Consider the following 144,179-nt stretch of genomic DNA (forward strand, 5'->3'; position numbering starts at 1 on the left):
AGAAAACTAAACAGACACCTTATGTAAAAAGAAAAACTAATGATCTTTAAACATATGAAAAGATTCACACAACCTTACTAATAATGGTAGAAATGCACCATGTATTATCTTCTTAGATTGGCAAAGATGCAAAAAATATTGGATTATTTGGTGCAGGGAAACATACACAAAAGGTGGGGTTGTACATTGGTGACAACTTTTTAAGGATGAATCTAATGCCCATACCATTTGACCCTGCAATTCTATGACTCTTTGCCAGGATATTGATTAAAGTATTGTTCTCAATAACAAACTACTGGAATCATTCCTGAATGTCCAGTGGTAGGAGACTAGTCAAGCAAGTTATGGTACAATGGAATATTATGTACATGAATAAAAAGAAGAGGAGAAGGAGGAAAAGAAAAATAAGAGTTTTATTTGAATTTATATGCAGTGATCTGCGAGAAAAATTAAGTAAAAAAAAAATTCAGGAGCGTATTTTATGCTTCCATTGTGGGAGAAATAAAAGAAGAAATATGCATATCTTCTAGAAAGATATCCAAGAATTTTAGAATAGGATCTGCATCTTTGAAGTGGAACCAGGTAGCTGGGATACAGAAGAGGGAAGAAAACTTATTTTTTACTGACTCTATTATAACTTTTGACTTTTAACCATAAACAGATATTACTTATTCAAAAAAGGATGAAATAACTTAATAAAAATTAAAAAATAAAAATACCAGGAGGGATCACAGTGAAACCCAATATTGATCATTTACTGCTTCTATTTATTGAACATGGATTATGCTTCAAATTCTTCATATGCATCATTGTTTATAATCTTCTCCAAAACTATAGCGTAGTTTTTACCATTACCATTTTACAGTTGAAGAGATGAGGGCTCCAACAGATAAACTGACTTTTCTGTGGTCATTTATTAGTTAATAACAGAGCTATAATCCTTACTTGGGTGTGTCTGGCTCAAACCATGTGCACTTTGCACTGTGCTTACGCTTGCTATGACATGTTTAACTGAAATCCTCTTTAAAGCCAACTTGATGATGCCACATCCCAGTGGCCAACTTCTAATCCATCTGTCATTTCACTTGCACCTCTGCTTTCCCTCTCCACCCCCTCGAACTCACACAAACTCACGTACATACAGAAATGGCTTTTGGAAAGCAACCACCTACAGTGAAGTGACCCAGAACTTTGCACTGCTCCATGGATAATTGTAGGAAACCAACAAAAATAGTTTTCATGTTCAAGACATATGTGAGTAATTGGTCAAAGTTAAGTGGCATCCATCCTACTCCGCATAGCTGGATTGTTCTTGCAGCCCTCAATACTTTCATTCTTCTGCAGAGTGTTTTGTTTACACAGGCAAAATTCTAAACACATGGATATATCTTAGATTGTCTTCATGATCAGATTCCAAATACTCAAAAGACAAGGAGCAGACACAGTTGAAACAGAAAAATGGAATTGCTGCTTAATCAATGGAAAAATAAAACACCATCCCTTGTCATCAGGATGGAAGAGAGATTGAGTGCGCAGCCTCTGGAGTCAGAGACACCTGGGTGGGTCCCCGTGTTTTTATTAACCCACTGTGCAATCTCGGATTCATTTTCTAGCCTCTTTAGCTTCGGTTTCCCAGATGATAAGATGGGGATAATAATACTATCTCATAGGCAGAATTGTTGTGAGGATTGAAAGAAAGAAAAACATTATCCTCACTGCTGGTCTCAGGGTGAGGATCCAATAAATGATAACTATTATTTTAGGCAATACTTGAATACACCACGGACCAAACCATTGATCAGTCCTGTTGTCTCTCCCTCCAAAACATACCCCAAATGAGACACGTCTTGGCATATTCTACAACTGTTCCCTGGGTATGTGGTCTGCCTGATTCTACTCTTTCGCCACTTGCATCAGACGTCTGAGGATCTTTACACACTGTTCCCGCTATCTGCTGCACTCTTCACCCAGATCATTCATGGAGGACTCCTTTCCAACATTCAGCTCTCTACATGAATGCCACCAGCTCAGAGAGGCTTGTCCCAACCAAAATGACATCTTTGCTTCTTATATCCCCAGAGCCTAGAACAGTGCTAAATATTTTCCCTTCAAAATGTCATTGTGCTACATTGCACAATGTCATGTAACTTTAAAATATAACTCACCAAAAAGTTTTGTTGTTTGTTGAATAATTGACATCTTCATATATTTTTCTCTCATAATCATAGAGCTAGTTGTTTTCTACCATTTTCTTGATAAGGGAATTAAGGGTCAAAGAGTTTGCTAATTTTTCCCAGTGTATTTTAAGGAATGGCGATACATTTGAAGTACAATGAAAAACCTGTTGTCATTTTAATTATTATTAAACTTTTCGTCACACTTTTGTGTGTGGCCGGCCAGTACAGGGATCTGAACCCTTGACCCCAGTATTACAACACTGTGCTCTAACCAACTGAGCTAACCAGCCAGCCCTTAAATTTTTCATCACACTCAAGAAGAAAGTCTCAAATTAGAACTAATATTTCCTTAACATCTCTTTAACACTTTCTAATATTCCCCTTTTTTCAATAAAGAGCAGGTAGACCAAAAGCCTACAGTCTTAGGCTGGCACCAGCTGGCTTCCTGCTAACCTTGTAAACTTTGCTTCTTTGGGGGATCTTTTATTCTTGTTAACCTGATTTAGAGATGTTTCTGCCTATAAGAGATAATTGGAAGAAGCCTGCAGGGAAGTAATGAAGAGAAAGTATTGAAAGTCAGTTTTGCCCTCTGAGATTTCAAATTGGACCAGAGTTTTTGCACAATGCTTTTGACCACTACCTTTTTGGTTATATAAGCTTAATGTCATCCAGTTAGTTAAAGGAGCTCCATTTCTGATGAGCAGTTAAAAATCCCAAACTGAACTGAAATAAGTATGAGTCGACCTGTAGACAACGGATACTGTACTCTACCTTCATAATGCGGACAATATGTTTGTTGCCTTAAAGACATGTTTTCTTTTAGTTGGTTACACATAAAAACAAGTTCAAGTAGGGTGCAGAGCCTGTGTCATGGTCAATTTGGGCACATTTAGAGGAAATCTCACCCCCGAACTTGTTATAGAAGCCTTTGACCTCAGCTCTCTTGTTGGATACCAGGATTTTGCCGCATTCTGCTCATACCCTGCTCCTCACCATAGTGGCTCAGAAGGCAGAAACTGGAGTTTGGACTCTAAGTCACTTGTGTTGTCTTGGATCTTGGACAAAACCATCGTCCCTCTTTCTAGATCTCACTGTCACCAGCACAGTGAAAAGGTTGGGCTCTTCCAGTCCTCAGAGCTGATGATCAGGGGGTATCTATGTCCCTCTCTCAGGCAGACTTTTCTTTTGTTCTCTTTTCACCATTTACCTAATTTGAAAAAAACTTTTTGATTATTTTTATAATAGTATTTTTCTTATTTAAAAGGTAACACATTTATTTTTAGATAACAAAAGTAGGTAAGCAAGAATAAAGCAAACAAAATTCACTCATAATCCCACCAACCAGTAAAATGTTACAGTGTACAACTTTCAGGCATTTCTAACCCAATTCTTCAGTTAATAATATGTGAGATTATCTGTCCATGTACTTTAACATGGTCATGCAGACACAGCATAGTTTACTTCACTGAGTCTCTTTCGTTAACTTCTTTGTTGATGGTAATTTTTGATTATTATCAATGTTTTAATGAACTTCCATGTATGTGAATCTTATTGTATAATGCTAACTAGTTTCTTAGCATGAATTACTAACCTGACCATCCTTATCATAAAAAGAAATATGTCTTCTGGTCAAGATGGCAGAATAGATGGTACCCAGTGTCACTCTCTCCCACAAATCAACCAATTTACAACTATGAAGAAACAATGACAGCCAAGCTGGGGCTGCTAGAGCTTAGGGGAAGAGGAGGAGAGACCTTGGAGTGCATGAAGGAGGAGAAGCCACGATGAGAGAAACAAAGGACTGCTCTGACCATTTCGAATCCCAGACACTTCCAGGCTGGTGGAGCTGGTGAGCACACAGAGAAGGAGCTGGCAAAAGCCACAGCTGTGCCCTTTGGATAAAACTGCTTGGAGGTGGCAGGGGAGATGAAGGCCTTGATGGCCACCAGGCCAGCAAGACCACTAATAGGGTTCCTGTGGATCCACATAGGAGGTAGGAGCCACAACAACTGAGAAAAGGAGCCACTCAGAGGCCGGTGAGTCACCACAGAGCATGGCCCGTCCCATGGGAAGTGTTTGGAGTCTAGGCACTGGGGGCGACAGGCCCACTGTGGGAACACTGGGGCACAGCAAGGACAGCTCATCGGCCCCCTAATCAGCACAGGCCCACTCAGAGGAGACTGGTCAGGAATATAGAATTGCAGGGGGTGCAGTTTGCTGAAAAGACTCAGGCCCAGAACAGTGTTTCTACACAACCCAGGTGTGCCAGATTTCACAAGAACCGGAAGTACCTATAAAGTCAACCATTAAAACCTGAGCTGCACAAAAAGCCTTTCCCAGGGAATCAGCAGCAAAGCAGCAATTTAGCTCAAACACAGAGCTCAAGTACTGGTCCCCACAGGAAGTTCCCCCATTTTAGAAGTAAGCAAAGGACAACAAATTAGTTCCAGTGCAGAGTTTAAGTCGTGGGAACAGCAAATAATCCAACACAGAACTGAAAGAAAAAAAAGTACCACAACCAAAGACAAAATTTGATATTAACTCATAAAGGTCTCATTTCACTAAAGAATGCCTGTAACACCCAGAAGGGTCAGAAGTCTCCTGGGCTACCAAACCAGAAAGGGGGAAGGGCCAGAAGCCTCAGCCATGCCCCCCCAACATGTGCAACCAGCCCAGCAACGACCGCTGAGCCACAGCAAGAAAGGCCCTGGGTTCCCAAGCTGGGGTGGTGAGGGGCGAGGGCTTTTGCCACATACCCCTGACATCTGCACCCAGCCCAGCAATGACCAAGCCACTGCCAGAAGCCCCCCCAGTCTCCCCTGTGGGAATTAAGGGGGCCACAGGCCTCAATCCCACCCCTCCTCCTTCCTCCTTCCTACATCCCATTTCCTTCCCCTTTCCCCTCTCCCTCTCCCTCCCTCCCAATTGCTCCACAACATCATAGAATGTAAAAAAAATAATATTAATAAAAAAGAACTACATTTTCCAATTAAATAAACAAATACATTAGAAATATGTATATTTTTTAAAAGATAGTAGTAATTAATTTTTGTTGAAAACATTAAAATAATCAAAAATGTATAATATAAAAAATTACCCCCTCCATTCTCTAGAGGTAACCATGGATAATTATTTGCTGTACATCCTTCCAGGGAATTTATTTGTTTATTCATTAATTTAATAAAATTTGTAGAAGCCACAATGTGCTATATTCTGTACTAATCACTGGGGATACAGCACTGATCTAAGTAGACATAATATGCTAATGGAGCCTAAGTTCCTAAGAATAGAGATCCTAAATAATCCACTAACCTATACACACAATTACAAATTATAATAGGTGCATTGAAGTTGTGGCAAACAGTTCAATGACAGACTACAAAAGGACAACTTAATTTACAACAATAGGTGGGGGAGAATGAGAAGATCAGGGAAAGTTTCTCTGAAAGAATAACAAGTAAACAAAAATCTGAAGAATAGACCCATTTAGCCAACTAAGAATGTTGGGAATGGTTGGAAGGGAGTGGGGTTCCAGATGGGAGACAAGAGGGAGTGCTCCAAATTCATAGAGTACAGTGTGCAAAGTCCTTGAAAGTGGAACTGAACTTGGTGACTGAAAGTGGTCCAGTACATCTGAGACAGGCCAATATAAAGAGGTAGAAAGGTAGGTGAGAACTAGGTCAAGGGGTGCCATGGAGGCCATGTTGACATGTTGGTATCCATTGGAAGAACAAGGGGAGCTATTGGAGGCTTTCCCTACCAATCTAGTATGCACAGTCTGTCCAGCTTAGGCAGTCCTGTGTTAGGCATGGTCTGTTGGTACCCAGCACCACTCCCACTGTTCCTCTGTATCACAGAGGCCTGGATGCTCAAAAACCTCTTTCCCCACACTCCCTCTGCTAGCTGGTTTCCAGTAAGGTACAATGGAAGGCATTCATGGGAGTTGAAAAGGCAGGAGGAAGGGCAACTCCATTAGTAGTAGTGACAAGTGACTGAAGGTTATCAGGGGTTCCAGCAACAGCAGAAGGAGCAGCATCCGGGTGGCAGCGCAGCACCACGCTTCAGAAACGCCATGGTGAGTGGGGCCTTTAGCTACGTCCTGGTCTCTGGTTTACATCTTTTTCTTCCTTCTGCTGTTCCAACACTTCAGTGGGTTTGTATGCAACCTTCTGCATTAAATTCCTCTCTGCTTAAGATATGGAGTATTTTTTGATTTCCTTTCTAGACACTGACTTACAGAACACTTTGAATTCAAGCAAATCCTTTAGCTTCTTACTAACCATGTTTTTTGTAAGTGCCCCAAAGAAGTTTGAGAGTCATTTTTTGAATCCATTTGCTTTAATTTTGGTTAACACTGGCTAATTGGCTATAATTTTATTGCCAATCTTGGTAAAGTTCATCAGTAGGAATCATAATTGAAGCATTTGAAACAAACCAAAACAAAATAACAATCCCTACTTCAAGAATTCTCTCAAACAATTATTCCTGTGCGGATTGTAGGTCTTGCGCATTCTGGAACAGTTTTAATTCTGTATGTATATTATCCCTGTACCCGACATTACCAAAGTCTGTGTCCTGCCTTGAAAATACTGCCCCTTACATACTCACACTGTTGTTGATGTCTATAATTTATTCTCACTTATTTGGAAGGAACTTCTCAATTTTAGTCTGTGAAAACTGGCCTTTCCTGCCCCACACCTTCAGATGAGTTTAATAGTGCTCTTGATTGAACAGCGTCTCAAGTAGGGCCAATTTTATGCTCTACGCCTAGAATTTTAACCTAGGCTCAGGATGACAAAAAAGACTGAAAATTATGGGAGTTGATTCAGCTTGATGATAACAGCCTAAGAGAGTACCCATTTGTTCTTGCTATTGCCTACCTACTAGTTCTGGACTTTGTCCTAGGCCTGAATCCCCAGCTTTCCTTTTAATAGTATAAGCTCACCATATCTACCCATTAGCTTGCTTTTCTGCTTGAGTTGAATAGAATTAAATTCTTTCAGCCTAAAGAACCATATAAATAGAGAGGGAGTGTATTTTTTTCTTTTCTTTTCAGTTTTCTTTTTTTTTTCTTTTTAAAATATGCATAAAATTTATCATCTCAACCACATTAAGTGTACAGTTCAGTAGTGGTAAGTACATTCACATTGTTGTGCAGCCAATCTCCAGAATTCTTTCCATTTTGCAGAACTGCAATTCTATACCTATGAAACAACTCCCAATTCCCAGCCTCCCCCATCCCTTGAAACCACCATTCTACTTCCTACCTCTATGAATTGCCTACTTTAGGTACCTCATATGAGTGGGATCACAGCATTTTTCTTTTTGTGACTAGCTTATTTTACTTTTAGCATAATGTCCTCAAGATTCATCTATGTTGTACACATGTAAGAAGTCCCTTCCTTTTTAAGGGTGAATAATATTTCATTGTAGATAGATAGATCACATTTTTTTTTAAATCCATTCACCCATTGATGGACACTTAGGTTCCTTCTACATGTTGGCTGCAATGAATAATGCTGCTATGAACGTGGGTGTACAAATATCTCTTAGAAACCCTGCTTTTAATTCTTCTAGGTATCTTACATACCCAGAAGTGGAATCATAATTTTTAGAGGAACCACCACACTGTTTTCAACAGTGGCTCCACCGTTTCTCATTCACACCAACAGTACACAGGGTTCCAATTTCTCCATGCTCTTGCAAGCAATTATTTTCTGATAGTAGCCATCCTATATCCCAATGGGTGTAAGGTAGTTCTTTTCTTTTTTAAAATATATGTTGCACCAAGGGTCGTCGCTTGCATTCACAAATGGTTTTACAGAATATCATGAATAATTAAATGCTACCCAAGTCTCTCGGGGAAGAGCTAGCTAGCATTCTAAACTATCTTTGGGGCTCCTGGACCCAATCTGTCTGGTAAGTTTCTTCTTCCACTGTCCCCAGTTCTCCCTACATTCCTTCTATTAAACATGGAGAGAGTGAATGCTGCACTCGCTTTCCCATTTGCTTTCTCTCATGAAGAATCTGTGATTCATTTTAGACAGGATTTAAATCATGCCGTGTTAGTAAATTCAAAATGTAAGTTTGGGGTAAATCACTTTTTTACAAAATGGGCAAGGAGAAACCTCAAGCCACCTGCTAGGAATTTGCCAACAAGATGACGAAGGCCCTTATTAAGAAAGCATTTAGGATCTTTCAAAAGTGCTGGTATTGTTTGTTCTGACTTGAGATAACCTAAACAAAAAAAAGCCTGGGAACCGGTCTTTGGCGCTCACCTTTCAAACTCTTCACAGCCAAGACTCAGACGCCTGAATGTCTCCTGGGCACATTTGTGTCTCCGGCAGCCTCCCTCTGTGCGGCACGTTTCCTCTGTTTTGGAACATTGTTTTTTGGCTTCTCTTCAACTGTGCCTGAACCAGGAGAGCTGAGACTCTTGGCGAAGTGTGGGCTAAGCTACTCAGGCCCCTGGATTCTCAGTCAGTCAGTTCCCAGCTGGGTTCCTTTGAGCAAGGTTCTTAAACTCTCTGAGCTCCAGTTTCCTCATCTGTGAAACAGGATATAACACTGCCTGCTTGTAGGCCTATTGTGAAGATTAATTGAGGTAATGGATATACACATTTTCGGCATGATATTGGTGTAACAGACAGTGTAAAAATGAGTGCCATTTATTCTGTACAGAAATAAGATTGGAAGATAGTCATATCTGAAAATAAAATTATGAATGCACCTACTTTTTGAATGTGTTTTCTCAACTGTTCTTGAGTTTTTTTGAGAAATGTCAAAAATTATACTCTAAAAAAGTTCAAGAGATATATTATGCATCAGGGTTACTACAGTTAATAACAATATACTGTGTACTTAAACATTTCTGAGTAGATTTTAAGTGTTCTTGCCACACACACAAAAAAGTATGTGAAGTAATACATATGTTAATTAGCTTGATTTAGCCAGTCCACAATGTGCGTGTATATATATATATATACATCAAATAGCATGTTGAATACCATAAATATATAAAATTTTTGTCAATTACAAAACCAATTATACCAATATCTCATGTTCAAAGGGCTGAGCTTTATTTCTCAGACCTACATATTTTTTACAAGAAACATCTCCATTTCTTTTTAGAAAACTTCCAGATCCACTTTTGTATAGTCTAGAATAGATTTCTGTTATATTTTAAAAGTTTCCTCTTAGCATAGTGCTTGTATATGTGTGTATATACACATACATTAGATGTAAGGGAAGGGACACACATATCTTCCATTTCTTTAACACCTACCATGAAAATTATAAAATGCCTTGCATTTTTAGAACTCTTACCTAATATTTTCAAAAAATTATTTTGATTTTTGATATTCACAGAAACCCAATGCAGTAGCAGGAGAAGCAGTTAATATCACCCTGGTTTCACAGATGAGATTTGGGGAGGTGTGTGACTTTCCTGAGACCCTGAAGCCAATAACGCAGTGGAGCCAGAACTCAAACCCAGGCCCTGTTTTCCAAATCCACTATTGCCTTCACCATATCTCACTGCCTGACCCCCGTGTGGTGGAGGACTGCTGGCAAAAAGAATGGAAACAAAAAGCAGAAATGTAAGGCTTGAAAGCCTTTTTGGAATTTGGAGAGACTGAGAATTAGCAAACAACTGAAATGTCATGCTAACAGTTCAACAAGAAATCAGTAGCATTGGAGGTATTTTAATTGCTTCAGAATTTGTAGGTATATTCTTTAAAACAAAGAAACACAGCACATTCCAGATCTCCACTTTCCCATATAGGTTATTTTTATGTCCTGAATACTAGATTCTTATTCTCCTTAGTAATGGATTTATAGCTTAAGTATATTTCCTGAATACTTCTTCCTGTGCACACTTTGTTAAAAGGATCAATATATATACCCCATATCTTTAATTCCTATACTACCTACATTTAGAAATGATATGAGATATTTTTTATATCTGACATTGTAGCTAAGAATGAATAAAGAAATGAAGGAAGGAATTAGCCTGGATCTATTTCCACATGTCATACTTATTTATCCTTCAGGCCTTGTTAAATCCTCTATAGTTAGCCATAATTGGAATAATCCTATTTTAAGACAATTTGGCATTACATTTAAGGAGCAAAAAATGTATATATTCTTAATGGCACCTCCACGAGAGAATTTATCATGTGGAAGTACCACTCCTCACATTCCAACTCTGCAGATACATATATGAACACACAGAGATAATTATATGCATGAAAATTAAAATACCATTGCTTACTCTAGTGAAAAGCAGAAAACAACTTAAAATTTCCAATAACATTGAAATGGTAGATGAAATTATAGTCGATCAAAACTGATGGACTATTGGGCAACTACTAAATGATTATTTTGAAGAATTTGTAGCACTTTACAAGGATATTTTTTGCCACAAGTAAAGAAAGAGAACACAAAATCATGTTTACAGTCTGATTATAGCTATGAAAGAAGAATATTTTGCATGTGGTCAAAAACTTAAAAGGAACACAGAAAAGTTAAAGTTTTTTCCCCCTCTTGTGAATCAGTTAAGAGTCCTTGTGTCATTAAAAACAAAAATAAGAATCTGAGCTCCTTTTGGCATGTACTATGTAAAATCCAGCGGAAAAACTGTAGGTTGCTCTCCGTCCAAATTTTAGAATGGGTGTTGTGAACATGGAGTGATACCAGGACTGGGTCTGGTGCTCATGAGCCCTGACTTTGCATGGCATGGAGAAAGGTCAGAACGATGAGCAGGACTCAGTGCCAGCCACGGACTGTCACTTGTATCATCTCAAAACAATACAAACATGCTCTAGGTTCCACGTATCTGTTAGGGCATCAAGGTCCCAGACATCATATCTTTAAATCACTGGATCCCAAAGGGATACTAAAATTGTGGAACAAGGAAAAGTACCATGGGGAAAATTATCATTTTTTAAGTCTTTATTTTTTAGTTGCTCCTCCCATAGTAATGCACTGAAAGGCATAACAGTTTATATTGTACAAAGCATTTGAAGAAAGTACCTCAACTTGCCGATTATTTCAAAATGAGATTACAAACAAAAAGAAAACAAATCTGGTTTCTCAATAAAGGGCAAAATAACTGAATACAGTCTGTTATTTACTTCTCTCTTTTAACATAAGGTCGGGAACACTTCATTTTACAAATAGGATTAACATGAACATAACATCGCACAAGCTTGCAAACAACCAGCATAAAATATGGGGTACAGTTTTTAATCAGAAGAATCATGCTTTCATGAAAGAAATTATAATTGTTTATACAATCGAATTGATTTCAGTATTACAAAAACTAAGTTGCATCTATTCATATTTAGTTCATTAAGAAGGAAAACAAAACAACAAAAAAAGGAATGTTAAGAAAAGCCAAACACCATTTGGCACTCCCATACACAGGTCGAGTCACCTTGGTCCTTAAATTTCAGAAAGGGGTGTGCCTCGGACGTCATAAAGTAGTGGCTGACCGGAACAGTGCTATTTTAATCAACAAACAAGAGTTTGCCAACAAATAAATACATGATACACGCAACACACAAAAAATTAAACATTAAAAAACAGCGACATGATTGTCTAAAATTAAGATGTTATTACAAGGATTTGGCAAACATTTTATTAGTGGTACAGCGGTACTGGTGATGAACAGGTTACTCCACTGACTTAACCTCTTTGAGCAATGAACATCCATAGTTTACAATATACACATACCCTTATTCCCTAATTTTAAACAATGTACTTAAGAAGGCAAAAGTTAGGGGGGACAAGTACTCCCTGTTATCAGTTTCTATAATAATCGACTGTGCGTTTCATCCAACTACTTCCATCTTCAAAGGGTTAAATTACATAAAACTTTAACAAAGAAAAAAATTAAATCTGTAATTAAAAGCAACTGTTCCCAATCATGTCAGGTGATCTTGTACAAAAAAGAATGCAGTTTCTATGGAGTGTTCATTTGTATCAACGCTGTCACCTCCACTGCCCTCTCACCCACCCTCAGCCTAGGGCAGGTGAACTTTGCCCAGCAAATTTTTCATTTTCATTGAATCACTTTAAGTCGCATTGATCCTCCAGAAGTCAGCAGCTGCCTTTGCTGTGCAAAACAAAATATCGAGAATAAATAGTTTCTTTTTTTCTTTTTCTTTCTTTCTTTTTTTTTTTTTTTTTAATCATTCAGTTTAAGGTCACCGGACTTTAAATGAGTGACCCTTCAGGTTTATAAGGCATTCTGCTCAGCAGTCTTGTAAATAGTCCTATATGAAAGAGCCATGCTACTGTTGGACTTGGTCCCACTCTGGTCAACCAGGGTAATGTCATACGTGGCTTATAGACTGGATGGCACCAGATTCCGCTGCAGCCCTTGCCATACTGTGCCACACGTTGGAAGAACTGTGGGATGTTGAATGGAGGGACTCCTTGTCAGACAGTGACAACATCATAGCATATGCCTGTGGTGAAAAGGAGAGACTCAGTAAATGGAACTTGAAAAACATCATTTTGATTTGAAGAATATTGTTGGTGACTGTGGGGAAGGGATGGGACCCTGAGTAGGAGCGCCCTTCGTGGGTATGTTAGGTAAAGGGGACATATTTTTTTGTTAAAATGACACAGGATTATTGCTGGCCTTCACTGCCTTGGGGACACAAAAGTGACACATCCCACAGAACAAAAAATGAATTATTCTACTTAAAATGTCAGTCGTGCTTCCATTGAGAAACATGAGTCATCCCTCTGCCCAACCATAAATACAGTCATCTGTCCACCACACGTGTTCAATTCGAAAACTATTATATGGTGCTGGTGGCCAAAACTACAAATATTAATAAGATATAGACCTGACTTAAAAGATCTGTCATCTAGTAGAGGAAACAGTCTGACTCCTGCACTTTATAGAGTACTGAAGGTGAAATTACTTGCCCAATGTCACTCAACTAGATAGTGGGGAAGGAAGAACTAAAACTTATTTCTGCCAACTTTTCATCCAGTGTTCTTTCTCCAATTCCCCACCATGCTTGAAATATTCAATGCCGACACCCAAAAACCTTGAAAGTTCAGATGGATCAAATCAGATCTACCAGAAAATGAAACAAAACACAAGACCCAACAACGTTCTAACCAACGTGGGAGCGTGTCTGCTGAGCAGAAGGTGCGCAGAGGTGCTCTGTAAGGAAGTGCTTTTTCTTCCCTATTATCATGTCAAGTTCTAAATAACTGTTCAGAGAATCCCTCATTTACTGCCAAGGAAAATATTCAAATTAAATGTTTGGTCTTGACTTGTGAGTGAACTTTTCACTGTGGATTTGCTATTGTTGGTCTCACCCATCGCTAAACTTGCTTGTCAAAATGCTGCTGAAGTGGAATCATTAAAGTCCTGCCAAAGACATTCCACTGTCTGTAAACAAAGACAAAATGCCTTGTTGTTAGGCAGAATTTCATCTCTGGGAGTCATGCTGAGACATGTGGCCAGTCTGTGGTTTCTTCCGTAATCATGGCATTCTGTTAGAAAATCTGCCCTTGCAGGCTGATTTTGATTTGCTGGGTCATTGCGCTAAACGTACACTTTGACTTTTATGCATGCTATTTGCCTTCTGGACCTCTACAAAATCTTAGGATCCATTTAACAAGTATTTTTTAAGCATCTACTGTGCTAAGTCCTAGAGAATAAGTAATATAGAGAATTTTGTAGATTAAAGTATGGGTTAAGGGAGCATTGAACTTAAACGATCTATTCTGATTGCGTATCTACTTTTAGAGATCAAGATAAAGAATATTCTTGAGGATAGAGAAAATTTTGGAATCCTAAATTTTAATCCTGTCTCTACTCACCTAGCTGTGTGACTTTGGGCAAGTTGCTTAAACTTTTAAGATTCACTTTCCTCGTATAAAATGGGGATAGTAATAACAGTACTTGCCTACAAGGGTTGTGGAGGAGTCACAGGCGATAAATTACATAAGTGCTTAGCTCAGTGTGCCTGACATAAATAGTACCTATTATCATGAAATTAATTCTTGTGGAATAGGGTTTTTTCAGAGAAGATTCCATGTAGAATGAAGCCACCGTTGTAGTGGTCTATTATTTTGGATTCAATCACTATAAAAATTGCAGACAGAATAAATATATGAATGTTTTGAGTAAAGCATCTAAAACTTTAGATTCTAGAAAATGGTAAATATAGAATATCTGCCTTTTGGTAATCAAAGGAAATAAACATTTTATATGCTAGTAGCCGTGTACAGGATATAACTGACAGTTATCAAACCATTGATTTAATTAATGAAGGAAGAATGAATGAAAGAAGAATATCATGAAATAAAGTCAATTTGCAAAAAGGCCTGACCGTTTTCAAACTGATATGACATGATCAAGGAACAAGAAAAACATGAGCTAGGATTGCAAAATGATCGTATTTCTTGTAATGAATGGTAATTGTTAGCCTAGCTGGGCAGACATCACGTCAAAATGGTGGTACTGAAATATATCATATCCATGTTGATGTCCTCAAGTTCATGGAGTTAGGCTCCAAGAGCCTGTAGTGTAGAGGCTGGCTGCTTTTACTTCAATTCAGAAAGAACTTTTATCTTGCATATTACTGTATATAATATCTTAGACATCTTACTGAATTGAATATTTAATTTAAAGAACTGTATTATTCCATTGACATAATGTTTTCCCCATCTTCGCTGAGATGTCACTACATTTGCTATTAAGGCCAGCCCCAACCATCTCAGCAAAATAGGAAATCACCTCCAAAGGTACAAGCCAATATGGTCACATTGTTCTACATGTCAGGCCATCTTCAAAATGGACTAACGGATCAAACAGTTAGACCAACGTGACCAATAAATATGGTAATAGAAAGTTTCTTTTTTAAAAATTTGACTTAAGTGAACAATCTGGTTGAGTGTGGATGTCAAATAAAATGTACTGACTTCCTTTATTTTGTAATAAAAGAACCGAGGCTCTTTTAACTGGTATTTACAGATCCTTAGGTGAGTTTAGTTTTAGTTACCACAGTTCTGATAGAATGCCGAAGAGTGCAGTGAATTTGGGTATCATTTATTTGCTCATTCATTCATTTCAATAAAAATTGATGTTGTATTTCCAGATCTACCACTAACTTGGTGCAGACCTTTGGCAACTCATCTCATTTCTATTACTCATTTTACTCCTAAATTCTGTAATTAGATGACTTATACATTAACCATACATAACAATTTACTAGACATAGTAAGAGACAAAAAGAATTAAATTCACTTTCCAAAAATCTTAAAATATAATTATGTTGACAAAAGTGACAGACACAAAGCAATTAGAAAATAATTCTGAGGTAATACATAAATATTTGCAAACAAACATTATGGACTATCTATACAGAAGTAAGGGAATTTCAAGTAAAGGAGACATTATTGTTGAATAGGATTTGTCACAGAAGTTTCTATGCAGAATGCAACCACATCAATTGCTATATTGGTTAACTCTTTTGGATTCAGTCATAGACAGAGTAAAGATACGAACATTTTGAGTAAAGCGTCTGAAATGGTTTAGATTTTAGAATATTTCAGAGATAGAATATTTGCTTTTTGGTAATCAAAGGAAATGTACATTTTCATGCACAATGTCACCATGATGCTATACTGCAGGAAATATGTACCTGTGACTTGGACTTTCTGTGTAACGGCTGCTTAAGTTCCTCTGGCACATGGGAAGTACTAAATGAAGACAGCTCGGCTTCAGTATATTGATTATCTTCCATTTTCCTCATTTTGAGGCTATCTGTGAAGTGCCTTATATGATCTAGAGCAGAAAGTCCAGTTTTATATTCTTCCTCTTTATACCTAAAATGAACCAATGGGAAAGCACAGAAGATTTTTTGCTGGGTTTTTTTTTTTTTCAGTTTATCATCTAACAAATCACTTTCATTTGAATCTCTCTGTACAGCTGACAAGCTTTAGACTGTTTTTGCAGTGTGAAGTAGCATGCATCAATCATTAGGTTCCTTTAAATATTTTCAAATATATCTTAAAAATATATTTCCCTTAAGATTTTTAGTAAATGAAGTTAAGCATATATTTGAGATAAAGAGTTAAACTCAATGGCATGTTAGTCAGCAATGTGTGGAGACAAAATTTATGTATTTATAACTTCCATTTAAAGCAAAGCTAGTTATGATAATATTCAGTTAGCACCCACTAACCTCGTTAAAATATAATATACTCATCACTTCAAATATTTGGTTATTTTTTTTCATTTAAAAATCTATTATCTATAGAGATTACACATATATAGTAAAGTGAAATTAATCTCAATAACATTTAACTGATGATCACAACATATGATCAGATAAATCATATGAAATCTTTATTTTTCTCTGAGTTTTATAGGTAAAGAGTAAAAATAAATGATTGTGTACTTGTGTAATCTCCACTTATCTTTCCTACCTCAGGTTAATCAGAGTTACATAAATACTGATGTATTTATATTCTTGAGGATTATGTTTGATGGCCACCTTATTTTCACCTATTTAAAACTGATCCTCTGAGTATGCCTTGCTAATTCAAATTTAATTTTTATGATTTATTACTCACAAATTGCTTATCACCTGAAGTCTTGCTCTAATGGCAAAACAGAATGGGAGGAATTGCAATTGTATGTGGGTCTACTCTTGCCTGGTTTCTAAACTCACCCCAAGTACTCACCTTACTGGGGACGTCTTGCAACTCATCTCCAGGGCACTGGTTTCTTCATACTCATCTTCAGGGTTTCCTTCATGTAAACTACTTGTCACTGGTTCCTTTCCTATTTTTCCAGTAAGATCATTGTCTTCATCCTCCTCATCTAGCAACACCTCATCTTCTACTTCTTCATCATCCAGTAGATCTGAATTTTGACTGGTCACCAAAGTCTTTTCATCCTTAAAGTGACTGCCATTCATTCTTTCAAATCATAAAAAGAAAAAGGTCCAATTATTGGTTTTATTTTTAAACTTGCAGTTGTTTGTTTTCCTATCATGTCTTCCTAACAGCAGTTTAGATTTTCAGCACTTACACAGGAGATTTTGTGGTTTATGCTCTACGGCAACCATGGGAAAATAATGTAATTTCACAAAAGAGAAAATGAAGAAGAAAATAATTGTATGATTATTCAGATTATAAATGGAACTCTGGCAAAACTGGGAAAACAATCTCAGTTTCTTATTTCTTATCAGGACTTTGCCTGATAAATGATATTGTTATATATAACACAAAAAACACATAAATGTTTTATCTGCAGAGTGTACCTAATTACCATATAAGTACTCACCATTTAAAATAATAGATTTCTGGAAAACTCATATCCTTGAGCAACACTAAAAACAGCTTCAATACACATGCCTAAAGTGAATCAAAGAGTTCAAAAACAGTGTCAAAGTAGCTGCCAAGTACCAACTGGTATTTACTGCTTTTAGGTGACATTTATCCATTCAGACACTGTACCCAAACTTGGAAGTGACTGAGAGCTCACTTATTTGTACTAGTTTCAAATTATCCTTTTTAGTCTGAACGTCAAAAATTTGCCTGTTTTCCAGGAGAACACTGGGATGGAAAATGATATAGAAATATAATTGTATAAATATATTTTTAAGTTTACTTAGCAAGTACGTCTAATATCATGATGCAAAAGAAGAAAATTATATTTTAAAAAGTCATTTGTAATGTATTTGTTTATGGTCACAACAATTGTAATATGTGATTCCAGAGTTTAATTATAAAAAAAGAGATGGATTACATAGGAATTTAAATTTAAAACATTTGAGGGCATTTATAAAAATAAGATAAGCTCTTCAGGCTTTGAAATGAACATTAAAATATGTATGAATTTAATTTTTGTTCCCTTGTAAGATTTAAAAGTTGAAATTAAGTTAAAAATACTTATACATGTTTTGAACTAGAGAATATCTTCTCCTAACCTCCTCCTTTTAAAGACACACTTGCCAAGTTCAGAAAGATTGTTAGGAATTAAAGCATCACGGCATCCAGGTTTCCTGATTCCCAGGCCATTCATAATCTCTCCATTTTACCTTCCTCCTCTACCTGTTTACAAATTCAGAAAACTTGTAGAGACTGTTAAGACAGTCGTGTACGAATTTCACATATAACTGTTTTTGAGATTATGAAAGTCTGGGTATCAGTAAAACACCCCCACAACCCAAAAATGCACTTTCCCACATAACAAAATGAGTATAATTTAATATTTAGATTTCCCAGGGTAAAAAAACTAAAGACATAAAATAATCTTGGATGTGATAGATGCACATAGTAAACATCCATTTGACCAGAAAAAGTCATATCATTATATTATAAAGCTTTTTATATAACCAATCTCTTAACCTCTTTTATCAAAGAATGATGAAAACATGTTTTTGCACAGACATAAATTATTAGTTTCCAGATACACTGCCAACTTGCTAGCTTGAATGGATTGAAATTGTTATTTAAAAAAAAAAGAAAAGAAAAAGCAAAAGAACAAAAGAGTGCATGGCTGAAAACCAAAAGTAACAAAAGCCAACATAATTAAGAAAACCTATCTGTTAATTATGTTTTCAAATGTGGCAATTTATAGGGGATAAATTATTCATCAAAAGTAGCCTGATAGGAGTTTTGGGGGAAAAGTTAGATGACTCAACCTTCTTACTTCTGTGCTGTTTAGACATGTTGAAGCCAGATGTTGGAGCTATGAGGGCTCACAAATCTCCAAGTACGGGCTAGAAAATCTGAATAGGCATCTCAGAACCCAAATCATGGTTTTTGTTCAACATTTCTTATTTGCGTCGTGTAAATATCATTACTGAAATGTAAGATTGTGATTGTGTTTTTCATTTGTTTTTACTACTTTGTACATCCCATCATCTTCATTTCTCTTTCTTTTTCTCTCTTTCCCCTTCTCTCTCTCTGCCAGACACACACACACACGCTCACAAATGGGCAAGAAGGAAAGACAGAGCCAACTGCACAATGCTGTAGTCCTTATCAGAATTCTTAGAGGCCAGGAAGGTCTTTCTCTTTTTTTCCCTTAGATATACTTTTGTGCAAGTTGAAGAACAGAAGCGGTCACATGTTTTTGCATTATTTTGATAAAAATGTTTATTCGAAGCTTGCCTTAATGGAAAAACTACCTAAAATGATGAACTCTGACTTTTAATTCCATCAAAAAACAGAGGATACAAACCCAATAATTCTTGTGTGATGAACAGTAATGAAACTTCCATTAACTAATTTCATGTCATAATAAAATTTACAATGCAGCATCCTAATTTAACATATCACTGGATAGTTATGTGCAGGAAAGTCTAGTTCTCTAATTATAACTTACAAATAGGAAAAATTAAATTCAGTAGTTTTGGCAAAATAATGTTTCATTAACTTCACATACAATGTGAAATACTAGTGAAGTGTTAATTATTATTTTCAAGAGCATGAAAAGCTTTTCTTTATGAATTAAGCCATATATGTTTAATGTTAATGATGATAAAGGAGCCAGTGCACCAGGTCACTAGAAACAAGGATGGTCATACCCACTGAAACAAACATGCCAGAATTAAATGAACCCCTACGTGAGAGGACATAAAGTAGTGATAGAATCTTCATTAAGAAATCTCAGTTTCTGTGTAAAAGATATTTGGGTGACACTCAACGGTTGTTTCATATATAAATACAAACAGATATATAAAGAGAGACAAAGAGTCATGCACCATCTGTAATATACGTATAATATATAATAATAACCACGACTGACCACTTATTCAATTTAATCCCTGTGGTGGCTTTCCCTTCTACTTGTAAAATTTTGATAAAATATTCTATTTAGCTATCAAGAGATGCAGAACAGCATGGGCGTGAAATCATGGGCTCCGCCCCCAGACAGCCCAGGTTGAATCCATTTATTACTTGTGTGACCTCTGGCAAGGGTTTACCCTTTGGTGTCTCCATTTCTTCACTGATAAAAGTACAGTGGCTATCTCAGAGGGTTATAACAAGAATTTAATTAATTAATGCATGTAAAGTGCTTGGATGAGCGTATCGTATTTAATCTGCACTAAAATGACCAGTCACTGGGGGTAGGAGTAACAGTAGTGCCAGGAAGGTGAGCACAGCAAATGCATTTGAAAACATATTCATTCCGGACATCAGAATTTAGAAAGTAAAGAGCGGCTTTACCTCTGCTCTGTGTTCCTGGGAGATTGGCTGCTGTGGTTGCTATTCCCAATGAAATTCCGAATTTCTGTGAAATACGCATCTTCTTTGTCTTCCAGAGTCGCACCTGTACTTTCCAGCTCAGAATGAGGCGACGACGTTGCTGTACCTGAGTGGAGCAGAAAGCCTTTGGTGACAAAGATTATTATTTATCTGGCAACTTAGTCTGAACCTATTCCTTATCAATTTGATCAGTGTTGTTTCTTAAAACATGCCCTTTTGAATATGAATAATGGTAACTCTCGGAGGTCGAAGTCTCCCCAATTTTACTATAATACACATGCTTGTGAAAGCCCCTCGGGAATATTTTGAATTGGAATCATGAGGAAAAGACTTCCAAGAATGTCGTTTCTCTCACTCTCCTTCCTCTACTCCCACAGTGATGGTGACATGGGAACATAACGAGGAGATAAGGTGAGGCAAACTATAGACAGGTCTTAAATAGATTCTGCCACAAGAAATGCAACCTCAGTCCTGATTGCATTCAATGTGTATTTATTGCTGCTGTGCTAAAGGATGTTACAAAATAAGGACTGAGACACTCTGAACATACTGCACCCTGATTTGGTAGGCTAAGCCACGGGTAGACTCAGGACACAGCAGCCCAGAGCCTGTGTGGTACAGTATAAAGAGGATAATATTGGACATGCTGATTATAGAATGATCTTCTGCTTCCTCATAAAATTAGAATAATAATGCCTGTCTCACAGGATTGTTGTAAGGTTTACATAAATTTACACAATTGTAAACACTTTACATGTGGTAGACCTTTTCACCAATATTAGCTTCATGTTTATCTTGTCCACAAAGTACCTACAATTTAACAGTTCATCCCAATAGTCTATATGACAAAAGCAAGAGGTTAGACCTTCCCCTCAGCTTAAAGAAACTATAATGTGGGTTAACAAATAAGTATCCAACTTTGACATGTTACATTTTTAACTTTCTCTTTTTCCTGAAACAACTTTGACTAGAAAATTATAGTAGAATGCTATAAGGATGCACACAGGAAGTGTGGCCAGTTTCATACATTGGATTAGACTTTTGTGCCTAAAATCTATTATTTTAAAACCATAATCATTAGATTCTTGGCTTTGTGGGAAATAAACAGTATACGTTGAGTCACCATGTAAGATCATAAATAATGTTCTTTTACAGTGAAGGAAGGGTTAATAATAAAATAATTTCCTTAAGTAAAGATTACTAGTCTGTATAAATTTAATTTTTTTTCAGCTCTCAAAATTTCTTTTCTTGAACTCCCTATTCACCAACCCCCAACTCATTTCCTTAGTTTTCTAGCAACAAATTGTGGCTGCACAGGTTGGCTCCACACATATATGCCAGCTGGCAAATATTCATGAATGGCTTATTACTGACTTTTAGAAGCCAAAGACAAGAAACCTACAATTGTTTCTGCTAAATATGTGCTGGCAAGTCCTAGTTAAGAGAAAGTTAGTTTTTTGCAGTTACTTTTAACTTAATTTTACATCAGAATTTGTCAACAATAAATTGCTGTATAACTACCAGTAGCTAGTAGAGAGGACCCTGAATATTCCCAACACAAAGACATGACAAATGTTTGAGGTGATGAAATGCTAATTACTCTGGTATGATCACTGCACATTGTATAAGTGTACCCAAATATCACATTGTACTTCATAAATATATGCAATTATCATGGGTCAATAAAGAAAAAGTAAACTTAAAAGAAAAATAAAAGAATACAAATAGTAGAAGAAAAAAAAAAAAAACACTATCATTTGCTGTGGGTTGCTCTGATCATGTCAACAGCCTTATATCCCTAGTCTTAAAAGACATTACCCTGGAAAGTTATCTGAACTGCAGACCTTCTGCAAAAGAAGCCATGGTTTCTAGATTAATATTCAGAGTATAGCATTCTGGGGCTGCCACTCTGGAAATTCTGCCATGCTTAGGAACCATATTCTGTGGCTATAGATGGAAAGATTGTTCCCTGCAATATAGAAAATCTTGATTCATGTATCTCCTGTGAGTTTGAGTCGTGGTTCTCTTTCCTTGGGATTGCCCATTGAGATTAATTCAGGAAGGTAAAAAAGTAATCCAAATAAGACCACTGAGTGGTGCATGATCTCAAGAAAAACTTGCTGTGAATTTTCCCAATTGGATCTGACTTTGTGTTGAAATGTTAAGAAAGAAGAAAGGTCACAATTGTCTTTTAAAGTATGAAAATAAGTCATCTTTTCCTCATAACATAATTGATTACCTACCAGACATGTTCCCATTCTCATGTTTCTTTAGGTGTCTGTCTAAATTGGTTTGTTGACCAAAACACCTATCACATAAGTGACACTTAAATGGCTTCTCCTTATTGTGGATGTTGCGAACATGCCGCTGTAAGTTAGAAGATATGCTAAATGATCTGTCACAGTATTTGCATCTGAAAAATAAACACAGAAAAAATATTTGAAAGCAAATCAAAACATACTTCTCAAGACCAGTAAACCAGATATCAAAAATCATCACTTATAAAACATTTTAGAGGAAAGGCACAGTGAAAAATATTATTCACCCAGTCAAAATATCAATTTGAATAGTCTTTGATTGCTTTAAAGATTTTCATGACTTTACGAAAAACAATAAAATATTGGTGATTTGATTGCTCCCAAATTTATTAGGGTAATCAGTTCCAATATTTTAAATAAGCCTCACAAAATTGAGGACATAAATAGTAGCATTGTTTTATCTTCTGCTTATGACAATACAATTAAGCCCTTTGTAAGCAAACATGAAACAAATTCATGTGTTTTTCAAAAAAGCAAAAATATCACTTTTTAATTCAAAGTTGCAGTCTGATTAACGAATTCCTTAGTAAGTTCACTTTCTCGATTGCTAATCCTAAGGAAAAGTCCATTATGTTCTCCAAAATAGCAATAAATATTCCGAACTTTTAAAAATGAGACAATGTGAATAGTATAGTCTGATATCCAAAACACTGATTTTCATAACACATTATTAGGACTCTCCAAAACCTTTACTCTATTAATCTTTAAACTTCCAAAGGCAAGTAATAGTGCCATTAAATTCTCCTTTTGGAATAAAAACAAATGTCTTCATTTACCTTCCCTACTGTGTATTTTTCTCAATTTCCATTTCTACTTTTCATACAGAGTCTGTAGCAGTTCTGAACCAGGTCAGTTTTTCAACAAAGCACTCACTATTGGTTGGCTCATTGTTTCTGCTTTCCATGTGATAAAAAATCATAAATGATTTTAAAGTTTTCCTTTATTCATAAAATAAAAATATAAAAATATAAAAATGTAAGACCCCCATCTCCCCAGTTTTTATCAGTGAGGAAGAAAAGTAGCTTTTGTAACTGATGGGGTTATTCTCCTCTCGCATTTTAAAGTAGATTCCAACATTTGTTTATGTAATTTTCTGTGTGTTGCTTGAAAGATTAACTGACTTTCTCCAAATGACTTTTAAGTGAAAATTTTTAACTTACTGGTCAGAAAATTCTTAACTCATTGTTCCATGTGTGAAGGGCCTTTCTCCCACTTCTGAATGCAGACTCAGGAGTTCAAGTGCTCTGAGTCAGAAATCACTCTACTCCACTTGAACTACTTGGGATTCTATGGCTGTCCTTAGTGATGCCAAAAGTCTAGTCAGTTCAGTGGGAAAAATAATCTGTTGAACTGGTTACTTTGGCATGGTATCAATAAACCAACTCAAGTACTAATTTAATTTCCCCCCTTGAAAACTATTCTGGCATCATGAGGTTCCACAATTTTACTCATAATTTTAATAAAAAAAAGGTGTGAAACTACACATTGATAGTAGTTGTAAAATTTTAACCTCTGCTTTTGAAAAAACAAACAAAACTTATGTTGTCATGCCCTTCTCTTCAGTAACTCTGTTCACCTCCAAGGCCCACCGCAATGAGAACTAGGCTACGTTTAGCACACTGCATTGTGCTAACTGCAACAACTTAGGAAACACTGATAGAGAAAACTTATACACTGGTCAAACACTTGAGAAAAATTTTCACTCAAAACATTTTCTGCACAAATCACAAGGACGAGAGGTTTTGTCTATGACATAGTTCCAACTTTCTGCATGTACGCAAAGGGGCCTTTTCAAATCTAGAAAACAACATAGTCTCGAATCTGAATAAAAATGGCCAGTAAGAATGTTCTGACTAATGATCAGCTATTACTTTGTATCTTTCCTCTGCTAAGATCTTAGCCAGACGAGCTCTAAATAAAAAATTATTTTATTTTACTCCAATAAATTAGTAGGTGATTAAAGGACAGCTCAAATCAGAGCCTACATTTCAGAAAATTTTAAATGAAGACATAACACAATCACGAGCAGTATACTCTTAAGCCTTCATAGTTACGGACATACACATAGGGATCAAAGGAGCTTTTGATATTATGCTATAAGATAAACCCTGAAGTGAGAGCTTCAGGCCTGGGTTTTAATTCTGGCTCTATAGTTGCCCGGCTAGCTCAGTCGGTAGAGCATGAGACACTTAATTCTGGCTCTATTAGTACCAGATTTTACTGAAGTCAACTAGCATCTATAGATCTGAATTTTTTCACTTGTAAAACAGAGCGGCTGAACAAATTAAGATCTCCAGATATGCCAAAATTCGTGTTTGTATTTTTTTAAATAAATGTACAATAATAGCACTGTTCACGAGGTAGAATAAAACCACTGAATTTAGTTAGGTACAAAGAAAGAGTGAAATGAACATGGCATCATAGTTGCAAACCAGTACCCTTGGCCATAACAAAATATGAGTAAGGAAATCTTTTCTTCCACTTAAGCAGGATTCCTGGAAGATGGGGTTTTCTCAAAAGGGGAACTCATCTAAAACTTCCCATTATTATATTTCTCTGAGATCTGTTATTTCAAGTGCATTTTATCATGTATAAAGCAGATATATCATTTATGATTAGTTTTTTGTAAAACATGTAGAAAAGCAAAGAATTTTTAAAAACACTGTGCTTTTCTGAGTTTAAGTCCCTTTAGTTTTCTCCTAAAATTTCAATTATCATCAAATGAGCATTGTCTGCCCATTCTCTTAGTATTACATGTAAAAAAAACCTGTGAAATTTAATAAATTATTTATTTATTTTAATTAAAAAAAAATATTTTCAAACGAAAATAATTTTACACATACGTAATGCATAAGAATTTCAAAGGAGAATGAAACTATATTACTCAAGATAAATAATATTCATTCTTTGAAGAAATATTTATGAGAATAATGTAAGTTATATTTTAAACCTAGAAAGAGAAATGTTGCTTATTTTTATTTTTTCATGAACAATAATATTAAAATTGGGTGTGTCCCGTGGGTCATATGGCTAATCTTAACACAACAGAATAAGCTAAGTGGAACTTTAGAAAATTGTTGATTTTCCTATAATATACTCTATTTTATCTGTTCTACCTCTAGCTCCACATTTTCCTCCTCCTCCCCAGCTTTAAGATTTTTTCCTCAAACCTCCTATGGGGACCTGTGGACACTGACTTAGCTGTGCTGGGAAAACAAAGTATATATGGATAGTTAACTCCTAGCAGAGATTTAAGGCATGGAAAAGGGAGGTTGCAATGTTATGATTTTAGTCAATTAAAATAGTACTAATTATTGCAAAGAGTGAGCACTAAAATAATAAAAATAATTTTTAAAATGGCTAACATCTCTTAAATGCTTATTCTGAAACAGACACTGTGCTAGAACTTTCAAACTGAGAGGTGGGAAGCCTTGATTAAACAAATTAAGACTCTTCTCATTTTGATCCTAGACATTAGTCAATTCTTCCTTGACCCAAAATTGAATAGACATACATTCAGACATGCGCAAAAGTAGCCTCCTTTTAAATTTTTGCCTATGAGTCCACTTTAATTATTACAATATCATATTTACCAAACTATTTAGCAAAAATCATTGTCAAACCTGTAAGGCTGCTCTCCCGTGTGGGTTCTCAAGTGCCGTGTTAGGTTCGCAGACCTTGGAAAAATCTTGCCACAGTATCTGTTATGAAAAGATGTTTATAAGAGAAAGTCAGCACAGTCGACTTTATTTCACTAGAGCCGCATAGCAGCCAGATGCTTATTCCTGATTTAATTAATCTTGCATGGAACTCACATGTCTTTGGTATTTAAATTTTGCAACAAAGCCATTCTACAGATATAAATAACTCTACGAATAAAGGTTGTGTTATAAGATCTGGTTGAATCTGCTCATGCATAAGCAAGCAGTTTATGAAAATAGACTTTAGTTTTGATGACCCCCATATGCCTCTTTTATTAACTCTGTATCTTTACATTCACAAAACTGAACCAGACAAGGAGATTTAAAAAAAATGACAAGAGTTTGTGATTCTGGGTTGATGTAAACAGATTTCAAATGTTTAACTCATTTTACATGTCAGCCACACTGACAACTCCCTATATGCTGAGTGGTATCAGATCAGACAAGATCCTGAGACTTCATCCATCAAGGTATGTTCCCATAAAAGCTTTTCTGGAAAGAAAGTGACAAATTTTCCAAAGAGCAGAGAAACTGATATGCCTTGAGTCAGGTACCACACATTGAAGACAATTCAGAAATTATAAGCACAATGTATTAAAAAAAAAAAAACCCACAAAATAAAAAACCCAGAAACATAAAACAAGCTTTACTCTACTACTGATGAGTAAGAAGAAATTTATGAACTTGTTTTTTTCACTGATGGACCTTATTCGTCCTTCATTAATGGCCTTATTCTTCAATGCCATGACAATTAATAAATGGATGCTGAGGACAGTAGTATTATACCTTTGAATGAAAATAATTAACTGTGAAAAAAAATTATAAATATCAAAGTGAGTCAAGTAGATAGGATTTGGACTGTTTCCAACCTCATTTATCACAACCAAATGGCCTGTGTTAAAATTCTCATTTAATAATAATTTTTTAAAACCACTATTTTTATCTCTCACTAAATAAAGAGTACTTTGAAGTGTGTGAGATCTATCATGGTTGCTATTAATCATCTAATCAGTAATAATTTCTAAAACAAACAGCAGGGCCTTTCGAAATTAGAGGGGAGAGTTTTGGAAAGTCAGCCATCATTAACTTTGCAGTTACCTGCAGGTGTAGCGCTCTTTCCCCTTCCTCAGGAGGTTCTCCGGCAGGGCAGTAGGAGGTGCTCTGAAGTTAAACATGGAGGGTAGAAGCTCACTGGCCTCAGGTTTCAGAGCACTAAAGCTCTCTAGCTTTTCTGCCATGTTTTCAATAGCTGACATCTGAAAGGAAGAAGCACAAGACCATGAAGGGTCTGACATCTTTCCTTCTATAATAATCTCTGGCAAACCAAGGACATCGTTAAAAGTAAAGCATCAAATCTGCTGAATGCAAGGGGTTGTACAGAGACATTGTAGTGTCCTAATACGAAACAAGTTAGAGAATTGATTGATTTGGGAAATAACAAAGGTAGAACCAAGCTTATAAAATGCTGGGTGAACTTTTTTCATAAGGCCTTGGTTAGCCCATTTTACAGTAATCTGATATACAACTGAGCAATGAAATATATGAGAGATAATAAAGCCAAATTACCTCTTTATTTAATTAAACAGCAGCATTAATATTATGTATGGACATCAATGTAATGGAAATTATAGGAAAAGGTGCTATATGCCTTGACCAGGTAATGAAAACCATAAGAATCATAGTCTCATGACAAGAACTCACAGAATCAAAGAACAACATGTGTTCCAGAGTTACAGCTTAAGCCAAATGTGTATAATCCAGAAAGAAAAAATTAAATGTGTAAGATGTGTTGGCTAAGACTGCATTAAATTACTATGTGGATATAGCAGATTTTTAAGTGGGATCATGTACAAAGAATTTTGATGAAATATTAATTTGTTCTGGATTAAGACAGTTCATGATATACTAGTGTAATTTCATATAACATAACTTGGCATGCTTGTTCTTAGGCAAGTGAAGCAGTTCATGTAACCACACTCAGAGAAATATTCTTGAAAAATAACTAACCTGCCTAATTCTTTTCCCCTAACAACCTAATTTATTTTGCTTATAACCTTCAAGTTTTTGTCCACTTGCACACATATTTGACAGAATCAAAATCAGAGGGGGGCATTTACTTTTAAAGTTAGCTTGATCCTTAATGTCCACAATTAGAGGGACTCTCTCCTTTCCTTCAACCCTCCCAAAATGTTGTTTTCTCAGTGTTCACATTTTATTTGCAAGCTGCTTACTACTCAATTTTTAAGTAGAAAAAACAAACTCTCAGGCCATCTTGTTAAATCAACTCACCCATTATTTATCTGTTTCTCAGGGTACTACATCACTAGAGAGCTCTAAAAGCTATTAAAAAGATATTTGTACTCTATGTGCATTCTATATGCTTCTCGAAGTGTTGGGGTAGTAGACCAGAAGACACACAATGATAAGATGGTAATAACTGTAAATTCAAGCAAGTGGTCAACCCAAAAAAGCCTTTTTTTTTTCTTATGAGACAGCAAGATGGAGATGGAGTCCTAATTTATGAGCGCAAATTAAAAATAAAAGGTAACATTTCCTACTCAAAAGGAAAATTCACAAAACATATATTCTGTGGACACACAGCTGGACAAAATACCATCAAGTTCTTAAGCAAGAGCAAAATCTTAACAGAACGGCCTGAACGTGATTTTCTTCTCACAAAGGGAATATCACATATTTGATTCTTCAAATGACTATTCATGTTCTAGTTAGCTCTCTTTCTTTTCTCTTTATCCTGGAGCCTGCCCTCTCATTTCATGCCCGGACTCCTAATGCTAGCTACAAATTGCAACGTACAGGGTACCACTGCCAATTTGCCAAATGTCTTTCATCAAACACAGTGCAAAAAAAATCTCAGAGGAAAGTCAAGATACATTTACTTGTCAGACGACAAATGTGAACACATTGGGAGGCAGTAAGAGCTATAAGCTCAGGGGTTTGATTCATAATCACTCAGCTGCTAAAACATTCTCCACAGATGCAAGTGGACAGCACATTTGTCACTATGAAGGATTTTGACACATACTGATCACAGGGCAGAGATATGGAATGATGATGCTGCTTAGAGGGGTTAGAGGAAATTCTGTCTCTGCAGGATATGGTCATTATCCCCTTCTAGCTAGAGCATTAGCATTTTCATATTACTTTGACTTTTGTTTATTAAAAATCAATCCAGAAACATTTTATGATACTATTTTATCTGCATTTATTTCTTCTAATTGATCATTTTGATATTCCATCTACTGTGTAATAATTGTCTGAGTGAAAAATGACCTCTGCCCTTCAAGCTGATTAGCAGTAACAAGCAAGGATAAGGGTCATGATTGCATGTATTTATTGGGAAGAATAGTAAGTACATGGTTGGTGATTATAAATGTTTTATTTATGTGCATTTAATATTAGAGTAAAGTTTCATTATCTAGCAGTTTTAAATCATTTGAGTGTCCGCCCTGCTGACATTCTCAGATTCCTGCAGCAATACATCTTATAGAAATACTTTTCCTCTTATATGGAAAATAGCTTACTCATGACTATTATTATTCTCAGCTTTCATCTCTAGCACACATAAACTACAAGTCCTTCAAGTTATTTGAGAGCAATTGGCTGTTGAGAAATGTGTCTTGCTTTAGTAGCTGCTAATAGCTAGCTCCTTTTGAAGAAAAATCACTGTGATTACTTTAACTCAAACTGTTTCAATTTGGGGAAATCATCAAGAAACAAGAAAATATATTATGGGCTTGATGGCTAAGTAATGACATTCTTAAAGATAATAGGAAAAAGAATAGGGGTCACCTAAGTAGCCTCTCTTATATGACACCCTCACCTTTGGCTTTGTGTCAAATGAAGAGAATTAAATGGGAATGCAGGAAGGGAAAGAAGATGGGAAGTAAGCTGAGGGTAACTATTAATGCCACACACATACACACACGGACACATATACACCAGTTTCTGCCCAGCTAGCAACCACTGAAGCAAGATAAAAGCCTTCATTGAATCCATACTTTCAATCCTAAGACTTGCTCTTATAGCACAGTTAGAAAGAATAAGTTTCCCCTTTAGGGTAGATTGAAGTAATTTAGCCATCTGCCACTTGGGATAGGTTAGCAGTTCTATTACCAACATCAGCCCTGTCTATACCTTAGGATAAGATGAGCTTTATCTAGCCAATGGATCAAAACTCCAATGTTCTCTTGCTATCTGGGCTGACTGATGTGATGTTCCTCCAGAAATAACATGTATTTTACAGGAGAAGTAGTAAGTTTTGAAACTCATTTTAAAGCCTGACTTGTTTTTCAAAAATCAGATAAATTGGGATAAATGGAATAGAATCTAGCTATATTTTTTCAATTATGAAAACTACAATGAAAAGGGCAATGTGTACTACTATGAATAAGAAATTTGCTGAGAATGGGAAAAATAAAGGGGGGAAAAGTTCAATCATATATTTTAGAAATGTATTGCCCTGTGACCTATTCATGTCATAGGCTAATCTCAGATCAGTAAGTGACAGTTTTTTCTATGGAAAGTAATTTTTATTTACATATATAATAGTTGTTGATGGTATCTGCAGCCAGATGTCTGCAAGAGGAAGTTGTTTCACCCCCTTCTAGTCCCCAAGAGGCTATTAACTTTATACTGACGCAAACTAATATTTAGACACAATTCCCTAGCTCCTACCAAAAAATGTAGCTATCTCTCTAGTCAAGTAGCCTTTCTAAAAACATTTCAGGAGGCAAGATATCATCAACTGAGTCCTAAGCACTCAGCTTAACATTTATTATCTGGCAGCCAGTAATTGATGACATAAAAGAGTTTCTCATTAAAACTATTAAAGTGACAACCTGATTATATGAAATGATATGTCCAATGGCTCCATGAATTATGTGACCTAATGTTTCACAAATTAGATTACACATGACTTTATCATAAAATAACTAACTTTTCATAAATAACTTATGATGGGAAAGTTTGTAGATTTGGTAGTTTTCTATATTTATTCACTTGATAATCTTGAGAAATCTTAAAACCATGGTCATTTGGGGGAGAAGTAAATACTCATATTTTATGGCTGTCTCACTCTATGTATCTCACTCAGCAGTCATGATTATAAAATCACTTAGTTTTTTTTTTTACCTCTAAGAATCATAAACATATATCTTTAATATTTCCCACTAATGTCTGCTTTATAATACAAATGTAAATCACAGCTCTGAAAAACCTGTGACTCAATAAAATGGGAGTGGGAGTGTTTCCAAAGCTTTCAATAGCAGTTGCTATGCTGTCATATTATAAGGAGAGTCTAACTTACAATATGAATTGGCTTTGTAAACTGGTAGAAGAATCATTGGCCATGTATGTAATAGGGGTGTAACACCTTAAGCTTCAAGCAGCTAACAATATACATAGGTACTTCAAAAAGTTTGAGGAAAAATGGAATTAAAAGATAATATAAATCTTCCCAGGAATTTTTTGAAGTACTTGCATAGCTACTATCAAAGTCATACTGTACCTTCGAAAGGGTGAAGACCATTAGATGCAATACTCAGGACAGATCTCTACCAGAAAAGGCAGAGGAGGAACACCAGAAAAGCAAGCCAGGATAATTACAGAACAGCCCGTTTACTGCACAACTTTGCCTCAGGTAGTGGGTCTCTCTCTCTCTGTCTCTCTCAATAAATACTTTCATACTTTTGAAATAAAAAATGTGAAAGTCTATCAGAATGAGAAAAATCAAAATTTGTCACATATTCCATGAAAGAGATATAACGGAGGAATTTCTGGTACAGAACAACTAACATCAGCTAGAGGAAATAGGTCAGGGCTAAAGTGCTCCAACTAAAATTAATTTATATGTAACTATACAGTGGCTTTAAAAGAACAGCTGAATTATATCCCAAGATTTTGCCTAGTCCTCAGAAAACAGCATAATGTTTGAGTGAAGAGGAGAAGAGTAAAAGAATGTATACTTAGAGGAAATTCTGTAATACATGTTATTTCCATTGACCAAGTTTTATTTGGGGGTGAAAACTAAATAGGCAGTATTCTTTGTATTCCAAATGTCTTCCCCAATAAAAATAAAGCTGTCCCCTAGTATCACTAACCGAAACTAACTATATCTGGAAATAGTAACTGAAAGGTGAGAAAGTGAGACCCATTGCTAAAAAATCTATTTACTAGTTAAATATGGATTTTTAAACATTTAGTTTTATTTCTCCAAATAGCCAGAATCAATTTCTGCCTTGGGATACATGGATCTGAATTTCAATGCTGCCTGTGTCTGCACATAAGTTCAGCTTTTATCCTTTAGAAGGCTTTATCAAATGTACTTTTAACATGCTGATACAGGCCTCCCCCAATAACAGTGTCTTAGTGACCCATTCTAAAGCCACTTTTAACAACAAGCTCCCAGGTGTCCAAAAAGAGTTCCACATCAAGGTATAATCATGTGGAGTGGGCCAGATTTATCAAAAAAAATAGTTCTGTAAACAATTTATACCTCACTAAATGTCCAGTTATAACTGAAAGAATTATGCAGCTTGACAGAGCAGGGAAACTGTCTGCTGATGCCATATTATTTAATGGAAAGGGGCTCAGAATTCTTCATGTCTGTACAGCAATTTAGAATGTAAGCTATTGTAAGCTATTTCCTTTTTAACACTACATTACTTTAGTTAAAAATATAAGTAGGAAACTTACCCAAGTTCTCTGATCAGGCAGTTGGAACTGGGAGCAAAATTGAAACAAAAACAAGAAATTACTTCTGTGTTGGTATCTTTATTACAAACTATCCTTTGAGAAATTAACATTTATATTAACTTAGTAATTTTTGCTTATCATGTAACTGTACCTTGAATAAAAGCTTTGGAAATAAAGATTAATTATTTTAATAATAATACATCTGAGTTTCCTCTATTTACCTAAATTAAATTTTAGAATCGAGGTTATAAACCAGAATGCTCTTTCCAAGAAAGCTAAACACTATCTACTACCGAATCTTATAGCTAAGTAGATGCTTCCTTTTTATCTGCTATTACTCATTGCAAACAATATCTCTAAATTTTACTTTAATAACTAAAAATGAAGCATATTCTGCAAAAATAAAACCTCCTGCATTTTTATAGTGTTAATCACAGAAAATATTTACTCTAATATGAATACTTGAGTAACAAAAAGATAATGTTCTTGAAATTCACCACTTGACTTTTAATAGTATGGGATTCAGACCAACAGCAGTCAGAATATTTAATAACATTAATTAAAGGAATTAAAAAGATCTAATCATTTATGACGACTTATGACAAGATTTACTGGGGAAAACTTCAGTGAATTAGAAGCTCTTCCAGGAAACACAAAGGTTATACCCTTAGAAATATCATTTTGCTTGGTTAAAGGGATATCTATCTTGTTTTCATAAGTTTGGGCATCTTTAATAAGGAAGAAACATAGTTTTTAAAGGATAAAAGCATTATCACAAAAGAAATTTATAACAATAGGTAGTACTTGTTGAAAGCAAATAAAAGAAGAAGGGCAAAAAGACTTAAGTGATTTTCACATCAATATATAAATGTTAACTTGGCAAAACACTAACTCATTCCTCGTTCCTTGGAACTTTAGTAACAGGATAATCAAACAATTTAAAAGAAAGGAAGTATAAAGGACTGAATAAAGGATAGAAATTTAAGTAAAAGAGAGTCTTTCTTGCGGATATACACAAAGCCAAACACTTGAAAATAAAATGTTTAAATGGGAGTGGGAGTGTTTCCAAAACATAACAAACATTATTTTACATAACCAAAAATAATACTAACAGTATAGGAAAATCAAACCTAGGAATAACAGCGAGTTTTACAATAGGGTAATTGCCAAATGATTTCTATGGCAGTTAAATGAGCTACCAATGTGAATGCAAGTATCCAAAATAGAAGTCAATGAAATGACATTCCAGAGATCACATGGTAATACTCATACTATTCCTTCCATCTTCTTACCTATTTGTGGCCATCATCTCCTTTTCAAAATTATAATCAAAACTATGACACCATCAATAATTTTCAACCGTGTATCCAGAAAGAGCCTCTACGATGCTTATTTCTCCCTTATGGTAAATTAACTTATTTATAAGAGAAAAATGGAAGGCTAATGGTGGTCTGATAAAGCAAACATTCATTTTCAAGAATTGAACTGAGAGAAATTTAGACCCTGAGCATTTATCTTTTAATTTTGATGCATGTGTTCATGTGTCTTTTAAGTTTTTTTGACAGAATTTTTAAAATATATATTATTATTCCAAAAGGCAGTAGATGGTCTAATAATATTTCAATAAAATTCAATATTTATTGAGGTGTCCCTTATCATTGATTAGAGACTGTGGACTGGGGAGGAATGTACTGGGTAGAATACATAGATACACAAAAACTTGTAAAATCAGACTTGCCCAGAGAATACACCACTACAAAGCACTTCTATATCTGTTTATATCTTTTCCCTGAAGCATTGAGAACATGATCTCCTCTTTATTATAATAATCCTGAGACATAGCTAGGGCAAATCTTATTTCCATTTAAAGATGAAGATCTAGAAGCCCAGAAGGACCATGTGATTTGCTCCAATATACTTTAAATGGAAAATGAAGCAATAAATGGCCTTACACAAACACTTTAGCTGTGAAATCATGGCAACACTGGGAGCAGAGGCAAGTCCTTCTGTTTTGTCCTTGCTCTGTGCCATCCTCACCGCTGCCCAGTAAGGTTGTGCCATGAACACAGCAAGCATCTTTCTAAGTACTCCAAGATACATGGCATAGCCCTGGCACAGAAAATTGGCTCAGGGAATGGGAGGCGGGCATTTCACCAACATTCTTTTATATTAACAATGGAATGCATCTGCATCCATTAATAAGAGCTCTCTTCATTTAGGTCTTTCCACATGCCAAACACAATGCTAAACATGTTATGTACATAAATGCTGATCGTTACAGCCACCCTGGAAAGGCTGAGAGGGATATTCTCATTACACTGATGGAGAAGGCTCTGAGAGATTAACTACATTTTTTAAAACCTAAGCACTTTTGCTAATAAGCAGTGAAACAAGTTGTGGAGAAGTTACTTCTAGCTCCAAATCCCAGGTAGATTTTTGTTTGTTTGTTTTAAGGTAGATCTTACTAAGATCTACCTTGATAAGATCTTTAAGGCTAAGATAGAATTGATATAGCACTTAACAAAAACCAAACAAAAAAAAATCTGCTGTAATTTTGGAACATTTGAGGCAGATTTTCTGAAAGAACAGATCATTTGGTCTGAAGATCTGGTAAAAATGGAGGAGAACCCAAGCTCCCCCCACCTGCATCCCAGCAATACATAGCATTACACATTAAATCAGCCACGATGGTTATGAAAACAATGAACTATTTCTGTAGTAGTTGTTAAATAGCCTGTGTTCTAAGCACCTTGAACGCTCCCATTTTTCTCTGGTCTCTTTCCCAAAGACCCCTCAGACAGTTCCACTCTGCAGCAAATAAACCATTAACAATTGGTACAATGGTCTCCAGAGTGGCAGGACGCCACCCTAATTGGTGGGTATTTGTGATACGCCAGGTCTTAAATATTTTGATTGTTACTCTCAGGTCCTGGTCTAATAGCAACATGCAGTAGTAATAGGCAGTCCCTTCCACCATGACATGACATTCTAGTGTGGGAAGGAAATATACTCTGCTGGCTGCTCTCACAGGCATGTTTGTGAAGATCTGAAGAAATGATTGCCGTGCTCCAAGTACTGGCCACATGCCTCATCTTTTGTGATCCTTCATTAACTTTGGAAATTTTAAAATATAACATATTGTCTCCTATTAGTTTATTTAAAAATATGTACATACTATATTTATAATAGCTGCATGCACCTATAATTTTTGGTAAACAAAATCACCCATCTTCTGAATCAGTAAATTTACCTTGGGTAGCCAGAAATCTTTGAATTTCAGAGTGGATAGGGACCTTACACCAAACTCATTTTACAGATAAGAAAACTGAGATCCAAGTAGACTGAGTTGCTCAAAGACACTGAATCCCAGTCTTAGTTTTTTTTCCATTACACCATGTACCTATGTCACTCAATTTTAAAATGGTTTATTATGAGATTTTTAAAGATTATCAGAATATAAAAATAATTTAATTGTTGTAATTAAATGTTTATAAATATTACATACCTTTTTTAAAAGATTAATTTTAAAAGATTAAAAGATCATTTTTAAAGATTATAATTAGAAAGGAAGTTATCAAGACAGATGTACTTTCTGTTCAGTATCTGAAACAAATGCATATTATGGTCAGGTTTATTAGCCCATGAAACCCTACATGTGCTATTTAGATCAGCCTGAATATAAAGTATAAGTCCCTGATAAACATTTACTGTCTTAGAACTTGCTTCTTTTCTATAAAGAAATTATGTCAGTTATATCGTTTCTTAGTTTTCCTATATAAAATTAATACTTAACTGGAATGTTTCTAAAGCTTTTAATATTCAATCATATATTTTCTCAGTTTGAAATAAAGTGAGAATTTTTGAGCAACAATAGATTTCTCCAACTAACCCAGGAGATTGTATTTCAACTCTCATAATCTCTGCTCAGGACTTTGGGAAGGTACTTGAAAAAGTGAAGAGGTAACAGCGAGGGAAAAAAAGAATCATATCCCAAGATGAATTAATTTCATTACCTCATAGCTTTCTATAAGACAGCTTGCATGAATTTTCACCAATTTTATTAGAGGACCATCATTTTTGGTTTGAACTTATTGCAACAAAACAAATTAGTTTACTCTGCTTTCAAGGCATTTTCATAAAAATTTTTGGCATCTATAAAGATCAGAGCTTGTATCATTTAAACAAAAACAAAATAAAATGTAAATTAAGAAACCAGATTCAAGATGTTTATATATTTGTTCTTTCAGTACAGTTCTCCAGAGGTTGATTAATATGTAAACCAGTTTTTTAAAAACATGACCAAATATGAAAGGACACAGAGATGAACCAATTAGATAACACTGCTTTATATTTTCCTTGCAATGTGAAACTGTATATATTTTGATAAATGGACACACTCCATTCAAAAAATAGCTCTGTGCATTGTGGTGAATTCTTGTGCAATTACAGAACTTTGCTGGAATGCCCAGTGGTCTCTAGATAAATTCCTTCACCCTGTATGGTAACAACTTGTCAGGTAGACTCATTTCCTGTTTTTATCTAAGCACTAAAAGAACAGGAATGACCTTCATAAGTTTGGGACGAGTCATACTATAATCCACTTTTTAGTATCAGCAACAATTAAAAGCAAAAGACAACTTCAATATTTTCTTAACTGAGTGCTTACTTCAAAATGCATTTTGGCTCAGTAAGTAGTTAATAGCAGACAATAATTTAACACCAAAACCATGTAATTTTTCAGGTATAATAATTTCTTTTTCTTTTAAGAGCTTGGGTTTTAATTCTGCTAGAATTTCCTGTGTTCTTCCACACCAGCGTCATAGGAAATCCTAATGTTCTCGAGATTTCTTTCATTTCTTTGCACCTGCTTTTCAGGATCAACATGTTACTTTACAAGCTTGAAATCTCAAATTTGATGTACTTACTTGTGGATGAAACAAGAATCCTGGAGAAGGTCTCAAGTATTTCTCTTTTAAAGCTTCAAGTGGGTCAGTTAGTTTCCTTTTCTCTACTCTGAAAGGTTAAAATTAGATTTTGGAGATGAATCAGTCTCACATATCAATCACTACATAATCGCTGACATTTAAAACACCTAACAATAAAGCAAATGGTAGGTTTCTGGAAAGCACACTAATAAAAATACAAAGACGTCTGTTCAGTTCTTGAATACTAGATGCTCAAAGGAAGAAGGTCTTATTAATAATGGAAAAATCCTACTGAATGGACTGGTAATAATAATGAGGAAATATGGAAAAATGAGGAGTCACTAAATTTGAGGCATTTGTCACAAATTCCTCTTCAAATGTAGATTAAGAACGGCTGGTATGACTACATTGTGTAATGATAAATATAATAATTATCCTGATTTGAGGAGCACATATTACACACAGGTATTGATATTCAACACTGTATCCCACAGATATGTGCAATCAATTATGTTTCAATTAAAAATAAATTTTTAAAAAAAGAATGATTGGTGATTTTGAAATCATGAAGACAGGGCTAGTGTCAAAAATTAAAGCCGTTTTCTACCAGGAAGGTATTCCCCCAAATATTGATTAAATTTCTTCCACATGTGCCAATGATAGCAAGGGAGTTTCCAAGAATACTATGTACTCTGCTAGCCACTCTTTGAGGTATAATCAAAGATATATATATATGCATGTATGTATATACATATGTGTGTTTATGTATGTATGTGTATATATATGAGTACATATATATGTAAGATCTTCAGAAAGTTCATGGAAAAATATAATTAAAATATGATACAAAGTGAAAGGAGTCAGGCACAGAAAGAGAAATATCACATGTTCTCACCTATTTGTGGGAGTTGAAAATAAATAAATAAATACACAAATAAACTGGTGGGGGGAAGGAAGAAGTCACAATTACAATTCCTTGAAGTTGATATGACAAGCGAACAGATATGAGGTAGTTGAGAGGGAGGGGGACAGGGAAGAGGGAGGGAGATTTCGGTAATGGGCCACAATAATCAACCACATTGTATATTGACAAAATAAAATTAAATTAAAAAATAATAATAAAAAAATATGATACAATTTTTCCATGAACTTTGTAAAGACCCCTTGTACATATATACACACAATCTGGATGCCACTGCTGATAAAGAGGGCAGGTGGGAGGGGTGGTGAGAAGGGGCTGAAGAAGAGAGAGACATACAAAACTTACCTACACATATCCCTTCTGCTTTAGAAATGTTTGTCACTCTATTTTCCATTAAGCACATAGGGAAATGATATCATGAGCTGAATTAATTTCTTTTACCAACTGTTAGCAATTTTCTTTTAAAAACTGTTATATACATATACATTTAAAACAGAGTTAAAACACATAAAAATAGCTACCACTTCTTGAAATTTTATAGATGCTGTGTTTTGCATATATGATTTCACTTATTGGAATAGGTGATGTCATAACCATTTTATGGGTGAAAGAAAAAAGTCTAGGACATGAGAAGGCTGAGATTTCAACGCAGGCTTGGCACTAAAACTTGGGTTTAGGTCTTTAATGAGTTTGATAAAATGACAAGCCTTAATGGAGACTGAAACACCGGAGAGTGATGGGGAGGAATGCTATGAATATGTGGATGAACTGGAAGCCCGTTGCCATTGGAGGAGGGTAAGAGAGAAAGAAAGAAAGTCTAACCAATGTGGAAATTATTAATTATTTTCACCAAAGACTGAGATATGTTGCTGAACTGGACATAAAACCTTTCTGGAAATGTGTAAATGTTTATCAGGGACTTATATTTTATATTTAGGCCAATCTACATAGCACGTGTAGGGTTTCATGGAATTGACATAGGAATTAAAATATAAAAATTGAAAAAAGTGCCCAAACATGGTACTGATAGCACTGAGATATTTCTGTATTATCATATTTTACTCCTCTTGTGATGTTCAAATGGGGGTTCCCTTCACATACTGGCAATGTTTCTTTATCAATGCTTTGTAGATAATATAGGTAGGAGAAGGGTTTTAAGTGAAAAGAATTTGCAGCCCTAGTACCTATTAAGCAACAGGAACTCAATAAATATTTCTGAATAAAAGAACAGTATAAAATCTTCTCTTTATAAAAGAGAAGTAGGCAAAATATAAAAAAACTCTCATCATAAATAAGTTCAATAAAAAATTATCCACATATTCCATGAACTCTTAACAATGTTCAAGATCTGAATAAGAAAGTGTGAAAATGCTTGGTATTATTTAAAATATGTAATCAGTGTAAAAATTGTTATTTATAGCATTTAAAGAAAACTAGTATTTAAAAACTAAATCAAGGGCCGGCCCATGGCTCACTCGGGAGAGTGCAGTGCTGATAAAAACTAAATCACCTTGAATGGTAAGGTTAGTGTTACAGAATACTGTGGAAGAAGCCTTTTTATTAAACATGTAAGTTTCGCCCAAAGAATTTTTGGATACATCAAAAGAAACCATATAATGAAGGCACTAAACAGAGACATGTTTTTAAAGCCAACAACCCACATTACATACAAAACATTTTTTTGTGATTAATATTTCATTTTCTTGGAACTCCTAAGTGATTTATTCAGAAACAGACAATGACCGGTACTTACTAAGGATGTATTGGTAGGTTAGCAAAGAGTAGAATCTTGCTGTTCTACACCCCGTCTTATTCCAAATAATCTGACCCGTTTAAGTACCCACACACATTTGCATCAATCCTTCAGGAGCTTCATTCTTCCCCTACTTGAAAATTTGCTTTAAATATGACTTTCCCATATTTTCCACTCCAAAAAAAAATGTGTTTAAAAATAAACTTATTGTCCAGGGAAAAAAATTCTGTGGGCCTAGTCCAACCTGCCGCAACTTCAGAGACATCTAGAAATAAGTCCAAACCTATTGAGCCAACTTTCTGAATAAAAATGAATTCACTACGTCAAATAACTTCACTCTCTGTTCTATTATAATAATTATTAAAAATAATTTGTTAAAAACTTGTAACTTTATAGTGTAAAAACTACCTTTTGTGCATCTGTTCATATTTATTCATCTCCCATCCACCCTTACCTGTAAATAGGGTCCATAAAGAAAGGAGTGGGTCTTGCATGCTGCAAGGAACCATCTGCAGCCGGTCTTGGTTCCACGCTGCTTCCTTTCTTTTCCCCAAACACGTGGTTTTTTCGAGGCTCAGTCAGCTTTGTCCCACTGGCTCTACTCCTACTGCCCATACTTAGATCCAGCGGCTGGTCTTGGCTTGCGGCAGGTGTCGCTGGAGGCTTGGAGGGGACTGGAGTCAAGGGCTTCTCATCCTTTCTCTTAGTGGTGAGGTCAAAGGGGGACTCAGAGCATCCTTTCTGCAGTTTCTTTACTTCACTTGGTGATTGGGGTTCCATTTTCAAAGGTAACGATCTCAAGTCTCTATCAGGAAATGGGTACATTGATTGAGAGAATGCTGGAAAAAATGGGAGGGGAAACATGGAAGGGTAAGGTAAAGCTCCAACTTTTTTGTCTTGCAGCCCCACCAGTCCTGTTGAACCAAAGTATTTTTCAGCAATAGAAGCAATAGCCTTTATAGAATCATTCACAGCTCCTGACACGGCAGTTTGCTCCTCTAAAGATGGTGAGAAAATGGAATGATTGCTGTATTCTTTCTTATTATTTATTGAAGCCAGATTCTGAAGAGGGCTTACTTTGTCTTTGAACATTTTACCATTTTCTTTAAATTTCTCTTTATCACTTTCAATGTCACTTTCCAGATCAGAGCCCGAGGTTGTTTCCAGGTCACTGCCACTTGGTGTACTGACATCATCAAGGTCACTACTCTCTGACTGGTCACTGATTTTCTCAAGGGGCCTCTCTTCAGAGGACCTCTCGGGCTGGAGCTCCACTGGCTTATTGTCCCCTACAGGTGGGTGTTTAGATAGTGCCTTCAAAATATCCTGTGTAGCTGGCAGTATCTGAGGATGTGTCATGAGGGGACTTTGACTTTTGTTTGTCTGTTCAGTACTTGATAGTCCTTTAACAGGAGAACTAGCAGGTATCAAAGGAGGCCTGTGGTACAAGCCGGAAGGAAACAGACCAGGGAAGCTAAAAGAAAATCCAGGAGCTGTTGGAAAGGTAAGACCAGCAGGATGCCTATTGGCGCCAAAATAGTCAGCAAGGCCCGGGTTGGCATGACTCATATTAACCATGGACGTTTTATCCATAGCTGGGGTTCCAGGAAGTGAAATGCCTTGGCCAAAAAATCCACCTGCCGCAAAATGGTTCTTGCCCTCACAAAACCTCCTGTGTTTATTTAAGGAAGACGTAGTGCTGAACATTTGTCCACAGTCTTTGCACTTGATTTGGGTTCTGCAATCAGCATGCATGCGCTTATGACGACAAAGGTTTGAAAACTGAGTATAGGATTTATGGCAGACCTCACCTGTGTGCAAACAACAAAAGAGAATCTCAGGCTTTATGGCAATTGCTTCTGAATTTAGCAAGTATCACAATTGGTTTACCCAAAATGTCAATTAGGAAGCCAGGAAAAGATGTTGGAGGCACCAATCTGGGTGCTCCAAACACAGAAAACCCCATTTCACTAGATTCCAAAGCAAGGCATCCAACCTGACAAATGTCTTGAGGCAGCACGAATATCTCATATATATATAAATATTTTGTCATCCCCACTGTACAATATTTTGCATCATATCTGTGTATTTCAAATATTTATGGAAAAGTCAAATTCCAGCATGCATTGATTCCCCACACCAAAACTATACAAGTAGAATCTTAAAAATGAAAGTCTTAATATGTTTTTAGTATGAAACATAACAGGAACCCCCTTAAGATTTTAGACCACTTAAAGAATTCTATTTTCTAGGCATCAAAACAAAACAAAACCACCTTCCCCTTGACCAGAAACTTCCCCTTTATTACCTTTCCCCTTGGGGAAAAAGCCTGTGACTGCTCTACCATTATTTAATTGGAATTATATCATACGCTCTCATCATTCACACATCAAAGCCACACAACAATGCACATTGTGTATTCTGAGACTTTTTTAACAATCATTTTCATGATTTGAGAAAGACTGACATAATTTACAATGGCTCTATTTTAAGCCTGCAAAGGAAACTAAATTGAATGTAGCCCATCCTGCATTGCTGGTTCCCATGAACTATGATCACGTCCTCTGACTTCCCCTCACACCAGTGGCTGTGCTAACCTTCCTGCATTTATGAAACCCGCGTCCTTGGGAAACATGTCCACGTGTTGTCATATCTTTGCCGGTTATCTCAGGGCTTGACTTCTATGTGTTGCAGCCGACTATGGTAAGCGGTGGAGAGTGCTGGGCAAGCTCTAATCCAGAGAGAAAGACACAGCAGTGGGCACGGCTGCAAACTAACCCTCTTCACCAACAAATTGTCAATAAAGTAGAATGTCTCCCTCCTTACATAGCTAAGTATATTTTAAGACCAAACTTTGTAACCCTCAAGAACTCCTTTGCGAGGTACGAATCCCGCTCACACTACAGTCCAGGAGGATTACAGTATCAGTTTCCTAAGCATCAGATCTTTTATTTTATCTTACTGGGGATGAGTCACTTTATGTGTGAGCTTACTTTAATGCTTCTGTGCATGTTTAATACATGCAGAAACATGATCTACCTTGTTGGTAAGTGTTGAAATACATTTATTTTAAGAAATTAAATTGAAGAGAAAATGCAACATTTATTGCTTTCACGCGATGCTGCCTTTAAGTGCAGAATGGTTGGGCTCCTAAATCAAAGCAATAACTTCAAACAAACAAACAAACAAAAACCTCATGCAGAGGAGGTTTTATAGACCTTCAGTCAGGCAAAACTCACCCAGAACTGGGATTATCCCACACACATCCAAACAGGAAGCACCAGGTGATTTCATATCTATTTCTTTTACTACTAAAGGCTAAACTGTATTGCACATATCAATGTGGTTGGTAATATTAAAAAAGCCTTCAATGGTGGGATGTTTCATAATATTGTAGAGGATGTAACATACATTTTAATGGGAAGAGAAGATGTCGGTGATTTCAAATTATCCTACCAGAGTCTGCTTTAAAAGTATATACTATTTAATCATACACAATAAATATACATATTACTTAAATTATTTTATACAACAATTAAAATCACATGATGGAGAGGGTAGAAACGGACTTTCACTAGATCTAGTATTCAGCTATGAGCAATAACAAGAAATAGTAAATAAAACATCGTTAGAATTACAAAAATATACTCATTAAGAAAGTAACACCTGTCCTCTGGGCATGAAAAGGCATTAAGAAAATGGCTTGGTGGGTATGCAACCAAGGCATAAGTTTTGGAAAGGCTTGAGACTTTCTGGCAAGGAGGTGTTTCTCTCTATACTTCTTTCATATAGCTGGATGTCTTTAAGAAAATCAAGAGCTTCTCTATATGGGAGTAACAGAAGACACATTTGACTTTACTGGTTGTACCTTTTGTTACAGGGATGAGTATCTGCTTCCGGTCTCAAGAACATAGAATCTGGGATGTTTCCTTAGGCAGAGTCTTTGCTTTCAGCACTAGAAGGCCTGGTCTGGCACAACACAAACTACCAGGCCTCCAGGTAAACTGGTTCGATTGATGTTGAAGTCTATACTCTGCTGTAATTTCCTTAGTAGTAAGGAATTAGCCAGCAGTTAACGTTGCATTTTTCTACTTATTAAACAAATTAAGGGGCATTTTGAATATATTCAGCCTATTAGAGCATGTGGTTTCTATTTGGGAAGGCTGGAGGTTTCTGTAAAGGCAGTGAGTAATTACCTTAGCGCTGGTGACTTTGGGCTCAAGCTTGGGGGCACACTGTAATAAGAGACAGTTGCCGTAAACACACCAGTGGGGGTAAAACGTGGTGTGTGGCCTTCTGGTGAGAAACAGATATCAGCACTAGATGAACCTCCTCCACTCCAGTCTCCACACCAACTCCTGATCCTTAAACTCTTTTGTTCTGAAATTATATGGCTATTATTCATAATTACTCCATGATTCTATGTCAGGTTTTATATTTGAAGAATGCCATCTGCTATTTAAATTTACCAATAATTACTGAAAATAGATTCATGGGAAATACTTTATGCAATCTGATTAGAAAGGGACCCCCTAAGGCGTTTTAAAGTGAAACACTTGACTTCCACACAATTAAAAATTCCAGATCCCAGAATCTTAGATAATAGGAGTCTATATTTTCTGACTTTTATTTCAAATAATAGAAAGAGCATTAAATTGGTGACCAGAATTCCTTGTGGTCTACTCCACTTTTTTTTTCACACCCAAACCTAATAATACTTACTAAAATTTATTTCTGAGAAATCAGAAATAAATGAACTATTTAATATAGTACGCTGATAGCACTTCCAAGTACATTTTCAGTGCATTATAACCTACAGTCAGGAGTGCGTTTTTGAGACAAGAAGTCTAAAATTTCTACTGTACACTTTATTTCCCATGATTTTTAACAGAACTTCCCCACGGGAGACTAAGCACCCTTTTGTTTATCTGCTAGTCCTCTTCATTCCACTCAGAGAAAAGAACATACGAGCAAAACAGGACTTTAATGTACACTGGAAAAGGAAAGAAAAGCTCTCTTGGTGTTTGGAAGCACAAGAGAAGGCTGTGTCAAGGCAAAGAAGAGGAGAGTTGGTCTCTGGCATTTCCATGTTGGCACTCAAAATTAGGTTTTTTTCCATCAGGTCCTACAGCAGTGTCACATATATCTACTGCAAACCATCTGGGTATTTGTCAGAAAAACTGTTTTCCAAGAGGTTCCCAAGTAAGAGGTTTTGCCAAGTGCTGAGTATGTGTCAACCAATTCTATTTGAGTCTGGATCCAAAATCAGTCTTGAAGTTTATAGTACAACTCAATGAGTCTCTGTATTTATATGCCCGGCTGAGCAATGGATCAAAAGAAGCCCAGAGTTGTTGCCCAGATGGCCTAAGAACAACTGACTTTGCTCATGAACTATTTCAGCACAATACAGAGAACAAAGGCGGGGGGGCAGTAGAAGCAAATGAGGGCTGAGTTTTACTTTGTTTGAAGTGTGTTACTGAAGTGCTCTGTACAGGGATGTTCTAAGTAGGTGGTCAGGTTGGATGTCCCCTGAAAGTCCACTGCCTGTAAATTTGCTTCAGTGCAGTGCATAAGAGAAGCAGCGCATCCAGCATCAAAGTGAAAATGTTCTGCTTTTCAAGTAACAGAGAACTACCAATTCAAAGCCTGTGATTGACAACAATGGGTAGATTAAAGAGTATTTTATTCCCCTCTGTCTCCATAAACACACACTCGCGCACATACACAGTCATAGCCTACTTGCCAGGCAGGGTTCTTCCAGTTCTTTCTGATCCAGAACAGGTTTTTAATCACTTGGTCTTGTTTAGTGCTATCTGTTATTTGCTGTTTTACAAAGCCATGAACATTTACAGTGTGAGACAAATCTGTGTCTTGATTAAATCCTACAACCTGGGGAGGCTTCTCTTTCATTATTCAATGACTTCTCTTTTCTCTACCTGTTATTGATTTCATGTAAAAGGAAATACCCCAGGGACTGTAGACAAAAATACCACGAATCTGGTTATAAAAGATAGTCTTGTAATAGAAAGTAGCCCTACTGGATTGGACCATAAATAGCTAATATAGCGACCCCTCAATGGCCATGTGTGACCACTCTCCTGATCACAGTGTGTTTTGTAGGAGAGACAGATGCGAAAAGGAGGGCTGGAGTTTTAAAAACTTACAGATAAAGGGCTTCACACTGCTGTGGATGTGCTTGTGTTGTTTGAGGCCCGACGAAGTGGCAAATGTTTTGCCGCACTCCGGGCACGCGTGGGCCCGGGCACCGACATGCTGAGAGCGAATGTGCCGCTGAAGGTTGCTAGGGTCCGTGAAAACCTGCTAGGAAATGAGTACTGATTAATCAAGAAACTTAATTCAAGGACACAATAAAGAAGACCAGGGATGTCTCAAGAAGGAATTTTGTTTATTTGTTTTCCCCAAAGTCCAAAAGAAAGTCATATTTCCAGAGTGTACTTTCCTCTAGGATAAGAATTGTAAATTACTCAGCTCTCTATCCTTTGCATGGAGTATCCACTGGTATCAGTTGAACAAAATAATGGCACTATTCAAAACCTTTTTGATCCCATGTAGAGTGACTGGAGTTGAATAATAAAATGTCGGCCGTGCCATTATTAAAACTGGTGGGCTATTTCCACCCTTTAAATAGAGACATGTTATGTACAAAAATTGGGGAATTTTGACTAAAGTACCCCAAATCTATTCAAAGAGTTTCCCTAGGGGTTTAATTCTAGCACTGCATTTCAGAAAGTTACTGTCAAACTAAATACATTCCTTTGGATGTTGTGTTAAAAACAAACAAAATGATGAAGTCACCCGATACAGCCAGGAGCAAATCATTCCTAAAGATAATTTCAAATGTCACAATTTCCACTGGCACGAGAAAAGGTATTCAAATGCTATGAAAAGTTTTTGGAAATAGAAATCAATTTTAGTGACACCAAGACATCTTTGAGTTAATTAAGAAACATGAAAATAAAAATATGTGAATTACTGTTACTGTAGATCACAGTTATAGTCTAAGTTGAGCACTTCCATTTCACTCTTATGTTGTTTAGCACTGACCACTAAGACAGAGGTTCTATACTTTTTCTTAGAACCAAGTCATGATTTACGGTGAGGACTTGGGTGGAAAAATCTGCAAACGCAGGAGTCTCCCATGCTTTCTGAACAGGCATTCAGAAACTTTATGTGACTTCCTCACAAATTGCTATTAAAAAAAATCAGCAATGTACACTGGATAAAATTTTCATTCTCCATAACACTATAAAATAACCCCACACTGGCAAGTCAGTAGCAGAACCAGGAATTTACCAAGGATGTCTGACACCTAGTTCTGGAACTCACCATTAAGCCTCACTTCCTCCCTTACAAAAATAAAAGGATACCCAAGAAGTGTTTTTATACACTCTACTAATGCCTTTTAGCATACAACACTCAGTGTACTTTTCTCAAGATATTTATAGTTTCCCTCTCAAGGCTTGTTTTTACATATCATAGCAAGTGATGAATTAAGAGAGAGCAGGATGACAGAGAAGCCAAGTAGCCTACAAATTCACTGTACCTTGGCACAGTTTTCACATTCATAGTGCTTTCCACTGTCATGTGACATCTGGTGGCGAATTAAATTGGACTTCCAGTTAAATGCCTTGGGACACTGATCACACTTGTATTCCCTCTCTTCAGTATGTGACAACATGTGTTTCTCCAGGCTGTTAAGAGAACAATTGATTTAATAAGACATGGTGACAAAGAATGCATTCATAAGCAGAACGTCGCTTTATTACTAATACAACTGGCAATTAGAGAAAAGGAGGAGGAAAGAGAAGAAAAAGACTTGGACAGACAAAAGTACATTTTAATATTTCCTAGACGGTGTCTCTCACCAATACAGAGATTTGCCCCTGTTCTTAGAAAATAAATATGATACAGCTAGCAGGAATTACCTGCCAATTTAGGAGCATGGTAAACAATGCACTACATCTAGTTCTGGATTCACTACACAATTCTAACAGCAATGTGTGTTGCTAACACTCGCTTAATTCAAACACAAAAGCCTAAACAGAACATGTTATGAACACGTTTAAGAACGTGTAGGCAGGTATTCTATCTGATGTATATAACCCCTAGATTCAAAAAAGTACCTTTGGCAGCTGTCTGGTACAGGGATCCAAACCATTGACCCTGGTCTTATAACACTGCGCTCTAACAACTGAGCTAAGTGGTGGCCTAACAGGTACAAAACTGTGCTATCTACCCTAAGCGAATCATTGTGCAGTATATGCATGTATTGAAACAACACACTGTACCCCACAAATACATACAAGTAAATGTTAAAATGCTTTGATTAAAAAAAAATTTTTTTAAAGTACTTTTGTTTCTAGCCATGTTATCATATGGGAAAGTAAACTGCAAGCTAACTATTCAACAAGCAACTTCCCAATATGACCCTGGGATGGATGGGTGGGTGGGTGGGTGGATGCATGGATGGATGGATGGATGGATGGATGGATGGATGGATGAACGGATGCACAGATATATGTGTATGTATATAGATAAACATATATACAGGAGAGGAAAGAAAGGTATATAATATTTTAAATGGATGCACTATTAAGCCCCCTAAAAGAAAAACATGGTTAGAAGTATCCAATAAGCATAGTTTTTCTATGTTTTAAAGTTTAGAATGTTTTCCCATCTCAAATGCTGCCCTCCCTTTTCTAAATTTGTATATGAAATCTACATACATATAATGAAAAGCAAATATTATAGATAATGGGTTACTGTGATAAAAGATGTCTGCAACATTTTTGCTGATTAAATACATACACACATAACACACCAGGATACTACCCCCAAGTAATATAACCAGAGCTCCTTAGGGGAATAGCCTATTTCAAATCTAAAACATGAAATTAACAAGATGAGCCTTGAACATCTTGTGATAGCAGAAAGCAAGAAAGCTATAGATGCTTTAGAAAGAATTAGAGTGGCCACATGAAGAGATGTCCACTGACCAAAGGTGGGGCAACGAGAATAGTAAGTCCTTTAATCATAATGATATTCAAAACACAAACAGAATCTCACCGGAGACCCTTGGAGGATGCTGAATTCTGAAAATTAGTAAATAAAGGGAAAAAAAACTCATGCACATGCCCTACTTTACCTATAAAAACTGTACTTCAGGGTGACCAAACAGAAAATGAGGGTAGTTTCTCTACATAGAATTAATCCAGATAACAAACAATAAAAGAATGATAGAATTAGAATACACTTATTTTGCATCTCTAAAAAATTAATGAATTTAGGCAATTCATTACATGCCTCCTGATTGAAATAAAAACATCATTAAAAAGTATTCTTGCTAAAACATTCTTGCTTAAATCCCAGCTAAGACTTGGGATATACCTACGAGTTTATAGGAAATAGAGGGGATGGAGAAAGATGTTAAATAATACCAGGGGGATATAAGCAGCAGAATCCAGACTGGAGGAAATGCTACAGGAAAAATAACTAGGCTTCTTCTATAGTTTTCTATAAATAAATTGTAATGAGAGAATGAGAAAGAGAGAACAAAAAATAGACTTGCCAACCAATTGTTATGTATGGACCTTATTTTGATCTTAATTCAAACAAAAAACTAAAAATTATAAGATAACTAGGGAAATTTGAACTCTGACTGGATATTTGATAATATTAAGGAATTATTATTCTTACAGTATGGGATTGAACTTATGTTTTATAAGAGACCTTACTTTCTATAGACACATACTGAACTATTTATGAACAGAATGATATAATGTCTAGGATTTGTTTCAAATAATCCAAAACAGATATAGCTGAGACAAGATAGACTTTTTGTGATAATAATTAAAACAGAACATATGAGGATTTTTAATACCATCTTCTCTGATTTTGTGCATATTTGAAACTTTGCATAGTAAAAAGTTATTTTAAACAAACAGACAAAAAAATTACCAATCATGCAAATGCTCTTTCTTTTCCATGTTTTATTTCTCTGTAAGATTAATACTCTATATGTGAGTATCAATTAAGACCTTTGTGTGCCTAGGATATATCACGTAGTGCTTGTGTGGACTGTATGAGTGGGAGTGTTTGTAAGAAAATGACATGCTCATTCTCATATCTTGGTAAATGAGAAATGCCTTTCCCATACTTTTTGTCTTCCTCAGCTTCCTCTCTACAACTCTATTCATACTGGCAGGTGAACTTATTTTTCCTGCCCCATGAGTCAGCCGAGTTGGAAATGCTATTCTATTTGAGCACAAGTGGCGATATCACCATGAACAAAAGGTACCAGGAGAGTACGGGTGTGTGGAGTCATAAGACAGGCCCTATCTTTATTTACAATATGTAATCCTCTGTAACAAAAGTTCAAATGTTAATAAAAGAGTTAAGAGAGAGATATCAACAACTGCAGTTAACATTGAACTGAATCAGGACATTCTCCAAAATCATTATACAGATTGAAATTCCCACTGTCCGTCCTTAGCAACCCGTGAAGGCAAGCTATTTTTTCATGTATATTCCAATATACTGCATGTCAGATCATAAACCCTAAAATCCAATGGCAAAAGATTGGCCTATATATGGAGTCTTATTCCCTCCCCTAATTCCAAGGGAATGGTTTACTTCTATGAGTAATAAAGTAAACTACACTTAGGGGATAAAACAGATTGCAAACCAAGGGAAATTTTCCTTTCTCTGCTTCTCCTAATCTAGCAGAAAATCCATATTGTTCCATGGCATTATTGGCTGTCAGCTAATCAGTGATAAAAGGAAAAAAACGGCAAGTCATTCTCACAAAAGCAAATGTGCACTGCTCTCATAAACATAGAATCAAACTAGGCAGTCATTAGCGAGACTTCTCCACTTCTCATAGTAGTCTATCCCAATTCATAGAACTTCACTCAGATTTCTGGGTTTTTTCGGTTCTTTTCATCTTTTGCACATTAACCTTTGATTCTTTCTCCCTCTTCTTTTTTTTTTTTTTTTTTTGCATTCTTTTCTCAAGATTTTACATAGAAGTTACAGAACAGAAGAACATATCATGCCAAGAAAGGAATTTTCATTTGTTTAAAATATAAAGAACCGATATACCATTCAATAAAATGGGAAATATTTAGAGAATGTAGGTTCTGTGTGTGGCTAAATTATATAATTTATAACCGAAAATATCACTTGGAGGATTGACACTCAGTTGCATAGTGACATGCTTTATCCATTTTCTACAGACACACACCAAAAAGTAAGTTTTGAGCGTTTACCCACTGCCAGATAACTATGTTTCCTTATTGTTTTTCGATGCATGACTAAGTTAACTAAAATGACAGCTAATTTCAATATAAAATAGAGTTGACTTAGTTTTAATCTTACAGCTAGGCAACTAAAGTAGCTTCTTCCATCTAAGAAGTATTGCTATACACCTCTATTAGGAAGTAAGAATTACATTTTAGTGCTTAGCCTGTCAATTTTTGCTTTATAATGATGTCCATTATTTTTATAACAAAATTAAAGGAAATATACTTAATTTCTGATACTAAAGATATTGCTTTACAGTGTACTTTTTTTACTCATTGATATTTATTAATTTCATTTGTTTCTTTTTAATTTAGGCATGATTATATTTAAAGAACATGCTGTGACTGTTTTTATTCCAAATCCACATTTTACCAAACATATATAACAGATTTATTCTCTATGTATATTTATATTAAGTAGCAGAGATGAATTTAAAGGGTTCTGTGAAAGCCCTCTTTTTCCCCAAAATGTTTTTTCTCTAATAGTTAAATTAGGTCTGAATTTTCAGAGCTAGAGATTCATTCTTTTGACTCAGTCTCCTAAAGGAAGGGGTTATACATAGTGTCTTTTAAGTCATTTATGCCTTAATGTGAATGACTACTATATGAAATCTTTTCCTAAAAGAGGCCCAACCAGGAGAAGAGGATGCAGGGCAATAAACGGAGATGAAAAGGAGCCACAAAGGAAAGAAAGGAAGCAAAATGGTAAACTGAAATAGGTGGAGTGTCCAAGACAAACTCTGAGTAATGCACATTCTTGAGCAAAGCAGTTGAAATACTACCATTGTCATGTAAGTACAACGATGTTCTGTTCAATTGAAATTCTGATTACAGGTTCCAAGGATCATTTTCAGATTTAAAAGCAAAGTAATGAATACGATTACTAAAATTGTTTGTGGACCAAAGCAAAAACTATTAGATAGAAACAAACAAACAAAAATCCTATTAGCTGGTTATATACTTTTCTGATCTTAAAGATCACTTTCTAGCATGATTATCAATGTAGTTCCCAAACACTAGGTTCCAGAGTTGTTGTTCTGTTTGATTGAAATAAATTTTTTTTTAAAGTTCGTGAATTAAATTCAAAAAGTTAATATATCACTGAAATACAATTTTCATTCTGTTACAAATAAGTATTAAATATTATCATCTAGCTTACCATATTCATGCTTTTCCTTTTAGGAAATTCAATACTTTAGGAAATTGAATACACTCCTTTTATTTTTCTCTAGATATGTGCAATTTAGACAAATAGTTGAAATTGAATCCAAAAGTTACATTGCTCTATGAAAAGATCATCTATCTTTCATTAAGTGAATACAAGATCCAGTCTCTTTTTAATCATCTACATAGTTCTAGAGGTAACTTTTCTGGTTTTTGGCATATCATTACTTTAATTAGCATCATTTTTGTTCCAACACTCTCAAGTTTTTCTCTAAGTCATGATTTACGGTAAAGGTAAGACTTCAGTTCCCAATAGCACTATTTAAATAATAATACAACATTATTTTCTACCTGACATCAAAATAATTAATTACAACCTCACTGTAAGTATTTTACAGATGAGAAAGTCCAGGGAAAAACCATTTCTGAACATGTCTTTAGCACATTTGTCCAGCTCAGTGCAGTTCCAAATTTCACATCTGCATAAATTCTCAAAATTCAGCATAACATTTTATTGCAGAGTAAATACACAAGTTTTGTGGTGCAACATGCCATTTCTAACCTTTGCAAATCAGGAAAAACTTGGTCACACTCCTTACACTCCTGGATTGCGTGTATCTCTCGGAGATCATTCTCGCTTTCGAGTTTTTGTTGAAAGTCCTCTTCCACCATTGAAAACGCTGAGTGACTAGTGCACGGAAACTTCTGGTGATCTGCTAGTTCAGCCTTAGATTCAAAGAGCTGGTCACAGTCCTCACAGCGATATTGCCGTTCTTCTGTGAAAACAATTCAGGTGTTACTAGGTTTGGGTGGCCAGGAAGTGCCACCACAAACCAGCCAGTCTGACTGAATTATATAAGACATAACAGAAATCATTTGATTGTCATTTCCACCACATCAACTTTAAGGTAGATTAGAAATGATACATGTAAAGAACCAGGACAGGGCCTGGAATGGTAACATAGCAATTACTGTGGCTACAGTATATCCTCCGGAACAGATAAAACTTTATGACTAAATCTTTCGAGGTTCAGAGGATACTAAATGTAATAATTACCATGTACTGAGCATCATCCATTTTCTCAACCCTGTGCATGGATTATTGATATTCCTTAAAACCTGACTATGAGGAATTATAGATCTGATTTTTATCCCAATTATCAGGTGAGGGTATTGGGACTTGGAGTAGTTAAGTAATCAGTCAGGGAATATAGATTTAAGTGGTTGTGTCAAAATTTGAATCCATCTCTGCTCTATACACTTCTCACTATGCCAATGCCATGTTACCTGGAGGCACATGGGACACGGAGCCCCTATGTGACGCATGCTTAAGCCTGTAAACTTAAGTAAACTTGGAAATGCTTTAACATTCATCATCACTTATAATGGGACCCAGGATGTTTTTAGTACCCTTCTAGGCTAATTTATGGTCCCCCAGAGTCGATGCTAATTGGCATAGCTTTGTTAAATACCAGACATATCATGAATTTGCACTTTAAATCAATAAGATAAGTAAATGGTAGTGGTGGGGACCAGAGATAACAAGATTATAAAGTATCAGGTAGGGATGGTATTGTTTCTATTCTTTCCATTTTCTTAGCTTTTAACTCCAGCCACGAGGCCACACTCTGCACAGATCACACAGACACAATTATTTCAGCTCACAATGCTGAGAAACACCCAAAGCAGACAACATGACACATAATCCCTGTTTTATAGACCTATAGCCAAGGAAGATGATATTCTTCAGTTGTTCATTGACTCAATGTTCTTGAGGGAATATTTTAGTGACCTACCTAATGCTGGGCATTTTGCTAGGGATGAGTATATCAGAAACTCAAGGGGATACACATGTGAACGAACAGACTGTGATACATTTTATGACAGGTGCACGCATAGGTCCTGAGGGAGCCCAAAGGAACATGCCTGATCCATTTAATCCGGGGGAAAGAGGTTCAGAAAGGCTTTGTAATGTATAAGAACCAGCCAGGTAAAGTGCGATAAATGGGGGAAGCAGAACAAGTTTACAGGGTGCATGTAGGGGAGAGATGGGAAATGAAGTGAGAGAGGTGACAAGGTCACTGGGGGCTTTTTAGGTCCATATTAAGAAGGGAATGGAAAGCCACTGAAAGTTGGAAAGCCGAGGCATATTCAGACTTGGTTTTTAGAAGAATTTCCCCCAGCTGCAGTGTGAGAAAGCAAGCAGAGGCCAAATGGGACACCACTGCTGTAATCCACACAAGACACTGGTTAGTTTAAACTAAACCAATAACAGTGGGGCCAGAAAGGTAAAGAAAAGAGTATGTCGATTCAACAGTTTGTCAACTTTGGATGCAGAGGGTTAAAGAGGAGGGAGGTATTCTAAAATAAACCACCACAGCTCTAAAGATAGGATTTTCAATGAAATTAACTAGTTAAGAGAAATGTTTCCTACAGTCTGTTACAAAATTCATATATTTCAGATCTGTATTTAGGATCTCAGCCAGGAGTCTGAACACAAACAGAACCTTCAGACCATATAATATATGGAAAAGGCCTAAGCATCAGGGACAATAAAGGCCTTGGTTTGAATGCTGACTCTACCACTTACTAGCCATGCAATCTTGGCCAGTTTATTTAGCCTTAGTTAGCCTCAGTTTCTCTATCTGTAAAATGGATGTAATTTCTTCCTCACATGTTCGATCTACATGTAGATTAAACAATATGTGAAGAACATATAATATCTAGTATACAGTAGGTGTGCAGTGCATGTGTTTTCTCTTCTCTTTCCTAAGAAAAGTTAAATCCTAGAAGTATAATATACAATTCACTGTTGAAACATTATGAGCATTATACATAACATATGGTACACGTGCAGATATGAATATGGTACATTGAAAAAAAGAAGCAACTGGTGGATTCAAGATCAAGGAAGATAATTTATGAATGGCAGCCTCAAAAAAAGAATAGTAACTACTATTTAGTTCTTTGGGGAGTAGTAAATTAATCAATTATATTTCAAAAACTAATGGTTTGAAAACTTTTTTTAGATCTAACATTCACAGATGAAAGAAGCATTTTACCAGAGAAGGCCCATTTCATTTTTAACCATCTAAGCACTTCCACTGCCAAAGAGACCTTTCCCATTGGGCCACACTACCCACTCAGGCTCAAACTCCACCAGGCTGATTGGGTTTCTAAATCCATTTGCATGTTAAAGTTTCCAGGAGGAAAATGAATACAAGTGCTGTAACCTACAAAGAGGCAGAACGCAGCTCAGCCTACCTCTCCGGTAGGTTGGGACAGGTAACCTTTCCCAGTAACCCTTCCAGCTATAGAATACTCTAAAGGCACCATTAGATTAGGTTGCACTAAATCACTTTATATTAGCGGAAACAAGAAGGAGAAAGAGAAAAATACAAAATTTAAAGCTATTTGTAGCTTATATATGTTTAATCCTGATTAAAGATAAAGCTTCATAATGCTGTTTTTATTCAACACATTAACCAGCTATAAAACACACACCTTTATCAATAGCAGGCAAAGAATTTCAGGATTCATATATATATAGACAATAAAGTCATGTAATTTGAAAAGCAGTGTTTTGTTATGAAAAAGCTCTCAAGCTGCTTGTAAAGCTAATCTAATTTTTAAAATATATAAATGTTCTGAAAAAAATACATTTTCATCTCAATGATATAAATCAATACAAGTAGAGTTTTCTCTTAATCTGAACCGAACAGACATCACTACTATTCATTATTGTTGTTGACCCCCTTCTCCACCCTCTTTTGAGTTAGAATAAAAATTCCTCTGGCTCTAAAATTTCCTCCTCTGTACTTTTCCCCAATGCCCCTCCCTTCACCCCCCTCCCATATGGTCAAGCTGGCTAGGATTTTACTCCAGTAGAAACACTTTTCCCAGTCATAGAATATTAGATGGAAGAAACATCTGCTGGATTTAAAACCAAGCTCCCTGGAATGACTCCTATACAGCAAAAGGATTCTCACCAGAGTCTAAGGCATTGACATATGGCTTAACTAAGTGATATTTCAGTTTAAATAATCAAAATTCCTTTGACCTCCACTTCAGGGAAGACCTCTGCTTACTTTAGCCTCACTGTAATATTAGCCAGCTGTCAGACCAAGAAAGTAGACTCTCCAAGGGAAGGAATTTGTTAAAACTGACACTGAATAGCCAGGGAAACTAATAAACAAATACCAAGTGTGAGGGACCCTTTCGGATGCTATCTCACGGTCCCAAGTGAGGGGATGAGTAAAGTGGCCTGCACGGTACTAACCGTGGATATCCGGCGCCATGGTTTCATGGGGGTAGTCTTCACTCTTCATGAACAGCAGGAGCTCCTCTCCCGGCGCAATGTCTGCGACTACTCTATAAAATATCTTCAAAGACAAAAAAAAAATGGGTGGGATGGGAAAGAGAAAGAGAAGTGAATATTAACACAGAGCAGGATATACACTAAGATATCTGTACATTTTCTCATACCTTAACAAACATTTTTTTTATCTTTATTTTTTACCAAAAGAAGTGTGACTTCCTATTTTCTATACTGAAAATGAGCCCTCTGGTGACAAATGGAAAGCTGTGACTCTCAAGCCAGTTCACCAATCCTTCCCAAATCCTACTTCACAAGTCAAATTTTCTTAGTGCAGGGCTAGCTGCATCGCAGAGACCCTGTGTAAACTTTAACACAGAACTTTCACTTCTCTGAACTTTTCAAAGCCCCCTCGAGAACCACACGCATACTCACAGAGTTGAATCCTGCCTTGTGCCACAGAGCACGTGCCTAGCTAACCTGGAGCTACCCCCTTGAGCAGATTTGCAAAAGTCACACCTTCTCAAGAAGGTGAAGTTTCGAAGGTGATAGGTTGGAAGGACATGACATAAAAAAGCGTGACAGCAGGGTCTGCAGAGAACACAGTCAGACTACTTTGTTTTTTAAAAATATACTCCCTCTCTCACCAATCAGATGAGTGCTCCAATACCCAGCTCCTGCCTTCGAGCCCCAGCTCCTGATCTTCACTCTTTGAAAGCAGGAATCACACCTTTTATTGATTCATTTATCTGGGGATGGTGGAGGGTGCTTATCCCCCTCACTTTCTAGCAAAGTGCTGAGGAGAGGAAGGATTTAATAAATCTGTTAATGACTGGCTGAAAAGCAGCGGAGCAAGTGTGGAAAGAACCCTGACCTAAACTTTCCAAGAGCTGCCTACCTTTCCCTGAGCAGCATGCTGACTGAAGCAAAGTCACTGCCCAACTTACATGTCTAGTCTCCAAGGTATTTTTCATTTATGAAAGCTCTTAAGCATGAAAATCTTTAGCATGTTTCTTCATTTTACCATAAAAATGTTCTTAGTTCTTCATTTTTTCTAAGATTATTTATTAAGCAATTCCATAACCAGATAGAAGATTTGTAAGAAAGAATGAAGCTGTAAGCTGTACAATTAACTGGCGAAAATGAGACCAATTACATTCTGCCACAGGAACTCTGCAAAACCCCATGGTACTCTGCGAAGATCATTCCTTTCTCTCATATCCACTTCTTTCTCTTTAACTTCACCAATGAAATTGTTTCCTCCCAACCCCGTACCAAGAATGTCCACAAACTGAATTTCAACCTCAGTGAGCCAAAAAATATTCCAAATATCTGGCAAGACACACACACCACCACCACCACCAAAAACAACAACAGCATAAAACAACAACAAAACTAGGTTCTGCTCAGTCTCCATCCAATAAAGAGAAAAATCACATAACACAAATTGGTACATCTACTAAGAAATGGGAAGAATCTATTTGTACAAGATATTGCTGTTAACTATGGCTTTCTGCAGGACCACTTGATATTTCAAACTGAGAAGAGCTGAATAAATTGTCGTATAAAATCAGCACAAATGCTCATATTTTAATTGCATTTATCTACATGTTTATCTTTTGAAAAGCTGAGGACGTGCCTCTTTATTCCAGTAGGTGGCTCTAAAGTCCAATTGTTTATTTTTCTATAAAAAGACCAGAGCACAAAATTGTGCTAAATTTGAGAAATAATTCAATGAGGAGTATTTTCTGCTTCGTTTCTTTCCTGTCAAAATAAAATAATATCTTTCATTCAAAAGGAGTTTAACCACCTGAAGCTGGTTTATAGTAAACAATGCCAAACCTAAAATGTTGCTATAATATGTTATACTATAACCCAAGATTCTTTGTATCTATCCATAGATAGAATCCAGACTATATTAGGAAAATCACTGCTTGTATTGTAAAGTGCTATTTCTATTAAGAACAGTAAATTTGCAGTTTGTGTCTTCTTAACCCTAACATTCACATTTTCCCTTTGGAAGTACACTGAGAGGAACAGTTCTGTTCAAAAAGTTACCAGATTTGTAAAAAATAATAATGTGTGAGTTTGCTTTTTTTCCCCTAAACCATCCAGTTAAATACTTAAAAGTACCCTGTTTCATCCCAGCATTCTATTCCCCTTAGAAAACAATGGACTTCTCTCAACATTTGAATCACCTCTTTTTTGGCATCTCTCAAAGGTTTAACTTATTAGCTTCCTTTCCAACAACATGTTGACATTTGAATTGTGACATATTAGAACTTTTCGGTGGCTTCTCGGAAATAGGTTAAAGAGACAATACCCTGCAAGACAGTAAGACAGTGCAATTGTCTCTGTTGGGGAATGCTACTTAGACACACATGCTGGGTCATATTTTAAAAAGTATGACATCATTATGTCTTGGTAGTCCACTATTAATCATGTCTCTTTTAATTTCATTTTAGATTTACTTAATTCAATGGGAACAGTCCAAGAAACAAAAGAAAATGATGGATACACTGTAACTATATATTATAAAGACAATTCTCTTTGCTGGAACATAGATCACTACTGTAATTTCCCTTGGAAGTGTCCAGATTGTCATGTGAAGAATATTGAGTGCATAAAAAATAAAAGACATGGAAGAGTGTTGATGTTGGCTTTATTTACTGGAGGTAAAAGGTGACATTCCAGGCCATGAAAGGCAAGGCAAAGCAGAGTGGATTTTAACTTCAGGGTGTTCTTTTCGATTTTAAGTGAATTTTTATGGTGCTCATGAAACTGAGGTTTGAAAAGAACTGGCAAGCACCAGACATAATGAGGGCAGATTCTGGGCATGCTTCCCCCCTATAGCAATAAGAATGTGCCTCGAAGTCTCATCTACCACACCCTCACAAATCTCGTCCTTTTCTCAAGGTGTTTCCACCTCTTGTGATTTCATTTTTTCTCATTCCCCAGGATCTTAGAGACACTTAAATAAAATTATGTTTTCCTTTTCAAATTATAATGACCAAAAAGTATAATTAAAATAGTTGAGTCCAGAGATGTCTGCATATAAATTTAATTTATATTTCTAACAAGAATAATAATAATACATGAGCAGGCATTTGAGAAGTGAGAGGAGTAATTTAAACCAAAACGAAATAACAATTTGTTGCTTTGAAACAATTCCGTGGGGAAATGATGGGATATAATGTCAGAGGAATCAAGCTCTTTAGAAAATATTATATGTGTTTTTTGTTATAAAATAGATCTTCCAGCAAATAAAAATACAACACAGAACAGAAGCGATTTATGTAGATTTTCTCACAGATGTGTAGAGTAAGTATGCTTGACCATGCTTATAAAAATATAATCATAATGTCTTTAAAATCAGTATATTCTTAAAATCTCAGCTATATCGCAGTCCTATGAATTATATGTCATCTGAGTTATGCACCAGAAGCAGAGACACTACTAATATGATCTCTCTGGTTTCTGTGTTGGAGAAAAATGGAAGAGAGTCAACTGTTCTGTTGAATTACACAAAAGAATTAATAGGTCTTCTCTCCCATCGGAGGATTTATGGAAAAAGTTATCTGGATTCCAAATAAAAATGTCCTGAGTCTGAAATTTTGTGATGAATTCAACTCGTAAATAAAGAGGGCTCAGAAATCTCAAACACTTAGAAAAAGTTTGAATTGATACAAAAGGGATGTTGATTTATTATATTACTGTCTGTCTCTCAGAATGCTCTTGTAGAAGGAAAACCTTCAATTCTTCTCAATAAAAGGTGACAATAAGAGGAATAGTATAAGAAAATAAGATTACCATATGGAAATTCTGTTTTTTAAGAAAGTCACAATAAATCCTTTTAAATTGGGTGAACTTCTCCAGAATTTTCTATTTCATAGCTAATATCAAAATCCAGAAACACAACATGTTATGAACATGACCTAACTCTCCATACACTTAAAACTTAAAAGTTGAGATGATCTTTTTTATTTTATCACATAAAAATTTTAATTTTCTCAGTATTTGCTAGAATCTTTTTATTTTTCCAGAAGGCTATGTTTTGATCTTTGTAAGTATGGATATTATATTTGGATCTCTGGATACCTCAATTTATAAAGATAAGTAATTATAGTAAATAAAAGATCTCTTTGTATTCTTTTATTTTTGAAATTTGTTAAAATAGCACACTAATGAAATTTCTGAACATTTTTTAAATTCTAAATCATTCAGGTAGTTAAAAATAAAACTAGTATTTGCCAAATTGTTTACTTTTTACTATCATTGAAATTCACAATTTAAGGCATATATATTATACATGTATATAAGAGCTAAATAGTCTAAACATAATTATTACATTTAATTTACTTTAATCAAACCCTGAAACCAGTTCCCAATGCAAAGAGAATATCCATTCAGTTAATACTCATAAGGCTAAGGGAGGAATAAAAAGGAGTGGTGATATGGATTTTATTTAGCAAATTTTAGACTTCCAAAAGTTACGTTTTCACACGATGTTATATATAATTATATATGTGCTTGGATATATTACATATTTTATATGCAACACATAAATGTGGTAGAGTATATGTTTGGGGAAATTTTTTAATTTGCATAAAATATTAGCAATCCCATATTTTATGTATATAAGCATATGTGAGGATATTTTGAAAAGTTCACGGAAAAATGAAATTAAAAAATAATATGAATCTTTCCATAAACTTTTTGAAGACCCCTCATATAATGAATGCTTGATGGCATATGATGAATTCTAATTATATATCATATAAGTTAAATGTAATCATACATTGTTCTATAAATTTTATCTTATATAGAGTTGGAATTAAAATTAATTTTAAATAATCATATGTCATTAAATATTCATTTTCTTTGGTTATTTAATTTCAAGAGGATAGCACTAAAGAGACTATGGACACTCATAGCATTCTCATAGGAAAGTTAACAGGTCATAAAAGACTTTTAGGCTAATTCTGTTTTATACTGTCAAGGCCTATACACAACCAAATCCTCCATCAAATTTATTATGTTACCATTTGTATTTATAAAGGGTAATAATGTGGGTTCTTGTTTATTATCCTAAAGAATAGAAAAATCCAGAATCTTTCAGAACAGCCTTGCTGTCTAGTTTGCTATGCTTAGATCATTTTAAAGTATTATGTCTGTGCTATTGAGACAAAAGAAAATTCAGTGCACAAGGGGGAAAACAAGAAAGAAAGAAAAAACATTTACTTTTAAAAAGATGAACAAGGCCTCATTGTTATGAATCTGCATTTATTTTTCCTGGTCAAGCACTGGAAGTTTTATTTATACTCAATAGACTGCATTTGGCATGTCTAAAAATGACAGAAGTGTGAATTATGAATGACCTTCAACCTATTCAGGAAGTTGTAATAATTGAAATAATAGAGAAATGTAGTCCCTGCAAAACCTGTGCTGAGAGACAACTTTTTGAGATTACTGCTCTTTTCACTTTGAAGTTGCTAGTTGATTTCTTCCTCTTTCAGCTCCCAGCATTTGGCCTGAATGCCTTGTTTTCTACAGCTTCACTCAATTTATCACTCAGAAGACTAGGAAAAGCTGAATGGAACATTAACATTTGGAGGGTAGGTAGGAGGGGAGGTAAGTGACAGTTTATATATCTGAACAAAGTCAACATTTGATATGAACACATCTGTCAGTCTCAGTGCTGCAAAGAGGTGGCATCAAGTCCACAGACACAATATGTGCAAATGTAATGGCTCTAGGAAACACAGTCTGGACCCCTCATTTATTCATAGCAATGTGGGGAACCCCAATTCAAGAGTGATGTCAAGGTTTTGGCCTCTGGAGGAAGGATCCAATTATACATTCTGAGCCTAATTAGTAAGAGGTAAAGAAAAGTGTCTTCAGCAGACAGAGATTGATAACAGAATATAAATTTGTCCAGCAGAATATAAGCTTTATCATTGCCAAGTTTTGCCAAATAAACCACCCTTAGTTTCTTCAAAGAGAAGGTGTCCATACTTGTCTTGAGTGTCACAGTCTAAAGACAAGAATATATTAATTGTGAAAGATCAGATACTGTCTTGCTACATCCACATCCAAAATAAAAAATATGTATCTACTAAACCCAAATATTATTGGAGGGGAAAGTTTTTCTTCTCCACATCTTTATCTCTTTGTTAATAACATGAAGATAAAACCAAGTAAAATTTATTGAATGAAACAAAACAGAGAAAATTGATTGTTGGTTCTAGTTTACACAAAAAGGGCAAGTGATAAAGATTCACTTATTATAATACCTGGAGTCTACAGTGTACCCAGCCTGGAAGCCTTGCAAGTTGTCTCTTTAAATAACCTCTAAAGATCTCTCCACAGAGCTCACAAGAAATACCCATTAACCACCTGTCTGTCAAATGGCCATTTCATCTGATTCTATGAAAACCCTCTGATGATCATGCTGAATGGTTTACGAATGTTTGAGAAGAGTTCCATCATTACATTATAGGGAAGCTAAAGATCATCTTCAGGTTTTTTACTAGGCTGGAGGCTTTTCTTGTGTTGTTGGCCAACACATTCTCCTTGATGGCTTGTAAAGCATTTTGGTGCCATCCCAGAAATAGCTGGAGTCTACTGTGGATGTGATGATTTGAGATCTTCCTTAATGAAAGGTAACATGTACATACAAACATTAATTACTTAAAATGCACACACAATACTTCAGATCACCCTCTTTTTCAACTTATGTATTTTGTAAATTTTAATAAAAATCCTAGTATGTGTTATGTCAGTGTTGTGTCCTGGGCGTTATTACATGGGGGAATCTACGGGGGGTGGGGGGAGTGCTGTCTGTTTTATGATATAAATATCAAATGGCAAACTATGTCTGAGACAGTTTCATCTTCGGGTGAAAAAAGTAACTTATCAGCCAGACAACATCCCCCCAAAGTCAGCTTAGGCACCGTTCACAAAGCCAGTCTCTGGCTATTGCCAGCTGGCATTCATCTTAAAACAGCAGAGCATAACTTTGGTATAAAAGTGGAACTTGACTTAAAAGCAAAGCAAAGAAAATGCCCAAAGCCAATAATAATTTTAACATCAAAAGAAGTCATACAAAATGTGGACAGAAATTCTTGTAAAGGAAGAGCAAATTAACAAATTACCTGATAGTAGATGCAAACATTTTTAAAAAGTGGAAAGTGGCTAACAAGTTATATTTTTGCTTAGTATCTAGCTGATCTACCCTGCTTATTAAATGATGCAGAAAAGTGGACTTCTTCCTCAAAAAAAGCCAAAGAAAAAAACTTAAGAATTGATCTCCTAATAAGCTTGCAATAATAATACTGCTCTAATTCACATGGACCTAAGAAGAACGAAAGCGGGTGCACCAAATCAGCCATGATCATCCTGGAAGCAGTTAAAACTTTATAAGGTAAGGCACAAACGAGAACAATGCCTGTTCCAACCGAAAACACTGTGGAGTCTTGCTGCTGTTCATTAACCACAAGGGAACTGGCAGAATCCCCTAAGTGAATTCTGACTCTATGTTCTCTGAGGGGCACTCATTCTATAACTCATTTCTTCAAAATATACTTTAGGCATTAGATAATCTTTTATAGACACATTTCTTTTTATTCAGAGTGAACAGCAGACTTCTCTTATTCTACTTACTAAATACCAGCTGTCAAGGGCCTGTTTAAAAATGAAAGGACTTATCACCTTGTGTAAATGACAAGATTAATAATGTCTTGGGTTTCTGAGAACTTTACTCCACTTGTAGACCATGTTAGGGCAGGCCAGAAGTTTGAATGAAATTGTGTTCCTTCCTAAAATGCAGAATACATACACATATACGTGTATAAAATGTTACCCCAAAGCACACATCCAGATCATTCTAATTATCATGAGTAGAAAAGTAGGTCTGGTTTAAGTCTAAAAAGTCAACTTTTATCAATTGTGCCTTGGTGAACCTCTCTGATTGTAACCAACCGGGTTTCACCATGAAGAAGTATAAGAGGAAAACTGTTGTGTCCAAAGAACTATACCATAAGTACACAAAACTTGTGAATATATTCAAAGATGACAACTGGCATTGTTTGAGGTGGATAGGGGGTCTATGGGTAGCCTTGCCTTTGCTCTAGGTGGAAGGAATAATAATGTGCAGGTCAGAGGGGACTTATCAAAGGATGGAGGGAGAGGCGAGGGCAGGGCAAGACCAAATCTAATGCAATGTGCTATATCCACCAATCAAAATAGTTTGTAAATGTGAGATATTTACAAGACTTCAAAGAAAAGGATATCAAAATATCCAGATTTAAAAAAAAAAATCTCAAATCTCAGTAAATCATCTAGATGTTTGGTCTACTTGACATAAACACATGGGTGCTTCCAAATATAAACAATGCCTCTGAATAATTAATAAACCATTTGTATGCTTCCTTGGTCTATCTGGTACTCTTGAGGACCTTGCTGGAAAGGGTTTTCCTCATCCAACTCTCTGCTTTTGCTCCTGCCCTGCTCTACCCATCAGGGCCTGTTCTTGCTTCTGAAAGCAACCAAAGACAATTTCAGATTGTTAAAATGTAAAAATATTTAACATTGTCTGTCTCAGTAAAAGTTTACAGTTACTCACTGAGCCACAGCAGTAGAGCTATGTAGCACTGTACAGAAGAAACTTTAAAGAGTAAGGGGAAAAAAAAATTAGGATATCAAGGATAAAGAGCCTTGGGTGTTTTTAATGGATCTACTATTTTATGACTTGAGTGGGATTGTGGTCTCAATTTACTAGTGTCTTTGGTGTGGACTTCTTTTATAAAGATAAATTACTGTAGTTAATACAATAGTTTAAGGGGAGGAATAAGAGTATCAGTCAGAAGCTGCAACTACTTAGAAATTATGGTTTAGCAGTGATGTTAGTGTTTTTGGAATTTCTATTTCCAAAAACATCATTGCAATAATTTTGAAAACATGAAATGGAGACATCTAAAGTCATGAAACTCCAGTCTTTCTAGGCACCATTGTCAAGAAAGAAACTGTCACAAAGCTCATTCTTGTCTTTAAAAAAAAAAAAAATCTGATATAAAATAACTCATAGAAATCTATTGTAAAATTTCAACTCAGAAAAATCCCCTCAAACACAATGTTGGTAAAAAGGTATCGGGAAAATGTTAATTGACTAGCCTTTGTTTTTATTTTTATAATACAAAACAGATTATTTCCTTTACCAACTTAGCTAAAAAACCAAAATCCATGCTGTTTCTAAGAACTTCTTTACCCCCAAACTAAACATGGGTTTTATCTAGCATACATATCTGACTGTCCTACTACTATCAAACTGCATTATCATCTTAGTAAGCACATTTATTTTTTCTATAGAGCTCCTCCACATCATTATAAAACCAATCCAAATTGATTAAACTTGATCTTTAACATTAGAATTTTTTTAAACATGTATCTTTGCCAAAGCAAACTATAATTTATTCGCTCTTTGTTAGATGACCTAATTGTCATAATAACTAGACTGTAGATAAAAGATCCATCTGAAAGTCTTCCTTTTTAGAGTTCAGGATTTATACCTGTCTTGCTATTAAAATTCATTTTATAAACTTAAGCTCTATCTAAGAACCAGAGCAAACAAATACTTTTTAGAATTTCTTGCAGAGTGCTACATTTGCTTTTGTGTTGTACAGGTGAGTTGATGTGGTTAATGTTTAATAACTACTCCTGATCCAGGGTCTCTCTCTCTACGTCTGGGTATTAAATAATATCTCACAGATTGGGAATGTACATTATGTGATGAGTTCTGCTTGTTCACCATTTGGCAGCTCCTGTTCCTCATGGAAAAGGGAGCAAAAAAATAGACCCAGAGAATCTCTTTAGTCAGCTCTTTTATAGTTGTACCTAGTCCAATATTCACATTTCAAAGCTGTCTAGAATCGCTAGTTTTTATTGGCTTTTAGAATATGCATATGAGCTTATAGATGAATATGCTTGTAACACATGTATACATTTTGTGGGTATCTGTTCTCCTTTGTCTTGTCAATTGGGCTAAATGTGATTGTATACATATATACCCATTACACGAATCTGAGTTTCATCTCTGACTTTCCTCTCTTGTTGTTTGTGGGTGAACTTACTTAACCATGTAATATCAATTTCACAATTATGTTATTTGATATGCATTTTGTTACCATCTTAGATTTCTGCCACTATAATACATAAGTTTAAAATGAGTACTTAAAGAAAAAATAAATATGTGTCCAATATTGACCTTATGTTTTTCCTGATTATTTTCCCTGGTTCTTCAGGAAAAATAAGTAAAGATGCTATTCATTAAGGTGTAAAACCAGCATATTTTCTTTTGAAACAATGCATTTTACAATGTGTACTTCAAAAGTAACTACATTAAAATTATAATGCCTACTCTAATGAACAACCTAATTCATAGTTAGAAACAGCAAAATAGTTTTCCTTTTTTAATGCAATCAATATTCCCAATGACAAGATTACATTTATTACAAAACATTAGACACACAAATATTAAATTAAAAAAATGGCTACAAATGGACTTGGATTGGCGACAAGTCCCATTCTTAAATCATCTTTTCACTGATTCCACAACAGTTTTATCTGTTTAAGGAAATAGTTCCCATTGTCAATAAATATGGATAGCAAATAATTATCATGATATAATTGTATTATTTCATCTGAAAGCTACCTTTTGAGTTCCTCCAGTTCCCTTTTTAGGAAACATAACATGAACAATTCATTCACTCACAACACCTATGTATTTCCCACATCTACAAATAGTGAGTATTCAAAAAATGTTTGTTGTTGATGGTGACAGTAACTCATATGACAGACTTGGGATATTTTCTGCTCATAATCAATAGCTAATTTAATAATGTTTTCCTTTGTCAATAACGCTTCTTGTTTTCTTACGGCAAAAGAAAAAAACCAATGGATTGGTTTATTATTTTTGATATATGTTGCAGATTTTTAAATGATTCCCATTTAAACCTAATTTTACAATTTACTACCTCTTATACAGTTTTGCCAGTAAAAATTATCTGGTAGCTGGTAAAATGCCAAAGAATAATCTCATAACGATGATTGAAATGGAGTCTTAGACCATATGACTCTAGCTTTATTTAACAGCTCTCAATTGGAAACATCTAATTTAAACTTTTCTTTTTCTTGGTGGTGACTTCATAGTAGATTTGCCAAGCAACTATTTCAATATGGTCTTTGAAACATATTCTATTTAGGTTACCATTGGGTTAAAAGAAATAAATGATTATAACAATTTAATTCTAACCCAATGATGTTTATAAAACAAAAATTATCAGGCTGAGCTTCCTGTTATTTTAGATATTGTCATACTAAGTTACAAGATTAATAACCTAATTTTATTAAGTGCAAAATATGTTCCGTGATATTTTCATGATCTTTATCTTACAGTTAGTGTTATTAAAGTCAACCTTACAGTATAGTCCTCCATAATATCACAAAGAAGCAGTTTCCAGCAGTGATATTTTTAAACTTTTTCACATATACAAAAGAAAAGAAGAATATTTTGATTAATCTAAAAGTAAGGGTTCTCATTTACCATTAGACAAATCAACAGAAAATGCATAAACAGATAAGTTCACATCAGTATCATACATACATATATCTACCTACTATTTCAAATGAAACATACAACATTTCACTTCCAATTTCTGCAGAAATTCACAAGGTATTCTTGATTAGCTCAACACTTTCTATAAATGTACCTACTATGACAGGAAAGAAAAAATGTAAAGAACAGCAAGCAATAAATAAGTACTTAGTTTTTAAATCATTCAATCACACTAAGAAGGCTAGAGCATTTATTTCTAACCAAAGAAAGTAGCACTAAAAGAAAGTAGTACTGAAAATGACCTCGTTCTGCATCTTACTTATATTTGTGCATTACCTTTCACCACATCAACAAACAGGCCACAAGGGTCTACTGCAGTTCACTGTTATTTTTATTCTTCAGGCTTCACTGATACTTTAGTGCTCTCAATGAAGGACAAGAAAATCTTTACAACATACCTGATCATTTATCTGGCATGCAACAAGGTTGTGCTGATCATAACAGCCAGCGAACCTGATGTACTTGAGCCAGCTTCCTACGTCTGGTTGACTGGCATCTATGCAGAACTTCACATTGCAAAACTCATCTAAGATCTGGAAGGAAGAAGATGAGAACAATCAACTGACATATCAGTCCATTCATTAAAATGGTTAGTTGCTTGAAAATACTTCATTGAAATGTATATTTCTCCTTTGAATCCTTAAAAGAAAAAAAGTCAGAGAGCAGGCATATTAATAAAGGAGGAATAAGTTATCTTGAAAATGCCAATGTACTGCTTTTTTTTAAAAAAAGGAATAAAGGAAATGTAACTTATCACAAAAACTGATTAATTGGTTTCAAAAAATGCTTGTTTTCTTATTATGATGAATGAATGCTATTGACTTAATCTTATCCAATGTGGTCTTTACAAAAAAATAATGTTGAACAGTATATATTAATATAATATTTCTAAACTAAACAGTCAATATTTAGGTCTGGATAGTCTTCTCATGTAAGTGTATATTTTCACATTTTTGCACTTCAAATTAATTCAGTTAAAAACTTTAAATATTATTAAATTCCTTTTCCTAGTTTACCTTTCATCACCATGAAACAATTAAATCACATCCTTAACTGAAGGAGACAGTAAGATTTTTCTCACAGACACTTTTAACCAAACTAAAGGAAAACAAATTTAAATAATCGATAGGTAAACACTTATGCAAAGTATGGCAACCTTTAGTTAACACATGCCAATGCATGTTTCAATATTACATACAGTAAGTCAAACAACAAAACTGGCTTCTTACAGACAAGTGGAAAGGGGATAAAGATATTGTAATATATTGCCATTATTACATACGGTTGTGTATTGTTATTTTTTTCATGAGATTTTACATTTGGCCTATCCTAACTATTAATCTTTACTTAACATGCTTATCAAACAAAAATTGAAGAGGGAAACTTCCATTTTTAAGGTTTTGCATACTCAAACCAAGCAATTCTGATTCACTAACAGCAATAATTTCTTTAACATCAATATTTAAAGCTGCAGAGTTGTTGACCTAATGCTGAATAACTAAAAAGGCTGGTAATGTAATGTCAATCAGTTAATGCAAACTTGAGGAAGTTTCCTATGAAAGACTAAACAATATAGCCTAAGACAAAAATTAATAAATTAAATAACCCCTGCAGAACTTTGCTGTATCTATACCTACCTAAAAGTTAAAACTAAACTCTTGGGTATTTAGACCAAAAGCAATTTTGCATAGAATTCAGGTAATCACCCAACTGCAGATTCAAGTCATTAACTCGCCATAAACTTCAGGAAGAACCCAGTGCTTTGAGGGCTCTGCTCAAGAAGCACTGTGAATAAGCCTTTGGCCATGAGGTAATTGAAGGACAGTAAGTAGTTCCACAATTTAAAAAAGAAAAATTGAAACAGAAGATAGGGATAGTAATTGCTAAACACATACAAACTAAAGTCTTTTTTTTTTTTTCAAGGACACCTATTCACACTAACAACAACAAAAAAGTCTACACTTAAATATCTTCTGTAATATAGGACAAATTTTAACAATTTGTTATTTATAAAATCACAAACTTTAGGATGTTTTGTAAACTCTCAATGCTGAATAACTCAAAGGGCAACCTGAGATTTTCCCTCCTTCCCTGATGTCCAGAAGGCACATAAATAACAATAGCAATGCACATTTTAAAATAGTAAAACTTGAGGTTGTTGGGTTTTGTTTGTTTTTTTGGTTGTTTGATTTCTGGTTGATCTTTTGTTGTTTATTTTCTTGACAAGCAAAGAAAAAAAAATTTTAAAGGCAGTTCTACTGACACACCAGAGAAATATTTAATGAAGGAAATAGGGTGAAGCCAGTGAAATGCAACACAAGTTCCATTTCGTACTTGCAGAAAGATGTGGGAAACTTGTTAATTTCAAAGTCAAGAGCATCTATCCCCTTAGCTTTCAAGCATTCCCTTTTGCGGGGGCAGGCAGTTAGTATTACATATTCTGCACATAAAAATTCTAGGTGTAATTTTATTCCGTGTTAACATTATTGCCATTGCCACTGTCAACAGCAAAGTTAATTTTTTAAAAGTTCATTTCCAAGGAATGTCTTTTAACATAACTTGTTACATGATTATTCAAAGATTTTCACCATCCTATTAACTTTCCTACTCTCAACATTCTTGCCCCTAGACAAAAGCCTAACTTTCTCCAGAAATCCCCCCCCCCCCCCGGGGTGAATTATTCACTTCTGATTTGCTAGCAGAACTGCATTTGTCTCCCAAATGTCTTAATCGTCTCGGAAATCTCAAATAAAATAAAGTAACACATCTTCCGTCATTTCATCTAACACACTCCTGTGTTTTTAAAAGCTGTCAAGCTCCAAAGATAGCCTTAAAAAAAAAAAAAAAAAAATCCCTTTAGGTGGACTTTAGAGAAAGACCCTTTCAAAAAAAAAAAAACAAACAAACAAACAAAAAAAACTAACAGCAAAAGGAAAAAAAAAAAAAAAAAATCCCCCTAATCTAGCCAAAGGGTCCGAATGTGACTTTCTCGCGAAGCAGCACACGACGTTGGACAGCAAGGCTGTGTTACTTGGCAAGGTGGAACCCGGCCCGAAAGCGGCTCCAAAGTCGCGTGGCGGGTGCCAGGAATTCCGATTTTGGCAACCCCCACTTCTGCGTCCCCGATAGCGATGGACAGACACACGGGGGAGGGGAAGGAGGAGGAGAGCGCGAGGAAAAGAGGCCGACAGCCGGCAGAGACCCACCGAGGACCGCACGACCCACCCCGGAGACGCGTCCGGAGCGCACCGTCCGCAGGAGGAACCAGGAAATCGCCGGCTGAGCCGCGCACAGACGCGCGGGGCTCCGCGAGACCGCGGCCGGGGGAGGCCGGGCTGGGGCGGGGGCGCGGCGGAGGGGTGCCACGGCGGGAAACGGTCCCGGTGACAGCCTGTGCACGTCGCCAGACTTTTCCAGCGAGTTCTCTTACCTTAAGATTTCTATGGCCTCAACTCAGCAATAAAAGGCAATCACAGAAGAATTCAAATAAACAGAACAAAATAACCAGCAGCCCCCAGCGCTCCTGCATGAAAATCCTTTCAAACGATCCCGAGCAACGTTTCGAGATGGGGGGGGGGAAAGAAAAAAAAAAAAAAAAGCCTGGCGTCTCGATTTCCGAATGGGTCTCTGACAACTTTGTCCGTCTCTGGGATCTGTTCTCCGGGACCACGCGTTTCGGGTTTATTGTCCTCCAACAGTGTATTTCTAAGACCAGAAATGAAGTCTTCTGTCGTCTGGGTGACCCGAGTTTGGTGTGTTTGGGCTTTTTTTCTCCCTTCCTACATGAGCTCAGAGCTATTCCTTCTGGTTCACATCACCTCCCTCTTTTCTCACTTTCTCTTGCTCTTATCAGCACGATGTGTAATGAAAGTTATCTGAAACCCACTAAAACTTCTTCCACTTCTCTTCCCCAGTTCCTGGGGGGTGGGCTGGGGTGGGGGGCACCGGCAGGAGGAGGAGAGTGTGAAAAGGTGGGGGGCCTGGGGGGGGCAAGGGCAGCTCTAGCCCCCTCTCAGATCCTCCGCAGCGCCTTCCCTGGTCCCGGACCCTCACGGGATCGTCCCCTTTCGCAACTCCAAGCTCAGCCGCCGGGTTTCTATTTCATGAACTGTCTCTTTCTGCTCGGCCATCCAGAAAGAACCCGGGGCGAGGGAGAAAAGGAGCTATCTCCCGCCGCCTAGAGTGATCCTCCTTCAGTAATTTTTAAAGTGACAGCAGCCTCCTCTGGCGGGAGAGGTCACAAAAAGGTCGCCGAGACCCGAGTCCTATAGGGACAGACTGATTATGGATGCACCATCCCCCTTAAACATGTAGATTTCTCCGGGTAAACAACCAATGGGGAGATCTCGCCAGGCAGGATTTCTTTCCCCTGGGAAATATCCTCTGTTTCGATGTCCTGAAAGCACAAGTGTAAGTGTGTGAGTGTGTGTGTGAGTGTGTGAGTGTGTGCGTGTGCGTGTGCGTGTGTGTGTGTGTGTGTGTGTGTGAGATGGGGGTGGGGAGGGTTGGGGTGGGGTGAAGTGCTTTCAGGGGTGTGAGGGTGTGTGCGCCGAGGCCGGATGGGGGGAGGGTGGGAGCGCTGGAGGGGGCGAGAATGGGGCTTAGGGTAAAGGGACCAGCGTCTACTAAACAGAATTCGTTTAGAAATTTTCAGAAAACTGTAGCCTCGAGAGTGAACAGTTGGCACATACATTTCCAGTTTTCTGCTAAGCATCTTTTAAAATTTTTAATTGAAATTTGTACTCTAATTGATTCCCTCTATTCTTAAAGTTAGGTCAGCAGAAGGGCGTGCTAAACTGTCAAATCATATTTTTCTTAGAAAAAGAAATTTAAAAATCTGAAGCACTGTTTGCACATAACCCGCCCAAATAACATATTGTGAATGTGGGCTTAAAGAGATTGACGACTGTCTGGTGAGTTTTTGCCATTTTCTTTGATACATTCATTAGAACACCATGAACGCCCCAAAGTGGAATTAAGCAATTTGACAACTCAGATTATTTTAAAACTTTTATCATCATAAAATGCTCCATTTAGTGATCGGTACTATACTAGGTTTAATAACTTTCTAATACATATTTGATCAATTTGTATTAACGCATTACAGAAATGACGTTGGAAGAAAGACTATAGGGAATGCATGGCAAAATAAAAGGATCTATAGATTTCCTTATAGTCAACCTGGGAAGATTTAGTAAAACCCACCGGTTAAACGGAAATAAATGCTTTTTAATCACAAAACTGTATCCATAAAAGCAAATGGACAAAATCCAACTTCCCAACTCAACAATGCAATGTTAGGCAAAGTCAGCGAGTCGAGGCACACTTGCAAAGGAGAGGTGGAGAGAGGGGGGCTGGACAGTGTGCTTACGTTATTTGCAAACGTTATTTGCAAACAGGGAAAACACAAGTGCCACCCACTTTTTGTTTTCTCCAAGTGCAAATAAACTTTTAATCTGGTAGATCTATCTGTCCCCAAAATGCTGATTTTAAAACAAAAATAGTAACAAAAGGGAGGGATGTGGGGGAGAGAAAATGACAAGAGGTGGTGACTAATTCGTTTCGGTGGCCTGTTATCTGTGACATTGAACTGTTATTTCAGATAATGGCCATTGTTTGAGGGAAAATCGCACAGCAGTGGTAGGTAGGACAGGAAAAATCCTTTGTAAATAACCTAAAACCCGGTCAGATATTCCCATAGAGTTCGGCGCTTGAGAACCTTTAAGAGCCCCGAGTTTGCTGCCATTGATTTCCTGCCCTTCCTCAACTTGCCTATTGTCGGAGCTTTTTCTTTCTTTCTTTCTTTCTTTTTTTTTTTTTTTTTTTTTAATTTAGCCATAAATTGGACCGGCTCGAGCTATGAGCTGTTCTATTTTCTTCCTGTCAGGATGAGGGATTTGTTTTATGATGCATTGTGTATTAAATACAAGTAATCTGGGGAACCGATTGCTTCAGACAGTGCGGCCTGATCAGGGGGTCTGAGAGCTCAACGCCTCAACCCCCCGCCCCGGCCCTGCAGCCCCCACCTTCTTGCCCTTTACAAAGCTGCTTTGAAAAGGAGGAAACGTCGGTGTATAAACAAAAGGTCGTGTGGAATCAGCGGCAGGTCCTGGCTAAATTAGGATTTCGTGGAAAGGTCCTCTGAGTTTTTTCCCTTCTACTGGGTTCGGGTGTGGGAGGCGGGGCGACTTGCAAGGTCTGAATACTTGCAGGTGCGGCAGCAGGCCGGTAGATGGCGATGCGCCCCGAAATAAAGCGCGGCGCCTGCGGCTACAGCCACCCAGGTGAGCCCGCCGCCGCCCAGCAGGCGCTGGCAACCCGGCTGTGCCCTCCGCCCTGGGAGGCAGCCCGCACCTTCCCAAACCTCACGTTGGAACCCGGGCACACGGCAACCCACATCCGCAGACACCGGCCTGAGTTGAGGCTATTTCTACGTATGAAATTAACCGAGTAACACTACCTCTCGGAGACCTTGGAATATGTATCTAGAGGGATGGAGGATTCATTTCATCATTATCATTATTATTTTACTAATATCATCATCATCATCATTATCATCAGCCTTGTTCTCCTCCGGATAAATTGTGAGAAAAACTAAGGGAAATCATCAGAAGGACCCTGGCAGAAGAGGCTCACAAACAAAACACTAAACCTCAATAGCTCTCTCTCATTCTCTCTCTCTTCCAAGCAACTCCCTCTCTCCTTTGGTTATAAGCGTATAACAATAACTTCATGTAAAGGCAGACTCACTCCACTTTTTCTTGACACAACTCGAAGTTTAAAGATAGGGTCCTGAAATCCCGGAGTAGGTAGACAGGTCTTGTTTCTCATGAAAGGGGCCTCTTGCTGTTTAAATAGTAACCTTTTAGAGAAGACCTGACCCACCTCCCCCCATCAGAAGTAAAACAGAACAGGAGAGCAGTCTAGAGAAAAAGATTTTTGCAGGGAGCTTGCTTTTCTCTCTAGTTAGCTTGCTTTCCATCAGGAGCTTTCTAAAACAATAAATAAATACAAGGAGCCAAATACCACCACCAATTCCCTTTATTCCTTGGGATTTCTAGTGAAATCTGTTTACAGTAGTTCCCAGTTACAAATTAATCTGCAAAAGCCGCTGTCCGCTCAGAAGTAATCAGTAACATTTGTGTTCTGCAGTGTTTAGCACTGCCCTTGAAATGGGCTATTAAAAATAATGGTTTTACTGTAATCTCAAACCAGCTTTAATTTGCAAACATGTATCAGGACAGATGATCTAAATATTAAGGGGATGGAAAGAGAGAACAAACTATAACAAATGTATAGCTTTGGGGAAAGCAGAAAATACTGTGATTCATCAGCAATGTTTACAAAGAAAATCATATTTTTAAAACATTTTTCCAGAAGGAATTATTATTTTTTTCTTTCTTGTTCGGTTAATTGTTGTTTACCAGGAAAGGGCACTGAAAATATGAGGTTTGAGTGTGAGCTAATTTTCTCGGAGTTGTAAAGATCCTCCTTTGGCTGATGGCAGGGCTGGGGTGGGAGAGGTTAATGTGTTTTCTTCCTGGTTTGAAAAGGGCATAAACCCTCTTCAGGCCCCTTCCTTCCTCCCCCAGCTGTGTGGATTGTAGAATCTTTAAAAAGCCCAAAGATTTCCAATAAGGCCACTGGCTCTGCCTTCATTGTGTAACTGTTTATTTAAAATAAGTCAATATATTAGTTAAAGCCGTAAGAAGTTAGTGCTCCAGTATTCAAGTGATTCCCACAAGACTGTAAACTGATGCCTCTTTTAAGCCTTATACTTCATGGTCGTCCCAGAAGTAAAAGTTCTGCTAATGGAGACCCTATGGGCATGGTACATTCCAGCACATCATTAAAGGAAAGAAAAGCAGTCCAGCCAAAGCCAGATGAAATGACTGCACTGTCCACTTTTAATAGGCTTCCTGTGGACAAACAGCACTGTAACACTCTGCAGAGGACAATATTTAAAAACAAGACAACTTGCTGGCAGTTTTCAATACCATAAAGTTAATAAAGTATGTTCCCATTCACCCTGACATTATGTTTTTAGTTTATAGAGGAAGGCACTTTATAACCTCAGCCTAAGTAGAGTTCCCTTAATTCTGCAGCTTTGGGTTTCTTGAGGTGGCTAAATATACACTGAACTCCAAGCCTGACATTTTTGTTTTAACACTGTTTTTTGTAGCTTTTCAGGAATGTACAAGTGCATTTTTACATTTCTCAAGTACAGTTTCATTCATAGAGATCCTGTTAAATCCTGTTTCATACAGTTCGTGTCAAGAAACGTGAAATAATCTTAGAAATTGACATTTGGCTGAACAATAACTGCTTGCTAATTAAATCAGCTTCATGTGTAGATATTGATGTGCATTTAAAAAGAAAATCAATGCTTCCTTTTCCGTGTAAGAATAGGATTTCGCAAAATCTTACCTAACCTGACTGAGACAAAGATAAAACAAAACTATTAAGTATGTCTTTAGGACTAAAGAGACTTCCCACTGATTCGTATGTAAATATTTCTCCCAATTTATCTGTCTTCCTTCTCCTCCAAATTGCCTACCACCCACAATTTCTTCTCCCAAATCTTTTTACTTGATAGAATAAGTCTTGTAGATGAAGCATCACATTTAGGCATGAGAAGCTAGATCAAAAAGCCATGAAATCACAGGTAATATTCTATTTAATTTTCATTATATTTTTAAATCAGGGAAGTATTTCACAAGCTTGGCTCCCTAAGAATTCTGTGATGCTACACAGGCAGACCCAGCAAAACAGTCCAGCGCAATATGAGTTTACAAATAAAAAATCTCTGAATGTGCATAGTTCCCAACATAGTGCCACTGCTCTGGAGAGAGATTTCTGGTCACTCATGATAGACTCTGCCTTTTTTTTTTTTTTTTCTTTTTTCTCTTCTTTTTAAAAAATCACTGGGGTGGGAGGGAAGAGCTATTAAAAAAGAAAAGAGGAAATTAAAGGTAAAAAAAATGTAAATAAAAAATTTCCCTTGGTCTGGAAATGGGCCCAACTGAAAGCATGTTAATCTCCACCTCAGTAATTTGGTTCTCCAGGAGAAGACAGAAGCCCTGCTGCTGTGCCCTGCACTTCATAAATCACATCTTTATGTGGACAAGGTCAGGGCACCTAACAGCTCAGACATGGGCCTTTGCAGTGGCTCGAGGATTCAGGCATGTTTACTCTCCCGCTCGGCTCTCTGAGGAGTAGTCCAGCACGCTTCTAATTACTTTTGATTATTTTCATTTGCTGGGGTCAGTCTGGCTTGCCAGGACTGCTGGAGGGTTGATTTCCTACAAATCTTGATGTCTTTGTAGGACGGCACTATGTGTGTTCAGAATTAGCACCCCGTTATTGTCCCTACAGCATGAGATTGATCCCTCAAAACAGACACAGTGATACAAAAGTTTCCCCAATGAACCATTACCTATTTCTCTTCTTATTAATTAACTATAAAAGTCTAACCAGCTATCTGATCTTTTTTAAAAAATGCAGAAGACTTTAACAGTTGAGTATTTTATAGTATAGTTGGCCAGACTGAAAGTGAAATTTTTTTTGCTTCGATTTTACATATATTTAGTAATGACTAGCAGCTCTTTGCAAACTAAGATGAAATACTTTGCCGAAACAACAGCTCTAGTGAATAAATTATTATACTCAAAGATTTATTTCCTAAACTCCAATTAAGGCTGCCATATTTAAAATATTTTTTGTTGGGCTATTTTGATGTATTTCAGTCCTAAGCTATTACAGTGAGTGGCTAAAGCACAACAGCAGCAAAATTTATACCAAGTTTCAATGAAAACATCGTGATAAAAACTCTAATAAAATATAGTAAAATTGTGGTAGAGACAAAGAGACAAAATACTATTACTTTTCTCTTCCTTATACCCCTAATGTAGAAACATTTAATGATCTGTTGTGTATGCATTAAAAGATACATTCAAGAAAAAAATAATGAGTGAATTAATATTAATGAAAACTTACAAATATTCACCAAAAACACATAACATACCAGTATGATTGTTCACACAGCAGGTATTTTCATATCACTGAGGAAAATCTACTACTTTTTTTTTATTTTGTAGACGATAACTTGGATTATGATTATCATTAGTCTCAAAGAGCCAAATCCTTTATTTTTCCTAACTTCAGACCAAAGAACTAAGGTAGTCAATGCTTTGGGAATCAATCTTGATTCTGTATGTAATTGATTTTTCATTATTTTATTAATTTTAGTTAATTCAATCTTTCAAGACAGCATTCAGCACATTATGCAATAACTGCAGGGTCATCTTCTTACTTTACGGCACTATTTAAGAGTGCTTTTAGACTCATAATCTTGTGGGGAAACTGAGTTGGAAGACCTGCTTTTCCTCCCGTCTCCATTCCTAGCTGGGTACCTTTGGGTAAGTCACTTAACCTTTGAGTTGGTTTCCATGAAAGTTTCATAAAACCAGCCTAAGATGAGTGTTGGAAAAATAAATTAGGTAATGGTAGTGTGAACTGCTCTGAGTTCATGGGAACAGGTCAAAATACTGTAAGTTTCACAGTATTCCTGTTTGTATAACGGGTTAGAGTAAATTTACATAGGTGTACAATGAGAAGATAGTCCGGCCTATGCTTTAGGGAATGGCAAAGTATTTTTGTATCCTCTTTCTTCCATTCCAATGTCAGTTGCCCTAATCCTTACCCTGACTTTGTCTTTTTTTTTTTTTAAAGATGACCGGTAAGGGGATCTCAACCCTTGGCTTGGTGTTGTCAGCACCACTCTCAGCCAGTGAGCAAACCGGCCATCCCTATATAGGATCCGAACCTGTGGCCTTGGTGTTATCAGCACTGCACTCTCCCGAGTGAGCCACGGGCCGGCCCATTCCTTACCCTGACTTTGGAAGAGAAACACACACACACACACACACACACACACACACACACACACACACACACACACACACACACACACACACACTAGTTTTCGGTCAATATTTGATACCAAGGCCAGGAAATGTATCCTCTACAATACCCTCTGGTGGATTTTAAGGGCAGGAATTGAGTCTATCTTACTTTTATTGCCCAGATTGTACCATAATGCCTGGCATAAACTAGTGCTCAACAGATGTCTGCTGAAAAAATGTATCAGGTCCTTCCTTGACTTTCATTTTCACCTAGTTTGAATGCCTAGCTTACTGCCTACAGGGTGCCTATGACCTCCAGTCTCAATTACTGCTTTGACCTCCTAACAGACCTTCTGACCACCACTCACCCACCCACTAGTTTATGCTCCATGCTTTTAATCTTCCCAACCATGAGTTGGTACTCACTCCCTTGCTCAAAATTTTTCAGTGGATTCTAGTTGCATAACAATTCAGTATAAACTCATTCCATTTTTTGAGAATTGAATGAGGCAATGTATGTAAATCACTCAGAAACATGCCTGGAACACAGCATATGGTCAATAGAAAATAGCCTTTTGTTATTGGCATTACTAATATAATTATTATTATTGTTGTTGTTCAGCCTCTAATTTCATTTGCCTTGGTTATCTTGGATAAAATTTTACCTATCCTTCAAAGCCACCCTTTTCTTATGCCCATAGATTCTTGCCCCCCAGATTTGACTTTCTCATCTTTCACCCCAAGTCATTTGTGCTTCTCTCCTGGTTTATAGCCAGTTCTGCTTTACCTTACAGATGCATCTGTAATGATCTTGTCCTTAAGGGCTATTGTAAGATTCTTAAGAATCAAATTTTATTCACACTGACATCTTCCGTAGCATCTTTTCATAATTTCCTTGCAAGAGTGAATTAATTATGGCTAAATGTATGGGAAATTGCTGTATTTAATATCCAGGAAACTTGGCTATTCAACACTGTTACCCTTGGGAATAAATTGTTGCATTGGTAATTCTTTCTGGGGGACTTAGAGATAGGAATTCCTGCCACTACGTCTTCTCTGGAGTAGTACTATGTCGCCATATCACTCCCCTCACTCCACCCACTTTCACACTTTGTTTCTGTACTAACTCTCTGCTCTTTATTGGACACAGATACTGGACAACATTTTGGATTCCTCTCTACCTCTTGTCTTCTATGAACAATCATCGGCTTGATCAGTCTGTTAAGTCACTTCCACAAGGTCCTCACCTTCCCACTGGCACTGGCCTAGTGGAAGTCCTTGTCATTTTAGGCCTGCCTAAATTTTTGTGGCATTTTTACACCAAAAATTAGTCTTCCTGAAATAACAAGGGTATAACAATGCTTTGCTTTACCTAAAAAGAAACATTAAAAAGCAAAAACAAAGAAAAACCACACTATCAAAAACTACAGTGGATCCCAATGTGCTAAAAACTAAAGCCCCTAATCCAAAATCCACTCTCCTCCATAATCTGATGTCAAATTTATCTTTCCAGGTCCATTTCCTGCTTGTTTCTTCTACACAAGTCTTTAGCTATGGTATGAGCAGAGATGTGAGTAGATGCTCTTTAACTGTGCTCATGCAGGTCCTTCACTTCTCTTACCTCTGAAATTCGCAGCATGCAGGAGATGAAACAATAGATCTAGTAGGTGAAGTAATAGTTCCATTTATCAAGCTCATACAAAGCTTTCCAGGCTCTCTTCCTTGAAATTCTTACAGTACTTATTATTAAAACCATTCAATAGTCAATCATCATATTCAGGGTCATTTGGGATATTTCTGTTATCAGCCAATCTACCTGTAAACTGATGGCAAGAAACATGAATTATTAACAGGTATTCCCTGGATATGTGTTCTAGGGTCAACTGAGGTAAAGATAGCTCCCTCCTGGACTTTCACAATGAGCATCATTGTGGCAAATGCTCTATACCTAAGACCCTAGAAATCTAAATCCTTTAGTAAAGAAACGCATTTGGCTTCTTTAGCCAGGCATCATCGAACATATTTAAACATATATGAAAGCTCCTTTCCCCTTCCATTGGAAGACCTAAGGAGAAAAACTTTGGAAATAAAGCTTTATACTACTTTGTATCAGTTTCAGCAAAGCATAAATATTCCCCATATATATTTTTCTATCAACTGACTGACTTTTCAACTCTCGATCAAAAAATGTCACTACAAAAAGTCATAAACAAATAAAGAGAAAATCAAGCTTAACTTTCACCCAACTTGAAAGCATTTAGAAGGTCTGTCAAGCTCACAAAGAAAGTAGGTCATCAGTAAACTCTAGCCAATTGATCCTTTGCCTGTGAACTGTTATAATTGTATTTGAGTATGTGGTATGAGAACCTTCCAAAGGAATGTGTGCAATCTCATTTCAAAATCAACCCACTCCTTCCATTCTCTTCCATTAAAAGTCCTTCTAAAACATAAATTTTACCATGGGCATATTTACATGCAATGTTTTATATTATTTAGGCTTTTCTTAATAAGATTTGGCATTATCTAGATATGTGTTTCCCCAAGGGAAAGAAAAGCAGCAAGGCGATCTCCATGCAAGGATGCCTGAATTAGACCTTTAGGAATTTGCCTTTTCTCCAGTTTTCAATATTGGATTCATGTGTTGTGCCTGCCTATAGCTGTCTAACTGCTAAACTAAGTGGACATTAAATCGGATGGCATACAAAATTACAGGCATTTGATCTTTTGATAAACCACAAACCTTGATGAACTAACGTTGTTCCAGATGAATTAACTCATCATCCTGAGGAACAGTACTTTTCACAGGAGCAACCCACACAATCTTCTCTATAAAGAGCACTAATGGCTGTGATTAATTTGTGATCTAATGAAAGATCACTTACTTTGAAATAAAGACATGTACAATAAAGGAAGGGGGAGGAGATGGTGCGTTAACTGTGGCCCCAGAATCATTGCTCCACTCCAAAGCTCTGATGACAGGTGCTGCATGTCACTCACACCTGGTTATGACTTCTTTGTTACAGAGTTAAAAAACGATCGCTATATTACATTCTCATCCATGACTTAATGCAACATTTATCTTTTCTCTATGCTGGAAATCCTAAAATTCCACTTTATCACATCAATAACCATAGCCAAACACGTAAAAAATAAAATAAAAATAAAAACTCTATAGAGCCAGAAAAGTGTGTTAGGCTTATAATCCATTTAATGGATGTCACATCTTATGATACATATCAAATGGTAAAATGTCAGAGTATTCCAATAGTGGTTAAGGTACCAATAAAATCTCTGTATCATTGTGAAAATACAGACATTGATTTCAGCTGTGGCTTTGAAAATATATTTCTGTAAGTTTTTTTCGAGTCAATTCTTCAATTTCAAATGAAATCCTCATATAGCCTGCCTATAAACTCCAGAATTAAGTACCGGTCAATTTCCAAGATGCAGATTCTTAAAGGTATTTGTGTTTTGTGTGTAGTTCTTGGCTGGAAAATGAATCCAAGTTTGCTAACACAGTGGTCTACAACTAGAAGGGAGAATGCCAAAAGGGACATGAATGGAAATACTTAAAGGGGAAAGAAAAATATGTAACCTGATTCACACACAATTTCTCTCTCCATGTGATCTGGACTACGGATTTATAAATAAACCATGGGACCCAGTCATGATGTGCAGAACATTGGAAGTATGAGCCAGAAAGATAAGACTGAAATGACTACAGATTTAAAATTTTTCACTCGTATTTTTGTGCAATATTACATTGTGTCTTACATGGTTTTATGTTCCTCCTCACCACTTCCACTCTACATGAACTAGTAAAGTTCATAAGTCCTCAAAAAAAAAAAGTTGATGAATCAAATTTAAATGATTCACTGAGCACTTTAGCTATATAACTTTTTTTTTTTTTTTTTGTGGTGGTGGTTGTCTCTGCAGAAATTACCATAAAAATGTTTGTGGTTTTCTGTACAATATCTCATTGGTAATCAGTGCTGAAATATTTCAAGAAAACCTTTGAAAGTCTTTATAAAATATATTTTGCTACATTTTTATGTTGGAAAGCACAGAGGAGTTTTAACATGTAGGAATTTAAATTACTAATATTCACCTGTTGCAAACAAAGGGAAAGGAAGGAAGAGGGAGAGAAAAAGAGAGAGAAGGAGAGAGATAGATACAATAAGCCTTTACCCAGAAAAGAGCATAAGATGGAGATGTGAATCATCTGTTCTCCCAGTAGGAATCAGTGTTCAAATGCCTTTTATATTATGAGTATCTTGTTGCATTGAGTGTGACTCTTGGGTTTAGAGATATGTATTTTTCACACCATGCAGCCTCTGAATGCAAATACACCACTTCCTTTGGTGCACAACCGAAGCCGTGCTGAACCATTCCAAACTGGATGGTTCAGAGGCTGAGCAAAGGAAATTCTGGTTACACTTAATTTTCACTTACTTGCTCATTGTAGAATCTGAGCTTTCAGTAAGATGTAAATTTATTGAATTAGGGTTAAGTTTTGAAAAATATTCCATAGCAGTGACAAGATAAACAATTAAGACAAATAATGTGTTCTTTACCCATAATATTTGTGGAGAGCACATCAGCAGTGTTTCTGTCATTCTTCCCTGTCCCCAATAATCTCTTGTGTGGTCCAAGTGATGCCAGTGGCTCATGGCTCACATGACTCAACTGTCACATCACCCGTACTTAGGATGTGGTGCCAATAGTCTGTTTTCATGAACTTTCTGCCTACTGCAGCCTTTCACAGGGAAGGTGATGGGCTGAATGTGGTTAGCTGCTACGATGAGGTAGGAAGATCTTCCTAAGGCCCAGTGGACTACAAGCGTCCTCCCTGCAAATAGGAACTCAACTGGGCTCATGGGCGATCAGTCTCAACGCCATTTTCCTGCCAGGCCCCTCTGATGCTGGAGCCCTCGATTGAGTCCACTTCTAGTTATGTGATATTGAAAGAGTTGTTTCAACTTCTTGAGCCTCTCTTTCAATATCTCTAAAACTGTGGTGATGGTACCTATATTATAGTATGTTATTAGGATTAAACAATTGAGGTAATATATATAAGGCACTTAGTATAATGCCTGGTACTTAGTAGAGACTCACAAAGAAGAAGTATGGTATAGTGACTAACAGCACAGACTCTGCAGTGGGACAGTCTGGATTTAAATCACAGCTTCAATGTGTACTCGGTGAGTGACACATGTAAAGTTACTTAACGCCTTGATTTCTTCATCTGTAAAATGAGGATAATGATAGTAAGTATCTCATAGGACTATTGGGAGGGTTAAATGAAATAATCTACACATAGAACTTAACTCAGTGTCTTACACATAATAAGCACCTAATAAACATTAGCTATTATTAAATAGAGCCCTACCTCTATGAAATAGTGTTACCTTCTATATAAATCTCCTTTATGGTCTTTTTGTTGTTTTTTTTATATAGACAACCTTATATCAGGAGAAACTTTTTTCCTCCTAATTCATGTGATAGTCACTCAGGCAGCAATTTTTTTCTGAGAAACAGAAATGGAAACATTGAGATCCAGAGAAGAATAACCAAAATAAGTAATAAGAATGCAGATTCATTATAGCATCTAATCCTAATTATGGTGCCTAGGAATCCCAATCCTAATGGAGAAAATAGTTCTTAAGAAAGGATTTGTTTGGGAGATAGGTAAAAGAAAGAACATGAAGAGAAATAAAAATCTTCATAATTTTACTAAAAGTGATACATATTTTTAAAAATTAACCTTAAAGAGAAATTAAGTTGGTAGTACATTTTCCTCAATATTTGAAGTAGGCTATAAAAAGATACAATTCTTTTTTTTTTTTTTTTTTTTTTGTCTTTTTCGTGACTGGTAAGGGGACCACAACCCTTGCTGTGGTGTCACCCGCACCGCGCTCAGCCAGTGCCAGTGAGCGCACCGGCCAGTCCTATATAGGATCCAAACCCGCGGCGGGAGCAGCGCAGCGCTCCCAGCACTGCACTCTCCCGAGTGCGCCATGGGGCCCGCCCTAAAAGATACAATTCTTGAGAAGAAAAAGGAGGGATGGTACACAGAATAAGACATTAGTGTGAATCTGGAGAGGTTTTCAATTTGGGGTACATAAATTTGTTCTGTTGGCTGGGGAGTCACAAGAGCAGGACCATGAATTCAACACATAAGCCAAGTTAGTTCAATTTATTCCACAAGCATTTATCAGGTATCTTTTCTGTCCTGGCATGTCATTTGGCAGTGAGTGAGTGTACACTTATAATTTGGGCATGGTCCCTTCCCTTAAGGAGAGCTCTAAAACCCAATGGGAAAACTCTGCTGAGTTGGTCATTAGCTACATACTGCACCCTACAGTCACCTGATAGTCATAAGGGAATGGAACCACAGACGGATCCCCACTGAGTCATTACCACTGCTGGGAAGACCATCCCTAGTGCAGGTGCTGGCAGTGGTGGCTGAGCCACAGCCCTCTTACATACAGCAAGGAAGGTACAGTCCTATTTTTATACCCTTACCTTGATACAGCCATCAAAAGGAATTTGACCCTCTTCTAATAAACAGAATGTGGAAAAAGTGATGCCCTGTGAGCTTTGAAGCTTGCTAATCAAAAGAACAGTGTCTGTCTGTCCGTCTCTCTCTTTCATTCATGTTTTGTGAACATCATGCAGCCTGCAGAGAGGCCTATGTAGACAACAATTAAAACCCACTGGCAATGTGAGTGAGAGGCCTTGGAAAACAGATCCTCCAGCCCCAGTCACATCTTCAGAGGGCTGTAGCTGCCGTCTTAACTGCAACCTGAGGAGACCCTGGACCACCACTGCCCAGCTAGCTAAGCCACTCTGGAATTCCTAAACTATAGAAGCTGCGAACAATAAGTGTGTGTTGTTTTCAGCCACTAAATTTTGGGGAAATTTGTTATGCTGCAATAGATACCAAACACACCACCAATGCTCTTTGGTGGATATGGAGAATTCAGTTGCCTGGCCTCCTCTAATCATCAGGGGATTCAGGCCTGTGAAAGAGAACCCCCCCAGCCGACCTTTATCCTCAGCCTGTCCATACCCTACTGCAGCTTGAAAGGGGAGGCCTCACTCTCCCATCTAACAAATACTTGCTTTTGGTTCTGCCCATAAACTTGTGCTCAATAGACTCATTAGGATATCCCAGGATCCATAAAGTTGAGAACCATTAGTGAATAAGACTTGATAAGGCCAAATTATGGAACACTTTCTAAAACCTGTTGGAATTTAGGCTAGATGGGATTGAAAACAGAAAAAGGCAATGATTATAAGCTTCAGAGTAGTAACATTATGACAGGCAGAGCCGTCACATAGTAAATCATGAGTGCTCCATTGGTTTGGAAGCATGCACCAAATTAGAGTTAGATTGGTATGCAGATTCAGACAGATTTTGGTCATTGCTGTTGTTTATAAAATGGCTAAGATGTTGATCTTTGAACATAGAAGTGTCCCACTAAACTGTTTACCAGGAGTTCCCCAAATCTAGCCCAAATCTAGGAGAAAGGCTGCACAACCATATCAGTGCCAAATGCATAAGTGAAAAGTAATAGAGATGCTCCTTAACTTACAGTGGTGTTATGTCTCAACAAACTCATTGAAAATTGAAAATGTTATAAGTCAAAAATGCATTTAATATACGTAACCTACCAAACATTCTCAGAACACTTACATTAGCCTATAGTTGGGCAAAATCATCTAACACAAAGCCTATTTTATAATAAAGTGTTGAATATTTCATGTAATTTATTGAATACTGTACTGAAAGTGAATGTACTAAAAGTGAAAAACAGAGTGTTTGTACGGGTACCTGAAGCATGGTTTTTAGTGAATGTGTATTGCTTTCACACCATCATAAAGTAAAAAAAAAAATCATAAGTGAAAGCATTGTTAAGTTGGGGACATATATATTAGTAAGCCCTGTTTCCCTCCCCTCCAGGGCCCCTCCATGGAGTAGGACCTTTCTTCTTGCCTCTTGATTGTGCTATCAGGACCTCTCCTTGGAGCTGCAACCACTTGCAATAAAGTGACGATTGGCCACCTTTCCACCCGCCCCCACCCCCGGGCTCCCAGAGAGTTTGCCAGGATTGCATAACCACCATCCAAAGCTATGTCAAGTGCTTATTATACATCATTTCATTAAAAACTTATTAAAAGGCTATAAAGTGATTATTATCCTTGGTTTACAGATGACAAAACTGAAGTCAATAAGATTGAGTAAATCAGTTGCCCCAAATCACTTTGTTTTTACCAAAATAGAGTTATCCTATACATATTATTTCTACAACCTCCTTTTTTTGAATATTACAATATTATCACAGGCATGTTACAAGATAGAAGGTCTGTATCTAATTTGAAGCTCTTTTTCTATTTTGTTTAAGTGTACATACACCCACATGTACACACACATGCACATGCACAGTTTGACATGGATTCCTGGGTTTTGGAATAACTCTGGGGTATTTCCCCAATCCCCACACCACTCTCTTATTTCCCCAATCCCCACACCATTCTTTCCAATTCCTCGGCTCTTGACTTACAGGTTGAAAGGAACCAAACAAACTATGCTTCGGGATAAGGTTTAAAAGCCAGAGAGAATAAAAATTAATACAAACCATTGTCCCTGTTGTTAAGGTCCATGAAATCTATTTAGAGAGACAAGACTAAGCTACTTGAAAGAACAGCAAATTGTAAAAGACTGTAAGTCATTAAGTACTAAATTATGTGGTTTGAATGATAAGTACTGCAGGGATTCAGACAGGAGGAAGTGCGTCAAGGCTGGTAGGAAAAGCTTCATGAAAGAGGTAAGACCTGCTCTCATACAAAAGCTGGGCAATAGTAGAAAAGAATATTCCTGGGAAGCTTAGACTAAGTGTATTGTCAACGTTTGTTTAATTGCTTTGATAAAACCCAGCATATTATTGTTCCTTAGGTGTATAAAATCATCCTCGCATGCTTTAGAAGTATAGGTTGTAGTAGCTTAGATATGTTTATATTCGTGTCTGTGTTCTAAACAAAGAGATTAATTTTCCTGATGGATTCTAATACACCGGACGGTTTTATACTCTATGCTGGGTGAATCTATCAGCATAAACTAAAGCAACATTGAAAAATAATTGTTCTGATAAAATATAAAAGCAGTAAGAGTAATTCTTTTTTAATCTAAGAATTACTGACATACTAAAGGCTCATATCCACACATAATGCTTTTTAGGCAAACTAGTAACATTTATTTCAGGTAACAGATATTCCTATTTTGTTTAACAAAGATATTATAGTCTATGTTATATTCAACTCATTTGCAATAAGGACAGTAACGATAATAACAAAAAGAACAAAATATGTTTAAATCATAAGCATAATTCCCCAAAACGTACTATCCAGTGCAGGTTTTTGTGCTTTAGTCACTTAAAAATATATCCACAGATTTAATATTTTTGTAAATTATGTGGTTAAAAAATATAGGCAAAAGATATCCGTTTATATTTCTTTCAAAGCAAGTAGATTTAAAAATTTTATTTCTAACACTAGTCAGCCTTGTTAACTTCACTAATTTATTTAGTCATTCCAGAAAGAAATCATCTTTTAAAAATCCCAGTGGCAACAATGTATCAAGTGTATTGAGATGGGGCAACTGGATACTGGGTGACCAATTAGCAAGCCATTGAAGTAGAAGAAGTAAGAGATGATGGTAAAATGGTAACAAATAATAATTATAATACAATAATTTATTAAATGCCTACTCTATGTCAAGTGCTTATTATGCACCATTTCACTTAATAATGCACCATTAAGCTATAAGGTAATTGTTTTACAGATGAGAAAACTGAACTGAACTCAGTAAGTTTGAGTAAATAAATTGCCCAAAGTCACACAGCTGTTAGGTACTAAAGACAGGATTCAAACTCTGATCAATCTGACTGTATATTCTGTCATGTTCTTTCCCCAAGGTTACACTATTTCAGACAGAATGACTTGAAACACTGGCCTGCTGAGACGCCAAAGACGTCATTTGCCTGATAATTGGGAGTTGGCATTTAGGGTAACTCTGAGCCAACCACTGACTAACAGGGACCCTTAGGACCCCTAATCTCAGTATAATAATATTAGATTAATAAAGGAAATACCACTAAGGGGGTATTTTCAAGATCAAAATAGACTCCTGGGACATCAGGGTATCTATGCTGTATATTAGTAATCAAACGGAGGCCAGTGAAGCAACATGATTTTGCCAAGGCTCCATCATAATTAAAGTGAGGACAAATTTATACTAATGCTTGGCCTGTGGCATCATACCACTTTTTCAATTACTCTCTCATTGATTAAATGTATTTTAATAGTAGTTTTTAAGGAAAAGACATGTGAAAAAAAGAAATTCAGTATTCAAGACAGGGAAGAGAGGCACTTCTTGGAAGTAAAATTCTAATCTGCTAAGGTTCTCGAACGTGACCCTAAGAAACATATCACTTAACCTCGTCTGACATTCTTCACTTAGGTTTTTGTAAAAACATAAAGATAAAAATTTTTTAAAAAGTAAAACAATTTATTTTTCTGCCCCCAACTATGAATCTATGTCATAATATAGATGCCAATAATGACAATGAAATTCGATTTTTAATATTATGCCATTAAACCATAATTATGTCTCATAGCCCAGGGAAGATTGTTTGGGGTTATTAGCAGTGGTTTCCTCCTAAATCTAGCATGTCTGTCCTTGCTATCTTCTTCCTTATCTGATGATTTATACTGTTTTAAACTTCCTTGTGTTTTTATCATCAAAAGCCACTTGTGGTCTGTGTCCTGGGTGCAAAGGCACCGACTTCATGTCATATTCCTTCTCTAAGCCACATTCCTAGCAAAGTTCCCTGACAAAAGTTTTGTCTACTTAATAGTCAACATAGGTTTTGACAGAAAATAAACTGGCTTATGAAAATAGGTCTAAAAGTGAGAATCGGTTTCTCTGCTTTAAGACACCTTTTGAAACTGCTTAATCAGAGTTCTTAAAGAGTTTGGTGAAGACACATACAGACGTGTGTCATTGGAAAGCATCTAAGATTTCACCACTGAAATCTGTTAAAAGAAGTAAACTGTATGTTGCACCATTCAACAAGCATTTTCCAAACTGTAACTATGCTTAAGTGAGCATTCATTCTAGTGAGAATTAACATGAAAATGCATTAACAAAAATGAAGTGAAGTTGTAAAACTGATTAATTTCAGTAACACAAGGAGGTACAATATAACCAAATGTTGGAATTGTACCGGATGGTCAAGCCATCTACAGTATATGAGAAGTTTGTAATTAGCTATGTTTTTCATCACTAGGAAAAAAATACGTGGTTTTAGATATCATGTTTAAAGCACCTAAAGCACCCAAAGTTGTCATGCTAAATACAGGAGATCTAAAGATTGGCTGTTACACATCCATTACATTTAGTGAGCTGTCCCTCTGGCTTTTTTGAAGTGCTGTATACATGATCTTGCAAGGCAAAACACTTTATGTACCATAGGAAATTTGAGGCATAATGTTTAATGTTCACAAGATAAGTTAGCAAAACTGTATGCTGGTGACTTTTTTATTTCCCTGTTTTATGTCCTTCAAGTACTTTAAGGAAAGATAAACAAGAAGGTAGGAAAATAAAATGTGCCTTTTCCTTCTACCTTTTTCACTCTCTTTCCTAAATTAAATTATAACTGCTGATTTGCACCCAAGGAAGGAATCATGTTAAAATATGTTGGGTTTTTTTTTTTTTTTAATGTTTAGATAACAGCTTTCAAAACACAGCTAAGTAAAATGTGTTTTGAGATGGAAAACATTTGGTCTTTTTTGTAGCTTTCAACAGCTTAAGTGAAGGGGTTTTTAATGTTCCCAAACAGCTGGGCCGTACTATGTGTATCATGAATTCCACTCTCATTGAAGTCTCCCATCTCCCTCGCTGCAGGGAGAAGTTCCCCTTTTAATTCCTGTTCTTGCTTCTTGTTTATTTTTCCAGCTTCTCATTATTATCACAGCGTTCCCTTAGTTAATGCTTACAGCAGCGATTGTTGAAACTGTTTACTACATCAATCAACAAGCAACCTATTTTTGAACAAAACATACATTTTTTCTTCAAAAAAATGCTACTAGTTTTCTATTTATTGTGTGGTGGCTGTAGAAAACAATGGGTTAATCTACACTGGAACAATAATAATAACAGTATGCAGGGAGTAGGAGATTGTATTGCTAATCTTCAGGACCTCTCATAGCCTTCTCAAAGGTGCTACTGAACATTCCAATGAACATTATCTGAATTGCTTAAATTTTTATCACTCTCTCAATATCATTCCAAACAAATACTCTAAAGAAGTTTTTCAAAACAAATTAATATTTCACAATTATTTCCAAATCCCTTCCCAGGGATGGACTTGTATAAATGCATCTATGCATGGGTAGTTATTCATGTGACTATAATAAGGTAGAAAAGAGGGTGTGGACAGCAATCACACAGAATGTCAAATAAATGTAAAAACAAAAGTAATCAATGTAAGGGAAAAAAGGGCAAAATATTGTAGAATAGATTTTGAATGCAAATGTACTGACTTACAGTGCAGCTTACGTTAAGCAGATATACTGTTTTGCACTCAAAAAAGTAAAAACAGTAGTCCAAAAGCTCGTATATGCTAAATAGACAAACCACATAAATAAGCTATGTTCATAAATGTACATAAATTATTTAAATAGCTTTGGAAGAAACATCAAAAAGATTATCATCTATTTTTATAATCTGTTATTTGTTGTTTGTTTCAAATTTCACTTTTTTCATCTATTTCTTTCTAATTTAGAGGTTCAGTTGGATGGAAATGTATTCCCAGCTGCATATTCACTCCTTGTGCCTTCCCCTCCTTACCTAACTCCTCCAGTTTTCTGCAAGCCATGGGGCCTTCTAGCCCTTTCTACAGAGCCAGCTAAGGGCCAAGGATGGGCAGTGAGTGGCGGAATACAGCATTTCTCTATCAAATGATGTATGTTACCAGCCAGGGAGCTAAAGGCCCCACAGGATGGAAAAAAAGATGCTGTGGTATTTCTTATCTAGTGCGCAGTTTTAAATGATAAACAACTCTGGATATGTAGATGCTTCAGATGATCAACAGAAATTTAAATTTCTTTCACAAATCCTCTATGATTGTTTTTCACCATGGTTAATTTCTATCCTTCAACTCTTTCTCCAAAAAAAGTTAACTTGTCCCTGGATAATTGAAAATTTACTTTATACTTATGTGATTTATACTTCTATGAATAGACATGCAACCCTAATGTAGGAAAATTGAATCTGTATGTTTTACGTACACACACACACACACACACACACACACACACACACACATATATGGGTTTAAACTTTTAATAAAACATACTAGAATGTACACATCAAAATGGCTTTTGAGCACTTGTTCTTCCAGATTCTCTACTTCAATTAACAGTGTTACTATCCACTTAGTTAGGGACTCTGATTCTTTAAAAGAATATATCCTCAAAATATTCTTCAAAATCCATGAGAAATGAGAAAGAACAGCAGCTTGTCATGAAAAAGATGGCTAAGGGGGAAAAAGATGCCTTGAAAACAATTACAATTCAACAGTTAAACAATTTTATCACTTTTTAGAAGAATTTTTTAAGCAAGTATTAGACTTTTCATAATGAGTTTTTATTAGAAATACTTTAGATTCTAGAGATAACGCTGATAATTTTTTACCCTACAGTGCTTTTGTTGTTGTTGCTGTTGTTGTTGTTGTTTTCCCTGTGCTGCTTCAAATTAAGCTACTTGGTTTTTTATTAAATTATGGCATTATTTTATTTACATTTGGCTGAGAGATATTAGGGTTAAAGAATTGTACCTGTAAAATTGGTAAATGTTGCCAGTTTCTAGATTAAAATCCTGGTAGGTCAGATTTGTTAACAAAATTGCATTATGATTGGTTATGGGCAAACCAAAAATATTCTAAGTTAATTTCCTATATCAACTTAAAGACTCTACACTGACCCTACATCTAATCTATTTTTTCCCCTCTATCATAACTGTCTTGGCAACTTCATTAGTCTACTTTGTTTGATTCTTAGTGCTTGAACTGGTTGCATAGCACCTCTCTGACTATGGAATACTAGGGAAAAATGCAGATTTCCATACAAAGGTGAATTCTTTAACGTATATAAAAATTCAAAGGATATAGAAAAGGCAAAATATTTGATTTAGAATGGATTTTCTATAATCCATTCTATTTATCCAATCCATTTATATTATCTATAAAATGTACAGTATAAAGAAAATTTATAGATAAAATTCATTACATATAAAATTTATGCATATAGATTATTATAGGTAAAATCTCTCTATACATTATTCTAAATAAAATTTAGACATATTATTAATAGGAAAATACCCATGCAGGCAACAGTAAAGAAAATTATATTTGCTCAGATTTTGGTTTCTACTTTTTAAAAAGTCATAGGAAATATTTCCCCTTCATCTAATACTAGTTCATTCCATAAGCACAGACTAAATTAAGTCTAACAATGTGCTTTAGCTGAGGATAAATTTTCCTTTTCAAGGAGAATTTGTTTTCTGTTTTATCGTTTAATTTAGAAAAAAATTACACATGATCTTTAGCAGAAATACAATATTTTGTCCTGGGTTCCAGGTCAAATCTTTCCCTGAGTCAGACATATTAAAAGACTTAAAACTATGATAAGAAAATCAGTGGCTGTAGTTATCAAAGTAAGTTAAATTATCCTCATTAATTTAGATAAAATAATCAATATGCTATCAAAATATTTATAAATGGAAATAATGGTGATTTTACTTCCAAACATGTTCTGCTATGTTCTTTGCAAACATTCCAAAACCCAAGTGGCATACTTACTTTCATATTACTTAATGTTTGCTCCAACCTCAGAGTGTTAATACAAATAAAAATATTGACATTTTTTCACACCTATTCAATACCCACAGAAAAGAAACCTAAAGTATCATTCAAAACTCAGAACATCTTGTACTTAAAAAAAAGTAAAAACTTCAAAATAGAATTCCAAAGTGTAGAATAATGTGCACCAGATAGTAAGAGCAAGAAGCAGCCCTTAGTTTCCTGAACTATTCCAACTTCCTGCTTAACCATCTTATCAGAAGTTTATCTTAGTAAACAGAAGGGCAGCATGATACTCTGCTCTGTTCAATTCTATATGAGGGCAGTTCTACATTCTTTCATGGGAAAGAAACAAATGTCAGCCAGCCAAAATACAAAGGCCAAGATGATATCTTACTACTGGCCCAATGAAGTAATATTTTAGGAAAATTATATTTAGCCACTTATGTAGTTCATACTGGCAATGAAATCCCCAGACTATCACAAAAGCTATTTCATACATATGTCTAATGCTGCAAAACCTCTTCTGATCAAAACACCCTATTTTTACTTCTGTTGATTTAGATGTCTATTTTAAACATTAAAATTGTCTGTTCCAAGTCAGACCTTAAAAGTCAACACCAAGCCTCTCCATTCTCTCAGAAGCAACCCTCAAATTACATTTTTTCCCAATGTACTTAATTGTAAAAAGCTACAGTTCAAACATATGCACACTTTGGTGGGTGCCAAAACTGTGCCTTTGACCTATATATATATTTTTTTTTCTTTTTTTTTTTTTTTTTTTTTTGCATTGAACACAAAGTAGCTAGAGTGATGATTATTTCTCTACTGTACATTATAAGCCAGCTTTTCTAATTTGGGATGACATTCCACAAAGCTTCACAGAGAATCCAAACAGTAATTTACATAGGATTGGGAGAACTAGTTGTCCCCTCAAATAAAAGTAGCAACTGGGGATTTTCCCCCTTCATACTATCGAGAAAGGATACACCATTAAACTCAGCAGCTAAATAGGAAAATCAAACTATTGATATAAACCCATTTTTAAATAAACTTACTAGTCTTTTGAGGTTCTGCCCATAATGTCCATTTCTACTGAGGAATGGCCAATACTATAAACTCTTTGATTCTCCATTTTAAACTCTAAATTCTAAATCCAATGGGCAGTGTTTCATCTATAAATTACAAAACAGTCTTCCATACATAACAAAATTCCAAATTGAATATTCTGCTTTCATCATTGTCAAATTAATAGGAAATTTTCAAAATGTACTCCTGGAATTTCTTTTTGTTTTTATATCAATGTATGCTTACAAATTCCTTGCATTATTTTAAGAATGTTTCTCTTCTTTAAGTATACATGTGGATAATTTAATTTTATACATGCTAATTTTCTAACAGAAAGTACCTTAATCATTTTATCAAAAAAGAACCAATAGTGAAGATTTCAGTGAAAAAGATGTTCTAAATGAAAGGCTAGTGTCTTTTTCTGTTAGAAGTTTTTTCTGAGTATATAAGAATGAACTAAATTGCTTTGGTTCTCGTGTAGAAACATATTAATAATGAACAATAGCTCTAGGAAGACTGTCAGATTTTCATCCATCCTGAATTCCCTATTAGATTTTATTCTCTTGTCATTCTTACATCTCTTTTAATTCCTGGTCTACGGGTGTATGCATAGTAGGTATTCAATATATGTTTGTGGAAATACAAGTTTGAAATACTGCTTTATGACAGTTATAAAGCTCTTTAACATTTATATCACAGCCATTCTAATCCTTCAAAGGGTAGTATAAAAATGACCTTCAAATGTATTCAGAAATTGATCCAATAAATGAAATCAATGATTATTGGAATAAATCATTTGAAAATTATTTGTCCAGCACTTACTCCATGTTACTCTAAGGCAGAGGAAGAAAATGAGGAAAATATATAATAACAGGGATAAGAAGCTATTCCTCAACTATTGTAAAATGGAAAAGACCATAAAACCATGAAGAGAAACAGAGAAACTGGTCTAGAAGAAGTCCTCGAGTAAATAGTGAAGACAGAGGAAGGGATGGGGCGGGGAAGAACTTTTGTCCTTAGTGTTCTCAGGGGAAGACAGAGAGCTGATTTTGGCAAAATAGAAAGCTCCCAAGAGAGGAAACATAAATACTAAAGGAACACTAGGTCATTCCAGAATGAGCAATATTCATTCAATGAGCAATGTTGGAAATTAAACCAACATTCAATGGGTTCCATTCAAAGTGGGGCTTAAGACAGAGGAAACTAATGTAAAATCTATATGGAACCAGCAATACTGACAGGGAAGAAAACTGAAGATTGAGAAAAAGGAGGAACTCTCCTTTTGTTCTGGGTGCCACAAATTTGCACTAAGAGGATACATGCAAATATGACCCACCCACCCCCCAAAAAGTCTGCCCTTGACTTGACCTGACATAGCAATGTAATTCATCTTTAAGAACTGGGATGGCAGATACCTTGTATCAAGTAATGCAATCATGGCCACCTCCAGTAACGTGGATTTAATTTTTTGTCATGTACAGATTATTATCTATTTTATTCAGGATAATGTTTCCCGGTGTTACACAAAATCCTAACAAATGTCAATTTCTTTTCTTTTCTTTTCATTATATCATGGGTTTTTACTTTATTTACTTCTGCATGTACCCTTGTAGATGTAATTAGAGGCCTAAGCATCTAGAAATTATCCCCCAAATAAACTTAATCTCAGAAGAAACAAATTGCAACTACAAATTTCTTTTCATGGATATGAAAAATTGAACAGAAGAGATCATATAAAAATGGTAATTGATATTTTGATCGCTGAAACTTCATGAAATTGATTTTGAATGATAACGTCTAGAAGGAAAGTAATAAACCTGAACAATGCATGTGAAGATTTTGCATTCATAATCTAAAGGAATATTTATTATTAGTCCTGTTTGGATTTTTAACATGGTATCATAAAGGCCCATGGGTCAGGAAGCTGAGGACATAACATTGTATTGTCTGGGCTCTACAAGCAGCTAACCTTGACACGAGACTTAGCCTCAATGTGCATTGGCTCTCAGGATTGGAAAAGGGGAAAAAACCTAAGGTTTCAATGCTTATCTTACTGGATTCATGTGACAATCAAGTGACATTGGATATGAGGACATTTTATGAACTCTACATACTATATAATTATCAATTAAGGAATTTTTATTATTATATTAATATTAAAATATTGTTTTTCCATAGTTTACCCAAAGGAGAGGATACATTTTTTTCATTCTGGCCCTATTCATGCCATACCTACTTCCATCATTAGTAAACGCAGTCAAGGATGACACAAAAACATAAAATACATGTGACTTGTACAACATTTGATGCTTATTATCACTTCCTCTTTCTTAAAACAGTCTCTATCTTTAGCATTCATGACCCACCCTTTCCTCGTTCACCTTCTCCTTCTCTGGATTCTTTTTCAGAATGCCCCACTGAGGTCATTTTCTCTACTTGCTGAGGAAATGCTGGGTTTCTCCCAGGCTTTTCTCAGCCAATTCTCCCTTTCACATGCCCAGTAGGTTCTCTTCCAACCACTTCGGAATCCTCCTGCCCTCCCTATTCTGGTAACTCCCTGACAATGCCTCTAACCACAAGCTCCACTCTGAACTCCAAACTGGTTTATCCAGTTGTCCCAGAGGTACCTTAAATTCAGTCTGGCCAACTCTGAAAACATTTTGTGTTCACTTTCTTTCTCTGGCTTGCACTCTTAGCCGCTAAGCCTCTCTCATGTCCCAAATCCAGGCAATTCCCAAACCCTGTGAATTGCATTTCCTAAATTGTTCTCATATCAGATGCTTCTCACTGTTGCTAACTTCTCCCACTCTAATTATCATACCCGGCCCCTTGCATCCAGACTTCCTCATTCAGACCATTCTGTCAAACGTAGCCAGAGTGATTTATCTAGTGTAAAAACCAAACCATGTTAATTCCCTGCTTAAAGGCCTTCAATGGCTCTCTACCCCGACAGGCTGAAAGCCAACGAACTTCACACGACATGCAAGACACTCTATGTGGCTTCTACTACTTTATCACACTCGTGTCCTCTTATTCCTTACTTCGTACTTTGCACTCTGTAAGTACTGGCCAGATTGGAAATCTTCATATTTACTTTAGGAACTCAGGTTCTGAGCCTTTGCTTCATCAGGTCCCTCTTTGCCTGGCACATCTTTTCTATCCTTGATTTACCAGGCTAATTTATGCAAATCATTTTAAAGATCTCATCTCCAGAAATGGTTGGCAAATTCCTAAACTCCCAATGCTGGGCATTTTGCTATGCTTTCGCAGCCTCATGGCCATAAGTCTCTCTATATTTTCTTAAAAGTATCTACCTATCTATCAATCTATCTATCTATCTAGCTATACATACATATATATATAGCGACTAAACTCTAAAATTTCCAGGACCAGAAAAAAATATCTTATGCATCTTTGTCCTTGGCTCATATTAGTTACGCAATTAATGTGGAATTAAATTTTTAATAAATCCGCAACAGTCCTACCGCCAAGCATTTCCTTCTGGCACTGCTGGTACATTACTAGTGTAATGGACAGAAATGGATGAATGGCATCAAAACTGTAGAAGTTTCCTTTCCAGACTACTGCAAAGGACAGGTAGAAAATAACAATTGTAAAGGACATGATACAAGAAAAACCTTAAATAAGAACATCTTTATAAAAAGAAAAATCTAGATTCAAATTTTATGCCTAGATCATCAGTTATTTCAACAATGCTTCAATTATGAACAATGTTTAAAAGACACATTTTATCGGGTTAATGCAGGGATTTTATTGCTAAACAATGACTTTTTCTATGTTCTAAGGAAAGACACTAGATCTGAGAACGTGTAGACTGGCGTCCAACTGAAGGTGTATTTGGAAAAAGCTATTTATCAGCATAAGACAAGGTCATTCCTTTCTTATCTTCCCTTCTCAACCTGACACGTAGCATTTTTAAAATTAAACAGAAGAATATGCTGCTTCTCAGGGACTTATGCAACCATCTGGCACATTACTCAAATGACCACTGCTGCCCATTACTTAAGAAATCAAGCACAACTTTATCCACAGAAAGCAGGCACAAAGACAACTTCTTAAAACCCAGGCTTTAAAAGCAGACTGTCTCTTCTGGTAACTATTGATTGCCTTTTGTGTCACCTTTGCTCACTGGGGGGATATTTAACTGCTCTGGTATAGAGAGTAGATGCCAGAGTCTGAAATTGGACAGACCTGTGTTTCAGTCTCAGCTCTGTTACTTTCTATTTCTAACTTTATGACCTTCAAAAGTTACCTAACCCTCCCAAGCCTTTTTCCTCATCTGTAACATGGGAATAACAATAAAATCCAGTACTTACAACATGCCAGGCATGTTCTCATGACTTTGCATATATTATCTCATGTAAGTCTCCCAACAGTCCCAAGAAATAGATACTATTATTTCCAATTTACAGCTGAGGAAACAGAAAGGTCCCAGTGGCAGAGTCTGGATTTGAGAGGCCTATGCTGGAGTTCTATGCTCTCATTCTATGTTCTCCTATTTCTCTATATTCATTCCAAAATGTTTATATAAAAATCAAATACTTTAATAAGAGTAGAATATTTGAAATGGGTAGGTACCCGACATATGATTCCCTCTAACTTTTTCTGATATTCTTCTCTACCTTGTATGCCAGAGCCTCATGCAAACATATAGACATAGTCTCCAACCACAGGAACTAAATATCACCAAGCAAGGGAAGATGATCGATAAAGACTCAAAAAGAATCCAGAAGCCACAGAATCAAGAGGGGCTTTTATATACTCCTAAAGTCTAATTTCTGCAAATATGGTTCAGCCTTATTTCTTTAGCATGTATCAAGAGGACCTAACCTAGGAGAAGACTGAGGGAAGTCTCCCTCAGGAATGGGTGTTTAATGTAAGATATGAAATATAAGAATGAGGTAGCTATGTGCAAGCAGAAAAGTCAGAGGAAACAGCTTCTGTAGTTATTGGTTCTACTTCCGGCTTCCTGACTAGTTTATAAACTTTAGGAGGGTACAGACAATGTCTATTTTATCTTCCTACATGGCCCTAAGCAATCAGCATGGTGCCTGGCACCATCAGTGTTTAATAAATGAATGAATGAATGAATACATGTATGAATGAAATGTGTGAGACCCTATAAGCAAGTTTAAAAAACTGAGAGAAAAATAGGGAGAGGTGGTAGGTTGAAGGGTTTATAGGAGCCAGATGATGGAGGGCTTTGTAAGCAATTATATGAATTTTGAACTTTATCATGAAAACAATGGAAAACCGCTGGAGAGTTTTGACAGAGGAAAGATAAAATCAATCAGATTCAGGGTTTTAAAAGATTGCTTGTGAAACTGGTGATGTGCCTTATCCCACAATTCAAGCAGAGTCAAGGTATCATAATCAAGAAGGACCTTGGACTCTCAGAGTCAATCCTACTGTTAGCCAGTGGGTCGTACAAGTATAAATTGGAAGCTTGGAGCTTCGAGAGAACAGTCCATAACCAGCAAAGAAGAGAAGGTTCCGGCCATCTATTTAGTGGAATCAAGGGTGTTTGCCAGCTAAGATAATGTTCACATCATCTTGAAAGCAATTATACCCCATGCTCGGTTCTCCCAGGTTTGATATTTCAAAATGAATTTTTAAAACATAACTTGCTCAGATCTTTCCCTCTGTATTACTTAACTTCTAGGTTGTGATAAATCTCGGCATATGTTATGCTAGATATCCAACACCAAAGTTTTATTGTTTTTCTCATAACTCTTAAGACTATAAACCTTATTGCAAACAATCACTGAGCTGTCCCTTTTGTGAGATTGCTAACCTTTAGTAACACTGAACACTTCCGTCTGCACAAAGCTTTCACGGGACATTCAGATTAGGCACTATTAATCATGAAATTACAGTTTGTTAAACATCATGAAAAGTTCAGTTTGGGATACACTATGCCCACACTATTTATTTAGCAGAGTAATAAAACATAAATGTGTTCTAAAAATTAAGGATGATTAAAATTTCTTTGACATTCACTTGAAAAGAAAAAAGAAGCGGAATCCACTTTGCAGAAAAAGTATCTAAAGCTATTCACAGTCTTTTCACTATACATAGCTATATTGTGTCACCCATGCCTTTCCTTGCAATTTATGTTTAAACAGATTTTAGAGACCGCAAATAGGCCTTTGCTCTATGAAATAAACCGTGGGATATTAATGCAAAAGAGATTGTGTTGAGAGCTAAGAAACCCTACACTTCCACTCTCAATGCTAGTGTGTTAAAAGAGATTTTAGTAATGGCAAAGCCAGTCAACAGGGAATAATTAAACTCAAGTTGTCTGAGATTTGCTGTGATGTGTGGAATGATAGTTTCCAACCCAGCTGCTGCAGAATGTTTGCCTAAGAAGGAGTGTGGTTGACTAAGGGCTGCAGTGCAGATGAAATGTAGTGAGAAAGCTAGTTGACCTCTGAAGCAATAGGCGGGAGCTACTTGAATAATAACATCAACACAAAGTCAACAATTAAACAGGCTTGGTAACAACAGGGTCATCTCAATAAACGGGCAGAATTACATGTTAGTAAACTGACAGATACCTATGCTTGGCACTTTTTACCAGCTAGTAAAGATGTAGACTGGCAATTGTGATAAGCAAAGCCCTGCAAAAATACCTTGTTTCTCTTTTCCTCAAAAAGTTCTTTGAATTCAACTCATTAAAAGGACATATTATATTTCCTTCAGTTGAGCAGTTGGTGTCTCTTTTTAAGCTGTCTACCAAGCAGCCATAAGCTCTCATGGATAGTGTGGTGTCTCTCAAGCTTCCCCTCCCCCTGGTCCCCTAGGACTCCCTCTCTGTCCTAGACCTCAGCCCAGCATAAGCTCAGCAGCATGAGTCGTGCTCTGCTAAAATGACTCACTGGTAAAGTAGTCAACATTAATCCATAGTACAGATGAAGAAAAGACAATTTATGGGCCAGTTTGTTGTTTTACTCTAGCAATTCCCTTTTAATTTTACTAGTGTTTCCATTGTCTGGCATTTACAATATGGTCACAAAGTAAAAAGGCAATTATTTACCTCTCTTTCCTATCTATAGTACTTTAAACCTGGGGTCCAATATTATTTCCACTTAGAGAAGTATTTGTATAGCCATTTATAAGGTCTTTATAAGCTAAGCCTTGCCAAGGTAGTTCAAATTTTCAATTTATTGTGGTTAGAATCAGCTGGCACTAAAAGAAAAGGTTTTACTATCTAATTTTAATGTCAATATTAATATATGTACACATACTTACAAATACATATATATACATACCATGCATGGTGTGCAAGTCTCTTTACATATATATTTATTTTGGTGCACAAGGTACTTATACACTGACTGGCTAATAAAAATCACTAAGATTGATTTATAATATGCCTGATGAAAAAAGATTTCCTATTACTTATCATATGTCCTGTTAACATGCCCCCCCATCACCTCCTCACACATTTCAAAGTTTAAATAAACTTTTTAAGATCATGAATATTTGAATTGCATGGGACAAGAGGTGATAGGATTTCAATTTTTGGCCTTGTAAGTACAGAAGCTTCTTCACTTCCTCTCCTTCTCATTCATCTTGACCAACAGACTTGCATTTTTGTATTATATATCTGAAGAATGGGAGGCATTTTCTGAGACCCTCTCCAGCATCCTCTCTAAGTATATATATATCAGGCTGTGTATCAAACATCTCAGATATGAGAGATTTCAAAAATTTAATTCAACAAATACGTATTACGCAGCTACCATGTTATCAGCACTTCTAAGCAGATCTCAAGTCTCAAAAAAAGGCAAATTTCAAATTACTTAGGGAATTGAACTAATAATAGTTATAATAACAGCTGCTAACTTTGTTGATCCCTTACTGTGTGTGAAACATTGTGCTAAGTATTTTTACATAAAACTGCTTATGTAATCCTCATAGCTAACCTGGGAGGTACATACTATTATTATTGCCATTTTATATTCAAGGTAATGAAAAACAGAGATGTCCAGTAATTTGCACAAAGTCACACAGTCGAGTGAGCTAGTCAATTTGGCTCTAGATTTGAATCCTTAACTATTCGACTTTTCCTGTAGACCTATCTAGACCTATGCTGTCCAGTACGGTGGCCACTAGCCACATATGGTTATCTAAACTTAAATATAAATTAATTAAAATGAAAATGAAAAATTCAGTTCCTCGGTCACACCAGCCATAGAGTTCAATAGCCACATGTGGCCAGTGCCTGCTGTATTAGACCAGGCAGATACAGAACATTTCCACCTTTGCAGAAAGTCCTATTGGTCAGCAGTGACTAAAAAATCAGCAATGGTGCTGGGGGAAAAGGTCGTGCCTCAACTCCACACACCAACTAGTAATTAGGTTAGTGATATTGGTTTTAAAAAAAGAACAAAAAAATGCTACTAAGAATAATTCCAGACTTCAATTATGCCTTGAAGTTTAAATGATGCTATTTATCTGTTCTTCCCAAGGATGTAACTTTGTGACTAAAGTGAGGATTCAAAAAGTACCATAGATGTGTATCTCAGAAACAGGCTTGGTGGCAGTGTGATCTAGGGATCCTGGATAGGATACTTAAACTGTAGTTAATCTGCACCTATCAGGTAAGAAGCCAAATGAGATGAAGCAACCAGCATATTGAAAAAAGGCAGAATTATGAAGTTGGGTGAACTTGGATTCAAACCTCAGTTCCAACTTCCTGCTTCTGTGATCTTGGAATATTAATTAATCTGTTTAAGCCTCAGCTTTCTCATCCATGCAATGGGACTAATAATGTGACTTTTGCAGGGTGTTATGACAGTGAAAGGATAAGACACATGTAGAGTTTCTGTTCAGAGGAGAACCTTGGAAAACTGTTTATATATATCTGGAGATGAGAAATACAAAACAAAGCTAACCAACAAAATGAAGAAGGGTAGGAAGAGGGATTACTTAGTCAGGTGCTAGAGCTGCTTGAACTGAGTCTAAACATGCACAGAGCTGAGATGCTTACAATTAATTACCACAGAAATTCACTAGCTGAAAGGCATTTGGCAAAGTGTAATATAAAATAGAGCTGCCAAGGCTAACAGCTATTATTAAATGTCTGCATACTTCAACGATTGTGCTTAGCACTATCAATCCTACTTTTTCCAAAAGGCCATCACTACACTCTTCTTTACAGTGTTTGTTACTTCATAAAAATAAGCAGATTCTCAGGCCTTACTCCCAATGTTTCTAAGTTGGTAGATCTAAAGTTAAGTCCAAAAATCTGCATTTTAAAACAGTATCCCAATATTTGATGCTATGGACCACACTTTAAAAAATATTAGAGATCCAACTTGTTTAAAGCAGTGTAGAAAGTTGTGAGTTTACATCTACAAGGAAGCTACGTGCTACCTAACAACTTCAGTTATGTGAGACCCTGCAAAAAGAACTCAGGAGTATAGGAAAATTGCCTTTAATTTGGGTGGCACAGAGGTTAAACCCGTGTGCCAAAGCTTACACACTTTTCCCAAAAGACAGTCACTCAACTTAATTTTATTTAGGACACAAATCCAACGAGATTGGCCATCTGATCTCCTAAATTAATGATTTTAGAAAAATTTTCATCATTAATGGCAACATTATAGAAGCAACAGGGCTCAAACAGTTGAGCTTCAGATATCTAGAGAATTCACTTCTCTGATAACCCCAACTTTCCTGATTTGCATTAACAAAGCAGATGTTATCTGTGAGTATTCAGATATTAGATTGAAAAAAATACTTGGCTAAAAAGTACTTAATCTCAAAGTTTGTTGAGGTTGAATAGTGAGGGGATTTGGGGTCAGGCTCTGGAGTCAAACATACTTGAATTCCTGGGTTCACAATTTCTTAGCTGTGAGATTTTGTGCAAGTTAATTAACCTCTCTGAGCCTCACTGTTTTCCTCTCTAAAGTGAAGGTAATACTAGTACTTATAGTATTCATTTTACTCTCTCTCATGAGCATTATCTCATGTGGTAATACAGGTAAAATGTATAGCAAATTATTTGGTGCCCACTAACAAGGGCAAGTTGTTGCTATTGCTACTGCCACCCCAGCTATGTGATGAGGGAGAGGGGGCTGGTAGAAACAAATAGCTTGTCTCATCTCAATGGAATAAATACACAATGCAGGGGAATGGAAAATTACATTGCCATAGGCAGGATTTCTGAAGAAAATGAGCACACTTAAGCCTTCCACCTTTCTCCTCTCAGATATATCCTCTCATCCCATCAATTCAGCAATGAATTTGTAGATTTTAATCTAACTCATACTTTACTATTCTGAGAATCTCCTTTAGACTTCTATCTCCCTTACTCCAGACTTTCCCTACTCCAGACTTTCCCCTTTTTATTCAATTTGCACTTGACTTTAAGATTAACCATCCTAAACATCGAAAATACTATTATTATTGCTCAAAAAAGTTCTTTGGCTTTGCTATTGTAGCAACAGCAGCAAGAGGAGAAGCTGCCAGAGCTCACATTAACTAGGCAGCACTTCCTGCATCACAGGCACTGGGCTACAGGCTGGGGTACAACCATGAGACCCACTCCCTGCCCTCCAAGAGGTCAGGGGGGAAACAATCTGGAGGTGGAGGCAACTGATGTGTTAAGGATTGTAGAAGAGATTTATGAGGAATGTCTTTCTGCAGACTCCTCTCTCAAGAACAGCTGTAAGAGCCAGATGTGAGTTGAGTCATCAGGAATTTGCTACGTAGAGAAGGTGAAGAAAATGGAGAGCAAACATGGCCACAGATTTCAAAGAGGGAGACCCAGCGTAAACAAAGACTCTGAGAAGTGAAGGAGCATAGGGCTTTCAGGAGAACTCTGAGTGAATGTGATTAGGGAGAGGGGCAGAGAGCGGGGAGAGATGGAGCTAAAGAGACAGTGGGGGAATTAAATCAACAACGACCATGTATATTAGCCTAAAGAGATTGACTTTCTATTTTTCAAAAGTTTCTAGCAGCAGAACACTTTTTTTTCCCCAAGCAAAATCTTATGCAAACCCAGAAATATCAAACAATGTTTGATGCTGCATTGCTTGAAGAACGGGAGGAGCGTGAGCAGACTGACCCATGTGGATTTTTCTTCCCAAGGCTACTCCTGAAGTTGTCTCATGGGGTACTGGGACAGAGCAGAACACAGTTAAAAACTACTGCTGTGGACAACAGGGAGACAGAGTAGTGCTTAAGCAAATAAAAGTTCATCTCAGATTTAATGCTTAGAAAGGATGGTCTTGAATGGAAGGGAGGCCATTTGGAGCACTTGTATATAGTCCTGGCAATAGGTGGTGAAGCTCTGAATTAAGGGAAAGGGAGTGCGAGTTGAGAGAATCAGGCAGAATCAAGACATCTCTGAATTTGGCAAGTCACTGGACATAGGTGAAGAGAAAAGGAATGCAAGAAGTCAAGGTGAACTTGCAAGTTCTAGTGAGAGAAATGAGGTAGAGGATGAAAGTATTAACTTCACTGGGAATAAGGGGACGGAGGATGGATTCCATTTGAAGTGGGACCAGATAGTCAGGTGCAGATGTTCAGAAAAAGGGTAGAGTTGCATGTCTAGAGCCTAAGATAATGATTTGGGAGTCCCTGGTGGATAAATACATGATATCCTTAGGTGTGTATGACACTGGGATATCAGGGAGTACAAAAAGAAAGGAGGGCTTGAGGTCTGGATGCTGGGAAACAGCAGCATTTGAGGACAGTGGAAGGAAAGATAAAGAAAACCCAGGAAAGGAGACTGAGCAGAACAGAAGTGAATGGTGGTCTAGAAGGCAGAGGGGGAAACAGTGTCCAAAAAGGCGAGAATTGTCCTGAGAAAGTTATGGTGGACAGAGCACTAAGAAACAGATGCCGGATTTGCAGATGGAGATTACTACTAATGTTTTCAAGTGTTGTGGGCAAAGCAAAGGCTGCAACAAGATGAAGACTGAATGGAAATTGAGGGGCTAGAGACAGTAAAGAGTATTTGTTCATGGAGAAAAGGAATGCATATGGCAGCGATCTGTAGCTACGCTGCTCATCTTTAAAAGTCTTCCTTGAAGCCTTCTTTGTTTATTTACTACAGTCCACAATGGCCTCCTTGTCCTCCAAACTCCAAGAGAAGTTCATAATCTGTACCCTTCATTTTGGGGTTTAATCATTCTATCATTCACTAAATTAAAAAGGATTATCTTAAAAATTCCATAGCTGCTAATGGTGTCTTGCAAGCATTAATGCCTGTTGAATTCAATTTACCTTTAAAGGGAATTCCACTCAGTCTCTCCTCTCACTATTCTTGTCCTTTCACACTCATACTGAATTTCTGTAAGTTCATGGGCTCTACCATGCTTTCTCTTGTCTCTGGGCTAATGCCTGAACATCCTTTTCTGCTACTGTATAACTCCCCTTTATTGGAATAAAGTCTAACCATCCTTCAAGGGTTGGTTTAGATATACTCCCTCAAGGAAACCTTCTCTGACTCCCTCTAGACTTGGTGGTGTATCCCTGCCACCCATCACCCACACCTAAATGTCCTATGCCTCCACCATGACAGCACTGCACCAGTTCACTTGACTGTATCCCTCACTAGACTCCTGAGGGCAGAGAGGGTGTCTGACTTAGTTATGGTTTATCTCCAATGTCTAGGTTAGACGAGTGGTAACTGGCTCAGAATACAGGCTCAAATATTTGAGAAAGAAGGGAGGAAAAAGGAGAGTGAAGAATGAATAAAGGAAGGATATGAGAAGGAAAAAAGGAAAGAAGGAAGGGAGGGAGGGAGGGAATTAATTTAATTTGGTTCTCTTCTCAGCATTGCCACTAACTAGTGGGTGACCTTGGTCAAATATTTAGTTCATTATTCTATAATGCCAACGTATCATACTAAATTTCTTCTGGAATCCTTTCCATCTTAGAATTGGATTAAAAAAGAAATCTATCATTTATATACATGGTTTAGATTTCTGGAAAGAATAACTGCACAGCTATGTTCTGTGGCTCCCGATAACTTTTATGCCTAAATAAAACAATATTAACTGCTGAACTTTTCTCCTTAAGGGGTGACTATGCTAGAAGTCCGCATGAGTTTACACTTACTAGCTAATGAACCTTGACTAAGTCTCTTAGTCTTATTCTGACATAGTTCCTCGACCTAGAAAAAAAATGGTGATTGCAGATTAAAAGACAGAGGCAAGCAAGAGTGACTTACGAGCTGCAGTTGGCTTTCCATAGGTTAGTCAGCAGATATTATTTGTAGATGGCCAGCTTTTAGGTTTTAGGTTGAGGCTTCATGTACAGAATAGCTACCTCGATTTAAGGAAATCTAGCTATTTGACACATTAGTCACTGCTAGTGCACTTAAGATCAATATTCAGTGGGTAGCTATGTGAACAATTGAATCAAAACTTAGAGATTTAAACTTGTTCTCAAGCAACAGGAAAGTAATCTATTTAGTGTTATGTCTTAATAGTCAAATCATTACAATGTCGCTCATTGGAATCAGTACACATTGTGATGCTTTCCCTAGTCTTCAGTCCGCTGTTACCTGGAAAATCACAGTAGAAGTATCCAATTCAAGAGGATGCCTTTCTCACCCTTCAAAGAAGTTACAGATTTTAAGAGTCTCTTCCTGGCTGTGATCAACCTCTCGCCTTACTGACAGAGTTTCAATTTAACCAAACCTTATTGAAACAAATGACTGCTACACCATGCTGTTTCTCATTCTTTACCAAGGAGTTAAGTTTCACTTAGCAGAACATTCATCAATGAGTAAGAAAATGTACACAAATACAAATAAAAATGGAAAGGCCGTCACGTTATACTTTTTTGCCTTATGTAAGCTAAATTTTCTTCCATTGGAAACAGAACTACTTGTGCAGGTGGTTGCTAAATGCTACCAGCTGCTCTTTGGCAATATAGTTTTTGAAACAGAGCCCTGAAAAGAAGGATGGAGAGGGGTAAAATAAAGAAATAGGTGTGGAATAAGACTCCATATTGAACTAATTCCCTGGGTAACACAGGGGATGGGGAGGGCAACTTAAGTTGTAAACAGTAAGCAGAATTTCCATTCGGCTGACCTACGATAAATTAATTTTTCCAAGAAAATGAAATGGAACAAGAGAACAGACATACCTGCTTTATGTTAAAGAAAAGCATGTATGAACCTAATACAGGAAGAAGTTGTTTAAGACTGTACATCCCTGAGAAAATATTACCTCCGTAATCATGCCAGGGTCTCTGTTAACGTGGGTTATCAGCTACATAAATTAGACGCACACTGGGACCATCTAACTTATACAGCCGTCTGCAGTGCTCATATAGTGTGCACTTTGCTCCATCATTTGCTTCCTTCTGTCCTCCTTTCTACTTGCTAAGTTATTTTTTAAAGGCCGTGCACAGATACCATTAAAACTATCTTATAATTCATATTGTAACAATAGAAAAAAATGCTGAGCAATGAACGGATCCACTTAAAGTCCAGTAATGAAATTAGTAATCCCGATATGGGAATTGGAAAAGAATCACATATTCATTGTTTTAAGGAATGCAGTTCTCTCTTGATAACAGAAAACCTTTTTCTTTTAAGCAAGTTCTTGACAGTACCAAGAATATAACTTAGTATTCTCAATGTCAGCTTATCTTCTACTCTGGTTCTGAAATTAAAAAATAAAATGAAAGGGGAAAGAGAGAGGGGAAAGAAAAATAAAAGTAAGAAAAGGAAAGGGAGTGGAAAAAAATAAATAGAAGAAAGCAATGAGAGCAACAGAAGGAAAGAGAGCAAATTATGGTCCTTGAAAGAGAAGACAGAGAGGACCAGAAGAAGAGATGGAGACGTAAGAAAACAAGATCAACTTGACCTTCTGTGCAGCTTTCTATTTTGCTAAATAATCTGGAGGTAATTATAAATCCTTGTCATGATACGGAAAAATAACTACAATGTACAACGAACCTGTCAGTGTGGGTAGTCCCTGGAGTATTTCTGAATAGACTGTAGAGGAGCTATGGGTACCTACCCTTGTGGACATGGGAATGTGATGCTATTTTTCACTGGGTCTGTCAATGCCATGATGCTGCCTTTGTGCTCATTGTGAACTCAGCATCTGACCCAAAAAGAGCCACCCAATCTCATTTTACCAGCTCTGCACACTAATTCACAATGGCATATAATATCCCCACATATGGGTTTTTAGATCATCAATGAGGCTGAATGAAACCATTCTCTTGCTAAATATGGAATTTAGTAACCAAACTGCTGCAAGTGGAAACATCAGTCACAGGCTCTCAAAACATTATGCTACAAAGGCTGTGATGAAGTTGAGGCACTGCCCATATTTCTAAAAGTAATGACAATTCATCTTAAAGGCCCACTCAGTTATGTCACATGTGTATTTGCATCCTATAATGTGAATGTATTAGCCCCAAATTGTTTGGTAGTAAATCATCATCAAAGAAATATGTTTATTTTTATTTTTAGTATTCATGGCTTGCATGATCCTAGCAAACATATATTTAGTACTGCAAAGCAATGAATCCATAACTTTGAGAGAAATGGCTTTATAGATCATTAAGACCTATGTTGCTTTAACAGTTAATCACATTCTCACTAATAATATGACATAAGTCCTTCACCTAAAGAGTGAAAAATAAATGACTCTTTTGCTTGCCCTAAAAAGTCCTCTACTTGACCTTTACCAGGGGCAAAGGGAAATCCAGTATAATCAGTGAAAACTTTCCCTACAGCAGTATCAATACTTTCATTCAGCCAGCAGACTTAGCCTTCAGTTAAGGCTCCTTGAGTCCCCAAACGACAGAGGGGAAAAAGCCTTCAGGGCTCTGCTGTAACTTTGAACCTAGGGTCATGTGGTGACGTCTCAATGAGCCCTGCATCTTCTGGAGAATACCTCAGATAGCTGGTCCAACAAAGACAAATATTATGGCAGCAAAAAATAAATCTGCCATTTTTAACCTTTTCAGGGAAAGTAATTCACTTATTGGCTTTAGTTAAAACGTCTTACCTTTCTTCCCCTTTTTGTTGTATCTGTGAGTAATTTCTCCAGTCACATTGTTTATAGGAAGTGAAGTTATTCGTAATCATGCCTTAAGAGTATGTACACAAACTGGACATCCTAAAAGACCACTATGTTTTAAATTCCTGATTGTTTGACATAAATTCTCTCTCTCTCTTTCACGTCGACAGGAATCTTCTCATTTATTTACGAATAGGTTAAGACCTTCGCCTTGTTTCTAACTATGTTCCTAAGTGCTAACATATATTAAGTAAATTTAGAGCCTCTTCTGCATAGGAAACAAATTAAATTGGTTAAACATGAAGAAAGACTAAATGTAATCCATCTCTTGTCATGTTTATGATATCTGAACTCATCTTATATGAATGTTCCAATTTGGCTCTTGTAGCAGATGGGCTGCTTATGATAAACCACAACTACAGACACAGAATGTGATAATATAAATCATAAAGAAGATAAATAATGAAATTCTTTTAAAATAACTCTGGTTAAATATTTAGACAGTCAATTTTTAAGCTTACTCGCACACAAAAATAGTATTCAGATATCTAAGCGAGGAAAGAATGATACTCAACCATAATATAAATATCATCTAAATCTAAACATTCAGAACTCAAGGTATTTTAAAAATCTGGGTAAAATTTCAAAGTAGCAGACAATAAAGTAGGGAGCCATTTCCAGAGGTACACAACAAGAGAGGGTACTTATGAACATCTCTTTATGCAGACACCCCTCATTGTGAATTCCATTTCATAATTCTAGAATTAAGTAAAGGATCCTATATTATGATCTATTCACATGATAAAGGAAACTCGACATCACTTTTGGTGGACAACTTAGTGTCCATGACCCTGTTCTCATGTTTATCAATTTATGACCTCACACTGCTTAGAGTTTGCAACATATTTTCATATGCATCTGATCTTCTCAACCTCAACACAGGCCAGCCAGTATGATGGTTGTACAGAGGAGGAAAATAAAATTCAAAGTCACTTGTCCAAGGTTACATGCTTATACATAACAGAGCCAAGATTTAACATTTTTATCTCCTAAAGAGGTGCCAATTATCTTAATCATGGTACCTCAGTTAATTGTTAAAGAAAGGTGAAGATTTTAACTCAGGAAAATTTGGAGTAGACTTTATGATGCATATGAGGGTACTTCAAAAACCTCATGGAAGGATTTCTATTATCTTTTAATTCTATTTTTTCATGAACTTCTTAAAGCACCCTCATATAATCAGCCCAAGTTCTCAGCCTGCAATTTGAAGATAGCCAGAAATAAAGGGGTAATGGGACAAAGCCAGCACAAATGACTGGCCTGGCAGTTGGGAAGGGAGTCCCAGGGCCAATCATGTTGCAAATCAATATACTGGCATATCTGCCCTTACTAGGGGACCACATCTACTCTCAAACTTTCAGCATGTATGGAATGGACAATTTTACATAGAAGAAGGTTAGCATTTAGTGCACAGTTTCAGCTACCAGCAGCAGGGCTTGTTCCCATCTGGGTTGCTCCCCTCACCCATCTCTACTGCAGATTAAAGGTATGGTATTTGTGCTCTATCTGAAGATGAACTTGAAAAAGCTGCTAAGATACTTTTTTATAAAATGGTATTGTCCCTCTCCCCTTCTTCCCTTCCTTTCTTTCATTTCCTGTTCTTTATTGAGCTCTTACTACATCCCAGGCTATGCAAATATAAGCAGGGCAGCCATGGGCCTAGGATTCATGGAGCTTTCAGTGTGCTGGTGGATGTAGAAACATGAGCAAGCACTGTCAGGACTATAGGAGTACATTAGAAGAGCACCTGCCTGAACCAGTGTTGGGGTGAAAAGAAAAGGACTGAGAAGGCATATGTAAGACTTCCCGGATGAAGGCAGGTCTAAGCTGAGACCTAAAGGAAAAGAAGAAATTGACCAGATAAAATGGAAGAGGGCAATAAAGTCTGGAGGGGAGATGGACAATAGCATGCTGAGGTCAGTTTTGTTTCTGTGGAAGGAGGAGGAGGTACAGAGAGAGTGAAAGTGGAGAGAGAGATGAGGGAGAGAAAGAGAAAGAGAAATATATTTGTCATCTGGAGAAACACAAGTAAAAACCTCAAAATCTGATGTGGTGGAATTTCATGCACTGTAGATATGCTGGATTTCAGATAAATTAGAGGGAAAAAAAGCACACGTGTATGGGTTTTTGAGCAAAGAATAGGGTGGATGGGGTATGTCTGTAAGTGCCATTTCAATCTCTGCTGATTCTGTCTGGTTTCAGAACAAAAAGTTTTATTTACTGGACTGCACAGGAACCTAAAAGTGAAAAACCTTGGGCATAAATTTTGAGATCACAATCAACAGTTCATTGTAGGCCTGGAATAAAGTCTCAGCTTTTTCACTGAGAACTCACATTCTGGGATTTGTTTGCTTGCTTGCTTATTTCTGGTTAAAAATTTTTTCTAGAAATACTGGTTTGGAACAACAGAGCCCATACCTTTTAGTTATAATCTTGTAAAATATGTTTAATAATTCAAGGCAGTAATGCAGAATATATCATATATGATACTATTCTGATAAAATTATTTTCAATGTAAAAAAAAATACATGTATAAACTTTCCTCTCCAAGCAAATTTTCTTAGCATTTCTGGAAAACCTCAAATAATTTTTAATCAAATTTCAATGTTTTCCACATACCATGTGATCAAAATTATGACCAATATGCCTTGTTCTATTATCCTGTCATTAACCCACTTGAAAACGTTATAAAAGAATGTGAACATTGTGCACAAACACTTCCTTTTGTTTTTAAATTGCCAACTGACAAACCAGTGTTTGCCACATTCGCTTTGGATCATATTTGCTTTGGATCAACAGAGTTTAGTTAAACTATTTTAACTCTCCAAAATTAATGATGTCCGTTAAATGACCAAATGGTCTACTCCAATTGAAAGTACTCTAAAACTTTCACAGATAGTGCAAATATGAGTTTTGCAACAATAGCACAATTTACCAATCCTGCCAAATGACCTGTCCTGAATTATTGTCACCTGCACTGTTGCTCTAACTTGCGAAGTGATGTCATGCATTCATCCAAGATACAAAAGTGATATCTCGTTTATTCATTTTTATTATTGGAACCTGATGGATATTTGGGCTTTTATGCAAACAGGGGCAATCAATGGCTCAATGGCAACTTGGAAATTGCTGTGTTCCATTCTGACATTTTATCAGTTACTTGGATGAAAGGGGAGGGGGATAATATAAAAGCGGCATCCACCGTAGGGAGAGACTAGGCATGTAGTAAAAGCAGAAAGTCCATGAAATAACAGAAGCTAGATATTAAATTATCTTACCAAGTCAGAACCATGTGTCTAAATTAATTCTTAAAATTTAATAGACATGAAAACCTTGCACTTGGGCCTAGGCAATCAATTGCCTAAATATCGAGTGGACAAGGACCTGACTTAATCATACTTCACATGACAGACCCTTGAGTTCTATAGCTCAGACTGTGATATAATCATCTATAAATATACTAAAATCTAAGAGTATTCATAGAAATATAGTGTGCATAACAAGGGGAAAATAGTTCTCTACTCTGCATTTGTTGGACATTTCTAGCATTCTAAGTGTTTTAATCTCAGAAGTCATTGTCAAAAGGGCAGAATGGATAAATGAAGGACTAAGGAGTTCTGTTCTTTCTGTTGCTGTCTTTGAGTCTTCACTTTCTGATCTTTGGATTTTCCCTCTAAAACTAAAATAAATAAATTTTCCTATTCCCAAACATTTTCCAGGATAAAGAATTATTAATCTAAAGAATGTTTAGGACTACACAAGAAGTCTCCGATGTCGTTACACTAAATTATCTGAAAAAGGAAAACAGATGAAAATAAGGTCTTTCAATATTTTCACAGAAAAACATTTTGATTAAAAAAAAAAACTAAATTAAAAAAATTTAATGTAATTTTCATGGACAACATGCCTGAAAAGCTAAAGCTTATCTTGAAGTTTTGGAAGATTAATCACCCATTTCAAAAATATTTTAGAAATCAAAATTCATTGCTATAGTTTAAATACCTAAAAAACTAATTCGCATTTGTGGTTATGTATAAAGAGAAACCGATATTAGTTGAAATTGATATAATCCATTAGCAATCCTTTTATTTAGTCATTTTCCTTTTTAAATCTCACTTTGCACTCTGAAAACACCTTACAATGGTAACAAAACTTTTCTCCCCAATACTAATACTGTAATGACAAAGGATTACAAAACTTTTAAGTAAAACTGAATGCAAATTTTATTGTATAATTAACCACACATGAGTTTCAAAGACAGTAAGAAAGAAGCTTACACAATCATTTATTGCACATTTCAAGATGAGTAAGCACAGTTTGGGAAACAAGTGAAATTTTCTGATGAATAACCAAGATATCTTCTCTGCTATACAAAAAACAAATCTTCAAAAATGCTTCTTTGTATCAACATCTCAATAAATAACAGCAACAACAACAACAATCATATGAGCACATATGCATATATTTTTTTCTTCTGAACATCATGTCTCATGAATTGCTGAGCTTACTCTTCTAGGAAGCCATATATGTTTGTGTATTTCCAATGCTGACACTATGAAGAGACTATGTGCAGTTGGGTGTTACTCCTAAAATCTCCAGGAGTCCTAGTGCCTTGCCACACCAGAAACATTCCACTCCCAGTTGTAGTCATTCAACATTCGAATTAAATATAGCACCAACCAAAGTAATATCAGACTGAACTTGCTTAAGTGGCTTTGACCATTAAAAACTCATATGATTATTATATTCTGGGTGCAAAATATTGTGCCATCATTTGACAGAACAAATACTCATAATCAGTCAGCCATGACCCGGAAAGACGGTAGTCCCCAAGAGAAGTGGAGTGGTCTAGTGGAAATACCAAGAATTGGATCCATGTCCCATCTCTGCCACTTACAGCTATATTGTTCTAGCAAGTTATGGAACCTCTTTCAACCTCAATTTCCATGTCTATTAAATAAAATTGTCACATCTGTCTTATTTGCATGAACTTTTTGTTTTCATAAAACCAGATCATGCATGAGAAATCACTTGCATAATCCTAGTAAAATGAATATACCTATTTCTGCTATTTCCTGATCAGACCTTTGCACTGTCACTGTTCCACTGTAATTAAACAAGTCCCTGCATATACTGGGTGAAAATGAGCCTACTGTCCAGGTAAATTGACACTCAACCTAGGCAGAACCTAGCAGTACTTTTCTTTGAAGGGCCAGTGGCCATGGCATCGAGAATCCAAATGTGAACACTGCAGATTGCAGAATACGGCTAAAGCAAAAACCTTCAGCACAAGCTTTGTTCATTCTTCTTTAGACTATTCTTAAAATTAATTGGCTTTACAGAAGCTTAAGAAACGTCACACAACTTTATAAGGAAAAAAGGTACAAACATAAAAAAGGTACAGATATGTGATAAATAGTTTTTGACTAAGCTCACAATCATTCCTCTCAGGCTGTGAGAGAACTTTTATTAATGCCAATTAATTCCTTGCTCAAGCCTGTGTCACTTTATAACCCTCTGCTTAAAAGAAATCAATTGTATGATTTCAGCTGAAAAAGAACCACCATAATAGATGTTTTCACTCTTGCCTTTACTTTTCTCTGATAGGCCTTAAGGTGGTCAGAGGTAAAAGCTAAAGATGCATTGTAGCCTGGGGGATGATTGAATGAAAAAAAGAATGGGGGATGGGAGCAGAACCTACTCAGATAGACCAATTTCCCACCACTGTGAGCCAGAGCAATTGATTGATGAATCCTCACTCTGTCAAGAGGCAGCCTTCAGATTTGATCACATAAATACTCATTCAACTCAAATTCTGCTTGACAAGCCTCAGACAGCTTTGTCCTGTCACAGATATCATTGGAAGGAAAATGCTCCATTAATCATCCTTAATTAACTTTACCATAGTCTGCTGAAACCAATATGTTCTCTGGCTAAACCTCAGGTTTAGCCAGGATTCTATAGTTATCAAACAGAAGAGTTTTTCAAGTTCCTTCTCTCCTATTGCTATTAACTCTAGGGATCCAGCATGAATGGAGTCCACAGGAAGTCACTCCCCTTGATTATATGAGATAGGTTATCAGTGGGTACATTCCTCTCTAAAGGAAACATAATTTTGAATACGACTGACCTGCATGAAATGGCATTTTATATCTGTATCTCACCTGATGCTCATAATTTCTAACATTTCCTTCCCAGTTCTCAGGTATCATATGTCCTGAGATATCATTTTCTAAGAAAGAAGAAAGAAAAATTTAAAAACAGCAATAACAATAGTAAAGGCTTAGTTTGAAAAATAGAGTTATTAGAGGCACGAACTGGTTTCTGATGAATACTCAACACACACACCTCACATTGTAAAACGCCTCACAATTTTCATAAAGCTTTAACGTGAGACACGTACTTAACTTGATCTTTGCTTAGTACATGTATTAACCACTTGTCCCATCTTGGAATTACTTACTGGTAAGCTTTGATAACAAGGGTCATAACTCAGTGGTAATAAAGGCAGAAACAAAAATGAGGCGTTCGCACTTTAAATGAAGTGTGATGTATGAACTGGAATCCATGAAGAGTCTCCAGTGTACTCCAGTCCACGTCAGACGGTGTCTGCTCATCCACAGACTTCACCGGCTTCAATATCAATTTTCTAGCAGCTCTGGATCTTAGCCAAATTTATGTGTGATGTGTGGACAAGGCTATTCCAATGATAATGTTAGTGACCCTTTCAAACTGTGTGCTTTTAAAGCTAGCTGCTCTATTTTAGAGTCACAAGAAACAAATTTACATCATAGACTTCTCTATTCATGTAGGTGCTTCTGTGAATTATCTCCGGAAAGGGAAATGGACCTTCAGAATGATGGGATTGCGCACACTTGCTTTATGTGTGCACGCTAAGGAGAAGACAATTCAGGTGTGCGAAGTGATGAACCCAATAAAGATTAAGGGGTAAACATTTGTAAAACTGACCGATCCCTTTTGAAACCCCCAGTTTGGCACTGCCTTAGCAGATATTATATCTTGTCGCCCTCCACCCCTCAAAGAGAGGTAGCAATTTAATATTATGACAGGCATTTGATTTACCATTTATCTTTTTTATGGTATTTCTTATGGGCTGTAGTTTTCTAATTTGTGGCAAAATTAAAGTCTGTGATAAAGCACATCTCAGTGGTTGACAGGTTTGTTAGAACAAACACCAAATCATGTCCCTTTTGTGCAAAATGATATAAAGAACATGTTTTCATGGAAATCCTAAAACATAGATTTTATTTGCCAACATTAAACTGGTTTTTTTAAAGGGAGTACTCAAAAACAGAACTTGATTTTAAAAATATGTAAACTACTTATGACTCTTATGACAATAAAAGACTATGTCAAGTTGGTGACCAATTCATAACAATAGACACCCTCTTTATTAAAATGGTTCAAAGTCTTATATTTAATTTTTATGAAATAGGGCTTTACTTTGGGGGAAAATCAATATCTTAAATCAAACCTTTATACCAAACATTCACTTCACATTGCTCTCCCCTTCCCTACAGAAAAAAAAAAAAATTCAGAAATAAAAAATAGGTGAATAAAATCCTCCTTGTTAAAATATATTTCTATTTAAATTCTGTTTACTATTTCTGTAAAATATTCTTTGCTTCTCTTTTTGTCTAACCACATCCTTCCCTTATGTTGGTGCGCGTAATCTCTTCCATGATTTAGGCATGAAGTTCTGATTGCAAAGTCTCCTGTATTTTTCTTTCCCTCATCGCATTCTCTTCCTTGATCTAATTTCTTCTCTTGTCATAACCTTTTTCTTTTGCATATCTTACTCACTGTTCATTGCTTTTTTTTTTTTTCCCCCTCTCTTTCCAGTGAAATCTACGTCCAGGCCACTCTTCCTTCTGAAATTTACAAGCTCATGTACCTATTTGCCAATTACTGTGCTGGGCAGTGGGGACAGAACACAACACATAACAGCCCTGGGCAGTGGAGGAGGTAGACATTAAACACTGAATCCCAATAAAATGTGATAAAAGATAAGGTAGAAGTTGAACAGACTAGGAGAACAAATAATTAGGACATAATTTAGTCTGGGAAGAGCAATCAGGATAGTCTTTCCTGTGAAGTAACGATATTGGGGGCCCAACAGACAAATAAGAATTTTCTAGATAAAGAAGATGGAATGGAGGTAGTATGTATAAAGGCCCAGATGGGGTTAGTTTATTCATTCATTCACTAAATATTTATTGACAGTTTCCTGTGTGCCTGTCTCTTACGTGTCTCCTGTGTCACCTGTACTGGCCATTCATTTGTTGATTTAAAACTGTGATATTTGGGAACACATGGAGTATGCTTGCGAAACCCTCAAAAAACATATCTGAACTGGAAATTAATTTTGGAAACAATGAAGAACATGAGTAGGATATTGTTTATTTTGAGCCTGCTTTGGGGGTACACTTCTGCTTTTTCCCTCTGTCTCCACCCCAGCAGTAGTAGCTGAGCAAGTTCCTGGTGATAGGGGCCCTCTTTGTTCACATTGCTGTGATGACTGATGGAGAAGGAAAAATGGTGTGGGGAAAAGGGAAGAGAACATGTCATTTTTCTTTCTCACAGCGAAATGTTGTGATGCAACTTAGGGATTCCTCCCTAAAACATTGTGTATTTGACATACACAACAACGTAACTACACGCATTTCTGCATTTTATTAAAACCTGGCAGCAGAATGATCAATGATCTTCTCATAACAATCCCAAGGGGATCTTGCCAAACTGTGCCAAAGGGATTTGATTAGTCCTCATTTAATAAAACATACACTATAGGTGCATGTTTTCAAAAGTCAGCTGGTGGGCCGAGCCCGTGGCGCACTTGGTAGAGTGCTGCGCTGGGAGCACGGCGACGCTCCCGCCGCGGGTTTGGGTTCGGATCCTATATAGGACTGACCGGTGCACTCACCGGTCACGAAAAAAAAAAAAAAACGACAAAAGTCAGCTGGTGAGCTGTGAAAAAAATATATGCTCTAAATATCTCAGTGAAAGTTGTTGACACCATCAATTTAGGAAGAATACGACTTTGCTTATGTTATTCAGGATATTTAATATCAAGGTATACTGAAATATTCTCTGTTTTAAGCAATGAAATGAGTTAAGTAGATTTACATGAATGGAGTGGGAGTCAGGGGGAGGACCATGAATGTCCTTCCTCATTTCAAAGGTCAAAGACAGCATAATTATTTTTAACTAATGTTTTATTTAACCACATGCAAACTTAAATTTGTTTGGGTCTGACTGATTCAAAGATATTCTTTGGTTCCCTGCTTTGCTGCAATAATTGACTAGGTTAGATTTTGTGAAGGCCAATAGAATAAACTAAATTCATATTATTTCAGCTAATAACACAGGTCTTAAATCAAAATTTGAGAATCAATCTTTCAAAGTCACTTTTTCTCTCTACATTCTGATATAATTTCAAATTATACGATAGATGGATCTAAACTAACTTTTTATTTAATTACTTTTTAGTAACAGAAGACATAGTGGGTTTTTCAAAAGATCTAGGTTTGTCTAGAAAGGGAATTAAGAAAACCATGGGAAACATGGCATTTAGTGGAGTTCTAACGAACGCAATTGGATATGTGCAACCCGAAGGAAGAAAAGGTAGGCAGACATAAAGGCAAGCAAGAGAGAAAATGAAAACGATTTTAGGTGAAGTTCAGGCAAAACGTAGAGCACAGTAAAGTCAGGTATTTTGACAATTAGGTCTTGTAAGACTCTAAATATCATAATAAAGGTTAAAATTGTTGCTTTAGAGTAAGATCCTCCCTAGATGACTTAGCACCATCTGTCCGGGCCTGCACCTCTTGGTGAAACCACAGTTTCATCCTGGCATTGCTCTGTTCTCCCTCTCCAGGCAAGGCCTCTCCACCCTCACGTGCCAGGCTCTTTGCAGACCATCATTCAAATCGCGAATGGAGTCTCCCTTCTTCCCCAAAGACTTTCCTGACTAATCGGTGGTCAGATGGTGATTTCTCCTCAAGACTCCCTTATCTAACCTTGCAACTCCCACAGGCTGTCTTACTCTCATCACTCTACAATATACATTTACCCCTTGGCCTGTAGATAATGAAATCTTTATTGAATATGTACATCTGCTCAATGTTTGTTCAGTTGCATGTACATCTTTCAAGTGTGTTCTACGACAGTTTTATCTCTCACACCTTAGATGACAGAGAACATATTTACTTAATGCACGTTGCATTTTGCCTAGCACGTCACCAGGTGTTGATAATATTCAATACGTGCATTTGATTGTGACATATTCAACTGTCATTTTAGACAGGACGTGTGTGGAGAGGGGGGTGTCTAGGCAAAATAAAATTCAGAAAGAGAAAATCTCTTCTAGAATAAAATTCCATTCCTGATTTGGCTATTTCCAAATTGTGTCCCAGTGCCACATGAACAGAGCCAAAATGAAATAGAAATAGAGGGTTATATTATCATTCACTTTATGTACGGGGGGGGGGGGGTCTTTCTGTCTGAATTAAATGGCTCCTTTTTCATTTGCTAACTAGAAACCCTTCTTACCCTCAAGCTAGAGTAATATAGACCTGGCTGATTTTAAAAAGGAGATTTCCAATCAAGGTTTGTGTAAAGTTTAGAGATGCTTTCAAAACCTAGTTTTACATTTCCATAATAAATACATTTTATGGTGGATTATTCACCAATCATTCAATGTATAAATCATGCTGACTGTATTTAAACCTGGATAAGGTCCTCTTTTTCCTGTGTCATAATGCCAGCTTGGCTAAATAATCTTACATTTCCAATCATGCTTAAAGAAACATAAAATTTATGTATGGGATGAGAAAGACATTTCATAGATAATTTTTCTGGCTTTAGTAACAAGCACATTCATATTTTTCTCCTAAATCTGAAACCAAATGTTTGGTTTCCTAATATTTTTCCTGCCTACTGGATTTTTCTTTCCTTCTTCTATGTGGTCACTCACAGCCTGGCCTTTGTGTATTCTCCCAAGAAAGAATTGTTTATTTATATTAGCAGTCCTTTCTGGGGCTCCCCGTAGACTCTGTTTCCAATGGCATGTGGAGCTACTAAGCTTTTATTGTTGACAAGTGGTAGGTGGGATCCAAGCTTTTGTGGTTAAATTGTTTATTGATAATTACCTGTTAATTACCCTGCTGCCTGGCTCCTGTAATTTACTATAATCATTACTTTCCTTTTTCTTGAAAACCCTGTGCACAAAAAACAGAAAGTGAAGACAAAAAAATATATTTCCTTACCACCTTTAAAAAAAGATTGGTTTCTTAATTAAAACCATTTAGAGTCAGAACACTTCCTCATCATATAATATTTGGATTTGAAAAAGCAAACCAGTGTTATTAATGTAATTATAACTATGCCTAGTAATTGATTTATAACTAATGAATATAATTTTGTGTGGCAATCATCAAATTAGGTGTCATGTAATATTCCGGAGTCATTAATGTTTTATTTTACTATAGAATGTTTTCCTTTCCAGAGTTGGCCAGAAATTCTGTATAATATCAAAGCCTTGAAAGAAAATATACTAAATTCCATATTATTTATTAAAGTTTGAAGCTTTTTCATATCAAGATTCTAGCAAAATCTTATTCCAATGTAATTATATAAAACCCTGGATTCCCTAAGATCATGCATAAAGAGGCCTTTATACTTTCAACACTGTTATCATTTCTATGGTACAGTCCTCCCTAAACAGCCATGGCATAGGAATATATCAATGTTCAGGGCTGGTACAACTGACTGCTTCACTTTTCACACATCTCTAGAAATTCCACCTAATCCTTGCTCTTCAAGGCCCTTTCCCACTAAGAGCATCTGGTAAAATATCTTGCCATTAGTAAAAAATCAGAGTTAACAATTAAGAGCAACTTTCTGGGAATTAAAATTAGCTCTGCCAGGCAAGCACATAGATTTATTAGGTGTATATCCTTGAAATGTAATATACAAAGGACTGCAAAGAACGATCAAATAAAGTTCTAAAATAGCAAAGCAAAAAAGCCCTGGAATAAACACAGCCATCATCCTGCCATTTCTCATCTAATTCCCCTCATTTCTCACCTTTTGACTATTTTACTAGGTATTTTCATGGTATACTGAAGATACGCATGGTCAAGGTGAACCCATGAATTTTGCTGGAGTCATTGATTAAAACCAAATTTCAGAACTGTCTGTTGTTTACACCACCTGCATTACCTCAACAGGAAGCAGCACAAAGATGAATAGCAAGAATCCTTGGTGTGCGTTATGCCAATCGATCTGCACACATCTTCTGTGGGACTCCCCAAGCTAAATGCAGTCATTTAAAAAACATGTCATTTTAAAACCACAGTGGAAAGAACATGGCATTGAGTGTTCAAATAGCTGCATTGAAATCTTGGTTTGACACTTACTCGATGAATAAACATGGACAAATCACTTAACCTCTCTGAACTTCTTTTCACTATTTAAAAAATTGGGATACAAAATAATAATATTGATTCAATTCATTTCTTGAACTTCTTATAGTGATGTCAATGATGTAATGACACAATAATGCACATGAACACATTCTATAAACTGAAAAGCACTGCATGATTATAATAATCATTATTAATCATGAAAATAATAAACACCCTTTTAAATACCATTAAAAGAACTTTGCTATGCATAGAGAATAAATAGAAGGTCAAACCTATTTAAATATCTAAGTAAGAGTGTCAATGCACACACATTATAGCATTTCAAGGAATGTTTTTCCTAGGGGGGAATTAAAGTCAGGAGAGGAAATGGAACGGCTTCGGTTGCTGTCATTGCATTCTTAATATTTTACTTGGGAGAATGAGCCTTGTCAAATGGAAAGACTGAAATGAATACATTTCTCAGCTGCTTAGCAGATATATTTCCCAATATAATCTAAACATTTCAACCAACCTCATTTTCATGTGAATATTTGCACTTCTCAATAGATGATGGGGATGTTAAGGGGAATGGGTTGATCTTGGCCTTGGAATTATATGGCTTAGGTGTAAATTTATTCTTAATCTTCAACCATTATGTTTTAACATTCCTAGCTGAAGTTTGGTTGAGCTATCAAATTGTTCAAAGGCCAGTTCATGCCACAGCCAAGGAACCACTACTGGGAGAAGGTGGAAACCCCAAACCACAACCAAGTCCATCCATAGTGTTTTTCCCCATGAAGGTTACCACAACATACTTAACATTGTTACAGACAAATTGCTACCATTACCAAGCCAAACAATTGTGTTTTTATGTTTTTAAATAGTTTTGGTAACTCTTTAGAAACTTTACAGCTGGAAAGGAACTACATCTTGATGGAACTACATTTATAGAATTTTGTTCTGTGCCACTTTTTCATTCATTTCCTGATCTAAACAATAGCTCCAATTGCCAGCTGTACATCAGTTACTCACAGGCATGGTCTGAGTCTGTGATTCAGCCAAGCTCTGCACAATTGTCCCATGGCTCCCAATAGTTTATCATCATTGTTTTTTATAATTGGAAACAGAATTATTTATGTGCCCCTGCTTACTCTCCAAGCAAATTTACAAGGCAACTGTCTCTCTTAATGTATAGTAGACCTAATGTAAATAGTAATGCAAAAGCGTATTCAGATTTATTACATGATTTCCTTAAAGATCAATATTTAAAATGAATACATATTGTGCTAATTTAAACATGCAACGTATCACAGAGTTATTTACACAAGAAATTTATAATGGCCTAAGACATTTTTATACTCTATTCCTACTTCCTAGGAATACCTTTTATCAAAGAGAAAGAAAAAAAGAGTTACAAGTTCAATGTTAATTAGTCTCATTTATAAACTTTCCTCTAAACCGGTAACCTCAACAGACAATATATTAAGCTATTAAATGGAGAATTAAAATTGCATTGACTGTGACCCAAACCAGAAAATGAAGCTGACCCCCCCCTAGCCATATAAGATGTACAATTCAGAGCAGACAGTGGTGGGAGACTCTGCAAAACCATGCTACAACCTGCTGATCTTAGAGTAGTTATTTTAGTTATACTTACAGTTTCTGGATTCTGTGAGTTTAAATCACTCCCTCTCTTTATTTAGACCTCATCTTGGAACTTTAAAAGAGTATCCTGTTGACAAGAATCTGAGGGCCTTCAGACCCAATATCACGTCGAGCTGCTGGGCTGAGACCTTACACGCCAAGTATCGGCCTACGATGAATTTTCGTAAGTGAGTTATAAACCCCTCAAAAACAGGGTTTATAATGGAAACGCTGACAGACTCTTAACTATCGAGTTACTAGTGGGTTCCTGTTTAATATATTGTATTTCTTCCCCTTGAAGATATTAATTTACTTTTTGAAATGTTCATTGCTAAGATTAAGCATAGCTTTTTGAAACGTGTTCATAGGCAATTTATGCATGAGTAGAAATGTACTCTTCTCCAGATGTACAGAATACTAATTTGAAAATGATTTATAGACCACACTGTTACTCTACATTCCATTCCCTTCTGAAAAGTTAGACAAGGTTTTCCTCTGACATAACACCAGCATCCTCTATATATTGTAAATACAGTGTATAAACCATAGTTTAAATTCTTAAGACATTAACTCTAGGATGGGTCAGGGTGAGCTGCAAGGACTAACGGTATAAGAGGTACTTAAATATGGGAAAGTTTAGGAAGAGAACAATTAATATAAGCCACATTCAAATACAAGCTTCCCATCCTAAGGGAGTATTTTTATGTTTTGTCCAAATTACATCCCTTAGAACCTTGGAATGTTTGAATTGAAAGAATTTTAGAAATCATCTAAACCAGATATTGCCAACTGGTAACCTGTAGGCCTAATTAAGCCACACAATATGAATAAGGCACACAAAAAGTTGGCATTACATGCCATAATAACTGTTGGAAAATTTCACCCCAGAAGGGGAATTTCTACTTCTCTTTAAAAATGAAAAGGTTTGGCAACACTTGCATTCCCCCTTTATAGTCTTCCGCATACAGTCTTCCGCTTTGCAGGTGTCCCCTCTTCCTGTTTCACACATTCATGTCACCTTCCTAGCTCCTGATGCCTTTGTGTTTGTGAAGTTTATCCAGAGAATATTTTGCCCGGGGATCTAAGCTTGCAGTGGCAGGGGTGGGATGGGAGTAAGGTCAAACTTTACACATTTCTCTCACTGCACCATCAGCAAATTGTCCTCCGACACAGTCTCCTTACTTCATTAATTCCCTTTTGAGGGAAAAATGATCCCGTGAAAAATAAAACGAAAACTCTAAAACTCAAGGTCATCATCAGCTATGACTTCACTTACCTTCTTGCCATCTGATTTAAGAGAGCCTAGTTCTAGACTTCAGTGACTCGTCAGATGTACAAGAAAACCCTTTATCATCTCAAAAGACATTTTAATGATTACAAAAAACATTTTGCATCTAGAACAATGGTACTCAAAAATAGGCTTCATTTAAGAATCACCTGTGGAGTGCTTGAACATTATTAAGCCTGGGTCCCACCCCAGATGTATTAAATCAGAATTTCTAAGTGTGAGACCCAGTCATAATATTTGAAGAACAAATCCCTAGAGAGAATCATTGGTGAATACGCAGAGTTAACAAACACTGGTCCAGAAAGTAATTAAATATTTCCATTATTACATTTAAATGGAAATATTAAACTTATTTGGGGGTATTAAAATGATTTTTAACAGAAAATGGCTTTAAAGGCAGTTTAAAACTGTTTCTAGATAAACAAAGTGATGATATGGGGTAAAAACCGAAAGGATCTTGAAGCATGGTGACCTCTTTCTAAACAAAGGAGTTATAAGATTATCCATAGCTAATCACACCATGGTGATGTGCTTTCATCACTGAGGAAGAAAGGTCTTCCTAAAATAGCTGAGAAATAAACAGTGAGTATATAAATGACTGGCCAGGCAGCAGGGAAGGTGCAGTATCTCTGAAGGATGACACAAGATGGATAGGAGTTCCAGGTTAAGAATAGTTCTCAATGTTTCCTGGAAAGAAATTCCATATCCTCAGGAAGAAGAGACTATCTCAGAATAGCCCATCTGGATACACAGAGGACGGAAGTCACATTTACAGTAAGAGTTGAAGTTAAGCAGAGAATAAGCTATAATTAATATCTGGTAAAATCAGAAGTGCAGCATTCTCTGGTATAGAAAACTTTTTAAAATATAGATATTATGTGAAAAGATCATATAAAATTTTACAGAGAAACAAGGGCTTTTATTAGCCGTGAGAATCCTGGTTGCACAGATCTAAAGACCTAACTGTCTTAAGCAAATCCTCCAAAAGCTATATATAAATACACATGTGTGTAAATGTGTGTGTGTATATACATGTACTATATATGCAGATTAAGAGCTATACTGAGGTCTAAGAAAAAGAGAATGCTTCCTAGTATAGGCATTAGCGATTTTTCTTGATATTCTACTTCAAAAGCTCAAAAAACATGAACATCACAAAAGGTTCCGATAATGCCTCATGACTTCTGTTAGGCTCCATCAAATGTTGCTTTATCATTGAACAGGTTGCCGTTTAGATTTCAAAGATAATTTTAACCTATATCAGCAGTCTTTTAGAAATGTATAGGCAGTTCATTTCCCCACCTCACCATGCTGACAATGTGCATGAGTACAGAAATAACATATAGAATTTCAACTGTCATACCTGAGCCCCTATAACAAGCCAACACTGTGCTACACAACATGTGATCTTTAATTATTAATTAGTTATTACTTTACCTCTTTACAGACAAGGAAATTAAAACTCAGTGAGAATAAGGAATTTGCCTAAGCTCACATGGCTGGTGTTAAGTCTGATTCAAGTTCAATTTTATTACAAAGCCCTTGACCTTTCTATTATAACATAGTCTTCTAGATGATCTGCATTATGTATACTAGGGGTCTTCACAAAGTTCTTGGAAATATTTGTACTGTCTTCTAATTCTATTTTTCCATGAACATGTTGAAGTATCCTCATACATTTTTTAAAATCAAAAGAGTTCGGTACAATTATTAAAATTTCTGGTGTAGCTTATATGAAATGCCCTTATTCCAGTGATCTATTTATAAAACAAAATCTCATAACAATCTTTATTTATGATTCAGGAAACCAGTTACTAGAAAAAAAAAGATACAGTGGCATTTGGTAATAAATGATGTCAAGTTAATACCATTACTATAGATATCCAAACCAGTGATGATAGCACTTAGAACACATTTAGATATATTTTATTTAAATTACCTTATAAGTTAAAATAAGGATAAAATAGCCATGTAAAAGTCAAGAAACATATTTCTAAAGGCATGGGAGTGTTATTGTCAACAGCTCTATGAGAACTATATACAATGTACGACAGATAGCAGTAACTGAGTGACATATTGACAGATATGAAACAGTAGCAGAGTTCTTAATGTAACCAAGAAGCAGAATATATTACAGATGTGATAGGAAAATGTTAGGGCTAAAGAAACCAGTCAGGAGAAATAGTGATCTCAGTCTTCTCTCTCTCTCTTTCTACTGATTTTATTAAAATATAAAATTCATTCATTTTAAGTGAGTAGGTTGATAACTTTTGACAAATGTATATAACCTCGTAACCACCACCCCAGTTGAAGCATAGAGCAGTCCCATTTCCCCAGAGAACAACCCTTATGCCCCTTTTCAGTTGATTTCCCCTTTTCTACCCCCCATCCTAGGCAACTATTGACCAGTATAGATTGGTTTTCCTATACTAATCAGTATAGATTAGTTTTCCTGTCCTAGAATGTCATATAAATGTAATCAGAGAGCATGGACTCTATGTGTTCAGTTTCTTTTGCTCAGCACAGTGCCTGAGAGATTCATCCACTGAGTACCGTATGTCAGTAGTTCCTTCCTCTTTACTGCTGAGTAGTATTCCAGTGTATAAAAACACCAAATCTGTTTGTTTATTCATTCAACTATTAATGGATATATGGGTAGTTTCAATTGCCTGATATTATGATTAATGCTACAGTGAACATGTGTATACATGTCTCCTTTAGTGCTTCCTCCTCTGTGTCTTTGTGTAGATCTGTTTTCTCATTTTTCTTGGGTAACTATGGAAGAGTAGGCTGCTGGACTGCACAGTAAGAAACTTTTAAGCTTTCCCAAAGTGACAGTACCATTTTGCACTCCCACCAGCAATATATGAGATATTTTGAGATCTAATTTTCTACTTTCATGGGTTCTAAAAATTGCACCTTGGGGCTTGGTACATGATCTCGATGGCTAGACAGATTAGCAAAAAACCAAAACAAAAAACTGAACACACAAATAAAAACACCCTGCTACATATAAACCATCGCAGTTCCTAGGTGGTATATCTGCTTGTCTTCTACTGTAGTGCTCTCTCCCTGACACGGAAGGTAGCGGTCTCCTCCAGGCTTCTGTGGTCTTATCAAATGGACCAATCAATGCTTACTCCTCTGATCCTATCTTCTTCCATGCCATTAGATACCATTGACCATGACCTCTTTTCTTCAAATATGCTCTTCCATGGATTTGCATGACACAAATCTCCTGGTTTTCCTATTTCACAGAGAATTTCTGCTCCATCTCCCTTGCTGGTTCCTTCTCTAACTGTTGTAGTATCCGAGGGTTTCGATGTAGGCTCCTTTCCCTTCTCTGCACTCTTTTTATGATGTTTCATCCAGTTCCAGGAATTTAGAGATAATTTATGCTCATAACTCCCAAATTTATATCTTCACTCTTGACCTCCCTTTTGAGTTCCAGACTTTCATATCCACTTGTCTATGTGACATCTCCATCTGGATGTCTAATAGCTATTTCAAATTTACTTTTCTCAACATGGAATTCTTGAGGTACCCTCCTTCCTGCCGACTCCATGCCAAAACCCTCTTATCTCAGTCACCCCATCCCCAAAATAGCCCCACCTGTCATCCATTTTCCCAAACCAAACACCTAGGATTTATTCTTGATTTCTCTTTTTCTATCTGCATCCAATCCATCAGAAAAGATTTTGGGGGGTTCTTTCTCTATATCTAGGAATAGTCCACATTTCTCTGTACTTCTACCACACTCCTCACAGTTATCAGCAGTGGATAGTCCATTTCTGTTGCTTATAACAAAACACATGGTACTGGTTATTTTATAAAGAAAACAAAATTTATTGCTTATACTTTCAGAGGCTGGAAGTCCAAAGCCCAGGGAACACATGTAGTGAAGGCTTTCTTTGATGGTGACTTCAGTGCTTCACCACTGTGAAATGGTAGAACATAGAGAAATTTACCTCTTTTCTCCATTTTTGTTCTCTCTAGGTCCCCAGTGGATTGGATGGTTCCTGCTCATATTGAGAGTGGATCTTTCCCACCTAGTCCACTCAGAATCTCATGTTAATCTCTTCTGGAAATACCTTCATGGACACATCTAAAAAGATAGCTTTACCAGGTTTCTTGGCGTTCCTCAATCTAATCAAGTTGACACCTAGAATTAACCTTCATAAGCAGCCTCTCCAATAGTATTACTACAATTGGTTCTCCCCATAGCAGCCATAGCAATCTTTCAACAGTATAAATCAGATTGTGCCATCCGCTGTCAAAATGCTCTAATGGCTTTTCACTACATGTAGAATAAAATCCAGACTCCTCACACCATGACCTATCCAACCCTACCATCCAACCATGCCTGCAGAACAGGAGTTGTAGCTAACTGTAATGCCAATGAATAAAGGGACAGAGTGAAAAACAAGTGCTACGCTGTTTGCAAGGAGACTCAACAAGTGACTATGGATGCTGTCTTTTAAAACAATGTAAAGACATAGCAACACAGGCATTGAAAGTACCTTAGTTATCTCAACTTTGTGACCCTGGCACCACCACCAGTTCTAGCCCCCATCTTGCCCAGTAACCTCATTGCTCCACTCACCCCTTGCTTACTATGCTCCTGGTATTTCTTATGTTCCCCAAGTTTGGCAAGCTCTTTCTTGCCTCAGGACCTTTGCACCTGCTGTTGCTTGTGTCTGGAATGCACCCCTGCACATCACCAGTTCCTTCTATCATTCAGACCTCACTCATATAGCCCTTCCTCAAGGAACCTTCCCTCACCTCCTCCTCTAGAGTAGCTCCCTCATCCCTACTCACATCCCCAGGCACTGCCACATTCCCTTCTTTTGTTTCTCTACACTTTTTACTACTTGAAATTTACTTATTTATTTACTGATAGAATATCAATTTTCACCATAGGAATGGAAGCAAATATAGCTGTCTATCTCCTTTATACTTGACGCACAGCCTTTAGACACATTGTAAGTGCTCAAAAATCTGTTCAATTAATGAGTCTTTATAGCAGTGAAAAAGTGAGAAATATGCCTGTAAAAAGCAGAGTTAGGTTTAATTTCAAATTTATAGGTATTCTGGAAGATTCCAAAAGCAAAAAGGAAACAAAAAGTTAGAAAGGAATATATAAGGACTTAGTTCATTTTATCATGTTTTTATTACCTTAAAATTTTCTCTTACTTTTCTTTTCTTAAAAAATGTTTATCCCACGTGAAATATTCACCTTTTTGCTCCATTTTTACTCTGCTTTCCTAACTTTTACCACGTTGAGAAAGTGTTACGGGGGCTCATTTTCAAACACGGACACACCTAAATAACTCCAAACAGATGAGCCGGAACCAGTTTTAAAGGTCATCAGAGAAGGAAATGCCATAGACTTTTTTTGGTGGCTTTAGGTTTTTCTTTTTAAACAAACCTAGCTGGCACTTACAGCAGAAAAAAATGGGCAAAGTTATGTTCTTGTACTCTTTAAAGACTTCCTCGACTTTATGAATATTTTACCAATAATACAAGATTAAATCAATTTATTTGCCCAGAGAAAATGAAGTTTTTATTTGAAAGAAGGTCCTAAAACAGAGCCAGAAGTTTCCGTTTATTTTACCAACTGGGACCCTGACTTGAGCAGTAAACACTTCCTGCTCCCATGGCTGAAGGGCAATATATTATCTGAAATAATTTCTTTAGTCTGTGACTGGAGGAAGAAAAGTGACTTGCCCTTATTTATCTTTTTTTAGGGGCTACATGGATTTTAGTGTCCTTGAAAACAAGTGATTGAAAACAAAGAATTAGCAATAATACACATTTGTATGATTACCATTCATCTAAAGATCTCAAAGCATTTTTGAATGTCTACACATCCCCCATCTTTCAATTGCTAAAGGGTTTTGGCTGAAGACAGGCAACACAGCTATATTTGTTCCCCTTTGTGGCTTTGTAAAAGCCAACATTTTTTTAAAAAGTAACATGTATAGGTGTTAGTGGGATTAAGTAGGCCTTACTCAGCTTGTAGTGCTAGCAGTCAAAAGAAAGCCAAACTTGCACACAGTGTATGCTGTGTGTATGTGGTAAATTCAATTTAATTGTATGATTAGGTCTTTAATGTAGATAATAGAACAGATATATTTGAAGGGATACATTGATGTTTACAAACAGGAAGAATGGAACCCAGGAGTGCTATATTTATTGTTAAATTTTTTTAAAATGCTAATAAATTCCCTCTTGACAAAAAACAAACTCTTAAATCTTTTTTCAGTTATAAGTTTCAGAAGCTGTTTTGGTTTGTTTTTAGCTCTCTCACTTAAACCTTTATTTTAAATCATTAAGTACCCTAACACTAATAAATCCTATGAGGTAAGTAATTCAAAATGAATTTTAAGAAGCATTATAGTAGATGATTCTGAAAATATTTATCTCTACATGCAGTTTATGATAAACACATTTTCCTTAACTGGAGGTACCAATATAATGATTATTATTTCATATGACAGCAAAATTTTCTACCATTAAAATAAATAAATCCAAAAGTTTACAAGGGAAAAAATATTCTATAGAAGATATATGTGTGTGTGTGTGTGTGTGTGTGTGTGTGTGTGTGTTTGTGTGTGTGTGTGTATGAAATCCAGGTAAAATTACCTCTGCAAAAATTAGAACACATGATAATTTGGAAAATTAAATGTCCAGGCTTTTCTCACAGTACTTTGAAAACAGAAGGGCAGTGTTGAGAAAATCAGTATTATTTATTGAAAGTAGTGATGTTTGTTTAAGTTTATATTATATCCACTGTAATTATTCCTTGCACAATATTGCTCAGATTAAAGTCTTTCAAAAATAAAGGACAAAAAGCCAATGTGAAAGAAGCCTTATGAAGTACTTTCCAGGAGACCCATTGTCTTTCTTTTCCCCCTCTCCTTTCCTTTCTTAAAAAAAAAGCAGACTTTCTTCTAAAGAGGCGATTTTACATGGTGTGTAAAACCGACCTCAGACAAAAAAATGGAACACAAAGATTAATCACTTATGGTGAATTTAAACATGAATCCGTGGAAATCCTCCTTTTCTGAAATCCTCCATTTCTTTTAAAACATTCTGGTAATAAATTGCTGTGAGTTTTTGCCCTATCCTATGTCTTTACTCACTTGGAACAATTGATGCTTGGCACCTATTCAACAATGGTTACATACACTTGTAAAACCAGGAGCCAGTTCAGTTTCCCTTTAAGAGTTGTTTAGTAAAGTTATGCTCATTGATTTTTCACTCTCATTATTAAAATTCCTCATTAAACCTGACTGAAAATGGAACATGATTCCTTTTACCTGATGTGGTGAAATTCACCCTCAACCCTTCTTGGGACCATTTTATTACAAAAAGAACAATAGATTTCCTTGCTGGATAAAGTAAGAGCAGTGTGACGAATGCACTTTCTATCCTACAGAAGGCCTAATATTGTTAATTTGCAAAATCAGTTCAAGGGAACCACTTTGAAGGCAAACTGGGGTCGTGCATAGGGATCCCTCCAGAAATGATGTGTCAGTTCCAAGGCTGGCATTCCGCCTCAGCTGGCATATAGTAGTTTTCCCTCTTCCAGGCAATTTGGCCCTCGATTTCAAACAAATGCATCCTGAAGGTCTGATGCCAGCAATAGTTTGATATGATTTATGCTCTGTATTTTCTCATAACTCAGAAAATTTTAGATCTAAAAGACATATTTTTTCATTGTTCAGCATTGGCTACAAGTCGTATATAAGCTAAAGCTATTTTAGTGTCAGCCTTAATTTTTCTGGACCTCTGAGTGGAGTCAACTCAACAGTATTTCTACCTCTTGTTTGTTACACAATTAGAAAGTTTGCTGGATGCTATCAATTGTCCCTAAGTTCCAAATCTTTCTTTTCTAATGGTAGGATGGCAAAAGTAACCTTATTTGGTTGCCATCATTTGATGTCAAAATGATCACCATCTAAACTACTTTCTTCTCAGAAGGTTTACTGTTTTAATCAAATTCATAGCAATCCTCCTTTACTTATTCAGAGCTTATGGGATGGTAATAAGTTGTGTTGTTTCTAGCAGTGTTTAGGTATAGGTTTATCTTCAAAGCAATAGTCGAAACATTCCCAAATCTTTAAAATAACATCTGATCACTGGCCACCAGGTTGTGAGGTCTTCTGCCTGCCCCCCATGTTCCTGCATACATCTTTGTGCTATTTCTAAAATAAGGAGAAATAAATGCACTACTTATTGAAGCAAACCTTCTCTATAAAAATTGCACATTGTAGGTTAAAAAAAAGGTCAAGAAAAGGTCAAATATCATTAATTTTATAGGAGGGTACTTCAAAAAGTTCATGAAAAGATAGAATTGAAAGATAATACGAATCTTTCCATGAACTTTTTGGAGTGCCCTCTTCGTACGTTTCAACCTAATGCATTCATACACTATACACATTAAAATAATATTCATGAAAAATACTTTGCAATATTGGAGAAAACCTTATGAAAATTACGTGGTATATTTGTATGAGAAAAACAGTTTAGAAAACTATGAAAAGCTTTTAATTTTGCAAGAGAGATATACAGATATACACAGCAAAATGACTGCAGATATATCAGTGTAAAGTTGACGGTCTTTATATGCAAAACATAAATGCACATTAAGCCATCTCCATGTCCGCTATTTACATGGACTACTTAAAAGAGAATAAATATATTGCCCCATAATTTAAGTCATAAAAAAAATCCTGCATAGGACAGTTTAGTCTCTATTAGCCACACAAACAAGCAGAGATGGGATCATGCAGAACAACTGACAGGACACCCCATCTCCAGGGGTTGACCCTGACTTCCATGCACAACTAGATAACAGTAGATAACAGGAGGATGGGTGATCCACAACGTGCATAACCAGAACCACATACACGGAGGATGAACTCGTGACGAAATGATGTAGATTTTGGCACCAGAGTAAACACCAACTATGTGGCTCTGACTTACCCAGAGAAGATTTCTCACCTCTCGCTTGTATAAGTGAAATATAGCTAGACTTGGACGTTATTTTCTTAGTCTTCCTTTGTTTTTTATAAAACATTTTTGCAGATGCAAGAAGGTACACAATAGAAAGAGGAAAGATTCTGGTATAGGGTTACATTTTGGGATTATAAAAAGCTAGAATGGTGTACATAAAGACAATGCTTCTCCAGTTCAGAAACATAAATAAAATATCAAAATCTTTAGCATTTTGGTAAATTGTCCACAATTAACATTATTTCATCACTACATACATGAAATACTTAAATACATTGCCCTGTAATTTAAAAGTTATAAAAATACTAACATAGAGTAGTTTATATCACCCACAAATATAATAGGCACTTACAGCATGGCCAAGGAACTGACAACAATTTCATTATACGTCCTAAATTCTCAGTGCTTCTAATTAAATATTTTTCTTTTCATAACTGTATAGTGAAGTTAATACTATGACAGTAATAATTTGACCACTATAAACCACACAAAGCTAAAATTTTAGTAATATGGCTTGTAGGGTGAGGATCTAGAAGAGAAATTCTATTTTTATCTGGAAGGAAAGAAGAGCCTAAAAATGAATTAGGTTTAACAAACCTACAAATTCTGAAAGATATAATTCTGCAGAAAAGATATAATCCATTTAATCAAAGTTGTATGACAACTTGTGACATTCTGAAAAAATATCATTGCAATGTAAGAAGCTTACAAACTTTCAACAGGGATAATATTATTTAATGTGCAGTAGAATTTTTTAAATCTTTGGAGGAAGGAGGACATTGAAATCAGGTGTATGCACTAAAATCCCTAGTGACTTGCCAATGTAACGGAAAGTTACTTTAGATAATGATCCCAACAATGCCACAGTTTGGGTGGGAAGTTTATAAGGAAAAACAGGAAGTGATGCCAGGGATCACAAAAGGACACTTCCCTTTTGATTGGAATGACTGTTTTAAAGACCAAGGAGTGTTATGCACCCAGGGGGAGGCAGGGGGAGGCAGAGTGTCTCTCAGATAAAGCACATAACCTGTGGCTTCACACACTGACTTCAGAACCTGTGGAATACCATGTTCAATTAGGAAAACATTTTTGTTGTGTTTAAATACTACAGAATGAGGTCCATATCATGGTTAACTTTTATTTCTTAATCATTCTGTACCAGGTATACAAAAAGCCTGCTACTTCTTGCCCAAGATTCATTCTGGGAATTAAAATTTGCTCTCTTTCATTACCCTTACAATTTAATTTTGACAGAGGATGTTGTACCGTATTCAATTTAAATTTACGATCACAATGGGTTTGGGTGGGCGAGGGACATGCAAGTTCAAAAGAGAAGGTTCTCTGTCTTCCCACTCCTTCCACACCACCCACCCACCCCCCACACATAGCTGCACGTGTGTGGTGTTTTTCATCTGAACTATGGCAGGCTCTTGGGTGTGTTGTACCTGCCAGGTCTGTGGGGCCCTAATGTCACTGTTGTGGCATTTTTGCAGCAACTATAAAATTCAGTGCATTAGCCTCACCTTGCTATAAAAGCAAATGCTGAAGTTTCACAGAATCAAAGAAGTCACCTGAAAATAATTTCATGGACAGAGGTACTTAGTTTTCTATTGCTCTGCCTCCACTTGAATATCAATTTATCTCAGGTCTTTAAAAAATTTTTTTACTAAGATAATAAGTTAGGAGGTTAACTTATAGCTAACTTTCTTCTTGCAAAGAATTTGGAGACTTAATGTACAGTTAGAAAATAAAACTCACTTGTTTCCTTTCTCAAATATCATTTTTTCAGTAACTCCTTCCCTACTTAGAATTTATACCTGTTTCTCCTTCATATTTCTCTTACTGGCTTTATTTTTTCTTCCTAGCACTTATTTCCATATAATAATCTAAATTTTTTTAACTTGTTTATTGTCTGTCCTTATCAATAGAAGGAAAAGTCCAAGAGAGCAGGAATTTTTGTCTGTTTTGTTGAGTAGTTTATTTCCTCAGACTAGAATAGTGCCTGGCCCATAGTTAGGGTTCAAAAAAATATTTGCTGAACGAATGAATGAGTCAGTGAAACTGAAGAGGGAGATTAGAGAAAAACACAGTAGAGAAGAATGTTTAATGGTATGGATTCCAGAGTCAGACTGTTTGGATTCGAAATCCATTCTGCTTTTTTAGTTGTTGCGTAATGTTGAGCAAGCTATTAACACTCTTTCCTTTTCCTTGTCTGTAAAATGGGAAATACTAGAATGATCTCATAGTGTTGTGAAGATTAAATAAAGTAATCCTCGTACAGAATTTAGCCCTATATCTGAAGCAATATGCTGTTAATAAATGCTAACTTTTTAAGTAAAATTATCATCATCATCATCGCTGGAACCATTATTCTTGTCATAACTTCATGAGGGTAGCATTAGATAATAGTCATGAATCTTTATTTAAAAATACTTTGGTAAATAACATTTTAAAGTAAATTCACAAATTAGTCCAGTTTCTCTTTACATACCTCTGTCTGCCTACACAATCAATGACCCCACTATCCAAAGAGAATTGCTTCCTCCTGCCCCAACTTCTCTCTGTGAAAGGATCTGAATTATGTGTCCATAAACTGTCTGTCCATTGTCTTTGGCCTTCTCGGGCCCAAGGGCTTTCTGCTCTACCTATTCAAGAGCACAGCGTTTGGTGCTGCAAAGAGATATTTCAGGGAGGGTCAGCGGCAGCTCCTGGAAGTCACTCTGGTCTGCTTTTGAATGGGTGGGTCTGAGTAATCACTAAGGACTCATCAGGCTGTCAGATTTTATGATTTTTTGCTTGACTTGTCCTTCAAAGAAAGGACAGCAAGAAATGATAAATAGGAAAAATCACTTAAATTTCTTGTTTCCATTTATTCATTATCCACGTATCATTTTATTTGTTCATTTATCCATTGCATTCTCCTACATATTTCGACTCTGTAAAAAAGGCATTATGGCATACAAAGATAAATCAGACTTCAGCTCTGTCACTGAGCAGCTTAGCTTTTTGAACATGGCTCTAGCAAGAAGTAGACTAGAGGCCCAAATGAAATGCTTTTTTGTTATTTTCTGATAACCCTAGTCTGATCCTTTAATTTGCTCCATAGTTGTGCTGTCCACAATGTTAACCACTAACCACATGTCATTATTTCAATTTTAATTGAAATTAAAAATTAATTTCCTTAGACCACTAGCCATGTTTCCAGTGCTCAACAGACACATGTGTGCAGAGACTACTGGACAGCACAAATAGAGAGACTTTCCATCATCACACAAAGTTCTACTGGTCAGTGCTACTCCACAGAATAGGAGTTGCTGATAAGATGCATACGTAATAAAGAATTTTCTGGGATCCAATATTATCTGATACTAGCTAGCTTATTAAAGCAAACTTAATTGAAAGGTAAGAAATAATCATTAGCAGAGATTCTGAATTAGTTTTAAGGTAGCTATGGTTTTGAAATTAATTCCAAACACTGGCTGCCCTCAGTGCCTTGTTACAGACTCTTATTCCTGCCATTAGACAACAGCAAACCCCACATATGGTGCCCTGACTGGTCACATGATTTTTTAATATCCACATGATGGCACTAAAATGGCCTATTAGATTTACAGTGTCATTAACCTTCCAAAATAAAATGAGAGTCTGCTCTGGCAGAGGAAAAAAAAGTGTGACTGCTGTTGGGTTTTGGGTAACCAGTCTGTGAGGAAATGCTGACAGGGGTCAGTGTGACATCATCTTTCATTCGGCCCCAAAGCTGTCAGGCCCTCCCCAGATGTCTGAAACGCAGATATAAATTTTCATTATCCAGCAGCAAAGGGCCAGAGGTACACCAAATGAATTTTTTACCAATCAAATTATAGCTCGTTGCCAGATTAAGTGTAAACACTAATTTTGTGAAGTTTTCTTCTGGTCATTTATCTCCAACTCCACAAAGTAACCTTGCTGAAGCTGGAAAGATTTCTCAATCAAATTATTGTTTTTATAATCTTGTTGTGGACACTGCAAAATTGAATAAAAAGAAATTCCATTAATAATGAACGGTGCCTTCTTCCATGTAACAATTAGATTTTTTTTTACATTTTTTAAAAAAGAAAATGCAAAGCTAGGGACTACTAAGGAATCACAGAAGACATGACTTCACCATTCTGGGCCTCAGTTTCTCCATCTATAAAATGGTGGGAGTGGACATAGTGATCATTGATTCTATAATAGAAAAATAGCTATGAGGATAGCCATTGTTTCCATATTGGCAAATGTCATGTGCAAAGTCCTATATTTTTAACATGAGGTTTTAGGTTAAAGGAGTTCCCAATTCAAAAATCTGATAGGTTGTGTAAGTTCAACTGCATGTTTATTGCTTGGAAGTTAGAGTCCATTTTCTCTTAGAAATAGTGTAACAAATAGTATATTTGACATAGATATAGGTTGATGTTACAATGAAATATAGTAGTATTAGAATAGAACAAGCACCCTGTTATTGACATAACAATACTGGAGTATCCAAACACTTGATTTAACAATATGTTCATAGGAAAAGGGATTCATGCTTTACTCTGGGTATCGAAAACTCTGTCTCCTCTGATTTAGACACTGCAGCCCTTCTATGCTTCCTCACGTTCCAAGCCACTTGTAGTGACTCCCATGACATCAGATAGGTTCCAGCAGGTTAAGCGCCTGGCCAAAAGAAGCAGAGCAATAGAAATGGAGGGCGTGGTGAGACAGGTAGGTAAGGGAAGTTCTGGGCATGGGAGGAAAGACATTAAGGGAGACCTGGCACTCCTGCCATGTTTAAAACCCAGAAGCTCTTCTCAAGTAAAGGAAGAACGGTGGCTCCAGAATTTTCTTCTGAGCCCCTGGAATGCTCTATTTGACTACTATGACCTACAGTCCTTCCTATGTCCTAGTCATTCTCTTTTTTAAACATATATGCCTTATAGAAAAAGACAAAGACCACTTGGGTGCCAGGAATGAGTCTTGACCCCCATACTCAGAAAGGCTGTATTTCAGAGGAGAAACCAAAGTGTACTGACTGGGGGCCTTTCAGACAGGATGGGGCATGGTACTGTACTAAGGACCGTGATGGGAAGGTACCTTAGAGGATAAGGAGAGAATAATCTGAGAGGAGATGAAGAATGTCAGCTCCTGCAGGGCCCAATTTAGTCTTGCTTCCCCTCTGCCACTCACCACCAATAGTACTGTGACCTAAGCCTATACTCTAGACTGGCAAAGGGGTGTCTATGGAAAAACAAAGGACTGGCAGTGGTGGGGCATGTGAATAAGAAGTGGATGGAAATTCAAAGCAATGGCAGGAAAGAGTCAGGTTAAGCTTCCATGGCCATCCAACAATGCAAACCGAAGCGAGTTGTTTCTGTGTTTGAATGGGTCGTGGCGGATGCCATAATATCTTTTGCGGTGCCATAGTATCTTTGTGTCTCAAAACCTAGCCCCAATACATTTAGCAGGCCACTAGTCATCCATACATGGAAAAACACAGTTCTATACTGAGTCAATCACTTCAGTGGAAAATTTTATGCCTCCGTTGTCATATTGAGACTTACTCCAACAAACCTCAGAGTAAAAACAGAATGTGGCCACTGGGGGTGGGAAGAAATACTGAGATTGCCCATTGTTTATAGTGTGACTTAATTTCAAAGTAGCTGGACTGAGTTTAAAAATGTACAGTATTTGTGATCCACCAGGGATTGAGAGGAAAGGGAGTGGGGCCCATAGAGAATCAAGAAACCTGAAAATCCCCATGGGCTGTAAGGCCATCCAGCATTTGGCTAACAGTGCAACAATCTGTTGAGTAGAGCATAAACGAAGGATACAAATTAGATTTCCCCTGAAAGCCACAAGATTAAACATTAAGGGGCAAGCTCTTGGCAAAATGTATGTGTGTATTTTCCAAAACCAAGTTTCAAAAAAAGTTTGCAAGGTCTGTTAAACGCATTGGTCAGATTTTCTCATACTTAAATATTTGCTTAACTTAAAGGAATAAGGTTTTCAGGTAAATCAAAATAGAAATGATATTGACAATCCTAATGAATTTATTGATTTGAAGGAACTGTAAAATGAGTTTTATAGAGAAACAGTATCATTCAGTATCAGCAGGTAAATTTTAGTATAGGATCCAACTAACTATAAAATATTAATAATATAGAAACTAAGGGAAAATTTCAAAATGTATCCTAAATATAAATGGAGAGATACTTGGCTTTCACTTTCACTATCCTATAGTCTGTATGTTAAGGATTAATGTTAGCTAAGTAGGGATTCTGCTCCCCTGGCTGCTTAAAGGTACATGCCTGGACTTGACCATCTCCAAATCAATGGTGATAGCATGGGTTGAGGTGGGTCAAGGAAAGTAAGATGATTGCATGTGTTTTTTGAAGCACATAAGAGAGAAAAAGCTCTGCTTATCAAGTGCTGGTGGTCTTAGCTGTTATCTTCTCCCAAACACTCCACACCAAACTCAAAAAAGGATCCCTGTCCAAGAGTACCCTATTCCACTTTCTTGTCTTACAGACATAGATGGAATATTAGGTGGTTCATCCAAAGACCTTTGCCTTTGCGTTGAGAGCCACAGACTGGTAAGGGGAATAAGTAGCCTACAAAGAGAATGGTTCCAAAAAGTATCTGTGAAGCAGAAGAAGGGAAATAAGCAAAGGGTTCCTAATGTCAGCTCGTAAGCTGCCATGCTCTCTTTTCATCCATTCATTATCCCAATAATGAACTTCTGAGCACACGCCCGTCTTGCACTGCCCTCGATCGCCAATTATCTCCTGTTCTCTTCAAGGTGTGCTCCTCCTCCCCAGGCCCCACACTTCTTGTTCCATCCCAGGACAAGGAGGTAAAATGAACATTGTGGGTAACCATGAACCCATTAAAGGTAACTTTGAACACCACTTGTAGTGTTCATTGTACCTAATCTCACCTGGATAAAAATGATTAAGGGATAGAAACGGAGTGTGAGTTTCTACAGGGCCTATAATCCCCCAGAGTGGAAGTTTTTCTAGAACTATCATAAAGATGAATAAAGTAATTTGGGAGAAGTATAAATGAAGTATTTTTATTTATTTCAACTTCGTTATTGATCATTGATTATAAGTTACATAGATTTTATTTCATAAACCTGAAACATGCATCTTTTCTGTGACTTCTTCACATTAGTTCTATGCCTGGCGCTACTATTTATCAAGCACATACTATGGACTTAGGAAGTACAGTTATTCTTCCCATTTTATACATGAGGAAATCAAGTAACAAAGAATTTAGGTAACTTGCCCAAGGTCATAAAACTAACACTATAACATATAATTGAAACTACATTTTTTCCCCTTTTAGACATCTACATAAAATGTAGATGTATTCTCTTTATTCAGGAGATTGTAATCAATGACTGATAATGGAAATGGAAATCAGAGGACTTCTCTAGGGTTCACTTACAGAGAACTTACATGAAGTACCTATCAATCAGAAGGAATTTAACTGACTTGTGCTGTATCCCAGAACTTCACTAAAAGCAATTCTATTTACACTATCTACTGAAGAAAAGTTTGTTTTGTTGTCTAC

At 36.4% G+C, this 144,179-nt stretch overlaps 1 protein-coding gene across 5 annotated transcripts; it reads right to left on the bottom strand.

Annotated features, from left to right (window-relative positions):
• Positions 1 to 12,476: 12,476 nt before the first annotated feature.
• MECOM (MDS1 and EVI1 complex locus) lies at positions 12,477 to 69,718 on the bottom strand. Of its 5 annotated transcripts, none has more exons than XM_063097445.1 (15): positions 69,638 to 69,718; positions 57,533 to 57,635; positions 53,816 to 54,029; positions 48,333 to 48,480; positions 46,933 to 47,086; positions 41,223 to 42,579; positions 38,094 to 38,181; positions 33,169 to 33,195; positions 27,553 to 27,710; positions 26,377 to 26,454; positions 22,679 to 22,848; positions 20,397 to 20,541; positions 16,899 to 17,135; positions 15,854 to 16,037; positions 12,477 to 12,649 (listed from the first exon to the last, which is right to left on the bottom strand). In XM_063097445.1, exons 2-15 carry the CDS (start codon positions 57,579 to 57,581, stop codon positions 12,515 to 12,517), a joined length of 3,144 nt encoding a protein of 1,047 aa, XP_062953515.1. In that variant the 5' UTR covers positions 57,582 to 57,635; positions 69,638 to 69,718; the 3' UTR covers positions 12,477 to 12,514. The 5 variants fall into 5 exon arrangements, with proteins under 5 accessions (XP_062953515.1, XP_062953534.1, XP_062953548.1 ...); XM_063097464.1 differs by having other exon boundaries at positions 46,933 to 47,089; XM_063097478.1 differs by lacking the exon at positions 33,169 to 33,195 and having other exon boundaries at positions 41,223 to 41,607.
• Between the last annotated feature and the right edge of the window lie 74,461 nt (positions 69,719 to 144,179).

The sequence above is a fragment of the Cynocephalus volans genome, chromosome 1 (genome assembly GCF_027409185.1).
Source record: "Cynocephalus volans isolate mCynVol1 chromosome 1, mCynVol1.pri, whole genome shotgun sequence".
NCBI lineage: Eukaryota > Metazoa > Chordata > Mammalia > Dermoptera > Cynocephalidae > Cynocephalus > Cynocephalus volans.

Coding starts and splice junctions, on each gene's coding strand:
- MECOM (XM_063097464.1), bottom strand. CDS start 57,581: ATGAAGAGTGAAGACTACCCCCATGAAACCATGGCGCCGGATATCCAC. Junction 27,711..33,168: donor TGCCTGATCAGAGAACTTGG/GTAAGTTTCCTA, acceptor TCTTCCTTTCAG/ATGTCAGCTATTGAAAACAT. Junction 17,136..20,396: donor CCCAGGAACACAGAGCAGAG/GTAAAGCCGCTC, acceptor ATGATTTGAAAG/AATGAATGGCAGTCACTTTA.